Here is a 110,453-nt window from a genome sequence, read left to right on the forward strand (position 1 = left end):
TTTTGGGTAGTGTATTTTTTAAAACCCAGCTAGTTGGCTTCCAGTGATAAAGTTGATTACCAGTTTTTTGTTTGATGATGGAACACAAGTGAATATTGACTTCTGCGAGAATCAAACAGAAGACCGGAGGCGTAAATAAAACGGTCAGGATTTAACACTTGAAAGAAGTTAATAAAGTTGAAAATTAAAAATCATAATATTGGGATAATTTCTAAATATTTATTTTTGCTCAGCTCTCAAGTTTGATAGGAAGTCAGTGTCAAAACACAGACAGACAAGAACTGGAGTTAACCCCGTCGGCTGCGTTCCTGCCCGGCGTGGCACAGTCCCTGCCGGGGACCGGGAGCCCCCGAGCCCAGCGTCCCCCAGCGGTGGCCACCGCAGAGGAGGACTGGCCCCGCTGGCCTTGCCGGCAGAAGAGGAAGTCCCTTTTTGGCTGGAAAAACACAGCGCCGAGGAAGGTGGTTCCTTCACCTCCAGTTAGTGAGTTCTCTGGGGCTCGGGACTGGGAGGCAAACCTTAATTCCCCGCGCGGGCGGGCGGGAGGAGGGGGCCTCTCCTCCCTCTGTGCGTGCCCTACATCTTGGAAATGGCCCCACTCCCAGCCTCCTCGGATGGCAAACCGAAGTGCAAATCTGTGTTCTGGCTTGTTCCAGTGGCTGTCAGCGTGTTTTCCTCTTGTCAGCAGCAATTGACTGGTCAGGTTCACCCTTGTTCAGCGATTGTAACAGCTCATTGACAGACCAGTGACCCAGCCGGACCCGATAATGGAAAACTATTGATTTCTGTGGGCTCAGCAGATCTAAAATGAATGCCCAATATAATGTCATCAGCTGTCTTGGACTCTAATAAAGAGACAAAGTATCAAAGATGTGCTGCCTATCCTGACAATTCACTTGCAAAAAAAAAACCTGGATACAAACAAACAATGAAGTGGTCTTTCTCAGTTTTTCCCCTAATAAGCTACGAGCAATCAATGCCTGGGTAAATGCTAAGAAACCACAGCCCAGACATGGTGGGGACTCCAAGGAGGCCCGTGACAGCCCCTCCAGGTTTTAAACACTTGCCACACTTGCCACAGAAGAAAAGCGTGTAGGTGAGGGACACCGAACTCCACACCCATCTGCCAGGTGCCAGAGAGTGAATAACGCAAGAGGCAGAAAGGCTGCCGGGAGACGTAACCCAACAGGGGCCACAGTTAACTCCTACCTACAAGGAAGTGAAAAAGCTTGAACAAGCCCGTGACACTTGAGCTAATCACACCCCCCTCCTGTGTCACAACAAACGCTCTGGGCTGAGGAGGATGTTAGGTAATAATGATAAATCTTAGTTAATAAAAATCCGATAACGCAAGGCGAAATTTTAAATTTGTACAGCAGCCCTCATACAGTTAGGTGTTCATGGATAAAAAGTACTGCAAGTCCTATTGAAATTTTGGGAGGGGGGAGATCAATATTTAAGGATTTGCAGAATTGTATGGGCTGTTTGCCATAAGCGATTCCATATATAAGTTTAAACAGGAAGAAACACTGCTATGGTAGCCGCCTTGGAAAATGTTTAACTTCGGGGAGAAAAGCAATAGCTCAAAGATTGACTTTTTTGGTCTTAGGAAACCAAACCGTGGGCTGTCCTTCCCGAGTAGATCATTCCACCTGGATAAAGAAGCCGTTGCTTCTGTGTTCCTGTGGCTGACCGATGGAGCTCAAACCTCACCAACACTTAGGCACATCAGGAAGTCGGTGGGACGTTTACCAGCACAAAGTCTATGGGAATCAGGATCAGACAGGTGCTGGTTTTCTGTGGGATACCAAGTGCTTGCAGGAGATGTTTCACGGTGCCCCAAACCCCTTCTGTAGGGCTTGGAGCCTTCCACAGCTTAACTCCTTCCAGATTAACCAAGTTTCCTATAAGGGGTGGGAGGAAAAAACAGAGATACTTATCCTGGCAGATGCCAGCACACATTTAATTCAAGATCTAATACCAGTGGAGATTAGAACAGCTTTGTGGTCCCTGCAAAAAAAATTCAAGTGATCTTGGGGAAACATTTCTTTTAATTATGAACAACCGGTCAGCTTTATCACAAAAATACCAGCCATTCTTGAATGTATTTTCATCTTTTGTAGCCTTCTGCTCAGTGGCTTCTCCCCATACATGCCTCGTACCCCTCACATCATTGTTCTGTCCATGACAGGCACACATGTATGTATTGCCTTTACCTTCCCCTGACAACAGGCACAGCTCTGTATGTGCTACATACACTCGTCAAGAGGAACTGACTGCACGGATTACGTTAACATGACTGCAGCTGAATACATTTCAGTTTCTACATACTTTCATTTTCTACACACTTCCCACTGCGTAGCCTTGGCTCCCTCTCCTGCCGACGGCTCCCGAACCCACCTACCTCCACTTGAGCTTTTACTTCGTGTTCAATTTCCATATGTTGCTTTCAAGCATTTCTCTTCTTGGTGTCCCCTCAGGGCCTGATCCTGTGAGAGTAAGTGTGCTGCACCTGAGAAGTGTTAAGCAAGGCTGTGCGAATTGCTGACTACGCTTTGGGTTTTGCATTTTTAATGATAATTTTGAATTAAATGAAATGTAAACTCTTGCAGCTTTTTGTTTTGTTTATCCAAAACAAAACCCCCAAACATTTTCCATTAGCTAGAACAAGGAGCTGAAATCCCTCCTGCCCATCCTGGGTGATGCTCAAACCCAGATGTCTTGTCCCTGGAGAGGCAGTTCTCAGCTCCTCTTCCTGTCCATTTCTCGGAACCCCAAATCTCATGTTAAGCCAAGCAGAGATAACACCTCCACGCTACTTCCTCCCTAAGTACAATGAACATGTTCAGGCCCTTGGATAGCAAGCTCCTGAGGCAGGGATTATGCTCTGTAGTATTACTGTTGTCATATTTTCCCTGTTGTAATGTTCCATGTACATTTATGTCATTTATAAATACAATTAACAGGCATATTGGAATCCACAATGGCCCAAAGAAGAGAATAATAGAAGTAGAGTAACCACATACATTTGCTTCCTGCAACTATGCTGGCTGTGGTGACCCACTCCCAACTAGCAGATGAGTAGTAAAAATGAAACACAATCCTGAATATTTAAAAAGTACGGCAAAGCTGTCCATAGTTCCCTTTCACTTAGCAAAGACTTCACAATGGGGTTCAGCTTCTCCCTGCCTGAAGACCCCCTCTGTCCTCACAGCACATCTCTCTCCCTTCCAATGAGTACCAATAACTAAGGCTTGGTACTGTTATGACCTGCTGGCTCATCCAGCCACCAAGAAAGCATCCAAACACAGCCATCCAAAATGAGCCACTGGAAGGCTTGTACCAAGTTGTTATCCTTCCCCGAGAAAGACCACGTTGACTTATACCTAACTGCACTTCCCAAAGATACGCACTATGGGACTAGCTGCCCCCTTGTTTTCAATGAAAAGCATCAAGGCAATATAGAGTGCCACGTTTTTACTACTCTGTTTCTAAATCAGTGTAAATATATACATTATAGTGTTCAATATTTCAATAGTGTGTACAGGTACCTATCTGAGCCTATCGCACCGCCTCAGCGAGCTCTGCTGTACTGGGAGTTATTGTCACTGGGATGATCACAGCATGCCACTATGGGCTGAGATTTTGTCGGCAACTGTCCTCCGACAAAGCTCAAATTGTAGTTTTTAACATTTACAAATAGGTTTGTGCAAATAATTGATTCTGCTGTAAAGCAACTGAGTGAAACTAAAATGAGCAAAAAAACCCACGTTCAGATCAATCTGAAATAATATCTTCCAGCTTTCTTTGCTGAAACAAAACAAACCCCATAAATTTTGCAGCAAGGAAAGTGCTTTGTTTCAGCCAAAATGTTTCATTTTGGGCACTCACAACAGAAAAAAAAAACCCACAAAGGAAATAAGAGGTTGGATTCACCACAGCTGCTGTCATTCCCTTTTTATCCACTAACCCAGTAATTAGGGCAGTGACCCAGGATGTGGGAGATCCATGTTCAATTCCTTCTCTGCCTGGAGGGATTTGAACCTCCATCTCCCGTCTCTGAGGAGAGCGTTAGAGCCGCGGTGCCGGAGGCGGCCCTTCTCTGCTGTCTCCTTTTGGCTCGGTCCCTCCTGGACAGGTGCTCCGTGTCCGCGGCTCGGGTGCCCCATCTCACCCAGGGACAGCCCAGCTCCCAGGGTCCAGCGTTCCTCCTCTACCTCTGCCCTGCGGCTCGGCGAGTGCGGAGATGCTGTGTGCCAGGTGGAGGAGTTTCAGCAGATCAGACGACTCTCAGATACACTACACCAAAATGTTTAAGGTACGTCCGTAACCAGATCACGAGGTGATCCCAGATCTGAGTATTGATCCCCTAAGGCGGAATGTGAGTCCTCCTCCCTAGACACATATCATAAAGCCAGGGCTTTTCCCCAGTAAATAAGCGAGATGCTAAAAAAAAAATTAAAAAAAAAAGAAAAAAAAAGGCTAGTTCAGATAAATATCATATTTCTCTAAGCCTAAATCTCTTCCCACTTTTCTAATGACACTTTGCTACAATTTTCAATTCCCCTAATCAATTTTTGTCTATTATTGTAAATTGCCTGTGATGTTAGAAAGGATTGACGGTAAGAAGGGTTTCCTAATAGGAACTTATTACTTTCTTGTTATCTTTTTTGTACCTTTTAACCATACTTAGTTTCATAAGCAGCCCAGGAATTATTTGTATGATATTGAGTACAGAACTGAACATGTCAAACATCCAGCCTTATGCATAGCTTTGCAGGGAAGTTTTGCACACAGTAGTTCATGGGCATCATTTTCATATCACCAATGAGATCAGCCGAAGTCCTTTTTTTAATTAGGAAAATTTGGCACCTCAATGCTACATTTTTGCCAATTTTTAAATTATCTTCATCATTTTAATAATGCTATTTAAAATTATTTTCCATTATATATTTCAATTGAAAAGAATGTCCTCCTTTATTCAATTTTTGCTCTATTGTTTCTAGAAGGTAAATAAATTATCTGGCACTTATGAGCAGACTTTGATTACCGAGAAGTCCATCATTTCTCAGTATTTGATAACCTTTTATTAGGGCTGACCTCTGGGGACTCTCCAGACAAGTGGCCACACGAAGTCACAGTCGGAGAAGGGGATTCACCCATCCAAGTGTGAGAAGGACTCCTTTGTGATAAACATTAAAACATCCCCTCTACTTTCATCCTGCTTTAAGAGCCTCTAGCACAGCATATTTACGGAATAATAAAACAGGGCTTCAGGCCTTTTCTTCTCATACATCAGTAACAGGATTCTCATATCACACTTATATGCTCTGTACACTATATAATTTACTGTATCTCGCTTCTGATAGCTAATAGTGTCAAATAAACTAACTGAAATAAATCTTCTGATGCTGTTCTCACACAAGAATTAACTCATGGCACAAAACTGGCTGAGAATATCCCTTGGCATCTTCAGTCCCCTCCTCCCCGCGAGTAACCGTTAACAGTCTCACTCTGACATGCCGTTTGTGGTGATCATTTATTGTTGCCCAGTACAAGCCATCACTCTGATTATTATTTATTTGAATTAGCAAGAAGAAACTTCAAATGATATCTCTAGTACCAAAAGCTATGCAGATAGAAAACCAAGATGCTTCCCTTCTCAAAGAGCTAGTACTCTAAAGAGATGGTACAGACAGGGGTGGGAGGAAGGAGCAGGGTGTTTGCAAGCACAGTCATCAGAGCTGACTGTGTGCACAAATAAGGGGAAAACACTGTTTACAGAATTAACTTTGTCTCTCCTTTGCACTGATTCTAGAAAGAATAAAAAACTGTGGCATTACTAGAGTTAGAAATGAAAACAGTGAATGAATGGCTTGTTCTGGGGAATAACATGAATCACAATCCATCAAGGTAACCTTAGACCTCCATCTCCAAAGTAATAAACATCTGGGATTTTTATACCCACTTAAGTCAGTGGGAAAATGCTCCTGTAAATTATCTGCATTTCATGTGCATGTGTGAATGGGTGTGTAAGTGTGTGTATATAGATGCTCATTGTTTCATTTAATTTTTGTATCAATCAAAAATATATTAAATGGTACAGAAAAAGTAACAGCCTTTCTTCCCATGGTATTTTAATCTGAAATTGTGCAAGAGATGAAAAAACCAGTCTCATGTTATTTTGAATCACAAAAACTTTTTTTTTTGTCATGAAAGTTCACAGCAGTTGCAAACGCCAAAGGAAGCCACACCAGCTCAGGTGCCCTCAAGGCCAGAGAGCAGCCCCAGCCTGCAGACACCTAACGCCCAGCACAAGGAGGGTGCGCACCCAGCTGTGGGCACAAAGCCCACGGCCCCAGCACGGCCATCCTCCCTAGTCTGCAACACTAAAACCGCCACAAACCTGCATCAGTTCCTCATGAGTCCTCTTCAGTAAGGAGACAACGCGGGTGCTGAGGAGTCATGGCACAGATTTACCAGCGTCCCGCTGCCCTTGCCAGCCTGCACCCGTCCTTGGCCCAGGGAACTCCGGGCAGCATTCCTGCAGCAGGGCTGGTGCTGCATTACAAGCTGCCCTTGTGAACAGATCCAGAAAGGAAGGAAAGCTCATCCCGCTCCCTTACATCTCTACCAGTTAGCCCAAATGCAGTTTTGACATGATTCAGGATCATGGCCTAGGAGTCCACCTCCAGAATCGCAGGCAATGCATTACGGTGATCTTACTGGCATCCTGCTTTGAAGTGAAGTATAAAACGTTAATGCTTTCGTTGGCTAGTGACAATCCCTGCTAAGAACTCCCCTATTCCTAACCCCATACGGGGCACTCTTAATTTAGTCTCACTTGGAGCACCAGGTGCTCTAATTACATCATCCTGATCTTCTATAAGGTGTATTAGGTGAACAAATGCTACATCTGTAACAGTGACAAGTATTATTTTTAATCGCATCCATGTTGGTTTCATTTCAAGGTTCAAGAATCCTCTCCAGCAGGCCCATTTTATGTTTTTACATGACCCAAGAGCCTCAGTGAGGAATTCCTGAGATACATCCACTTGTATCTGTTTACGAAAAGTCACAGGCACATAAGGCCATGAACATTTCTTGCCCATCTGCTCCATAAATTTTTCTGTAAGGCTTATTGCAGAACACAGTAAATGAGTTATAGGTGGTCAGCTGTTGCCTTCCATTTTTGCTGCAGTTGTTGCTCAGTATGTTGCAGATAGAGCCCATACCTGCACCAGCCTGCTTGATACGACCTCTGTTAGGTACAGCATCTGAATTACTGTATCTGCACCATCTCTTAATGATTCATTTACCCAAGGTGCTGGAAAGGACCTTCAGGTTTGTACATTATTATATTGTAATATTATACAAAAGAGATGCTTTCCCCTTAATCCTGATGACATGTTTAAATGCAGCTCAGGACAAATAGAAATCCAATGCCTTGGAGACTGATTATCCAGCACTGACAATTTTCCAGATTACCCTTTTTTGTTCTCACGGTTGATATTTGTATCATTGCCTGCCTCCATCCTCTTGGAGTTAAAGAAAACTTCTGAAAAGTAGTTCTCTGCCAACTTTCTTGAAGAACAGCAGCAGTAACATCCAACGTGATGAGTGACTGTCCAGAAATAACTGAACATCTCAGTTGCACATGGAAGTATGAGACAGAAAGCCAGTATCTCCATCAGCTGAGACACACAGCTCTAACTCAGTGTCAGCCCTCTCATTTACTCCAGATCACACACAGTAGAACTTAAAGAGCTAATCTGATTCCTCTTGTGATGTTACTCATTTCCGTGTATTCGTTATGCTTGAAAATCAACATATAAAAACAGGGAAATGTAGGTTAAAGGAAAAAGCACAACCTAAAATGAGGAAAACAAGCTGACGTTCTGAGCAGCAGCAGCAGCAGCACAGCCACCCATTGAATTCCACCAGGCTCTGGATTTGTTCCAGAATAGTTCATTTCACAAATGGGATTTGGGGCAAAAAAGAGGACAACAGAAAGATGGTGTACCTTCTGTTCTGCAATTCGCCAGTCTTGGAGAACTTCGGGTCCTTGTCTCTGCTCTGCCTACTGTTGCCTTAGCACAAGGGAACACATAGGTAGCCCTTAGTGTAGGCATCACTGAGTCTTTTGGCCATTGATCCTGTCTGACCAATTCACTTCCCGAATTTCTTCATCATCAGAATATCATTTGCGACCAAGACCCTCTGCCTTCAGGAATTTCACATGGTGAAAGCTTTTGCTGCGTCAGCCCAAGTGGGGCAGGAAACATCTCTTCTTCTTTTTGCCTCGTTTGCGCTGAGAACAACCAAGCAGAAGACACAAGTCAAATGTATTTGGCTGGAATAACCGTTCTTGGTACTGAGTGTTCCCAGCAGAGCTGAGAAGGTCTTTCTAGAGAGCTCCAGCATCAGCTAACATCTGCTTTACTGACATATTTGGGCATTCCTCTCCGTTCAGGTGAAGTGTTAAGATTTCTGCAACTCCAGTATCTCATTTGCCTTTAAATTGTGCCTTTTGACCTTGTAGTTTGTCCTTTACATGCACCAACAATCCGAAATCCACCTACTTTCTGAAGAAAAAAAAACTCAAAACAATGTAAATATTTAAATTTTAAAAATATTTCACTTCTAGAAACTGTTTATAGAATTGTTATGTCTATAAAGTATCCAGTTACTTGTTTACTTCACAAAATAATTTTGACTAACAAAACTGTGTGGCCCAAATAGAGCCCTACAAACAGAGGCAATATTATGCCTATGTATTTATGGCATGCAAGGGAAAAAAGCCAATTTTTTTAAACTACCAGAGGGAGGGAGATGTAAGAGGACAATTCCCGTCAGAGCCAAGACAAGGGCTGACAAGAAAAGCAGAGAGAGAAGTGACTGAGATCCATTCTCAAAGAAGTTCTTTCCCGGGAAGAGCACGGGGCGGCTTGGGCTGGGGCTTCAGAAGAAGGAGCTGCCCTGCCTGCTGTTTGCCATGGTCTCTGTTTGAGGACCAGTGTAAGGTAAATAAATCCATTATGCTTTAAAGGACAGCAACACGCACCCACGCCAGACTCGGGGAGCATTTAGTAGATGGCACAGGAAGTTTAGAAGTGGAAGCAAATAAATCACCCCCCATTAGTCACACACCGATGAGAAGAAACCAGACGATTACCAAAAAAACAGAGTTAAAATATGGGCAGCAGGAAAACGGCTGCCTTTTTAAAGGACTTAAAAGCAGAAGTACTCTGCCAAATGGAAGCTATGGAGAAAGAAAGCCCAGCTCATGCGTCCTTGCCACTGCTGGACTTCTGTAACTGCGGATACGTGTTACACCTTTACCGACTTCCTTGAGCAAGAGCATAATGCTTCTCCACAGCCCACGCGGCCCAGCACATACCTCATCCACTGCACTGGTGAGCAATGAAAGTACGTGAAGGAGATTTATAGGCACGTGTCCAAAACACACTATGTCTTCGGTTTTAATCTCTTTCGAATGACATACTCCCACACGAGGGGAAATTAGGGCCATATTCAAGCTTTTGTTATGAGAAGAACCTGTGCCTACGTTAAAACAAATTTGGTGTGTCCCACCGGGTTTCGTGTCCCTCACCGCGCTGCGCTCCTGCAGCCCGAGCCAGATGGCCGGTGCAGCAGCCTCTTGCAGGAATACATCTCTATGGTGGAGGATGTCGCACTGTACTGGGTGACCAGACTGTCACTGAATGCAGCTCCGTCACGGTATTTAAATCACATTAAAGCTTTCTTTTATTACATATCCCCTTGTGATTTTGCCTGGCTACATTCTAATTACCAGCCTTGCTGCAGCACACGTGGGTTCCACTGCTCGCTCCCCCTCCTATTTTATGGGAAATGACTTATTTTGCACAATCCTAATGAAAATACTGCAGTGAGACAACCCTCTCCTTTTTATCTTGCATTTCCCATTCTATTGCGTAAGCAGTTTTTTGTGTGGAAGAGAGACAACAAAATATTCAGGTCTACATGCATTTTTAGAAACAGCAGATACACCTGTTAAGGCTCCCTGAAGTAGTTCAAACACTTTTGCTATTTTCTTACATAATACCTTGAAGTATCAATGTTTTTCCATGTCAGATGTCAGCTGCACTTTTTTTTCAAAAATACTACATTTTGCATTTCTTATTCTCTACCTACTAACTTCTCAAATAGAATATCTTAAAGGAGGTGCTTTTCACTGGTCCACAGCACCACCACTGCCCGGGGCCATGGCTTTGCCATTCTCCACTTTCCAATTACAGCGCTAACCACACTTAAACGACACGATGATTTCATACTGCCTTGCTGTTTTCATAGCTTTCCTGTTGAGGAAGATCAACTTCATAGCTTTCCTGTTGAGGAAGATTCCGACTCTTAACCAAGGCAAAATACCGATGCGGTGAAAGACTACACTTATTATTTCATTTGATTTCATTCTTAGGTACAGAACTGGAGATGGGTCACGCTAACCCGTGCAGGCAGAGACCGCCTTCGGGTGGGAAAATAGTTCCAATCTGCAGGGTAATGAGGGGTAAGGAATCTCACCTTTGCAATGTCTTCTAGAATTAACACAGACTTTTAATAAGAACCTTTCTAGTTAAAATCGACACAACTAACACTCTCCTGGGGGCAGGGGAAAGAGACTGAGAGAGAAAATACATGCAGGGAAAGCTCAAAAAAAGTAGGGAAAGTGCTCAGATTTTCTCTGACAATAAACAAGCTCCCTGTGACAGCAGTGAGTACTGGGGCCGGCTGCGGGCAGCACGTGCTGCCGTTTGCTGGCAGCTGGAATAGGAGGCAGTTGAAGCTCAGAATACACCTGGTTCAATTTTCAGTAACTGCTCAATTTTTAGTTTGATCCCAAACCGGTCAGAGTTTTCTCTCTGTGCACAGTAATAACAGCAACAGCAGAACAGGTTTTCCAGCTTCTGTCAAATTCCTCAGAGGCAGAAAGCTGAAATAAAGCACCTAAATTCAACATCAGCCTTGACTGCTTGAGGATGGGGAGCTCTCACCGGCCATCCAGGGATCTCTCTGAGACCAAAACAGTAGATAAGCACTAAATAGCCAGGATTGCCATTTTCAGTCTGTTAAGGTAGTGAGGATGTCTGAAATCTGGAAGTGGAGAGCAAGATAAGCACCTACTGCTTCAAAAAAGAAAAAAAAAAGATCTGTTCACTGTAAATCTAAACACTATGGTAGTAGGTATCACATACATCTAAACTGTAGATACTCTTGTGTAACATACCTGCTGCTTTCAATTTCTAAGGTAACATGATGAAAACATAGTCTGGACGGTCACACAACTTCCACAGCCAGCACACGTGTGTCACAGCAGGAGGGACTGGAAAGCAGGGCTTCCCCCTCTTCTCCCCACCCTTTATGAAATTCTTTGCCAGCTGCTGCATATTGCGGGAAACTACAGAAACCTGCAGGTTGCTGCTGGCAGTGGGGGGGGGTGCTTAGATACTTTTCGCGCATTTCCACTTATAAACTTGAAATCACGGTTTAATTTCCTAAGAATTTCATGCTAGCCATCTCATTCATCATTTACTAATAAATGGGCTGAGATTCTTATCTCCAATATATTTCTACCAGTTTTTAACAGACATCCCTGTTTCCCTTTGCTCAAAGAAGCTAACCAGCTGCTCGTTCACAAAAATCATTCAAGCAAATGCTCCATTTTCTAAATAGAATCACAGAATCATTGAGGTTGGAAAAGACCTTTAAGATCATCAAGTCCACCACTAAACCATGTCCCTAAGCACCACATCTACACGTCTTTTAAATACCTCCAGGGATGGTGACGCAACCACTTCCCTGGGCAGCCTGTTCCAATGCTTGACAACCCTTTCAGTGAAGAAATTTTTTCTAATATCCAATCTAAACCTCCTCTGGTGCAACTTGAGGACGTTTCTTCTTGTCCTGTCGTTACTTGGGAGAAGAGACCAACACCCACCTCGCTACAACCTCCTTTCAGGTAGTTGTAGAGCGCGATGAGGTCTCCCCTCAGCCTCCTCTTCTCCAGGCTAAACAACCCCAGTTCCCTCAGCCGCTCCTCGTAAGACTTGTGCTCCAGGCCCTTCACCAGCTTCGTTGTTCTTCTTCGGACATGCAAATACTTCTATGGTTTCAGAAAGGCTGTCAGGAAAAAAAAAAAAAGAAAAGAAAAGAAAAGCCAGCAACCCACCTTTACATAGACAAACCAGAAAGATGGTACAAGATGCTCACTTTCCCAGATGGGCTCCCGCTACGTGAGGTACCTCACAAGGCAAGAGTTTAGCTCCCAACAGTGGAGTCAAGTCCAGAGTCCTGTGTTGGTACCAACCGTATAACTTGGGATTTTTGTTCTGTGTAATTGCTCTCCCAAAGTCACACTAAAATCTCTACATCTCCTCCTCACCACTTAGGTACAGACAGCTACTGTCTCCTTATAAAACAAATCAGAAATCAGGCCATTAGCTATGTTTTAAAGAATACTGAGCAATACTCCATCTGTGTTCACAGTGATATAGCTTATAGGACTTTCCCAAAAAAGCTTCATCACTGGTAGCCAGCGGTAAAATAAAGCGCTAAAGAACAAGAAGGGTGAAAAAATGAAGAAGAAAAAGCAAATGTGGATGTAAGCAAAAACTGAGGAAAGGGAAAACAAACCAAGCTAGGAATGAAGATAATGAAAATGGTCAGGTTAGCAGCCCAGTGAGACGCGGCTAAGTACCGTCCCCAGATGGGAACCTGGGCCTGAGGGCAAAGAAATGAGTTTGGGATCCTGGAAGAACACTCACATTCTGGGTCAGGGTCTTTAGTCGTTTATTAGCACTCGTGGTCAGCTGCAGTCAGAGAACACTGGGTTTAGTAGCAGAGGTTATTTCAATGAGAAGAAAATGTTATAAAATGATGGATGTCAAATACTAAAGAGGAGAGATTTTTTGGAGGCAGTGAATGGTAATCCCTACATGAACAGAACCTGGAAAATTCAGATTTCAGTACCAAATTTGTGACTGAGGCCATATGTGGGAAGAGCAGCTCACGCTCCTTCATGACAAGACCAAGTGTCTATGGATTTATATGCAGCACTTAAAAAGCATCAGTAAACATACTCCAGATGGCAGAGGGAATGGGTACAGTTGACTTTCAACACAAGGAACTGGATTTAAAACCTCTTTTCCCAGTCACTGCCTATTTCTTTAACAGTTTGGGCTTAAAACTTATTCCTTGGCTGTTCAGCTAAGGACAATATTTGCCCTAACCTCCTCTCTGCCAGGAACCCAAACGCACCCCTGAAGATTTGGAGGCACAGCAAATGCAGCCATCAGCTGCATTTCAGAGGCTACAAAACAAGTGTCAACCTCAGGCTTATGCTGTCTCCCTCTGTTTGTAGTTCCTGTTTCAGTCCATGGGTTTTTGCTTGTTTGTTTTTAAAAGATTTTTTCCCCTGCTTCTTTATCCAAATAAGGCTATTTTTTTTTCTCCTACTTTCACACAGTTCTTCAGGAAAGAGACAGATGAAAGAATTATTCCGTGCCAGCAAGACTTGTACCTGGGTGACGTGCAATTCCTTATTTGGTTAAAACACAGGTCAGGGGTGTTAGCTTGCACGGTGCTTTATCAGTCACCTCTTCTCTGAAGCCGTTTCAAAGAGCACAATGGGATTCAGAGCTTCAGCATTTGTTGCTACAGCAGGGAGGATGGATTTGGATGAGTTTCACAGAGAGTACAAACATGATTCACAGCTGCTGCTGGCTTAAAGATACATAATCAAAAGTTTAAACATGTGAAGTTTCCAGAGTTTCCAATAAACAGATATTTTAAAAGTGGTAGATTATATTTAGGAACACTCACCATAAACGTCCTGGAAGCATGTCTCATGTTGCAGGTCTCTGCCACAAAAGCAGAGGGATTACCATCATCAGTTGGCATGTAAACCTCAGCTCTTACGAGTTAAAAGTGTACTTTTAAGTAGAAAAAATGGGATAGAAAGCCCAACAAAGTTGCAATTTATACAACATGTATAGTCCAAACTTCCACTCTGGAAGCTGTGAGAAGGCTCCAGGACTCTCTTCGTTCCCCCACGGGACAGTGAGAGTTGTAATTTTGAGGTCTCCGGGCTCACAGTTACCAAGGATGCCATTCGCTTGGGTTTTAATTGTAGCAAAAAAAAAGCGTGCAGAGCCTGTACCAGAAAGGTCTTTCAGGGCTTTGCCTCCACCTAGAGAAGAACATCCCTAACAGGGATGCATTTATTCCAATTTTTATTGCTAGCCAAAATAACAGCATGTCAGTCTTCAGCCAACATGTGCAAACCATCTTCGTGACCAGCAACACACGGCACAGGCCCCTCCACCTCCCGCTCTGGCACGCTGGAGCTACCCGCACTTGGGCTAAGGCAGCCGGAATCGCTTCCCCGACAGGAAAGCACTGCGGCCACACCACTGCTGCCGGACACCAGCCACTTGGACCACAAGGTTTTTCCACTTGATGCGCTTGAGTATTACTAAGAAGTTTTATAAAAAGCCTGTTAGCTGACTTATGTTCAAATCTTATGGGGAATAGGGCACTAAAGTTAGAGGGATTTCTTGTTTTGCTTTTTTAAAAACAAGTTTATCAGCCTATAGTGCAACTAGACACGAGAATGAGCAGTGCCAGAGTATCAACTCTAGCAAGACAGCGTGGAGGGAACCCTCACTCCAGCCCTTGTTTAAAAAACCAACCAAACAAAACCTCTAACGCTCTTTTATGCTAAATTTGATCAACCTCTGCATTTTTGTTCTTATTTTGTGTGTGTGTGTGTGTGTGTGAATGGTTGTAGTACGGCAATGAATCCTTTCATGCTGCAGCAGGAAACTCTGGGGAACTGCAGAGCGCCAGGCAGACTGGGTTTTTCAGAGTACTCCAGGTCCAGATACACGTGGAGGCCGCTGCGCAGGTAGTGCTGTAGGGAAAAACTGCTTCTAACTGGGAAAGAAGGCATCAGCAAAACTAGGTTGTGCAGAGCGAGAAGTGGGAGGGTAGGTGCAGATGAGAGCCGTTGTTATTTGTGATTCGGCTTCAGATTTGGGCCCCTGGCTCTGGCGATGTTCCCTCCACCACCAATCCTCATTCTTGGTCTCCAATACTGGAATGTAAATACCCTCGCCCTGCCTCACCTCTCTGAATTTCAGAAGGCTACAGCCAGCAAAACTGCCCTCTTCGCCTCGCCGTGCAACTATTCGGCGTAGGGTGGAAGTCCCCGGTTTAAGCGACGCATGCCATGCAGCTCACCTCCGAACAACGGGAAGAACACCAAGAGGCCTGCGGTGTTAAAAAGGAACATTTTATTGCAAGAGGTTACAGACCTGGCACTATGGCCACAAGGTTTCCATTACATGAAAATTGCTACCCATGTATCAGGCAATACCACCTACAAAGCACAGTGGATTGAAATGTCTGAAATCATAACGCAGTCAGCTTTTTAAAGTAAGTACCACCCTAAAAAGATTTTTTTAAAAACGAAGTCAAAACTATAGAAACCAATTTTTTTGAATATGAAACTGGTGTTTAAGTATTCAGGCCACTAACTACTGTGATAAAAAGTGGAAAGTCTGTTAACCATAGTGCTCAACTAAACAAGCTTCTTTCACAGCCCTTACCATCTCGTTAAAAGCAAGTACTTGTTATTTGCTGTTAATTTTTCCACATTTGTTCAGCCAACATTTATCTTCTGTATGTTTTCAGAATCAGGTAGAAGATTTAATGAATAACCCCTCTTTAAAGCACTATTGACATGCAGGATAATCTAGAACCACAACTGGCCCAGAAAAAGCATTGGTGTCAAAACAGCTTTGCAGGAACAGATCTCCCCGACTCAGCCCCGTGACGCTGACCTTTCGAAACTCTGGATGGATGCACTTTGTGAGCCCGAATTCACGACTCGCATTCCTCCTGTGATCCACTTACCTCAAAGACCTTGGTGAGTTCCTGAGCGTGGCTGAAAAGGTCGGACTTTGAACAGGCACATAACTCACACACGGGAAGTCTGGCTCAGGACATAAACCCCAACAGTCCCCATCCTGGCACATCAGGTGCTCGCCCGCCCTCCCCAGCGCCAGTGTTAGCTATTGTCAGGTCTCTGCTTTTTCTCCCATCGAGAAGAGTCAGCAGCTCATTTCCTGACACCACTGGCTGGGTAAGGTGAGCCCTGAGGAAGCAGAAGTTGGATCTGTGGGCAGAGCTGGACCGCCTCGGCTTGTGGGAGCAGTCCACCTCATACAATTCACACAATCCATATGAAGCAAACGGGAGTATATGCCAAACAGGAGTAAATGCCCAGGGATCTTTGTGAGCCAACATTTGTTATCCACTTGCCTCCATCTCCCATTTTCCACACATACAGCCTGAACACACCACCACTTGGCAGCAGTTACCACTTGGTAGCAGCTACCACAGGCACTTTAAAATCACCTTTCCAGCAGAAATCTCTTCTCAAGCAATGCAAACAAGAGTTTTAATTTTTTAAGATGATTTAGAAATATCACCGGGACTAGGGAATATAGGCAATCATCTTACAAAATGCAGGGGGTGGTCTTCTACAATTTCCCAGGCTTCTCTAAGCATTCTGAAAATTTCTTTGTAATTTTCCAGAGGCTACTACTTAAGAAAGCTTTTCCAGAAACATGTAAGATTGTGATAAGGAACCAGTATCAACCATACAAAAACCACTACGCCACTGCAGCCTTTAGCCCAAAGCAATCTGGCCAACGTGAACAGACTAACACTTGTGTTCATATGTGCAATTCTGGAAGTCCAGCTCTTTAGCACAGATTGCCATAGAGCCTCTCAAGCCACACATCTCAAAACATGAAATTCATATAATAACGTGACTGATTTAACTCTCTTCTACCAGATTATGTAGAATCTCTGTAACTCTGGAAAGGGGGTTTGTATCTCCTTGTAGGTAGTGATAAAAGATCTGTATTTCCAAACAACAGAAACCAAGAAAACAAATAGCCCCACTTGAGGACTAGAGGCTAAAGAAAGCTTAAGGGTACTCTATTACTATTTCAAAAAAAAAAAAACAAACAAACAAAAACCCAAAAAACCCACTCAGTCCGTATCAACCATAAATGCAATTAATTTAATAATCAGAAGAGTTCTAGAACTTCTGTATATATTCAAACTATACTGTCAAGGATCTGATGCAAGCAGGGCACACAGCTCCAGTGCACCCTCTCAGACAGCCTGCCACTGAAAACTGCTGCTCCTAATCAAAAGAATCTCATTTTGGACACTGATCAGGCCTAGAGATCTGTGCTCTTCAGACACAACCTTGCATTTTAGTGTTACACAAAGCAGCTCACTATTGGGGTTTAATGAATTAAATAGAATTAACTGGGTTTTTTATTGTTATGAACCTAATAGAGTTTTTTGCTACTGCTAAATTCTGCATGATATGGCTTCACCTTACAAGCATTCTTAACAATACTAGATAAATATCATTTGCACTTAATTTTTTCATCTGTTAAATAGCCACAAAATATGGTGCTCTCACACAAGCACCTTTTTTTGGTGAGAAGGGTAAACAAGCACTCTATTAAAGCATTATAAACATTCAAGGTGATTTGATCACTTCCCTCTATTCTGTTTCAACACATTGCTGTAAATCTTCCATTTTCACAGCGTATAAAAAAATTCCACAATCATCCACAAATTTAGAAATTTGTTAGTCTCCATACACATAATTTGTCTGCAATACACTGCAACATCCCAGTTATCTTTCCTAAAATCTCTAAAGTATTTTTTTCCCCAGCCTTTAAATGTACTGACATAGATTTTCCAGTTTAAAAGGGGGGGGAATAAATTTTGACAATAAAGCTAAAGTTATCTGTAGCAACCTCTACAGTAACACCCGATAGCACTAATTTAATGACAGCCTTGACAGAGCTAGGATGGCCTTGTCTCAGGACTCTGTCCTGCACATCTGTGCATTTCTAGCCCATATATTATCAGAACATTAACAAGCCTCATGTGTGAACTCTGAACTGCGCACATACAGGAAGACAGACATTTATTCATATTTTCCACCAATCAAATGTAATGCGTCTGTGAACAAGTCAGTTTATTGCAAGTAAACGTACTTTTACTTAAGATCATGAGAAGATTCTAATCCCAAGCAAGACAAATCAATTTCACAAACTTAACTCACACAATGCAAATAAATGCTTCACATTATAGACATTTAGATTTTCTTTAAACCTTTTTATTTAGAGATTTTTCTGGTAAGGAGATATACCATAGGAAAGCAATTTCACTGGCAGTGAGGTATGTATATACTCTACCAAAATACTCCTCTTGTTTTAACTGCTTTTAACTTTATTTACATATAAAGAAAATATCAATGCATATCCTTGGCTTAACTACAGTATCTGTTACCCTATATGAGTAAAATGAAATGTTACTTGCATACAAAATTGATTTGTAGAGGAATCTGATTTGATTTAAACAAAAATCATGTTCTGAAGACAGTTTAAATGAACAAACACAATTCATCATGACCAAGACACCTGCACCATATTTCCATCCTCACAGCACATTTATTTCAGTAATTCTGTAAGTAGGTCCTTAGCATGAGCATAGTGTTACAGTTTTCATACATATAATCACATCCAAAACAAGCTCTAAAATTTAAGTTGTAAACATTCTCTTCATATGTAGAAACATTTCAATGTGTTCGAATTTTCTAAAATGATCAATCTTTTAAACAGAATTATAAATGAAAAGTCTACTCTAACCGTGTAGTGAGCAATGCTTATTAGTACATTTCTACAGTGTTAAATAAAATAGTAGAGAGGCAAACTTCTGTAAGCAAGTCAGACTTTAAGCAAATCATCATAAAGAAACAAACTTGTTAACAAAAAGATGCTTTGTAATAAAGAAAGTTGGATTGAATCTACTATGATACAAAAACATAAGGGTAAATACCATCTTTGTTGACAAGTAGGAGGTAGCATGGATGCACCACTTTATTGTCAGTGAGAAATGCAACTGAAGTAAAGAATATTTCCTTACCACAAATTTCCAGTATTATGTACATATTTCTCTTAGAAATTTGTTTAAACAAGTTTCCCTCCACTTTTTAGTACAAAAAGCCTCATGTGATTTAAAAAAAACACTTACACACCTAAATAGAATAGTACTAATTGCCCTATTTGAATGAAACAGTCTCTTGAACTATGAAGTACATGATATTTAATGCCCTAAGTTGAGTAAATTGTATTAGCAGTTCTTGGTATTATACAAAACACTACATACATACAAACAAAATATAATAATATCTTATTTAACTATGTAATTCTTTTTGGAATAAACAGAGCCTTGATTTGGGTAACACTGAAGAGAACATGGTTTGTTTTATTAAAATCTGTCTTTTAAGTACCCATGTGCAACAATTTAAAAATGGCTGCCATACATGTAATGGTCTTGTATTGATAGTGAACACAGTAACTGACAAAAACATAATAAACCTTAAAAACACATCTTCCACCCTATATAAAATATAAAGACTACTTACTGTAACTGTTAAGTATTCAATTTATTTTGATGTTACTGTAATCCACTTCCTCTATTTTTCTGTCTTTAGCATTTATAAACATAATTTAGTGTAGCAATTTATTTTAAAAAATGACAAAGTATTTCAAATTTACATCCAATTAAAATTTAAAAGATTTTCTTGTTCTATGATGCTGCTTCTGCCATCAGTAAAGAAAATGAAGTTTCAGTAATTGAAGCAGGCTTTTTAAGTAGTGATGTGACTTCAACCATGCCAGCTCCAGTCCGTGGAAGATTTGCGTTGACAATGTGTCGCTGCAAGTGCTTTATCCAGTCTTCTTGAACAGACAAAGGTCCTCGAAAGACCAGACCACAAAACCTATGCAAATATTAAAATTATTCCATCAAGATATATCTAGCACTACTGAAAAAATTATAAAATAAAGACATTAAGTGGAAAGTCTTAATTTTCTTGACGTTTGTTTCTACATATTTTAGCAGAAAACCTTAGTAATTGAGTTCATTTATAGTAACTGAGCACAAAAAAACCTGCAGTTTATATAACTTACACTCTTACATTTTTAACACTAGCAATAACAATCTGTTGTTCTTACATAAGGTTTCTTTTGAAGGACAGAATATTACTCAGGCATGACCAGTAAGATTTTAGTTAGAGAAACAGTTGGCAACCTAATACCTGAGTAAGACTGATTCAAGTCCTCTTGTTCAAATTAATGAAAATAGGCAACTGTTTCCCCCCCTTATTATTCAAATTAATCACAAACACATTTAGGATACAATCTTAAATCTTCTTATGACTAAAATTAGCAAGTTCTTAAGAATGTGTTCTTTCAATTAAAATAACCCTATGTACCTGCATCTGAGTATGTAAACTTCATCCGCACTATGAGGTAATGGCAGCATTTTTTTCTTGCTTCCAGATCTTGACCTTGACTTCTTTTGCTTACAGTCTAAAGCTAAGAAGAGAGAAATTTCCATATGTGAAAGTGATACTTCAATGAGTGTTAACCAAACAGAGATATTTAGTAAGCATCCCCTATAGCAGTAGTGAAAAGACATCTACCTCCTTGTTACCCTATGTTTAATTGTAACATAAATCCAAACAATTACAGTGTGCTTTAAGAAATTTACTGGCAAAACACATGAAGCTTTTTTTTTTTAGTTTAGCACATTGCTTGCTCTTTAAAAGACTACGTTAATTGACACTCAGCATTAAACTGTTACTTCAGTATCAGCAAGCACCTACTAACCTACTGCACTATTATACAGAAGCAAAGCACCATTGGAAATTCCCCTACATGCATAAAACGCTGTAAAAATCTTGGAACTTCTGTTGTAGTTCAAGTACCATCGTAAGTCCACTCACGTTCAACCAAGTTACAACTTCACAAAGTTGTAGCTTTCAGCTAATACAAGCAAGAATTTCTAGTTTGAATAAAATACCTGCCATTTGTTTTCAACATAAAGCAAAAGTTTGTCCTTTTATTCTAAGAATTTCAAATGAAGCTTCCCCCTCACTCCTGTCTGAATTCTAATGCAGCTTACAAAAAATATGTATTAATCCTTGGCAGTGGGAGCTGGTATTAGGACAATCAACAAGGATGGCGAGGCCACTTTTTAGTTTCAAATGCTCAAACTGAATTTATGTATGAAAATAATGTGTGTGAACAGGAAACGCATAGCAAACGGGTTCAGTTAGCATTGAGGTCTGTACCTCCCACAAATAGATGTAATAGGCATCTGTAACAAAACCTAGAGATTCTAAGAAGCAGCCAAAGTTGGGGGATGAGGGAATTAAACTGAGTTAATATTGTTATGATGAAAACAGCTCAAGAAAAAACAAGAAGGTTGGGACTGCTTGAACTGAGAAGTATATCTAGCTACACTCTATTCCAAAACACCGACACGAAAACTCCACAGAAACCTGAAAGACAGTAACAAGTGGTATTCTTGATACCAAAAAGTTGTAATGCTATGCTACTGAAGCATCTTAACAGTAAAATTAACAAAAAAAAAAAGTTACAATTCTCTAAGTTTTGACTCCTGTAATAGAAAACAGAAGAATAAACCTCTTAGTATTCTGAAGCGTAAGACATCATTTGGTGAGGCAAAACATGCTGATTTAAAGAACACAGTCTTGATTGCATCCTTCATTTTTCTTACATCCTCCAAATGAGCACCTCTCAAGCTTTTACCCTGTAGCCAAACTTTTAACTTGTAGATACACCAGACATTTCCCAGTTCCATCCCCAGATTTAAAGATTCCTACAGTATCTAGAAAAATTTGAATGAATTTTTGAGGTTTGAAGGTACCAGAGAACTAATCAAACAAGTAGAAAGCAGATACAACTCAAAGAGACTTCCTTCAGACCCTGGGTCAAGGCATCATTAGGAAGATGAGGCTCAACAGCACTTTTTCTGATCACAACAATGAAAGTCTGGATATAAAGGCAGTAACCCAAGGTGGCAGGGGAGAGAGAGAAAAATGGCCAAGAAAACTTCTAGAAAAGTGAACAGGTAAGGGGTTCTTAATGCTTTATGCTCTCATCAAAAGCATATTCTTCATATAATTAGGAAGAAAAAAGCTAACTATCTTTCAGGCTGTAGGAATGACCAAGTAGTATAAATATTTTACATACTGCAACATCAGTAACAACATCACCAGAAATTTAAGCAGATAAAATACTGAAACCCAGACACCCATTCTCTGAAGAGAACTATTTGCATGAGGGGCAACTTATCTGAGGCAGTTATTACAGCAAAAGCTTTGCCATTGCCGATTTTGCAGAACATCATTGGAAGGAGGGAAACAGAAGTCAGCATTATCCAAATGCAAACACATCCATGAGTTGCATCTGATGTCAGTTAGTTGATGTCAGTTGAGATGAATAAAAAAAAAAGCAGTAGACAGCAGGCTCCTTCTCGAGAAGCCTACATGCATTTGAAAGAAGAACTATCTTATTTCCTTCATGTTGGCAAACTTAAGACATTCATGCCCATTAACAAATTTGATTCTACTCACATACATCCCGAGCGTTTCAGAGAGCTTTCACTTTCTTACTAGACCTGAATTGGTCTTCCGCAACAGAGTTCTTGAAACCTAATGGTTTTATGTGTGTGTAATCTTGTAAGAAAAAACCCCTCTGAACTACTGTGCAATCAAATAGACAGCAACACAAACAGAAACTGCCATAATATACAAGGAGAGGTAGTTTCTACCTCCTTGAAAGGTACCTTTTCCAAGAACAATGAGAAAACAAGGAAAACAAAAGAATGGCTCTTCTCTGAGCCATTTACGATGGAGGCTCTAGATTGAGAAATTACAAAACAAAGAACAGAAAATATCACAGTAAAAGACATCAAGAAAAAAAATTCAGATCACTCAATGTATTTTCAGAGTAACTTAGCTAAGACTGGAAGTAGACTTGCCCAAGCAAGAAGCTGTTACAAAAGACAGAAAATACTAAGAATACTAAACTGTGTTCTGCAAGGGGTATTTTTTTCTTCTCTTTGTCTTTTGACCTAGTGAACATACTCCTTCACATTTTAGGGGACGCAAAGCAGCACAAGTACATTTTGAAGTTACTCCAATGAAGCAGGAAAGTAAGTGGAGAAAGAGTAACATCTAGGCAAAGCTGACTGAAAACCATAATTCCAACACCAGTTATCAGAGACATGTACCAGTAACTGCCACATTAATTTAACTTTTGTCTATCCAGAGAGTAACAAGTTTAAATTAATTCACATGCACACACTAAAGTACTCTGTGGATACGATGCTTACAAATGCTTGCAAGTAAGTCACACCATTGCCTCACCCATAAGAAAGCGTAGCCATGTTCTGACCAAAACTCAGTTACTGTTCTTCCAATGCCTTTACTGTAACAAAGCACGACCTCCTCAGAAAGTATGTTTTTAGCACTTTCGGAAAGAGACCAAGAATAATTTGGCTCTAGTAAGCTGCATGGAAATTGCAGCAAATTGCCAGAGAGAGGCAGGAGCTACCTACCATTAATGCCTACTTTGTGGCTATCACAGCTCCCAAACTATCATCCTTCATTCTCCATAAAGGCCCAATTCTTTTTGGAAGAAGCCTCCTTCCTTCAAGTTTGGCCACCTGGTGTTTCTAGTTCCTATTCCAAAAACTTTTTGTAAACAACCAGTTAACACCACTTCATCAAACCTCTGATACAGCATGACAGGGAAACAACCCATTTAGAACACAAGACAATAAAACTTCGGAGGAATCTCCTTGAGATTGAACTCAAGTTCAATTTCAGAGCACGCTATTTAGAAAAATATATGCTAGGTAGAAAGACTGCATATAAAAACCTTCTTTACCTCTGTGACAGCTTATCAAGAAAGACTACAAGCAGATGAAGATAAGAGGCTAAAATGAGCATGCCTAAGACAACATGAAAAGTCAGAATTAGAGGTCCTTCATGCCAATGACATTTGGTCTGAGGTTCAAAATTAAAGTGCATCTATGCTAATTTGCATCTCCACTTCTTCATGTCCCCCAGCATGGAACACTTCTCATTTCAAGAAGACTGAAGCTGGGTCTTTATTCAGACTTCATTACTTTTGTCATAGCGTATGTAAGCTAACACAAGTTGAATAATTGCACGCATAAGTGGATCTAATTAACCATTTAAAAACACTGCCAATTAAAAAAGTAAAAAATAATTCATTAGTTTTCTTGTATATTTATTCACTAATTTTACAAATGCAATCACATGCTATCTATCCTCATCATTACTGCACAGTAAAATGCATTTTAAAAAACCCTCCAGTAATTTTCTCCCTGAAAGATTTTATAGGATACTAAAAATTAGCTCATTGTGCCGGTTAATAACTGTAACAGCACAAATAAAGACATGCAAAGCCAGTGGATCTCAGATTTCTGCTGTAGCTGCATATGCTTCCACAGTAAACTTCCCAAAGCTACAATTTTGGCAAAGTAATATTAGAAATTATTTGGAAGCGTAGTGGCCACGTGAACTGCTACCTCAGTCATACTGTTGGCTCAAAGGCCACATTCCTTGCTCTGTATTTTATTGTTCTCACCCAAACTTCTGAAAAAGCCTCCATCTACAGAAGAAAAGACCAAAGAAGAGAGTAGTGAGACCAAAGAAGAGAGTAGTGATACCCAGAAGATGACAGCCTGTAAGAAGAGATGTAAAAAGCCAGAGTGCCAGAGGGTATCAAGAGACTTTGGGGGGGGGGGGAGGGGGGGAAGGGAGAAGAGGAAGGAAGCTGGGAGGAAGAGAAAGAAAAGGAAGGAAGCTGGATATACAACTGTACCAAGAAAAGCGAGATGCATTTTGAAGATTTTGCGTCTGTCCAATGCTCTAAAGATAATCAGAAGAAAGAAGCAAGTTTGCCACATGCTCTGAGAAACACTAACGTGTTGCTATTCACCAAAACAGGTATAAAAAGAAATTAGCATCTACTTAAGATGAGCGATTAAATCACTGTATTGTTCAAAACTGGACTGCATAACAAAAAAAAAAAGTTCCAGTCAGACATCTGAAGACCATCATGCAAGCATTAATACAAAAGCAAGTAACTATACAAATGAACCTGGACAGGCATTTGCTATACAGCGGATCCATAGTGCATAACTATAGGCACAAATTAAGTTTAATAAACACTAACTTGAACAGCTAACAGCCTAGAAAGTTTCACTTCTAGGATGTTTTTCTTGAGTCCATTCTCAAAATTTACCATTATGCTTAACTATGTCTATTATACTGCTGAAACTGTCAAGTTGCATTTGAAAAAAAAAAAAAAGAGTAAGATTTAACTAAATGTGACCAAATTACTGACTCTGAAGAAGCAGGGGATCTGCTAGAAAAGCAATATGATAATAGTCAATATCAAAACCATATGCAGACAAACTCAAAAACGGAGCAGAAGACTATATAGCGCTTAGTACTAGCGCTAGGAAAGGTCTCACTTTGGTGACATGCAGAGATTACTGTATTTCTCTTACTAAACAGTAACGCCTAGGTAGCTCCCATAACAATTGCCAAATAAAAGAATTACAGCATTCACGTTTACACACAATTATTTAATTACAGCAAGAAACTGAGACAAATACTCAACCAACGTGATTTCTTTTTGGTAGTTATGTTTACTTTAGAAGATATAAGAAAGGCTCCATGAAAACAGAAGTATCCTCATTGTCTCCATACAGGTTCCAGGCTGAAGCCAAACTGAAGACATTTTGAAATTGCTCTCAACTGCAACCATTTTTAATTGAGATCTCCCCAAGAACAACACTCATAGCAAAGTTTAAAACTAGCGTGTGCTAGTGAAATTTTGCATTAACATAATTTTCTTCACAAAACTTACAATATAAAGTGGAATATCAAATAAAACCACTGTTTAAAAGCATATTTTCTGGTCTACAAGCCTTGCACTGAGCTTGCTCGAATGAAAAGTCAACGAGCAAAGCTTACAAACTTCACAGAGTTACAACAATTTTAGTGGTAATGACTAGGTTAATACAAATATACATTGGTTGCATAATGTTATAGCTAGAACTTAAGCCTCTCTAAGTCATTCGTTTCAGTGAAAGGCCTTTATCCACATGGTACAGGCTATTTATCTGGCTCAGTACCAGCTTCTGAGATCAAAAGATTTTTTTTTTTTAAAGTTTTGTTTCTAACTTTTTTTTTTAAGCTTTGTTTCTAACCCCATTTTGTTTCTAATCTAATTTTAAACAATCTTCTAGCTTCAATGACACAAGACTCAGGAGTTTTCTTTCAGTTCTTTTAAAGAAAGCGGCAACTGTTCTGATGAGTATGCTACTACTTCGCTAGCAAAATATATTTCTTCAAGAAAACAAACAAAAATCCCTGAAAGCACCTTAACAAATTACCTTCACTTTTCCCATTTAGCAAAAGGGAAGCTGAGGTACAAGGATTTTGTCCAGGATCCAATCTCTGTGTACTATCCTGTTTGCCACAGGGCCTCCTCCATTGAATTACTGTTAAGATTTCAATGTGCAATTTAAATATATAGCTACTGAAAAATATTTCATCAGTAGGTATATTAGCAAAGTAACTTACCACAGGGCTAATATCAAATCACAGCAGTGATAGATGAAGTCCACTATCATCATCTTTCTACTGAGTAAATATGAAAACTTTCAGAATCACTAACTAAAGGCATACACTCCTACACATTGGATATTACTGCATCTGTTGACTTCCTTCTAAATCTACTTTGCTATTGCATTAACTTATGTTAGTATAACATAAGACCTGGCAGCCACAGGCCCAGTTTGTAGAAATATTTCTTTTAGCCTTCTGCAGAGAAAGCCTGAAACTCAGTTTATTTGTCATTCTTAGTATAATGAATTACATCTGCAGATAACAAAAGGATTATGCATTTTTCCAAAGTGTTATGTAAAAGTCTGTGCTTGTGTGCACAGAAAACTGATGGTTGCCCTTCTTAATTACCAAATATTCCAGACTTTGTATCTTCAAATTTGCCTCGCTATATTCCATCTCTGCTACCCAATTTGCTGTTGATCATACAAAGTCCCACTAATCTCAGCAAAATCCAAGTAAACTCAGAAATTGCCTACAGCCAAGCAAACTGCAGGTCTCTGGAAATGAGTCAAAATATGGAATATTAGAGGAATTTCAAAATGAAGTGTGTTTTAATAAAAAACATCAATAGCAGTGCCCAATGCTGTACTACACTCACTCCATGTCAGACCAGGTAGTTTTTGGGTTGTAAGCCAAACAAGAAATGAAACCAACTACATACAATATTTTGTTAGAAATACACAAACTGTAAAATTACTTGCTTTTCCTATTTTAACTACAGTATTCTTAGTAATTGTATGTACTAGATTGTAAAAATTACGTGCCGGTTTGTTGTGGTTTTTTTTTTTTCCCCCTTTCATTTTTAAGGTACTTTTAAACACTTCATTAGAAGGCCAACTAGCTGGTTTGGAAGTTGTGATATTGTAGGAGAATCAATTTAAGCGACCATCTCTTAGTTTTGCTTACATACCTTAAGTGTTGGATCCAAAAATAAATGAGTAAGAATGAAAATCAGACATGAGAGTGGACAACAGCAACATACCTTTTCTTACAAGTTGCTGAAGTTTTATGGCAAATAAATTGCTTACCAGCAGAAGCTTCAAAATTATTTTGAATTAACATATGCTTTTGTCCAGTCTGATGAGGAAAATGTATCATAGACAGACTTCTTTTACATCTGTAACAAAACATACCTGTCCCAGTCAAAAGTCCAGCACTCTTCTTTCGTGCATAAGCGCGTAAGTGGTTGGACAGGCTAACAGCACTTGTAAACGTCGTATTGCAATGCACACACGTTCTAAGCTTCACAGGCATACCTATCATTCAAAAGAAAACTATAATCCAGTTCTCTCTTAAAAAAATGAAATTCTCAAAGCGTTGTAAAAAGTTTTCTGCAATAAAGATGGTTTAAAATATATTCACTGCATTGACGCAATTGTTTAGTATATTAGAAGGATCCAAGTTAACCGTTATTAGTTTTCCATGTAGTGCTTTAAGCCAAACCATGTTATTTGAAAAAGAACAGAAAGGAGGCAACTTGAGCCCATTAGGCTACTCTGCATTTAATACCTACTATCAAGTTCCTACAGATCGCCACATTAATGAAGCTCCAATCCCAAAATACAATCCTGTAATTTGAATAGTACAATTCTGTTGAGAAATTTCAGAGCTTGCAACATTTCCAATAAAGAGAATTTAAAAAAATCTAGTTGACAAAGTGGTAATTAAAAGTGTTTTACCCATAAGACTGAAGAGCTCAATACTAAATTAGGCTGCTGTTGAAGGCTCAGAGAAAAAGGTGGTAAAACACACCACTGAACAGCTGTTAGACAGTGCATTTTCTGTTCATTACTTTAGATGCGCAATCGATAATGAAAGTTAATGGTTTGAAATTTTTTGCTAAAATCTTTGTGCTAAATAAATAATCAACAAAGCAACATGCTATTTATCACAGGAAAACAGTGAAACAATACTGAACTCCTCACTTACCAGACAAAGAAACCATTATAACTTATCCCCTGCTCAACTTCACCATGTTTCTCCCTTCATTTTACCAAAGACAGATTGTTTTGGTCAACTAGTATTTCAAGTTCTCTACTAATAAATTATTAGAAGAGTAAATAAAAAAGGTAAAACTACTCAGCTGGAAAGCCTCTACTTGCAGGAAAGAAAGAATCCTATTCTCCAGCAGCCCACAGAAGACATGCTGTTTTTTCAGGCAAGTTACAGAAGAAGAACACCTGGTTGGTAAAAACCTTTTTAAAAACTAAAACCAGAATTAGAAATATTTGCCTTTTTAGGAAAAACAGAAGAATTTCAACTTGATGTTAAATATTTTCTTATTAACTCAACTGGCACAGTGCGTTAGTTGTCAAATTCTGTTACCTCAGCCACAGATAATTATAGGGCCCCATTCGTAACTGTTAGTACTATGCAAGCATATGCTTATTTTTACCTGGTTGTTCATCACAACCAAACAGGTGCTACCTGAACAGGTGTTCAGCGGCAAGTATTAAAGAGAAAGCAATACACAGTGTCAGGTTTAGCAAGCTAATCCTTTAGCATTGTTTTTCAAATCATTAAGCCTGTCAAAGATACACTTCCTTTATTAAGCAATCGCCTGTTTTAAAGGACAACCACAGACGTCCAGAAGACATTAAATGTAATTCTGTTCCACCTCTACTATGTCGTTTTAGAAAGCCACCTTTGTTAAGAAATTGATTGCCACACTGTTGTAGTCCCCTGAAAGAACTTCTGAGCACATCAGATTGTTGTTGTTGTTATTTGTTTAAAGAAAGACAAGAATATAGCTGAAAAAGTACTAGGCACTGCCAGTTTTACTAACCTGCACTGGGTAATAACAAGAAAATCAACAGAACCAAAAAAAGTCAGGGGTATAAAAATAAGATCCCGTTCCTCAATCTAAAGAATCCTGCAGCATTATAAGGTGGTGTCCAAACAAGAAACAGGTAAATGCAAGCTCTACATACACATTAAAAAGGATGTTGTAAGAATTCCCCAAGACTAGAAATAACACTTATGTGACAAGTAGGTTAAAAACATCACTCTAAAAAACTGCTCTATTAGTATACAGAGTATCTAGGAAGTCGATTATAGAATTGTTTCGTTAGCACAATTCTCAGCGGAAGGGCCGTATCGGTCAGGGGCTGTGCATTAGAAACCTGCTGGCGACAACTGTATTCCAACAAAGCTTGAACCAGCACAGGTCTTCACTCAGGATAGACAGGCCCTAAGCAAGCACCAGTTTCTCACAGCAGCCGCAATTTTGAAACAAACAAGAATTAATCTATGTCGTAAGAGTATGTTTGCCTAAAACCATCAAAATTAGTTGACAGTGATTCACCAATTTGGAATATTATGCATTTATAATGGTATCAACAGTTCTGTTAGTTTGAGCAAATGCTGCTTTGCACAAACCTCAAAGATTTAGATGAAGTAGTTCCCACACTAGCTGTTTTAATGCCCAGAAACTGGGTTACAAGCCCAAACATTTCAGAACTGTTAGTCTACCAAATATGCATGGACACTTCAACTTGTTGATGCAGGATGTGTCTTCTTCCTTACTGAGGCTCATTTCATGTCAGCTTTGAATTTGTATGCCCAGCCATATGCAGAACAGGAACTATGTTCCATGCAAAAACCCCTCAGTGCTGCTGAGGGGTTTTTTCACTTTAGGAAAAACATGTCAGAAAAATTTGTTGTGCTACCTCTTGCAGTCAGTGTCCTCTGGAAATGAAACAAGAATTAAATGAACAGAATCCCAAATAAAATACTCTGCACTTGTACATTTTCTATGAATTAAAGGATTCTTTGGAAATGTTGTCAAGACAGCTAGAAACATCTTCTTACCTGACTGCATAGTCAAGTCCATTTTTTGTGGCTGATACATCAATGGACTGTCTTCATTTAATGGAAGAACACATTTCTGAACAAACCTCTTTCTTGCAGTTTGATTATGAATCTTTTGAGGAGAAATATCAGGATTCCTTTCTTCTCCTAACCTCTTATTTTTCAGGAGTTCTATCAGTGTAAGTGACTGATTTTTTTTTTCATCATGTAGTACTGCTTTTGTTTCATCACATTCATTTAGGAAACTCAGCCCTTCTTCCTCCGATGCAGACACAGATGTATCTTCAGTCTTTAGGCCATTATGGTATGCTTCAAGAGGTATAACATTCTGAGATAAAAAGTCATCATTTGATGCAAATTTCTGAGCAACAAACGGTCTGGGAATAATGCGGCGACTGTTCAAAGCCTTTAGGATTTTTTCATATTTCTCTTCATTTTGCATCATCTCATTCAGAACACAGATCGGAGACTTGTGTGCGTCCCACTTGGTTTTGCCAAGCCTCTTCAGGTGTCCTCGCACATGATTAGACAAACCAATTTTAGTATCGAACCAGCCTCCACAGAGCTGACACGTATGCTCAGAGGAAGTTTCAGATTTCTCAATCGCTACAAAGAAAATAATTTTCATGTTTTTTGACAATTATATACAGTTAAACATTACAACAGCAAGTCACAAGGACAAGAAGAGAGGCTTTACAACAAGATAAAGCAAGTCTTGTTTAGTGCTCAATAAATCCCTTTGTCCCCTTTACTTTATACCCAAATTAAAAAAAAACAACACAAACAACTTACCTTTTCTAACACGTTTAACAGGAGTTCCTGTTCCAGTTCGTTTAAAATGTTGCATTTTGTCACTTGTTGCTATCTGTTCTGGTGAAACAACATGACGGGCTTCATAGCTTAGTCCAGCTCTGTGAAGATGTCCTCTGACATGATTGGACAATCCAACACCTGTTTCAAAGGTTGCTGGACAGTATGGGCAGGACTTCTTTTCAAGCGACAAATCAGTCCAATGGAAAACTGAATTATGCTTTGGCAATGCTGATCCTACATTTTCTAAATTCTGAGGATCATGCAAATCATGCAGGAAGTTACTACCCTCAGCATCTTCATAATACTCAAAATAAAAGCCATCATTCTGCTCATAACTAAGTGAAGATTTATCACCAGCTTCATGATCTTCCATTTTACCTTTGAATATGGGGAATAGGTTTACATGCTCCTGATTAATATCACTGTAAGATTCATCCTCCACAGACTGTGTAGTGTAATCACATAGTTCAACATTATCCCATGAACTTTCATCCTCCGTTTCATAGCTGTCTTTTTTTTCAGCAGAGTTAAGTTTCTGTAAAACAACAACAGTCATTTTATGCAGAAAATCTGGATAGCAATCCAAATCATCTCCTGTAACAGAGCCTTCCCTCTTGGATTCTTTAACCACTCTTTTTACAGCTACATGCCTATGATCTTTACAGCGTTCTGCCCTTTTGCAATCAAGATTATTTGAATCCATGACAAAACAATTATTACGGGGACTACTTGATGAAGAAAATAAATGTAAAGAACTGACAGAGTTGGACTCTTCCTTTTTTAAATGCAAAGGATAAGAGCCACTAGATTTTTTAATCATCCTCTGGTTTTCATATTTGTGTCTATATAAATAATTACCGCTTGTTTTGACACTAGCTTTCTGCTTTGCTGCTTGATGAAAACATTTAGGTTTCTGGTCAATGCTATTTCTAATCAAAAAGGTCTTGTTTGTAGAATTTAGATTGCACACACTTACAGATGACTGTGAAACGCTTTTCCGAGCCTTCTGTATCCTGTAGGGTCTCTTGTGAAGTTTTGCGAAGTTACTGGACTGTGAAGTAGAGCCAAATGATCTTTTTACATCCTGTTTTAAAACAGAGTTCTTTGGAAAAGTAGAAGATTGTTTGATCAACTGTTTTGTCCTGCTACCAAAATCTAAAGATTCTTCTATTATGCTGCCTTTTCTTTTTTCTAGTCTAAGATGGCTACCAAAGGGATCAATGCATGATGCTGGGTGCAAATATTCCACGTGTTTTTTTAAAATGCTTCTAGCTGAAGTAGTAAATGGACACATCTTACACATATATGTCGATGACTTTTTTGAGGATCCTAAATACGGATCTTTCAAGGATGCCTTTTTCTGTGTTTTCCTCTGGGACATGTCGCTACCGATAATTGAACATTTGACTACTGCTCCATGAGCGATCCCTCGATGGCATTCCAGTTCATTTTCTGTCACAGCCATGAAATTGCATTCCTCACAGCAATAATATCTTTTATCTTTTTCATGGGTCTTTGCATGCTGCACAAACGTTTTGGGACAATTGGTACCAAATACACACTGTGGGCACTGTAACCGTGCGCTCCTACCCTCATCCTGAAGTTCTTTCAGCTCTCGGATTTCTTCCATCAGTTTCTGCCTTCTTTCCTGGTGAATTATCATATGTTTAAGAAGTGAATTACGATCTCGAAATGTCCTTCCACATTCCCTACATGCATAGGGCCTGGGGACATTGAGATGTCGGAAATGACTGTTCCCATCTAAATGGTACATCATATGCCTATGCAGATGTTTCTTCTCCCTAAAATTCACATTGCACTTTGTACAGGGATAAAATGATGGTTCATCAGTACTGAAAGTAGATGGTGATTCAGAATCATTCTGTTCACATTTATTTTTTAAAGTATTGGAAAGAAAAGTGCTAGTGTGAACAGGAGAAGTATCTTCTGCACAGTTACTAGTGGGACTATAAATAAGCTGCTGGATATCAACAGCTTCCAGCTCTTCATCTGTGGATTCAGGCTTTACTTTACTCAATGAATATTTTTGTGGTTCTACTATTTGTAGCTCCTCATTCTGCTCTAAGAAGTCAACATTTAATAGTTTTGATTTACTAGGAATACAACTGGTATCACCAAAACAGTCTTCAGTATAGCGTGTTATTTTACTAACATCCATTTTCCTTTTTCGCTTTTTTTCTAAGCCTACTTTACAGTGAATGGGAGACTTCTCCATTGTTTCTTCATTTGTCATAAGAAACTGTATAAACTCTTTTTGTGGATCCCAGCTGGGATCACATCCCGATCTAAAACCACCTGTACCTGAGGAAATGCCTGTTAATGTATCGACACAATCGTCTTTTACTAGTAAATTTTTATCATCCTCACAAACTTCTACTTGGCCTACTAAAGTGCTATCTACACTATTTCCTACTGATTTCTGTGAATCACAACCAATTGAAGCAGAGGTAGGTAGATTTTTAATGGAATGAGTCAGGTTCTTAGCATGTGCTACATCAGGTAACAAAAATAAAACTTGGTGCTGATTTGATTTCTGTGTTGTACTCTTTGCAGGCAGCTGAAGATCATGAACCACTGTCAAAGTCGAGCAGGAATCTGTGTGATGACCTACAGGCTGTCCAGTGGTTAGTGAAACACTGCCTTTATTCATAATGGAAGTCTTAGTTGAGGTGGAGTGTGAAACTGGTCCATTAACAGCAGTTCCTCTAGACAAGATAAAGTTTTCGCTAGAAACAGTAGGAGCACCAGTGTGTATAAATAGAGAAGTCTGGCCTCCACTTAAGGCTTTTTCAGATCTGTCCCTTGTTAGCTCCTCAGGCAGAGTCAATGTATTGTTCTTCTGAAATGACGTATCACTCTCTTGTGGTTTAGGAATGCCACCTTCTTCCTCAGATATGAAATTATCATCACACAGGATTTCTTCTTCTTTAGCACCAGTGATTTCAGTATTTATCTCTAAATCATCCATATTGCTGGTCTGTCCATTAAGTACATTTATACTAAAAAACAAACAAGAAAAGAATCAGACAATCACAGAAATAAATAATGGCAATTTTAATTTACAGTTCTCTTCAGGATCACCCTTCTTCACACTGTAATCTAAAAACATGTTCTGAACTTGTTAAAAATGTTGTGGTTTTTTTTTTTTTAATTTAGGATATTCAAAACATGTTTAAAATTAACCAATGAAGCAACTAAAAAAAATATACTTTTTTGCTATGCTATATTAATAACCATACAGCAAACTAGTCATTGCCCAGTATCCCAGTTCAAAAAAGCCTGAAAACCTACATACAAGCAAGATGGGGGAAATGAGATTGTCAGAATACAATCGTGCAAATACATTCTACGTCCACTAACATAAACATAGAGTTTATTTTTAGTTGTTTTCTAGAAGTAAAACAAGTCAGCAATAAAGGCTACCCAGACATCTGCTAATCATTTTAGTGATTTTTTTTCTTTTTTTTTTTTTAAACATACTTCCCTTTAGCATCTAGGAAACGAAAATAATCTTTATGTATCTCAAGGTATCACTTTTTTCAAAATGTTTTTATACAACTGACCTGATGCAACACAGAAGCCTGCAGAAGTGTTTACTTTAGCATTATCGGAGAAAACACAACTAAGCTGATTTTGGACATCTGATTACTGATAGAGACGTAGCAAAGGATCAAACTCACTGAAGAAATGAAATGTCTTCCCATTCCCTTCTTACAAAAGGACTTTCCTTGCTTTAAAATAAATAAATCAGATCCTGCTTATGTTACAAGGCCATTTTAAATGATGAGCAAATAAAATAGCATCTTCTCAAAGGTGGAAAAAAACCCCACAATTAGAAAGAAACATTTAATTAGGATTTATCTACCAGAGGAAATCACCATGCTGAATCCAGAGCATGACAATAATCGTACCTACTAGTACAGAGAACTACTACATATTAATTCCCTCTGGGAGGCCTTGTGTACATAAATATGTCTTTCTACAAGCGACTTTCATTCATACACAAAATCATCTACCCAATGCTTAGTGAGCACAAAGGAGTTGCCTATACATGAAAATCAGTGTGTCATAAACAGAAGTGTGAACTTAAGTCTACCCTGGCATTTACCTTTTATATGGGTTCTCAGAACACAGTAAGCATAAAGCATTAAAACACCCATCTGGGAGCCGGAAACATCTATCTATATTTTACAGAAATCACATATTTTACATTTAAAGAGTACTATTCGCTTTGATCTTTTGGGGGATTTGATTCCTGCCATCACGTACTTAGTTTCAGTTACTAATTAACATTTTGATTAGAGCTCAGTTAAAAGGAGTCATTACCTAGACTCTTTGAATTAAGATGTTATAACTCACAACTAATATCCATGGCTCCCTGTAATGGTCCTTCATCAAAATCAAGGAAGACCACACTTGACATCCTTTTTTCCTAAGGAGAGAAAACAACGTGGTTAAATGACACCACTTTCATCTTTATACGTCACACTCTAAAATGAGTTCAGCATTTCTATTCATTTTTCAATTCAACATTACGATAGCTATCCAGAAAATTCAAAGCTAGCTACGGCCTCATGGAAATTCTCTGTTATTGTGCTTGTTTTGTTTCAAATCGGCGAAAGGATGAAACAAATATTTCAACCTCCTTTAAATTTGTAAAAAACAAACCTTAATGTAATACAACTTATTTACTATTTTGAAGATAAAACTAACTCTATTTGGAGTAGAAATATAATGAAAAAATTTTGCCATTAAAAAAATCTTTCCTTTGCTATTCAATCATTGATCTAGGCAATTTAGAAATACAGCAACGCTTATGTCAGACACACAATAAATGCTTAAAGTGTATGAAATATTTTATCATATTATCTATAACATACCTTTATGCAAATGTTCTACTAGACCCCCCAGTTTCTCATCTTCCCATTTCTTAGATTTTTGCATTTCTTTGCTGCTTTGAGATGGGTCATTTTCCACCATAATAAAGACTTCCAATAAGATCACATTCAAAGCTATCACCCTAAAATGGTGATAATGCACCACCCAGCAGGAGTCTTTACATCACCTACACAAGTTAGAAATGGGCAGTGCAAAGATGCACTAAGAATCAGTAATGCAAAAGTCAATTAAAAGAAGTGAAACCTCCAAGGATGCACAACAGCTCCAACGATTTTACAATTGAATAGTGTAAGCTTCATATAGTATCAGGCAGCAGAGTATAAAAATGTTCACAAAAAGTTTAGAAGAAATTTAGTAAGCCAATTTTGCCTCAAAGATGTGCATTTTCCTCATTTTACTACTGCAGAGGTAGACAAATGTATGCTCAATCAATTTGAAAGCCTACATCAGCTTTTCTCAACAGGAAGCAACGTTGCTAACGAAGTGGTAAATTCAGTGTTAATGAGTGGCTTCACTGTTACCACCTCTGAGGTAAAACCGTCCATGTTCCAAGTTCCACCCATCTGTTCTGGTGTGAGGGGTTCAGAGGAAGAACAGACGCTTCCCATTTATGCAACTTCGTCGGTACCCCCCGAACAGCGGGGAGGCAAACTGAGAATATTGTGCCTGCTTGGAGATTGCAATCCTCATTATCAGAATGGCTCCTGAAAACTTTTCACAGGTTTACGTGATGAAGACAAAACCATGTTGCTCTACATACAAAACCATACTGACGCTAAATATTAGTGTTAAAGCTTAAGTTAAAAAGGTGGCTAGGGCACCATACAATCACCTTTAAAGTGAGATTCTCTTCAGAGTTATCATGAGCAATATCTAAAACATTACACTGTGCAATCTTGTAAGAGATTCCTTTCCATATTGTGCATTTACGGAGATTGTGAACTATTCCATATGGATCTGATTAGAAGTCTTCTATGGTAATACAGCTGTCCCTACACATTTCACTCTTTGAATCAAGCCTGAAATACTTACTGTATCAATAATACCACTGTTACATTTTAATAATTTTCTGCTATAATTTTTTCCAGCTATCAAGGTGGTACAATTCACTATTTTATGTGCAGGACAACAAGAAGAAAGTTAGCAGTTTTAACAGCATGGTATTAATGAAAACATATAAAATCTCTTTTTAAATTACAGTAATTTAGAGTCTTGTGATGACACTGAGCCAAGATGCAATACTTCATTTACATTATCTACTCCATGTGTAGAAATTTATGCAGTAACAATGACAGGTGTAACTAGACACATGCAAGAAAATATTCCACATAATGTCATCTAAATCGTATCATTCAGGAAGTGCAATACCCAACTGAAACACTACCTAATCTGAACACTCGGGGAAAAAAAAAAAAGAAAAATCAATCATTGGAACAACTAAGATGTAACCAAGGCTATGCAATATTCTTTGCATATTTCCATCACAGTTTTAAAATTATCTTCTCTATACCATATCAGAAATACATAGATTTTTAGTTCTGTCAAAATACATAGTAATTAATCCTTACTTAGTGTATTTGAAAAATTAAACATTGAGATCAAACTTTAAATTTGCTGCAAATAGTGGTTGTTATATCCTCTACCAGGGCAAGCACTACACAATTGAGGTAATTTTTATTTAAACACATAGTGCAATATACGTAAGAGATATGTAAGTGTAAAAATGGCAATGCTCAAAAAGCCTACACAAGCGTACACAATCCCAGGCTCATACCTTTGAAACATACTTTATCTAAAAGGCTAGGCCAAATTCAATTCAATTATTTCAGGTAAGCCTAGAATGACTGCAGTGCAGTTAACAGTGTTATTCCTGGTTTACATGATACGCTATTTTATAGAAATTATTTCACATTCAAAAGTAGAAAACAAACAATTATTTAGCCAACTAAGCCACATTCCACCCCTGTTTAATTACGTACTTTTAAATTTACATAGTATTTAATATTTAATATAAATTTACATAATATTTAATATTTAAATTTACATAATATTTAACATCATAACTCATAAAATATAAGTTTTTAAGATCATAATGAGTTCTGCAGATACGACTGCCTGTGGCCAGGCAGTCTAAGCATTAAAAAAGTGTAAGGTCAGATCTATCTTCAAGCTGACAGATCATAATTTAAATGCCTCAAGCTAATTTTATTGTCTCAAAAATCTTGAACATCAGTATTTTTGCAAACTATCAGCACTTGCCGTAACACCCTTACTACACTACATCTTGAGGTTACTACAGAAGAAATGAGGTGATAATTGCATATTAACATAATTATTTGGTAATCCCTCTGAGCAAGCTTCCTAGGTCACTCAGTAATTCAGATTAGATGCAACCTTCCTGTCATCAGATCTATGCTGTCCACTTTCTGTTCATTAATAGCTCTTTTTGATAGGAATGTGCTTAATTCCATTGTTCTATGTACATTATTAATTGTATTTATTACCAGTAGGTTTACGACATTTACAAGTTTTTATTTCATGACAACCTTCACTATGTAATAGGGTCACACAACAAATTAAGAGTATTGCCTTCATGCAATCTTAGTTCATTAAAGTTTACACTCTGGTGCTAAGTGTACTACACTGTTGGCTACTAGCAGCTGTAGTTAGAGATTTGTCAGTTTCTGTTACAAAACCCACATTATTTTACAAGGATTTACAGTAGATGTGAAAGCACGTTGGAGCTGAAAAATTAAGACTGTAGAATTTGGTTGAGTTTGTGAAAAGCATGAAGTGCTTGTATGTGTTTTGATATCAAGTTTCTCATTAAATTCATAAATACAAGCCAATGAGCTAAAAGCACAGAGCAGCTATTAAGTGGCACAAAAACTTAGAAGCCATCTCCTAAATGGATTGAATTTAATCAGCCTAGTTAAAGTAACTGAAGAAATATAGTGTCTTTCAGCAGTACTGTAATGAAGGCAAAAATATACTTGTCCTGTGCTAAGTAACTCCTCATAAGTCAAATTCTTTAAGCAGTACGTGAATAACCAGGGCACTCAAGGGATTATTCAAATATTCAAGAGATAGGAAAGGTGTTTCAGGTTTGCACTGTTCCCATTTAGATTTTTCTTCAAGACTTTGTTATGTAAATAGAGAAACCTAACAAAACCTATTATTTCATCCATGAGCATTCCTGTAATACAGCTTTCTCAAATGACAGATTATATTAAAGATGATGGAACCAAAGTCACAGATTTTTAGGCAACAAAGAGCAGACCAGAGAGAGCTTAAGTACATCATGGCACAGGACTAGAGAGGCGTCTCCTTCCATTTTGCTCCATTACACAGTCTCTTCCTTTAACAACTTAATCACAGCAAACATCAAGCACGGAGCTTCCATCAAAAGTGAAATGTTTAAGAATCTTTGGAAATGAAGTTTTGTACGGAGTAATAGAGGAACTAGTAGTGTATTAGCATAAAACAGCCACATATTGAGAAAAAAACTCAAGTTATCTAGAGGATAGCTGCACAATATTTTTGCCTTTCCATACAGTAATGCATATAGTTCACACCTCCTGAGTTTTGGGTGTTATCTAGCAATATGAATACCCAAAGACAATAAAATCATGATACTTTGATCATTAGAAGAATACCTATTACTCGTTTTCCACTTTATCTCTTCCTAAAAAGCCCTTCAGGTGGAAATAGAACCACAAAACCTGATAACCAGGAGGATTCAGAGGATGAATCAGGGACTCACTGTACCTTCCTCCAGCTTCTATTTGTGTTTGCAAATCCAGTTGTTGAAAATACATTCCCTTCTGCACAGCAGAGACACTGACTATTTGTAGACTGCCTTACCTAGCTTTGAAACCTACAAATTCACCTGAACATTTCTGGATTTTTTTTAAACTTCTGTAGTGAAGAGACAGCTTGTTTAATATGCACAACACCACGAATACTGCCCTCCCACACCTACTTTACATACAAGTATAAGATTATTAATATAACTACAATCTGAGGAGTTCCACTGAAAACTAGTTATTTTCAATGCAGATCCATAGCTGTTCATATGAAAACACAAACATTGGAAAACTCTCATAGCTAATCAGACTCCCATATTAAAAATTGTTTTTAAAGAAAAATTACTGATACAACACTAAGAAGTTGTATTATGCCTAAATAAAGAAATAGAAAGTTGTTGCCACCCATAACCTTTTCTTATACTGTTGAAAGATTCACTGAGTTGTCATATCTCCGTGGAGAAAGTTGACCAAAGAGAAACATTGAATTATAAAGGAGTCATCACACAAAAGCAGGCTGTCTTTTCAGTAAGATATACTCTAGGAACATCAAACCTGACGCACACTTTTTCAGAAAGTTTATTTATCTGAAACTTTGTTTCTAATGAAACAATTCCTTCAAAAGCTGTGTGTCAGGTAGTAAGGAAAAAAAAGTTTCCTTAAGAATGTCATAATTTCAGAAATTTGATTTCTGGTCTAGAATGTTTGAGAGTGATATTTTAACCATCTCACATGTGAAAGGAAACAGTACACCACTGAAGCATGACCATCTTACAATTCAGAAATCATAGAAGAGAATACCATTACTACCACCGACCAGTCTTAATCTTATTTCTCTAATATTGATTTGCTTGGGAAAATAAACCAGTTTGTCACAATGGGGTGCATCATGCTAAAACTCAATACTGAAATCAATAAAATAAATGACAATATAATTTAAGTGTCACAAGAATCAGACGTATGGCTTTAAAAAAACACTCTTCTAGTTGTTAAGTGCTAATGCAGCAGTTTAAAATGGTTTCATTGGTAGAGACTTTTCAAAGTGAATTAGATATTTCTAAAAGATGCCTCGCCAGTACAAAAAACCAAGACTTTGAATCTGGTAACTTAAGAACAGTCACACATTGTCTGGCAACTCCACAGGCTTCCATATCTCCCCCCGGCACTCCACAACCCTGTCCATAGAGGACAGCCAAGTACTTAAGTCTCCACGTTCCTGCAGCTCTTTGTCTAGTTCAGATTTTTAGTAGTACGATCTAGTCTGAATTGCAGTGCCGTTAGTTTCTACTAAAGATGAGAACTACAATCAAATACTGAATTTTCCTAAATGCAGACATACATAGTAATGACTAGCAGCATTCCAGTAAGAGAAACAGAAGTTTGAAAAATACAGACTTAATGCTGTGATAATACACACTATTTCTCTCAAAAACTGTTCCCTTACTTTTACATGCATAGATAAATTCTTTTCCTTTATGTCAATCTCACACACTCACATCGTTTTTCTCTGTGAAGAAACTGAATGTTTGAGAAAACACTTTTCACCTCTTTCATCACCATTACCTGTGTCTTTCAGTCAAATGTATTCTTAAGCCTCAAGTATGGTACCAACAATTGCTTTTATCTAGACACATTACAAAACAGTAAAGTTTTTCCTCATTGCAGTCTATAAATAAAAGCCCTGCTCCTATCCTTGTTATGAGACAATATTTTTATCAGGTTGCCAAAAAATTAAGGGCTGTGATCAGTGGTACAAAGTGTAGCTGGTGGCCAGTAACTAGCGCTGTATCCTGGGGTCAATACTGGGTCCACCACTGTTCATCATCTTCATTAATGACCTGAATGATGGGGCAGAAGGCACCCTCAGCAAGTTTGCTGACGATACAAGACTCAGCGGAGTGGCTGATACACCAGTGGGTTGTGCTGCCATTCAGATGGACCTCAACAAGCTGGAGAAATGGGCTGACAGAAACCTCATGAAGTTCAACAAAGGCAAGTATGAAGGCCTGCACCGTGAATAACCCCATGCACCAGTACACGCTGGAAAGCAGCTTTGCAGAGAAGTACCTGGGGGTCCTGTTGGACAGCAAGGTGAACGTGAGCCAGCAATGTGTCCTTGTGGCAAAGGCGGCCAACAGTATCCTGATCTGCCTTAGGAGTGTTGCCAGCACGCTGAGGGAGGTGATTCCTCCCCTCTACTCAGCACCGGTAAGGCTACATCTGGAGTAGTGTGTCCAGTTCTGGGCTGCCAGTCCAAGAAAAATATGGAGCTATTGGAGAGAGTCCAGCAAAGGGCCACTAAGACAATTAAGAGACTGGAGCATCTCATATGAGGAAAGGTTGATAGAGTTAGGACTGTTCAGACTGGAGAAGGCTCAGTAGGATCTTATCAATGTGTATAAACATCCGAAGGGAGGGTACAAGTAGACAGAGTCAGACTCTTTCCAGTGGTGTTCAGTGATAGGACAAGAAGCAGTGGATACAAACTAAAATACGTGAGTTTCCATCTGAAAATAAGGACAACTTTTTTACTGTGAGAGTGACTGGCATAGGTTGCTCAGAGAGGTTGTGGAGCCTCCATCCTTGGAGACATTGAAAAGTTTTCCAGACATGGTCCCAGGCAAGCTGCTCTAGGTGACCCTGCTTAAGGCAGAGAGGATTGGACAAGATCTCCACAGGTCCCTTCCAACATCAACTCTTCCGTGATTCTGTTTTAGTACACTTTGCCACACAGTATCCCAATTCTCACTTAGTTTACTCCTCTTTAGAATGCATCATTTTTCCACTTTTTTCTTTCATTTCAAAATATCAGCAATACAGACGCAAGAGTATTTTAATTAAAAAAAAAGTTTCCAACCACTAACTTCAGATTTATCATTCTGATAGCTTAAGAAAATTACACAAAAATATTTAGGTATACAGCAAAAGTGTATTCTCTTTATCCCAAGTTATGTAGAACATATTCACAGCAAAACCATAATTTGATGCCCCTCTCCCTTCTATCTCTCTTTGAGTGTTCCAGAGTTCTCTCACTAAATAAAACAGTATTATCACTCACTAAGTAAAGTAATATCATCACACTCAAATTTATAAACATGCATTTCCCAAGTCCCACCTCATTTTCTACTTGTATTTCTACAATTCAGGACTTTCCACAGGATGAATCCCTATTCTATGTCACAATTTACTTAGATACCTTCTTGATATGTCACACCTCAGAGGGGCTTAAAGGACATTGGATTCTCAGGCAATACAATAAAAATATTTCCTCCTCATAGAACCCACTCCCACCAGCAATGCACTGTTATAACTCCAGTCACAGTGAGTGAGACATTTCACAAAGAACATGTTTAGGAAAGTACCTGCATTCTTCCAGGCTCTAGTCTCACCACTACAGTCCTTACATGGGGGATAATACTAAAATCAAAGACCTGCTGTCATCGCAGAAGATTTTGGCTTGCAGAGAAGAAGTAGTAGTCTCAACATGGAGCCACATGCCGCTAAATTACTGTGCTATACTTTGGAATTATGCTCTTCTTGCAGCATAGCCAATTTAAATAACTCCTGCCTTTCTCCACTCCCCCAGATTCCTTCTTTCACACTTTATCAACAATTTCATTATCCAGTTTAAAAGGCTGGGACCCACGCACTGCTGAATTGGCACAACCGAGAGGCAACAACTATGAGTAAGGGCACAAACTTCTACTAGCTGTGTTGACAGAAAAATCTGCTGGGGAATCTTTTCCTAGAATTTATATCAATAAATAAAAAAAGTGAAAATGCAGAGAACATTTTAGAAGGCAAAAAAGCAGCTTTGGCAGTCCTCTGTTTAACTGCAATAGACAATATTATGAAGAACACTACCATGAAGCAAATTTTATGTTATAAAATTACTTGAAGTAACTACAGAATTGAAGTAAAATGCTAGAAGTAAATACTAAAATAATTCAATTGCAGAACATCAAATACATCTTTGGAGAATACTATTAACATAAGAAATACTCTTAAATTACATATTAGACATGACAGCTAGATTTTCCATAGAGACATACAAATGCAAATCCTTCCAGTGGGTTAAGTAAAAAGTATTTTCATTTCTAAAACACATCACTAACTTTTAGAAATTTTAAAACAAATCTACTCCCCCATAATCTATAGTTTTACAGAATCAAAGCCACTTTATCTGCTCAGAAACAAGTCCTTTTGAAGCCAGGTACTGCCACCAAGTGGTGGTGAAATTCTGTATGCTAATCTAATTATTCCCCACGTGTAAAGCACAGAGAACTGAAAACATTCCCCCAGCTGCCAAATATGAGCAATGGTGTACTAACACACAGACATTTAAAATTAATCAATCAAAGCAGAACCTACATAATTTTCATATCCAAATCTAAAACTGACTTTCAATTCAAACCAAACATTTTTCCTACAAATTGGTCTTTTTGTTCAGACACCTTTTGTGAGCAGTCAGGTAAAGAACCCTTTCTTCCAATACAAATCCAATATATATCAACGAACTGATTCCAATAATTAGCTGTTTTCCATAACTCTATACAAATCCCCAATGATTACAACTACATGGCCACAGAAGCCTTATTTTCACCGTAATCCCAAATTTCAGAGAAAGGTGAATTCAGTAACTGAAGCTGAAGATCTCTTAAGGTATAAACAACCAGCTTGTTATTTGATAAGCTACTCAATGCACTTTTGTTAGTATCTAAAGATCACAACCAGACTGGGAAAGATTTTTAGAAGTCAGGTATATTTGACTATTTTTACAGGAATATTTCTCAAGTTCATTAAACTATACTGTTAGTTACCCGCATGAACTAGCCCTGAAGTGTCAGTCCTACAGATCATACATGAGGAGAACTTGCATGACAACAACATGATGCCACATAATGGATTTACAGTGCAACTTTCTTAAAGACGACATTAAAAGCAGTTTAACCCAATTCTATTGAGACAGATCTTTGAATGTAACACACCTTTCAACTTCGGAAAAATTCTGACCTTCCTTATTATATTAAATAAAAGTTGTAATTCTTTTTATCCAGTATGACCTGAAACATATCTAGCAATTTCTCATGCTTTTTGCTTTTTTGGCTGATAACTATTTGCTGTACATATTTTAATAATTTCACAAATTTTAAGATTGTCTCTCTGCTAATGAAGGGAGACTGCTTAACTCCTAAAGCATGCTATCTTTCCCAATTATGAACACTCTGCTTTTACTCATTTAATTTAGAACCCTAGTGTAACAAATCACATCAGTGATATTCACTCATCCTTACCAGCAAACTGGCTTTCATCATCCTCTATATTCTTTCAGTGATCAAGGGTTAAAAAGCTAATAAGATTGTAAGTAACAGTGCCAGGTAAGGCCAAAAACCCATCTTGTACCTTTTTAGATTAAGAACAAAAAATTCTGTCAACTTGGAGAAAGTTATCATCCTTACTGATGAACATATGAAATAAAGAGTTTTTTAAAGACCCAAAGCTATGTAACTGTGTACATGACCAGATAAACAGACAAAACTCATAATTCCAAGTGACAAGAAAAGATAAGGTCACTCCCCTAATAATTGGTTTTTGGTTGGTTTTGTGTTTGTTTTTTTTTTTTTTAAAAAAGTCATCACCATAAGTGATTTAATAGCAGAAAACTCAACTTCACATTACCAGGATAATATGAACAAGATGAAAATTGTTTGAGACTCCTGTCTGAGCCAAAGCAACACAAATCCCACATATTCAAATTTATCCTGTGCAGAATTCTGTATATAACCTATCCTTCTTCAACATCTGTGGTGGTATTACTCATTTATTACATCCTCTACTTTTAGGTAAAGCAATACTAAATACATTCAAGACGGTTTCTGGAAGCAAGTCTGGTTTTGCCTGGTATCTTAAAGGCTTAAAATCTGACCTCACTCTACACACTGTTACAGGGAAATTCAGCACAAGCATCTACCTTCTGTAACCTTTCCTGTTACACAGAAGTGTGACCCATTATACTGTTAATACATTGAGACCAAGTTTACTTTCTCCTAACTTTCCCCCATATTTAAAACAAGATAGGTCCTCCTATAGAGCTCAGAAGATGCAGTCTGGAAGTCAGAAAACCTAAGAACAAAGACTATGGTTACCCCAATAAAGTACATTCACTGTTTGTAAATAGTATCTTACACCTGTGTGTTTTTAACTGGCAATAGATTTTTCTTTTTTATTTCCAAAAGTCAGGCTATCATACCTTTTATATTTGCGTTAGGAAAACGAATGATTTGCAATTAGAAAAACAAAAACCCGAAATCCTTTACTCAAAGTGTGCTTTCTCTGTAGGTTTTCTATCAGTCATTAGGAAATGCATTCTGGTCAAGAGTACAAGAAAAATGTTTGAGCAAATCATTAATTTTTTCAGCTACTGCTTTAAGTGACATAAGCTTACACAAAAGGACAAGTCTGCACTGAGTTGTGGGAGTTAAGTTCATTGTCTAGAAGTCTACAAGATGCTGCAGTCACTACACACTCCACTCCTGAGTGGAGACAGAAGACAGAGGCAGTTGGGAAATGCAAGCTGTTCTTCAAAATGAAGTCTTTCAGTCATCCTTGTTGCCCCCCCTCTGAACCCTCTTCAGCTCTGCTATGTCGTTTTTCAGTCACAGGAATACACTAGTACTCAAGAAGCAATACACATTGCAATGCAATGCATCTATGGTACACCACAAATTTGTATAACCAGATCTATTTTTTGTTTTGTTCTAGTTTTTGTTTTGTTCCCTGATAATGCATAATATTTTCATTGATTTACTGACTATTCAGTTGTCATTTTCACAGAACTGTCAGAACCTCAAGATCTCCTCCAAGCATTAACAATACTGATCAAACGTCATTACACTGTTTCCATGTATTCTTGTACACATTCTTCTGTCCTCTTCTTATGTATGCAAGAGAACAGGCTTTCTCCTCAGAGACCAGCTTTTTTCTATTATACACAGCTAACCACCATTAAGATGAAAGGTCTTTGTGAAGTTTCATTCAGAAGAATTCATGCTTAAAGAACACACTCAGTTATTTATATATTACAGACTTTTCAGCTAATTTTCTGTATTTAAACCAGTAATGAGATAACACATAAATTAAGAAGAGACAAAACATAAACTGTAAGCATTAAGTACTGAAAGCATTAGAAGGCACAGGGAACAATCTAAATCTTACTGTGAATTCAAGTCCCTCCCTAAGCACGATTCTTGTTTTATACTCATTCTCAGATAAAGAAAAGTATTTCCTTTTGCAGAGTTATATTTATTCCGTTTCTCAAAGCAGCACATTCTAGAAACCTGCAAAGTCAGGCTAAGGCAAGTAAACATTCCTCTATGCATAAGTATATGCATACAACAGCAATACAGCTTACTTCTAATTGTTCATAGTTCAGAAGACAATTCATAACCTAAGTCCTGAATCAGTTATACATTATACAAAGGAACAACACTGAACAGAACAGTTATGTTGAACTTCCCACAAAGCGTTCCGCTATAATCAGTATTTTAAAGTTGACAGCAGTAGCTCTAAAAGTCTTAGCAGAGCAGAACATACAAACAAAGCAGGTCATGTCTATTTTAAAATGCACATACTACATTTTTAAAGCTAAATTAAATCTTCATATTAATTGGAGATTAGAAATGAAGAACAAGCTCATCTGAGCAAACAGGATCTCCCCCTCACCTCTTCAAAATATCAAGTCACCGCAAGCAGCTGTATTCTAAGAACACATATTAGCCAAACAGCAAGCAGGAAACTTGAGAAGCCAGCTTTTGTTTGTTACGGAAGCCTATGTACCTAAGTCCATCGTGCCCTGTCTCCACAGCAGAGAATTTACCCAGCTGTGGGGCCTTACCTACAGATACTCTTGAAAGAATCAAACTAAAACAGATTAAAGCAAATTGCTCTTTGTTAAATGTTTCACATAATTTAATGGAGAAGAGATTAATTTAACAGTTCAAAGTCTTCCTGAAGTAGAATATCAGGTAACTTGAAGAGAAACAAAATCTGGGCTTAGCTAAATTCTTTTTCTCAAAATAAGGCGGGGGGGGGAGAAATGCCAAAGTTACAGAAAATTTCTCCTAGACGGACACTTTGCAATTGCAAATGGATACCTAAGTTCTACAGCTCATGAGTACCAGCAGTAAATCTTCATATACTTTATGTTTCAAATAGCTCCCAAAAGGGTTCCTGAGGACAGGGAAGGGAAAAAAAACCCCAACAGAATTTCATTATTAAAAATTTGAAATGCTATTCTGGTAGCTGGTCAAATTTCCCACACAGTTATTTATTAATAGAATAAGTGCAAGTTTAACATGCTGCTTTGACAATGCAAAGTACACTTCCAGTACTTTGAAACCAGATGGGCAATATGCAGAAGATGAAATTAAGTTGAAGTACTCATAATTTTTGCTCTCAACAGCTAGCAGAATGCCATGATAGCTTTTTGACTATAATAGTTTACGGAAGAAAAGCAATATTATCATCATAATCTTAAATGCTAGGGTTTTGTTCCTATTTTGGTATCATTGAGGTAATACCATGTCCATAAATTACAGCAATCAAGATACAAGTTTCAATACAATTTTCACTGGCCACTTTTTCTGAGTGTTTAGCAGTATATGCTAAGGGATCCAAGGAATTTGGAAAAAAAAAAAAAACAAAAAAAAATAAAACCCCAAACCCAAAAATCAAAACAAAACAACTTCTCACCTTTGTTTGTTTGATTTGCATTAAGCTATGAGATCCACTTCCACATTAAAGCAAACCTGCAAAATAAAACAAGAACTTACTATACAGCTGTCATTGTTTTCTCTCTGTGTTCTAGACTATCAGACAAGACAGGCAAAGCACAGAGATAAGAAATTCACAGCTACAAATGTATTCTATCAGTTTTGTCTCAGGGTAGAAATATCAAAATTCAAGTGGTCTTCTCTCAAATACACGTGATTTTCAAATAACATAGATGTTGGTACTTTAATTAAAAAATACACCAAGAAATCGTATCAAATATACACACACTATTAAACTAAATGGGCAGAACAGGGGAAAAAAGACACATGGCAAGAAAAGCTCTGTTGTATTTTCTGCTAGTGCCTTCAAAGTCAGCTATCTTAAGTTCCCTGAACGCGGAATGAAGCACAGAAAGAAAATGGTTACAAACGAAAGCTTTTTTTTCTTTTAATCTTTTTAGCAAAAACAATCAACATATCTGAGATTAAGTGTTAGAGGGTTTTAAGCCTGGGTCTCACTAATTCCTCACCTTTCCTAGGAAAGTTGTATTTATTATTTTAAGGCTAGCTGGCCCATTTTAAAATCATAACTTACTTTGCCTTCATGAAGGCTGATTAATCTCAGATTAAATGCTCTGTTTTCAGTTTTGCTCATGGATCTTTAACAGAACTAACTATACATGGAAATTTTTCACTTCCTAGTTGGAGGTATCAGACTATACAACATTTGGAAGAGACTCTGAAAGTCACTGAAGCTCCACAAAACCAAGAATGGATTTGGGTACAGCATCTCTACAGAACGGGGTCTACTTCTAATGACGACACACCAACTAGCATACAGCTTTACAGAGAGGGTTATTCATATCTAGACTAAACTAATGTATCCAACACCAGAATTAACTCTGAAAGAGATACTATCCCCATATATGGCCTAAGATTCCTCCCCTCAATTTGTTTACACACAGCTTTTTGATTCTGAGTTCCCCACTCAGCCTGTAACTGTCTCAAAGCCACCTGCCTAAATTACAAAGACAGAGAGTAAAGAAACACAGACCTTTCAAAAAAGTCTTGCTGGGCAATACAAAGCAACAGAAGACAAGTCTCCAAGCTCCTTTCCCTAGCCCCAGGTTCATTTCCTAATTATCACATTAAACTGTAGCATTTATGCATTAATGTTATTCAAGAGATATGCTCATTTCTCAAATAAGTTGTATTATAGAAAAAATTAAATTCTTTAGTCAGGTTTTAGAGTTATATTTATGTGCCTAGAGAAGCAAAAGTGTTATTTTCAAGCAGCAGTGGAGCCCTACTGTATGTTACAGAAGGTAAACGTAAAGGTACAGTTAAAAAAGCCCACAAAATACACCCTGCATGTATAAAGAGCCAAAACACTTTTCAAAAAATGAGAAAAAAGGTCTATGCAGGCTTTACATTATCAAACACTAAGATCAGCACTAAACCAGACATCTCAGTAATCCTGTGCACTTTGGCTGGGCAGAGTCAATGCCAGTATAACACTTCTCTTACTGCAAATAAGAACTACATCAATGACTCTGCCCCCGTGCAAAATGATTTCGCAACACCATTGTAGCAATTCTCATATCTTCTGAACATTGCAATTAGCTAAACATCAGCAGTAACTGTTCTCAACGTAGATTTCATGGTTTGTGATTCAAGTGCAGACAGAATCTTTGCATCAAAGGATTGAGCCCAGACAACTGTAGATCACTGTAATAATACAGCAGGCTGTCATACAACCTGTAACACTATAACAGCTTCTTCATGGAAACACCTTACTTCGGACCAATCAATTTACTCTGCTGACATAAAATTGGAAGTTGTACCCTACACTGCCTATCTGGAGGGCACGTACTCCTGTACTTATTGAACATGCTCGTTGGAGAAAACTTAAATGTGAGTACTCTTGAATGTAAGTATTCTCTGGTTCACAGGGAGCTCACAGACCACTTTGGGAATAAATTTGAGGTTACTCTGAGGCACAGAGGGAAAGTGAAGGGAATAGAGAAGATGGGCCATCATAGTTTGGATATTGTCCAGCTGAAGGAAAGGTGACAGAAGTTTCACAAATACATCATCAGCAAGCAAACTGCTGAAGGACCAAAGGGCTGGCCACTGCAGCCCTGTTACAAACTTCAAAGGGCCCTGCAGAATTAACTCCTCTTTTTGGGATTTCAAACCCACTGGTGTTCAAAGCTCCACCCAATGGGAGACAGTACATGCAGTGGCATGCAAACATCTTGATGAAGGCAATGCAATCCACAGCGAGCACCAGATTCTAGCCCAGACTATTGATAGCATTGAGACTCACTGTTTAAAGTGACCCAACCTACAGTACTTAACCAACACTCACCTCTCAAAGGTCCTTCTGCTGTCAAGGAAGATTCCTCTCACTCCAGAACAAACAATCAAAGTCTAATACCTACTTTTCATTTTAAGGGTGTTGATATTTGGAATAACTGAGCACCTGAAATTCTTTACCAGCAGATCCAAGAGAGAGAGTTCTCCAAGTCTCCTTAGGGAAAGGCAAAGATTTCAAAATCACAAATGCTTTGGCTCTGATTTTCCTGTCTTAATTCTCATTACCAGGAAAGGAAGTGAGAATGAAAGCCACTCACGCTCACCAGGTAATAAAGACAGCATCAAAAGGGACTCAGAAGCAGGTAAGAAATGTAGTTACAGAGCATTCACCTTGAGGCCTCGCCATTCAAAGAGTGAAAAGGGGCCCACAGCAGGTACAAGGACCGCTGTAAAATGGTGAGGCTTCTGATGACGGATAAGCAGCTGCCTGTTCTGATAAGGGCAGAGAACAGGAAGTGGAAGAAAACTGCAATGGTGGAGATGGGAGATATCTCACATGTACCCCCAGTGATACTAAAGAAACACAAATGGACTGAAAGTGCTGAAAAGCACAAGCATTTCTCATTGATCAATAAACAGTGCTAGCAATGATCAATCACCTTGCCCAATGACAAAACAAAAAAGCAGCATACCAGTGATACTTCTTTTCATGCAACACACAAAAAAGGACAAAGTAGGCACAAGAAGTTCTCCAGCCTGTGTGCAATGACAAAGTCTTACCTGTGGGTATTGCTCAGAGACAGAAGTACAACCCCTCAAGTGTATCTGAGCTACAGAGACACACAAAGAGATTCTCAAAAAGCATTTGAGGAATAATTTAAAAGGCTGTATATACAGGCTGTAAAATAATTGTTACAGATAATTACACTAGACTAGTTAAAATGTTTAATCTTTCTGGTTTCAGAGAACAGCTACAAAAGCTTCCATAATACTGCTTTGCCAAGTAAACAAGTTACCTAGCTACTCCTCTTGTCATTAGAGCTGGATCTTATGTCAAGACTCAATTTACTTTTATTGACTTTCTATTTACGTTATTAGGGCCCTGTTTGCTATAATGAAATATTTCCTGTAACATGCCCCTCTCTGGGAAAAAAGTTTGAGAAACACTAAAATGCAAAGGAGTACAATGAGTAAATAAAATTTGCAGTAATCCTGTCAAGAGTTTTGATCTATTTATCTACTATTTAGCCTTTATTTCCTGACAGATCTGTGATAACCGACATTTCTACATCTATCTGGGAAAACACACTTAACCATCTTCAACCACCAGCTTCTCCTGGAATGGCTGCAGTCAGGAATGTAATTCATAGAGGTTTTTTGGTGAGGTTTTTTGTTTGGTTATGTTTTTTTGTTGTTGTTTGTTTTTTTAAAGAGAGTTATAACATAATACAAAACCAGCTTTTGCCCCCATAGCTAATTACGTTTGTGGGGAAAGGAAAGAAGAAGAAACAAAGGCTAGAATAAACTATACTATATGAACTACTTTTGTTGGTATAAGCTGTGGCTAAACAGTCCATTTCACCAGCTTAACATAAAATCACAGCAAAAGGCTTGCAACTATAGTCTTGACTTCAAGTACTTTCTGGGACTCACAAAATGTGATTAGCTGGTTGAGAGTGGCATTTACATTTATTAGGATACTGCTGTCCCAGCATTAAAATCTGCTAAATTCAAAAGCCGGGGGTGGGGAGAAATTTCCTCCTAGTATCTGATGCAGCTCTGGAAAACGTCCACAATCTTACAGAAATCTAATAATCGTAAGAATCAATGCAGGAAAAAGCAGTCAGTAGAAAACAGAGATTACCCTAAGAAAAGGCTATTACAAGAAGCCCAGAAGAAGCTCCAGCTAAAATTGTACACACAACTACCAAGGATAAAGTAATTTCAGAAGAGGACTGAAAAAGCAAAAACTTAGCTGACAATAGTCTCCTAAATCAGTTAATACAGCTGAAAAGCTCTTTAAACACAAGCCTATACTGCCATTTTCCCAACAACTAGTCAACAATGGCCTTGTCTGTACAAAATGTAGTTTCCTGCTTTCTGTTTGCACAAGGAGCTTTGATGCTCTTTGATTTCTATTAAAAAGTATAAAAATAACTTAATCTACATTCAGCACCCGCAAATATTTAGAACTAACATTCAGTGTAGATTAATTTAAATAATCACTCCAATTTAAACATGAGGTTTCCTAAAATCCCAAAATTAATTCCCTTTGAGAATTTGTAAAACTTCTCTCAATCTATGCTGTTCCAACCTTAGTTTAACCAACTGAATTATAAATGCCACAATCAAATTTACCAAAATTAATTTGCAAAGGAAAAATAACAATCACTCTTCCTACAATAGTTAATGTAAAGTGATATTTAAGTGCAGGTACCCTACTGAAGCTTGAATTACCCAGAAGTCAAATTAAGCAAAAACTTAACACTTCGCAACATGAAGAGACAAAATTTAAGTCCTTTTACTGGAGATGCTTCTGACTTCAAAGAATCTGCAGTGACTGAACAAGAGCAAGCAAGCAAGGGACTGCAAGGGAGAAGATTGCCTTCTGCATTTTGAATCTCCTGCTAGATTTTGAGAGTTATCTGAAAAATAGTTCAAAGAAGTCACAGTTCTTCTTTTGTCAATTCATCACAGTAAAAGCCAGATGCACAGTTCCCAAAGCTGTGGTAGGGCTTTCAGGTGGAAGTGTTGAAATCTCTCATTTTTCTACTCGGAGAAAGTTTTGCTTTTTGACAACACCCCGTATGGGATGGTGAAGCACTTCAAGGAAAAGTATGACAGCATAGGAAATGAACACAACTGATCATACTTCAGACTGTGAAGCTGTTTCAGTCCAAACAAGAAGATTACAAGCAGACAAATGCAACATTAATAGGAGTATCACAGTAGGGAAAAAAAGTAGTCAGAGAGAATAGCTTGAATGGAAAAAAAGAACTTGCGTTTTTACCATCAATTAAGTCAAACAACAAATTTCATTATTATTTCAAAAATCTGTATTACGTAAATAAAAAAATGGAAAAGCTATCAAAGGGGAAAATATTCTAGGTAGACTGGGGTTTGGACTAATAAAACATATATTGGTCAAAAAGGTTACTTTTCCTCTTCATCACTAAACAGATAAAGAAGTAGGCATTTAAAGATGTACACAATAGGCACACAATAAAGATGGAAAGATGTCTACAGAGAAGCAAGGGGAAACAAACATAATTTAAGAGCTGTTTACTGTGAGCATAGATTATCCAGTAACCAAATATGTAACAATCAACATACAAATGAAAGCATTATAAAAGCACTAAGCCGAAGCATCAGTTTAAAGATGGAGTTCTGCAAACATTTAGAACTTCAAGGCCTTAAGAGACAATATTAACATATTGTTTCTGAAGGTTACTTATCAAAGGGTTTCCCCGTCAGCTAAGATTAGTTGTAACATTCTAAGTATCATTGATATTTAATAAATAAGTTTACAGTCCATCAATATCCAACTAAATCGAATGGCATTCTTCACGATGAGAATTATGCTAACATAAGCAATAAGCTGCAGAGAAATAATTCGCCTTCTTTCTTTATCATTTCCCTACCAGTTTAAGCTACAGATCAACATACCACTTGCATAATAAACACCTGGACTTTTTCAGTCACCCTTCAGCCTATTTATCTTGACCACATGAACTAGCTCTTCATTTGCTGCTTTTATATACCTTAAACATAACAGCTTCTCCCAAATAGGAAAAGCTTAAAGCACAGAATGACATCATCTCTCCATTCCACTCCAAACTACAAATGGCACTGTACATAACCTCAGCATCATCCTTGATATCGAACACTTCCCCTTTCATTATGCTGTCAGCAAAGTCTCATCAATACATTACCTGTGCAGGAACTGCTACTACCCTTCAGCTACGGAATCACTCTCTCCTCCAGTCTGAATTACTATATATTCCTTCACCATATCATCACATAAGCTTTACATACAGCACCCCAAAATACAGTGACATACCCTCTGACTATAAGCACTGCACGAATGCACTCCAGAAAACAGAGTTACACGAGATCTTCCCCACCTCCTAGAAACTGATTATGGTTTGTTACAAATTTCTAATCCAAGTTTACACACCCAGTTTCTCAGCTGAAACTAAGTAATTGGAAATCCAAACCAGAAAGCTTCTTCACTGAAGGCTTTTCTAAGGAACCAACAGCCTTAATTCAAAAACATGCATTTTGTATCTTTAAAAAAAAAAAAAAAAAGATTTTAGAAACATCTGAGGCAGCACCTTCCATGTGCTCGTTTTAAGAAAACAGCCTGTTACATTTCAAGGTTCATTTTTAAAACACCAAACTATACAGTGGTGTTAGACATTTGTAGCGTCATCCTCTCCTTTCTACAAAACCCACATAATTTTAATAAAAACATGAAGGAGGCAAAGCTAAGCATAAGAATAGAAAAAGTTCAAGTTAAGGTTGTGTATATCAAATTAATGCATCCTCTTTTGTGTACTACCAAGCAGCAACATTCTATTGTCCAAATGACTGTCTTTACATACTATGCATTCTTCTACACTTGAAAGTTGCATTTTATGCATCTGGCATATATGCTTGTAAATGAGGCAGGATTCCACTGAAATCAGTCAGAAGGTTTCGTACAAGATACTGAAGAAACATGTGAAATAAGATTGTACAATAAAAATAATACATATGTACAATCAAAGTAAATAAAGCATGTGTGCTACTTCAGAAATACCATGTTTAAGTACAGATACTTGCATTCCAAGTCATAGGCAACCGTATATTTTAGATGCATACTTTAAGTAAAGGCCTTCTTAATTTTTGCCAATGACCACTGAATGATCTTTTGTAAGTTCCCTGAATAGAGAATACTTCATCAGCTCCATCTCTGCTGAATGAATCCAGTGCCTTTTCAGTTGGGAAGTCTGACAGTGAAGTTCACCAAAACCCCCCAAAAAACGAAAGAACTACAGAAAAACGGCATCTGCTATAGGTATACAGGACACATCACACATACGGGACTGTGATGAAGAGCAGACAGAGTTTATTGTCAGTCCGTACCTGCCATCAAGTCTGCCACCTGTGGAATCCTGACACACAGAGAAAAGCATCAATTAATCTTCACACATTCACTGTACGTCATATATCCCTTTCCTGACGTACTGCATTACACACCTCTGAAATTCTTGAACATAACTGCACTCTTCCCTATTAATAAAAAAAAAAATGCAAAAAGTTTACTCCACAAAACATACACTTACGTCCTTATGAAATAAAATACAATGCAGATCCCTGAGTAGATTCTACTCTAGAATCTGATCCTTATTTATAAATCTTCAAACAGGACTTAGGTTGGCCGTATTTTTTTTATTTTGAACTCAAAATATAAAAATATGTTAAACAAAAGCTTTGCTGTATGAAAAAAACCATTAAGGGCTTAATTTCTGAAAGCCAGAATTATGTTACCAGATACCACATACTTTGTGAAATAGTATCAGGGTTTGGGTTTTTTTTAATTATTACCATAAGAGATCACTCTGTACTGTTTTTTTTTCTGCAAGTTGTTTTATAAGGACATTATGTTTATTAATACAATTTAAAATCATTAAGCAATTTTTTTGGGTAGAAAAACCAGTAATTAGGTTTTAAAAATATTTACTAAAAATTAGTTTTTCCAATAAATAGATTGGTATTCTAAAACAAGAAGCCTGATGATATCCATTAATATCTAAATAGATTTAAATCTCTGTTCCCATTAAGGACACTTTTACCTAGAAGCAGTATCTCACACAACATTTCTAATAGTAGTTAAAGCAGCACATTAATAGTCAAGCCATGTTGTTACTGTAGCAACAATGATTTCTGGTAGCCATTTTCTTTTCAGCTTTAACACTGTTCCAAAGCCAACAGTCCTTACTGCAATCTCTGTTTAAACCCAAAGGCGGCAAACTGCTCAGCAGTTTTCTCTCTGGCTACATATTTCAGACACCTCCCTCTAGACTGTCTTCTTCAGTGTGATGTACTTACCTAACAGTATTCTCTAATGCTGGATTCGACACAATTTCAGTTTACGCTAATGAAAATACAACAGTATGGCAGTCCACTTTTTAAAAAAAAGTCTACAATTAGGAGACTAAACAGTTTGCAGGACACTGGAAAAGAAGAACAGCGATGCAATTCATTATTTTAACCTGCAGGCTCTAAGAACACAGCTCAAGACAAGATGACCAGGTAGCAGGCTTAAAGCCTCAGTCATTACACTGAGAGCAGCCACAGAAAACCCCTTCTCAGGTCACAGATTACAAAATCAAAGCAATTACAAAATTTTGGCTGTAGCCAAAACCAATTTCTTAGTAGACTGACATCTCTCTGAATTTTCTGTATTTAGAAAACCATTTTAAGACAAAACTAGCGTACACATTCATTTCCAACTCCCCTACATTTCTGCAGTCTTAAAAATGACAACACCTAAAATACTTTCCTGGCTTTCTTAAGACTTCAATGCAGTTTTTAAAAAAGATTGAACCTAAAATCCTACAGCTCAAAATTAGTGATAAATGATACTATTTTCACTTCTTTATTTAAAAAAATCTCCCTTTCTTGACAGTTTCATGACAGTGAAAGAAAGCAGTGGTGGGAGGGCACTAATAAGAAAGTGAAATACATAACCATTCTTAAGAGCACTGGGAGGAAATAGCTAACTGGTATTAGTGCATAAGTATCCCCTACAAAACAGGATCCTAAGTCCAAACTCAGTTCCTCACAAGTTTGTTTCAGTTGAACGGGTAGCTATGCTGGGATCACGAGCTCTAATGCCTGCTGTTGTCTGCCTAGACAGCATTTCTGACAATTCCTGTAGACCACGGTAGGAAAGGGAATCTCCTGTTCACAGCCTCAGAGAAAGTATATTTTCTATGCATGTGAAAATGTAAAATCCAACAAAAATTTCCTAGAGATTTCATGCACACTTAGACTTCCATAAGTATCTGTAAACCTGTGCTTACAAACTAGTAACAAATAGCTCATATGTAGGGGCTTAAGCTTAAAATGAAGGTAGGTTTATGCTGAACTCTGAATTGGTGTGGCTGCGATTTTATTCTGATATCCCTATGACAGTAATCTCCAGCAGAGGACAGAGTAGACACTCCGGAGTATTAGCGTGCTTATCAGAGGACTAAGCTGTCACTACAACAAATGTTCCAGTACGAAGAAAATAACCGTATAAAATAATCACTTAAAAATATAAATTCCAGTACCGGCATTCTTCCTGCAATAGTTTTGCCCAAATAAAATATACATATATTTTATACAATAGGATTCAACTACTGCTTATCACATTTGAAGTGAAGCTACAAAATACTTTGCTTTCTAATTGGTTTCGTATACATGCTATTACTTATAATCTATGAAAGATCACTTTGGGGAGTCACGTATAAATAACCAGTAATGTAAAGCCTTTCCTTCATTTTGCAGGAGCCTGCTTTTTGATGACAGAGGATTGGTTTTGGTGAAGGAGTAAAGTTAAGACTACGCTGTCAACGCTATCACCTTAATAGCTATTGAAAATGGTTTTTAAAATAAGTAAAAATCCACTCCTCACTGAGCTACTCAGTGTTCACTCTTGGTTTGGTGGCACTTTATGCTTCCAACATTGTCTATCACCTACATAAATAGGATAAGCTGTAGCAATGTGACATAATTAAACCAATTGTGTTTTATTTTTAGATCTTTATGCTAGATAGCTGCATCAGGTCTTTTTTTTTTTTTTTTTTTTTTTTTTTAAATAGGAACAACCCACATCTTACAACCCAGGTTATACTATCACACCTGGCAAGCACACTGGGGCAAATACCTCCATACACCTCTTTGAAATGTAGTTCGAGACCACCAGTTACCATTTTGAACACTCCATCGTACCAGCCACACATCACCAGCACCACAACCACAGATCAGCTCTGACACAACATCCATGTCTCACTAGCAAGCTCCTATTCATGGGCCCTGTGTTCAATCAGACAGTGTCCATAGGTTTTATTACTAACACATTTAATTAATCACCATACAGGACTGTTTCCTATAGTATAATTTCCAAGTGTTTTGTAAAGTTACTAAGCCTTTGCTCAAAAATTAGTCTATGAAAAGCATTTTGCTATGAAGCAGGTATTGTCAAGATGTATCCCAAGATCTCTCTACCCAAGTTATGCAGCACCTTGAAGCCTAATTTCTACACTGTTTAATAAACTTCTGTGGAGTCTCCATGCCAGATTGCAAGAAGGTATAGCAGATCCTAGGCAGGCTTCACTTCAAGGTTAGGGCTTCATTAATCCTCCTCTTTTCAAACTTGAATCCTTTAAATGCTTGTGGACTTTGTTCCACCGTTCACTTCCTTTTGCTACATCAATCGGACAAAAGCTTTCTCTCTTTGATTCTTTTACTATTTGAATTAATTCTTCCAAACACGTGACAGCCAACGGACAAACACAGTCCTTCCAACATGTATTTTTTTAGTAATAAGATATCTGGGATTTCAGGTGTAAGCATGCAGTGTTTCATGCAAAGACTTACCCCCATTCATTTGCATACACATAGTGAAGTATAGTGTATTTTACTGCCTTGTCACATCTGCAAATAGGTATCTTCCAGCCTAGTTTCCACTAGCTAGCTATAATGGCACACAATCAATAAACTGAGGCAAGGCATACAGGTTCTAACAAACATATTTAAGGATCACAACATACCTGCCACACCACAAAACAGAAAACCCATTACATCACATGTGTTTGGCTACTTCATCGCCACCATTTTGGTCATGTGACATACACTGCTACACATATGAAATACTGATCTCATGATAAAAGTGCCAATGTCTCCATCATATGATGAATTACAGCAGTGAATACCCCTGTTGTGGCTACAGGAAAGCATCCTTCCGGTACACCCCCCAAGAAGTTGTAAGATTTTCATAAAAGACAACAGCAAAAAGCATGCCACGTTGGTTATCCTCACCTGTGCATACTCAGCCCATTGGCTGTCCTTTGGCACCTAATCTGGTTGGGACTAAAAAAGTATACACCTGATTTGTCAATTTTCCTGACCAAAAAAGATTTCCCAACCAAACTTTCAAAAGTAGCCCAAGAAACAGAAGAGATAAGACATAACTCTAAGCCTGTTTCATATGCCTTACATTGGATTACAGGGATAGTGCAAAAGAACTGGATCTGCATGGGCTAAGGTTGTATAAAATCAAGAGTATAAAATAAATATACATGCAGTTGGCACAAGCCATTCACATAATGACTCCATTTCAGAATATAGACACAAATGACAATTTTTTAACTGAGGCAAAGAAACCTGTATGTTTCCCATGTCTCCCTCGCACCTTAAAAAGCACATAACCCTGAGACAGAAATATTTTCTTCTAGCAAGTAAACAGCTTATGTTATTTGCACTAACAACAAAGCTTCCTAAAACAAATGAAAGTGAGCACCTAGGATAAAGGAAACTTTGCCATTGTCTTGGATACCCGCAGTTAAAACAAAACAACCACCAGAATACCTCCTGCAAAGGCTTCATAAATTCACATAGATATTGACTAACATGTCCCAAAAACTTAGTCACCTAAGTCAATAGAGGTTCTGTGCCTACTTTTAGGCCCTTAAATAGGGTTGACTATTTGCCCGCTGACTGGCCCCAGAGCTACTATCTTAGCTCATTACTGGGAATTTTGTAAACATACAAGTTAAATTTTCAAGGTTAGCTCCAGTATTTCATGTTTGCTTTCAGCTGGAACATTGAAGAAACTATAATCAACACTAAATGCTTACAGAATATCCACGAATGTGAAATCTTCTCATTTAAATGGATTAAAGGAGAAAGAGGAACTTCTCCTTAAGTTCATGGACAACATATAGAAGCATACTTAATTAGAGCAATTCTGATAAAAATGCTCAGAACTTACTCAATTCCTACTTAATCAACTTTAAACAGCTTCAGAGAAAATAAGAGCCATGAACTACTCTCCAGAACTCTGTTAAAAGTACAGAAATACATAAGGTATTACTACAAATTTAATTTAAGAAATAATTTGTCTTTATCCCCAGATTCACAAAACTAAAGAAAATTCAGAGAACAAAGGAAGTTATAGCACAGAACAGGCCAATTTCTCCAAAATTAGGCCTCAGAATACCCTAACCAAACCTATTCCTTAACTATATGTAAGCTTATCAGAAAACTGCTGGGAATTTACAATATTTAGAGGAAAAGAATGTGATATTTGCATCTTTAATTTTTATGAGGTATAGGCAGTCATAAAACACTCAGATTTGTACTGAAGAAAAGGCGACGTGGTTTTGGGGTGGTTTTTTGTTTGGTCAGGTTTTTTACACTAACAGGGTTGTCCTATTAAAAACAAAGTGTAAACTCTGAATAGAAAGGTATTGTTAACAAAAAGTAACACTTTAATATTTTTGTGTTCTTTCAAATAAGCTGTTGATTAACATTGTACAGCTTTGGTTTTCATTTCTGAATGCTAAAATCTCCTTTAAGGTCAGGAAGAAATGCTCATGAATCTACAGCAGAGAACATGAAGAAAAAGGAAAGCCTCAAGAATGTAAAAACCAGTGCACTTTCTCTGGCTGAAAATGGCATCCCAGAAGATGATTTAAAAAAATGAAAGAAAAGTTAAGGTAGAACTGTTTGGCGGAATGAAAATGAAGTCACAGAGAGATTACTTTGAACAAAATCACCTTGGGTCCTAGTATTAATATTACTAAGTTGGAAGGTGGCTTTGTTTTAAGAAGATCATGGAAACCACAACACAAGGGATCACTAATTAATCCTCCCTCCTTTATATTTACATCCTTTGAAAATAGTATGCATCAGCATGCTTCAGGACCAGCTTACTAGGTGGACCTAAAGCCAAGCAATTTGAAATACATTAAATAGAACTTCATTTAAAACAGCACCCAACATCCTAAACATCAAAATGATCATTTTGCACAAGTCAAACAAACCCAATCTTTTCTAAATGGCTTAACAGACAAAAAAAACCAACTCACCATTAACGTTCCAAATGACATGAAAAAATGTTCTGCTGGGATACGGCAATACTATTTATGCAAAAGTATAAACCCACCTCTCTAATTCCTTAATGGACATTGCGGGACTTCTGAAGGGACTACAAAACCTGGATGTCTTCACAAATTTACTAAATGTCAGTACATTACCCTAAATATAGCCTTAATTTAGAACTTTGTATCTTGTTCCATAACACAATACTCTTACATTGGAAAACAATAAAAAAGATTTTAATTCTTTGTCTCTATATAAATATTTACAAAGATCTATCTGGATAGATAGGCAAAGGAACACACATAAACTGTGTGCACACACACACACAAAACTCCTGCAATGATTACAAAAAAAAACCCTCCAACTATAACATTGCAATTTTGTTGTTTGTTTGTTTTTGACATAAATCCTTGCTAGAATACCTCTTGCACATCACCTTCTCTGCTTGCCTCTGCTAGAACTTCACCTGGACTGAAAAATGGAAAGCAAATTCCCAAATTGTTGTTTTTAGTGCCTAAAAGACATTTCTAAAAATAAAATATCATAGTACCTGTATAATATTTTTAGAAATTGTGTGACACTTCACTCATATAGAAACCTGAATGGTTTGTCCCAAGTATCATTTCTATTTTTGGTTCTCTCCCTTGTGCAGAAACACGTTATGCCTGTAAATGCACATTACTGCTGGTAAAATTGTGAAAAGCAACAGCAGTCTTACAATCATAGTAGAGAGGTAGACCTGGGTAACAATTTTTCTCTGGACAAGCTGTTCCTCTTCCTCTCCAAACCTCACACACGCCAGGAAAGGAACTTGGACCTCTCTCTCATCCACCAGCACTTTCTGCCACATGTATAGCAGTGAGAATCACGGTGAACTTAGCCAGTAAGTCTCACCACCTAGAAAGTCTGGGAACAAGGGCTTGTCGTTTACAGAAACATGGCACCAAAAACTAGTGATTTACCTACCTTACTTCAAAACACTATCAAAAGGAAAGGTCTGTGAGAATCCATGCTAAAGCAGCTAATCAGCAAGTCTACCACTTCTCATCACAACACGTGTTACTATCGTCCAACACATTCAAGGCTTTATAAGGACACAGAAAAAGACAATCGCTATCCCAAAGCACTTACAAGAAAACAAGTCAGACAAAACAAACCTTCAGAGGTTTCTACAAAACAAAGATGTAGAAAGAATATACAACAGACAGTATCTACAGTCGTCTTTGGTTTATGTACCACACAAGCAACCTTTCCACCTCAGTTTCATCAGCATTTCAGTTCAGTTTGCGTACCAGACATGGAAACTCTACTCCTTCCCATTCTGTAATTGCTGCAAAGCCTCTGAATTTTTTCATCGCAGCTTATCTAGGTTAATTCACCATCACATGTCCTCCCCAACTTATCTTCCCCCTTTTTCCCCAGAAGAAAACTGCCATAACATTTTTTTTTTTTGTTCATAAGTACCTGAGTAGGGGGCACTAACTGGTATTTTGTTCTCAACTTCCCAGAAAATGAAAAACCATTTTTGAAGTAACCTCAGAGTTGTAACATTCATTATAATTTCTATACAATGCAGTTATTTTCATTACATGCCACAGGTTCTCAGTTTTTAAGTGTTGCTCAAGAACAGAAAAGATTAGGTGATTTCACCCATGTCAATATATATATTTAAAAAAAGGAAGCAGAAGAGGATAGAGTACCCATTTCACTGTGGGAGAGAGCTGGGAGAAGCCAGCTGCAGAACTGTCACTTCCCACTCCCTGTGATAGCACATACAATCAAGACCTTCTCACAGAAGATATACTCATAACAGCTACGGTATTAAAACAACAAAAAGCAGCACTTCTGTGTGAAGAAAAAAAGTTATTTACATTGGAACTTTTCAGGCAAAGGCTGTCCTCTGTTGAAAATACCGTTTCTAATACCAAGCCAACTTATAGTGACAACAAAAAAAAACTTTTGGAAAAAATACTCCCTTCTCTCTCCTCCCCACCAATTACCACAGGGGAACACAGAATCTAGTGTCTTTGGTGAAGGTTCCTAAGAACACGTGTAAGAATACAGAGTTTCTTTGCAAACAAAATAATCATAAATACAATAAACACTTCAATAACCTACAATCACTGTTTTAGTGGTTGGAAGCCTAATTTTAGGATATAAATTCTATGAAGTTCCTACCTGTTCTGACTGAAAAAGGTAAATTTGGAAAATTAAGTTAATATTAGAGATAGTTTTTGAAATTCTACAGCCACAAAACTGTCGTATGTGCCTACATTTGAAGATGAAGAAAGATATCAGCAACAAACATTACAAACATTAAGGGCTTTTTCAAAAAGCAGTTGTCAAAAATTGTGTCAAATAGATCTCCTAGGAGAGCTGAGTGGAATCAGAAGCAAACAGCAGAAATATTCAGAGGACAGCCACTCAAGAAGACAAAAACCGAAGTTTAAAAAAAAAAAAAAAAAAAGAAAAAGGCAACCTACCAACCAGAACACTCTATGAAGAACAGCAAAACAAAACAAAAAACCAAACCAAAAAAACCCAAACCATAACCACCACCCATCACCCTACTGACTGGAGCCAGACAAGAAACAGACACCTACCACTTCCTACCAGCAGCAGCAAGGAGCAGTTTCAGAGCTGCCATGCTTTAGAAGCAGACATAAGTAAGTTTTCCAAAAGCAGACCCCTGACCTCTTGCTGAAAAGAAATCTTGGGTGGAAAAACCGATCCCTGTCCCCATCAAAGATCCAAATTGGGAAGGTAGATGGGATAAAGCACAACTCATGCTATCAACGCACCAAATTATTGTTCTGCGAAGAGGCAGGCAAAAGGGATTCATTACTACTTTTCAACATTACAATGATTACATTTGGTAAGGAATTCCTCATTTCTTTCACTCAAACTAAAAAAGGACGCATCAGGTAAAAGCCTGTAAATAAAGGTAAATTATACAAGATATATACCTTGCACCTTGTTTTGCTCGTGTTCTACCACTTTGTTGTGGAAAGTATTTTTACAAGGGAGTGCTAACAGTTGGCCCAGAAAACAGGGAAGTTACAATGATCTCGATCCCTGTCTTCAGCTGCAACTGGACAAATCAATAAGGCACCTGTAATTCCTTCCATCCTGTTTCCCCAGATGCATCCTTTCCCCCTCTTCAGCTGCTTTGTGAAGACTATAACATTATCAGGTACTCATTTAAGGCAAGCAAAAAAAATAATCATTCAAAATAATGTCCCTTTATTAAAAAAAAAATCTGATTGCAAATATCTCAGACTGCAACTTCTACCTTTTTATTTTCACTCAGAAAACAGTAAGAGTATACTCCGAACAGTCTTCAAAACTCCAAAGCTTTTATAAGTACAGTAAGTATCTAATTTGCAATGTTAAACATACTGAAAATAGTTAACTACACACTAACAATAGGCCTGAAATATTCCAAAGACCAGCAATCTGACCTTTATTCTGATTTGAGAACAAACTTTGCATCCTCTGGATTAAGTTTCAAGAAATACTGAATTACTAAATATCCCATCATCCTTCAACTAGTCGATTATATGTAAGATTAAGCACTCAGTATCAATCAATAAATGTCAACTAGAGATTTACCATTTCCAGTAGCTGGATTTAGTCACATCTGAAACCAAGCAATTCCCCAAGAGTATTGCAATTACATCTACTTAAGTGAGAGTTCTCTGTATTACCAAGTTTGCTCAGAAATATTAAGTCAGTTAATATTTAGTGTAACCAAAACCAAAAACTGCATACTCACTGTTAGGCCACTGTCCTCCCCCCCTTTAACCTCATTGGCAATGTAAGGGCGTTGCTGCAACATTTTATCAACATAACAGCTGCTGTGTACAGTTGAACAGTGTCAGAAATGCAGCACAACCGGATACTGATTTTTATTTAGATTATTTTATTTCCTTACTTTTAAATTTTAAAAAGCTTGCTCTCCTTCAATGAAGCAACACCACTGATGAGTAAATACCATAGAATTCGGGGTAGACTTTGTACCAAGATGAAATACTCATTACATGACACTGCATCACATACTAGGTAACGTGACTGATCCTGTAACTATCATGCTCTTTTAAATTTTTTGAAAACACACACATTAGAAGTTTATGCAAACTCATTACATGGTCTTTCTTGACACACAGCTGTGATTTGAGCATCAAATTACATCTCGCAGTATTACAGTATTACTGCACTGTAGATATGCACTGTGTCTGTTTTTACATAACCGGGGAAGTCAGAGTGACCATTTCACACCCCTGTCTATCAAAGAGAAGCCTTTCTACAGTTCTGCGAACAACATGGGCATGGCTTTTCTACCATCACTGCTTGTGTGAACGGTTCCTATTAACTGACACAAATTTTGATTTAAGGGACACAATGTATACGGGCATGAACTTGTGTGTGCTTTTTTTTTTTTTAAAAAAAATTAAGCATCAAAAGGGTATTTTTTCATGACACTACAAACTACATTAAACCCTTTAACCCAGACTGCCCAGTAGTATCTTTATGCATATCAGCCAGAATGACCAACATTCTCAATTTCCTTGGGTAACTTAAGCTCTTTTTCCAGTAGCTATATGAAGTTTGCATCTACATTGAAAAAAAAGCAGCAAGGAAAAATGTTAATTATCAAAAATCAGCTTATATATAGACTGCTCAAGAAGATGCATAAACGTATTTTTAGAGAAGACAGACTTGTTTTGGTTTATTTCACCAGGGATTTCTTTACACTCTGAAGTTGCATGGATACTAGTTTCACCTGAAGGAATCAGGCTTTGGAGGCTATGCCAACTTAAACCAGTTTCAAAGTCAACTTAAGTGAGTGCAACATTGTGCAGATATAACCTAATTTTATTAAATGATTTTCCTCCCAATCTCTGAATACATAATACAGTATAGTCACAATCCAGAGCAGAGGGAACTAATTCAATTTGGCTTAAAATAACTGTAACATTAGAGTAGTGCATTTGGTATTAAAATAATAGAGGGAATAAAACAAGTGTCTTAAGGCAGTCCTCTATTAGCCGCATCAACTGAACTTTGTTAAAGACAAAAAGTTGTTTGAAAATGTAAAAACATGAGGAAAGTGAGTTATTGACCAGCCAAACACACACAGCCAATCAGCAACTGTTCAAAGACCTTTAATTCAAACCAATTTCAGGTGAAACTGCACAGCAAGTGACAAAACTATTCTGTATTTTTTCCAGTTTTAAGTTCCCGGATCTTTTGCAAGCTGGTAAAAAGTCTGAAAGTGTTTGAAATGAGTAACTGTGTGTGAGCACATGTGTGCTTTATTACCATGGAGAATTTTATTCCCTTTTCAGTTCCGTTTTCTCCAGAAATGACTTCAAAAGTCATTGAATAAAACTTGAATAAAAAAGAAAGTATACATGCTAGTAGGTTCTGCTAATACTTGCAAGTATAAGCACAAACTATTCCACAAGAAATTCCACTGACAACCCTTGAATTCCGTGTCCATAGTGAAATTCAGCCTACACTGTTATTTTAAAGTGGAAGGCATTGCCACTATTGTTGAACATCCTGTTTATTCAGTTGCTGATGCTCCTATTTCAATCAATTGTGCTGTACTAAATAACCTCACAAGGATGCTCTATGTGATCAGTGCCTTTTCCTCCTACTAGCCAGGTCACCTGTTGAGATTTCAAGACTAGTATTTTCTTTTGGCATCCACTCAAGAACTTCCATACACATTTTCCTAAGCGTATTCCTTCTAGTGCTACTCAATATAAACTAGATGCTGGACTTCATGAAACTTCAAAAAAAAAAAAAAGTCAGAGCAGTACAGCTTTGCACTGATTTTGTTACAATATTTGCTAAGGATTTTTTTAATATAAAAAATACCACACAGATTAGAGAAAACAAAAGAAAAGTTTCTTTGGTGACATTAACAATAACTTTTTTTTTCCTCTGCAAAACTCCTGTTCCTTGGGTAATTTTTTTTTAAATTAAAAAATTCAATTTGAATGAATGCTAGACATCAGAAAAAACTATTTTAAGACAATATTTTGAAAATTATTAATTTCAATTCTGGTTGCAATTCTTGTATAACTCTGCACCACATCCCTCTGCAGTTACATTAGACAGGTTTGCAACATCAGCTTTGATTATAAGTCAGTGTAACAGGATTGTCACACTGCACTGCTCCTCCATGCACTCTACTTAATCTCCTCTCCAACAAGAAAATTGCTGCATTTTCTCTGCATCTAAGTGACCCACTAAAAGCTTCTCCAGATCTATTTTGCATTGTCTGATCAGTCCATTTATTCTGCCCTCAAATCACCTGTCTTGCACAAGTCAGGTAGTAAAGAATTCTACACAGAAGAATCACGTTAAGTTACCAAAACTCTGAAGCACTTCACTCTTAACTGTGAAGAATCTTCTCTTTAGAGGTTTGTTTTACAGTTTGAATAAAAAAATTATTTTGCAACTTGTATTAAAAAAATAATGTATTGCACAAACTTCTCAGTAAAAGGTACAATTCTGTGGTGAAATTCCAGAGATGCTTATCAGCCTCTTAAGAGTGTTTGTCCCATGTGTTAATTCATTAATCTATACAACATGAAATGGCTTCTTACTCTAAAATCTGGTGCACATTCATTCCCCATATGCGTCTGAAAGCTAAGTTCCATGACACAATCTTCCTAATTAAATTATGTGCTAGAAGGGGGGGCAGGAATCAGAATATCACTGCAAATGAGATTTTGCTTAAAGGGCCAGAGTTGTACAACACTGATGGGAACCTATTTTGATACACCATGCTTGTTTTTCATTACCACCGTGACTTGTCAGTTTATAGCTCACACTACCCCAACAGAAGTACTTCCAATAGACTAAAGGTTACATATAAGCCATAAGAAAAAAGAAAACTTTCCAGATTTCAGATAAATTACATTGGTCAAGATGATGCTCATCACTGCAACCTGATAGAACACAAACTTTGTCAGAGAAACCGCCAGACCCTGAAGCAGCTGGGAGCCCGAACACACGACTTTGATACCTCAACTGTTAACTTTTCCTTCGCTGCTGTAAACTACCTCGGCTCCAGGAGCCCCGCGCACTGCAGACAGCGGCGCTGCCCTCGGTACACAGGGCACACCGGCCAGTCCCACGGCGGGCCAGGAACTTGCCAGCCCTTTGTAACAACACCGTGCATTTCAGAGCCGCCCTGCTTCGTGCCAAGAAGGAAGGGAACGAAGAGGAGGGCGGGGATGGCACGTTACCCCTGCCCCAGGACAGCAGCAGGCAGCCCTTCCCGGGCTGACCGTCAGCCCAGGTGGGCAGCATGTGTGGCGACCGGCACTAAGGAGGCGAGCGGCAGCGAAGCGGCGAGAAGCCGAGCGCCGGTCCGCCCAGCACGACCCGCCGCGCCGCCCTGGCACGACGGGGCAGACGGCGGGAGGGGACCGACGCCTGCCGGAGCCCCCCAGGGTGACCCCGGCCACCCGCGAGCGACGGCATCCTCCTGCCCCGGCCGCCCCTGCCGGCCGCGGCGGCGCCGCGCGGGGCATTACCTGGCTCCCCGCAGCCCCGCGCTGCTGGCGGCCCGGCCCCGGGCGGCTCTCCCCGCGCCCTAGGCCCCGCCGCGGCGGCACCGGGCTGCCCAGCTCCTCCGCGCCTGGCAATGGCGGCGGCCCCGCTCCCCCCTCCCCGCTCCGCTCTCACTGGCTGCGCCGCTGCATGTGACCGAACAAAACCCTCCTCGGCACAGCCCTTTGTGTCCGGCCCGGCCGGGGCACCGGGGAGGCCGCTCGCCGGCTCGGGGAGGGGGCGAGGGGCGACGGCGAGGACGGAGAGAGGCGACGAGGAGGGCCGGGGAGGGGAGCGCCTCGCCCGCCCTCTCTCCGCCGCGCCGTCGCCGCCGCCTCGGCCCAGCCACTTACCGCGGCGCGGGCGGCTGCGGCCGAGTCGCGGTGCGGCACCAGGTCGGAGGCGGCCGCCATGTTCCCCGATGCGGCAGGATGGAGGCAGAGCCGCCCTCCCCGCCAACCGCCGCTAGGGCGGCCGGCTCGCCGCGCCCGCCTCAGCCCGCGCCGCCCCCGCCCCACGCGGCGCCGCGCGGAGCGGCGCGCGCCCCCTCCCCTCCCGGCTGCCAGCGGGGGGCGGGGAGGAGGGCATTAAAAAAAAAAAAAAAAAAAAAAAAAAAAAAAAAAAAAAAGCATAACGGGAAACTCACGGGCTCGCCGGGGTGTGCGTCACGCGAGGTTACGTCCTGCGCACGGCGTCATGACGTCATCGCGCAAGCTTCCCGACCCCCCGCCACTCCGCGCGCACACGCACACACATAGCCGCACGCGCACAGGCGTCCCGGGGCGGAGCGCGCATGCGTGCGGCCTTCCCGCGCCGGCGCTCCCCAGCCCCCTCCCGCAGCGAGCCGCTCGGCTGGAGGGGCGCGCGCCCCCCTTCCCGCCCGTGGCAGGTGTGCGACCGTTATCGCCGCGCGTGGCTGCCACAGGGCGGGCCGCAGCCCCGGCCCCGCAGGCCGGCCCGCAGCCGGTCGCGCCCGGCAGGGCTCTGCGGGCGAGAAGGAAATGCCTCCCGCAGGCAGGAGGACGGTTTCCTTAAAGACCTTTCTTCAGAAGGCAGGCTGCCAGCGCGGCTGCCGCCCGCCCGGCGCGGCCTCCCCTCACCTGCGCCAAGCCGCGCAGCGCGCTCGGGAGCGGGAAGTCGGAGCGTCAGTTGCTTGGCGGTGCCTTTCCCACAGAAAGTGGAAAAGTAGGTCAAGTGCTGCAGGAGCTGTACGGAGGCGCCCGCCGTGCCGGTGAGAGAGGCAGGCTCCTGCGACGAGCCGCGGCTGGCGAACGATGCGAGAGGGGAACAGGAAACCTGAGAGCAGAGAAGCGACGAGAGGAGAGCGGAGACGACCTGGGGATTGTCAGTCCATTGGCGGAGCGGGAAGCTATGAGGTGGCACCGAGAAAGTAGAAGCATTCGGTGCCATTTTTATTTCGGAGTAATGCTTCTGATGGCAAACCCCGATTCAAAAGGGCAGGGATTCGGGGGAGAATAGTAAATGCGTGAAGTAGAGACTGCTTTGATAAATTACATTTTTTTTCTTCAGATTTGCTAGGCCCGGAGGATTTCACACTAGAGTGAGAAGTTGATTAAGGCAACGTTAGAGGTGTGAGCAGTCATCACTGCGAGCTCACGAAGACAACTGAGACTTCAGGAGAGAGGAAAAGGAAAAACACAGCACATATAATTCAAACGGGGGAAATAGGTAGAACCAAGAACTGTCAATCATTCCAGCCTCTATTCCCAGAAAAGTATTGAAGCAAATAATCACATATCTTTAAGTACATGCTAGCTAATGAAGTGATAAGCTACAGCCAACATGCATTTGTCGAGAAAATCATATCAAGCCAAACTCATCCCATGCTGTGACAGTATAACGGGCCTTGGATGGGAGTAGTGATATATCTGTTATGGCTTGACGTAAGGAAGGTTTTTGACACCGTCTCAGAGAACTCTTAATTGAGCAAGAAAAGACATATCATAATGAAGTGATTCTGCAGTGGTGCAAAATTACATCAGCAATGCTTCATTGTGAAAAATAGCAGGATATAGCAAATATGGTTCCTTGGAGGTGGGTGTGTCCTGAGTTTGGTACCAAGTCTAATTATGTGAATGACAGAGTGCCGTTTACTTTGATTGGATTTGCCAACAATGCCAAACTGGCAGAGCTGGAAGCATGTTGCAGGACAAGAAAAGAATTCAAAATGTTCTTGACAAACTGGTTGCAGAAATAGGATGCAATTGAATAAATACAAGTGCCAACTTCAACATTTAAGTAGGAAAATAACAATTGCAGAATTACAAGACTGGGAACAGATGAATAAACATCAGGTCTTCAGAAAAGGGGCTGGCGATCAGAGTAGATCACAAACGGAACATGCGTCAACAATGTCACACCTTTGTGAAAAAAGCTGCAGTACAGAGAGATGTGTAAACAGAACTGTCACATCTAGGCCATACGAAGAAATTCTCATATTCAAGGAGTAAAGCCTCATATTCAATGAATAAAGCCTCAGCTGTAATACTGTGTTCAGATTTGGGCTCTGCATTTCAAGAAAAAAAATCTTTCAAACAAGTCCAATAGAAGGGAGTACAGGGAAGAGCAAAAAAACAAAAGTCAAAATTTTTAAAAGACGTGACCCTAATTGAAAATAGGATGCTTGAGATTATTTAGTCTAGAGAAGAAGAGGCTATGGGGAGAAAAATACATTGTTCACTAAATCCACTGCAGAGAGGGCAAAAATTAACAGTTTCAAACTGCATGAAAGAAATTTAGGTTAGACATTAGGAAAAGTTTTACTATGATATGGATAAATAAAACTGGCATATATTCTCTAGAGGGTTCTGGAAACTTCATTAATATTTTTTAAGACCAAGTTAAATATCCATAAGAAAAAATAAGAAGCATTTGACTCTGCTGTGAAGTAGCGGAGGCAGACTAGGCAATCATTGTTCTCAGCATCATTTTCTGTAAGTTGCTATCCAGATACCTGTTCTGATCCTATTTTTTTCTGATAGAAATGAATTCCAGAGACATTTAAGCATTTAATGTGTTGGTGTGATCTTATGCACAGGCGTAGATATCCCCTTTGGGAGTCTTTGTCATGTTACATTCTGTATAGCTGTGTGGCAACATATGTCACATGCTCAGCTAATTTACTAATTCATAAACTTCATATATCACTATAAATTCCACATTTAAAAATAATGTGTTTGTTAGTGCTCATGTAACTAGTGTGAATCAAGGCTTTTGCTTTTCTTTGTTTTTTTCATAGTACCAGAGATTAATTTTCCCCAGAATCCATTAAATTTTTGGGTTTCTCTGGAGCTTGCCAGTTAGGAGAAGGCAGTGTAAATGGTTTATGTTATGGGACTGAGACCCACCAAACTCGTCTCATTAGAGATGACTAAAAGGCCATTAAATAGGCCAATTTTTAATCTTCACTGAGTTAGACTGAATTCAAACTGATAGCCCACAGGCAAAAGGCTATGAATTTCATTAACAGTACCCTAAAGTACTCAGTCCCCTAATGAGTGCTAATGTTATTCTTCTGAGAATTAAGCTTGTTTTCTGAAAAGGTAGATTTATAAAATCAAGTTCTGATATTTTGGAGCACGTATGGACAGTTTTCCACTGCTCTTAAACACAACAAACATTATCATCTCAGGCAATCCAGAGATTTCTTCTAAGATTCTTCGTCATATGTGCTCCATGCTAACCAAAATACAAACAATAAAAACATGAAAAGCAAATACTAATAGTACCCCTATGCTTCTTGCTGAACATCATATATTTTATTATACCCAATTATTTTAAGGTCATCACACTTAAATTATTTTGTCCCCTAGCAGATAATTTTTAAGCAACAGCAATTCTTGCTTCCATTCTGCAATTAATAGTTGAAGGAAAAGACGAAATTTTATAAAAGCATTAACTTACAGAAGAAGATGCAGTGTTTTATTATATTTCACATCTATTTTTGAACAAGTAAAATGGTTAGCATAAGGAAATCTGAACTTTAGTTCTAACGTTGCCAAATCTCACAATCTTATTAAGAGTTTAAAGATATCTAGCACTTTGTTTAATGGCTCAACTTACTACTTGAGCTAAAAGGCCCAATTCCATAAGCAGTAGTGGACTCTCTAAAAAATGCTTATGATCCACACAATCTGTGGATTCAAAGAAAGATCCACGTTTGGCATGAATTCATGGAGCACATAACTGCAACATTTCATCAAAATGGCAGTGCAGTAAAAAGATTATGTCCACTTGTGTCAGAACTCTCATTTTGATTTCTAATTCCACCAGCTTTGCCACTTATACTTACAGTATGTGAAAAGTAGTGGACGATCTTAAAGGTTGCATGTTGAATTAAGACGACTTGAGAAATATACACAAAATGACACAAAATTGGGATTGCATGTGTGCATGAAATAGAAATTTTAGGACCAGCCACTAATGAGGTACTCTAAGATCAGTGAAAGAACGTGTGGCCAGTAATGATATGTGACCATATGATATGATTCTTGAAAATTAAGCCAGGTATTGCACAGCTGGCTTTTTGTTTCCAGGAATTCTGGCTGTGTCTTGTATTATTTCTCCACCAATTCAGACAAGGCCTAATAATGGTTAAAACAGCATTTGAAAACCTCTCGAGAGAAGGTTGCTACCTAGTTCCTCTTGGTCTTCAAAATGCTTATAAAAAGCTTAAACCAAGGCAGACTCTTTCATGTTAGCAGCAAAACAGATTAACTGAAACCAATTTAGAAACTGTTTCTTCATATAAACATTTTTGTAGCTGAAGCTGCAGAGGGAGAGTTGGAGAAGGTCTAAGCTGAAGCATTTTGAATGAAATAAGATTGCAAATGCCTGCTTGTAACACACAGCAAAATCCCAAATGCCTGGAGGGAAGAACTTTTTAATGATAATTTCTTACATTTATATAGCACCTTTTATTCCCTGGGACCCCAAGCACTTCATTAACTCTATGCAAAAAGCTTCACCATGGAAATACGGCCACTATATGCATTATTCTTTGAAAATTTCATTTCCAGTTGACACATTTCTTTCAATAACAAAATATTCTGCTTATCCTGTATATAGCAACCAAAACAACAACAGATAAAAGATTAAATTATATAGTTTTGAGTTGTAGAACAATTTAAGCCTGTATGATTTTCAAAATAGTAATGCACTCATAGTAATGGATACATTGCATTTATCCCATCCATTTCCCCTCCATTTACTACTTTGATCTCATCTTTATACAGTAGCCTTTGGTAGAAAATTGTGTCTTCCATAACATTTTCAAAATTTAAATGATTCTTGATGTCTGAATTGCAGACAAAAATGGGGTTTATACGGAAAAGTAGTGTCTTTTATTAAATCCACTACTATAAATTGAAAAAGTAGAGAAGTTTTTGAGTACCTAAGACATAGTGCTTTTTTTTTTTTAGCTAAGATGGTTGTTTTAATAAAATATCTTACCTTTACCTATAAAGTTTGTCTTGTCTTTGCTGTTAGACTCTCATAACTACAAAAGTAAGGCCCCAGAAACATGATATGAAGGATATCTCTGTGTTATTGCTCAACTTGCCACAGAGTTTTTCTCTTCATCCTACAGAGATATTTCCAGTTTCTTGGCCTTTGTTACAAAGGTATAGTATGCATTTCACCAATATCAACAAATTTAGGAACTCAATGTACTGGTTGTTTCAACAAACAGTAATTGACATTATTTCCATTGAAATTTTAGAAGAACTAATAACAGAATGAATTGGAGCAGTTTGATTTACTTCAACATTGTAAAAATTGAAAGAGGAAAAATTATTTTTCTTAACTTTTTTTTTGTTGTTTGAGCTGTTGATTCATGTTTTGTTGGCTTGCTTGTTTCACAGGCTCTTTTGAAATACAGTTGTCAACGTTAATTAAAAAGGATTGTCTAGTCTTGTCTATTTTTCAGACAGAACAAAAAATGTATTTTATTTATAATATAAATTTAGTCTCTGCTATAAATCAAGATATTCTAGTCATCTTTGGCAGTATCAATTAAACTTTTAGAATCACCAGTAAAACAATAAGACGGCAGTAAGAATGTACAGGTAAAATTATACACCATTAAAACCTATGGTTCTCTTAACAGTAATCCCAAGGTAAAGTTAGTCCTGAAATAAAATATTTTGCAAAGAAGGATATTTAGAAACTCTACCTAGGGAAATATTACCGCTTGCCACTGTTCATTGCCTTTAGAACTGTCGTGCTCTTACAAGTGTTTTAAATCTCCCAGCTAGGAAAAGATTTCCCACACTACATAATAAAGACAACTGGCACTCTCTTTTCCCATTGCGAAGCTTCTGTCCGTAGGCACCCTGTCTGTTGCTCAGACCTGCTGCCCTTGGCTGGGCCTGCACTAGCAATTACAAAACATCTTTTGTCAGGAGGGCAGCAGCTCCGTACCCAGCCTCCCACAGCTGTCTCCTGTTTTCGGCCTCACCACTACGGAGTGTTATTGTCATCTGCCACTGCTCAGAGAGGAGCAGCTGCTGGGGCAGCACTGTCTGCCTGGCACATGAGGCTCCATTCTTCGCCGCTCCTCAGGTACCACCATAATAAACGTTTTCACTTAACAAATCCTGGATTAATTATCAGTAGTAATTAATTAACCTTGGTCTTTACGCTTATATTCTTTTATCTTGTATTATTCTAATTCATCCCACATTAAAAAGATCATAGTTAAGCCTACATCTTTGTTGCTTTCAGGAGAATCTGACATCTCTCTTCTCATGTCTGAGTTACTGAGCTCAAGTCTCGCAGAATTCAAAGATCCCAAGAAAACAGATTAGTGTAGGAAAATACCACCGTATATTATAGCACTGACCTTCTTAAAAAGAACAATGTATTGCCTTGGAGGGCTGCCATTTGCATCACACACAGGAAGTATTAATATATGAAAATATGCTATGAGCAACAAAACTACAACAAATTTCTTCCTGAGTCTGTTGATGAATTATAATTTAGTGGGAGAGGAAGAAAGCTGTGGCAATAAACTGGCCTTCAATAGATGATGGAAAGGACCTAGATATAATAGGTATAAATTATCATCTGCTTAAGCTCTGCTTAACCCAGTCTGATGATTCAGATCACATTATAGTGCCAAAATGACACACTGACAGAAGACAGAGATAGTATTTCAAGTTCTCTGTTTCAGGTGTCACACTGGTAACCTTAACGTATCCCTGTAGAGGATAGGGCATAAAAGAGTCCAGCTCCCACCACTATCAACCACATGCCTGACCTTTGCCATGACTGTCCTATGCTGGCAAAGTGTTACTGATGAGAAGGAAATTGCACTAGCCTTGTGGAGTGCCATGTTCTGGTGTCCTTCTAGTTGTGTCACACCCCGCTTCTCCCTACACCCACCTCTGTGACTAGCATTAGAGTCACACCCACATGTACAGCATATATTAGAGACCTGAGCAGTGTTAATGTGAGGAATTAGTGACAATAATAATTTCGGGCACACTCCATCTCCCCAGCGAGGGACACAGGTAGCACAATATGGGGAAAGTCACCTCCCTCAACCTAACGCTATTTCAACACCCTCACAAAAAGGAAAAGGTTTTGGCAGCCAACCCCCACCATTTCTGTACTTCAAAGTCATCTGGCCAGATGGAATTCAGGACAAAGGTCCAAGTGACAACATCTTCACCAAAAACCTTTGCCTTTAGAAACAGGTGCCATATATTTTAGCAGCACTTGAAAAATGAACAGCATCACTCAGTTGTCAACGTCATTGCCGGTGTATTAGTATAACAACATACCAGGCAGGATTTCAAACCACCTTCTTTACCCCACAACTTCCTACTGTTCTGCCTGGTAGGCAATTGCTACGTCAGCAATTGTGATTTCTTTTATTAAGTCGGATGAACATACACCCTCTTGTCCTTATGTTTGACACAAACAACTACATAAATCTTTATTACTGTTTGTTTGTAAAGCACCAGAGGTTTGTGTATGGGAAGACATAATAATCATATTTAAAGAAGAAGTAAAGAAAGCAAAAAAGCACTTTATTACTATTAATGTGGAAGTACTGAGGAGCTTATTTTGTGTTTAGGTAAGATCACAGCAGCAGGAAGTCTGTTTGATATGCCATACCTTCTGTTTGTTTCTTAATTGTAAGGAGTTTGGTTTTGATCAAGACAATTAATTATGAATATAGTGGAGTTTTCTAACATCAGAGATAAAGCTTTAAAAAACTACAAAAGATTTTTTAGAGTATATTGTACTGTATAGATAAGTATATACCTTCAGGGCATGAAAACAGACATCTTTGAATCCTGAAAAGGAGAGGAAAAAAACCTATATAAAACTGTGGTAGTTTTACACAGTCTTAGAGGTAATAAGCAACTTTGTGGTTGTACAGAATCAGTATATGGCATGGTAGGTTGACAAAAATGAAAAGAGCAAGTTACAACCTAGGGTTATTACAGTGCAAGTTTTCTTACCCAATAACTTTTTTCTTTCCAACCTCCCTGCCGGTCCCTCTCTACGCGAACTGAGGAGAAGCATCGCCTAGCTCCTCAGCTTGGCCACATCCATTACCACTCATCTGCCAAAAAGTATCTTCAGTGCAATGATCAAAGCCATATTAAAATTCTTGCTTCTCTCTTGTTCATCCAGTATTTCCAGATCACATCCCGCCTAAACTCAGATGAATTATTTTGAACAGCAGTTCATTTGCCATTATCCCATTCAGGAAATACTCTCTTAGGTTTGGGATTTGCAGGCAGATCTTGTATTATAATACTACTGGTTTTAGTGTGAAGCTCATAGGGACATAAAATGTCTCATTATAAGTTCAGTGAAATAGCTGCAAAGACTTTAATGAGCTTTCAACCAGGCTCAAAGAAAGAAAATTCTAGCACTAATTTTCCTAGTCATAGAAATCTACATATTTTAAATAACTGTGAAATAGTTATTTCAGTATCCTGGAATGCGTGCTGAGTAGAGGTTTCTCAGACAAAAGAAAGAATAAAGAAAAGTAGAAGAGCAATGATGTTCACTTTTAAAATTTGTCCCAGTTTCACAGCCCTTGGCTCTGGTTTCCAACAATGTGTTCATGGGTCAGTGTGTGGAAATGGACTCAGGTAAGGCTTAGGAAGTGTATTTTTAGTTAGACCATGCAGATAGTTCATAGAGTAAAAATGGGGTATCTGTAAAAGCAGAAATAGTCACAGAGTAGTTTTATTTTGGGAATTTCAGTAAAGAAGCTATGTCTGAACACTCCCAGGAAGCACTCAAATCTATCTACTAGTATATCAGATGTGTCTCTCTAATTCCATCTCACACATATTAAAATTCCTTTTTAAGAAGTTATGTGTGAATTGTCATTCAAATACACATCTCGCTTTGAGTTACAATGTTTATATTCTGCTTTGAAACAGTAGAACAGTTTTTACTTACTCTGCGCAAAAGAGAATCCTGATTTTGAATCTTAACAGGAGCCAGATAATGGTGGTTTAATATGTGTTAATCAGCAAGTCATTTAACCCAATCAATCTAAGACTGAGAATACTTTTAAAAGTATCCCATTTACGAATAAGCAATAACCATGTCTTTGTCACATTTTATCAATTATGCTTTCTAAAAGAGGAGGGTGTCATCACATTTATGATAGTACATTAGGAAGCACAGCTTTTCACAATGACTGTTAAAACAGCACATGCTGGGGAAAACAGTGCTTATTAGGATTAATTTAAGAAAATGGGTACTCACTAGGCATGAATTGCATATGATCACTTCCATCATTAATGCGTTATAGTTTATCTCACCCTTTAAAAAGAAATAATTATATATTGAGAGTTCTTTTTTTTCCTGACAGAGCTGATAGAATTTAAATCCCAGGCCCAAGGAAGGAGAGCAGTGGCTCGAGGCATGCAGCACTCCTGTGCCGCAGCAGGACAGCGCAGCAGGCAGTTCAGGCCAGCAAAGGCTATGAGGAACAGTGACAGCCCGTCCTTTCAGGAGTTTCAAGTAGTAGGCTGTAGAAAATTAATGATGCCCAACTGTCAAAGCTTGTGTTGATCAAACAGCTCTCCAGCATGCTGAGAGCAGAGAGGCTGAAAACGCCATCTGAGAGGACATACTGCTTTTGCTGCATAGGACCCACCAACAGGAGATCATAGTGCTTCATAGTAGTTCAGGGGGCTGATGTTAGCAAGAGGGCAGGGCGAAATGATAATGAACCTTCAGGACACGGAGCCACCATTTCTAACCCCAGGCATATGTTAGCCTTGGCCCTTTTATATTCCTGCTGAAAAGGGTCACTGTAAAGTACAGCTTGGGGGGAACAGCTAGTGGAAGAACCCTTGAATGCAGAGATGCTGAGAATCAAGGTACCCGCACAGGGACTGCCCTTACATGCTGTGTTAGGTCTCCAGGTCTCTTAGGCACATCTGCATGGCACAGCAAATGAGGCACATCTATCCCACAACATCAGCAGAACAGCATGTGAGGCCTTTCTAGTACTCATGTGGCATCAGCACATTTGTACCACATACAACCTGCAACCTACACACCCCTACCTTTATGTAAAAAGCCTCACCGATGACCACCCTCCTGATATTGCTGCAGCAGCCTGTTGATCCCTTCCCTGGCATAGCCAGCACCTTTCTCGTCTCTCAGTCCATTCTGGGATGACCCACTCAGGCCTTCATTTCAGAAACAGACTCTGTAGTGCTCTCCTTTTGCTTTGCAGACAATATGGAGAAGGGTGTCACTCTTCCTTCTGGGAAGGAAGGTGGCTGCTCCTCCTCTGGGTTAACAGAAGCAAGAAACGCGTGGCTTGTAGCTGTGGCCTCCCAAGTGTGAAGGAAGACTGGCTGTGAGAAGGCCAAAGTGTTTGCAGATGGCAGCCCAGGACCAGGTGGCGGGGGGTGGGCTGGGGAGATGTTGAGGGCACGTCACTGTAAACCAGAGGGCTGCATGGCCAACGATGGTGCTGAACAGGTCTGGGCAGGTATAGCGCGCATACAGGTGCAGAGCTGTAATGTAAGGGCCAAGCCATATGGGTCTGTTTGACAGGTATGGGGGTGCTCCAGGGAAAGGCACTGAGGAGTGGAGATGGTCCAGACTATATGTGTGTGCGAGGGGAAACAGAGAAGGTTTCTGAGGAATTTCCCCCCAGCATCCTAGCTGGAGCACTCCCAGGGAGCCCCAGAAGGCACACGATGTTCCTAAAAGGAGCACTGTGCACCTAAAAGGAAAAATAACCTAACATAAAACGTAGTATGTATCAATGTCAACTGCAATGCATCCTAACCATGGGATCCTTTCTTCCAAAGATTATATGGTTTTCAAAAACACGCCTTTGAGACAGTGAATGAAAAAATCTCAAGCCCTGTATTTAATTTAATTTAGAAATTACAATTTTCTTTTTTCTTTTTTCTTTTTTTTTTTTTTTAACACTGGGCTGGGTTTGAAAAAAGACTATGGAAATAGGAAATATCATGAAAGAGCTTGTAGAAGAATCCAAGATTTCTCCTTATTTTGTATTTTACTTCAATGGAACTATAAGTGTAAGAGGGCTGGCTTGGTTCAGATTTGATCATTCTTTTCTAGAGCCTGGGAGACTTGCAGAAGGAGAGCCTGTGCTTTACATTCTACTTACTCCCATTCTTAAGGGAGTATTATTTCAATTTTCATTTTACTACTATTTAAAAGCACTAAAAGTTCCTGCAGCTGTTTTGTCACATAATAACAGACAGACTCTAATTTCTCATGCATGGCACCCAGCATGGTATATCAGAAAAAAGGCCCCAAACCTGCTCCTGCATTCTAATAAGTGTGTGTGTCACTTTGTAGATCAGAATCCTGTCCAAATTCTGCAAAGTCTAATAGAACAACAGTTGCCAAATGACAAAACCTATCAGAAGAAACAGAGTAAAAAGTCACATCTTTGTTTCTGATCCTCACAGACTCAGTACTGGCAAGAGAAATGTCAAGGTTTCCAAAATAAAGCCAGTTAACCACTGTAACTGCTATTAAATATAAACAAGGACATAAAAATAGAGACAATGGATGCCAGGATATGAACGTTTGAAACAGTAGCTATGTATACAATTACAGTTTTGTTAACATTGTCTGCTCCCGGGGCTGTGCAGCTCCACTGGCTGCAGCTGTGCTGGGAACAGAGGCATAGACCTCTGGGGTCTATAGCATCTAACCAGCAATGGGGAATCCCAAAAGGAAAATGGTTGTGCAGTGATGCTGCGGTGTGGTGGGAGGAGAAAAGGGACTGCAGAGAGGTGCAGCTTCTTCTCCTTTAGTGTCATGCAGGATACACATTACACAAGGAAGCAGCAAGAATACTTTCACGTCCTTCTCCCCAATAACTCTCCTCATCTTAATAAAGGCAAGCAATCTAAATTCATGATAACAGCTAGTTATTTTAAAAGCTCATAGCCAGAAAAGAATGGATCGGATCTATTCTGCCACTGTGGCAATACGACAACATGCACTGGCATCCTAAACCAGGTAAAATCACTTGGAAGATAATATAAAAGTAAGAACTTAATGGGCATTAGTTAGTGTGTTAAAAATATCACTATTTTTCTTGCATAGACACAGCTGTTGAATAAATGCACTGCTCAGCATTGATCATCCATATGACACGGTAAATGAAGATGGCATATTCCCAAGTAAGAGGTCTTGTCTGTACACAAAAACTGCATCCATTTAATTTAATCAGGAAAGAAATGGATGCAGCACAGCCAACATGTAGACAAAATGCAGGGGGTAAAATGACATTGTATGCATCTATTCAAGACTTACAATTTTAGCAGCCTTGTTTTCTGCAGGTACAATGCTGGCATTTTTTGTCTGAGCACAACATATAATGATGAAGATTCTGGATGTGAGGAAGAAGAGGAACAAGACTGTGATCCACGACCCGCTGGAGTCCATGCTGGTCTTTCAGGGAGCTGCTAAAAGAAGCCAAACAGGATTGTTCATCTGCAGAATTGCACTGAACTGCTATCTGAGATGTGATCACTATTGGACTATTCCTGGTGCTTCAGTTATACAAAAGAAATATACTAAAATAATTAATTGATGTTATTAAATTACTGTGGTGTTGAACATATATTGCACTTGAACATAATGAATGTTGACAATTCATTATTTCAGATTTTATGACAATACCTCTGTGATAAATATTTCTACAAATTCTAAAAGTCAGATGTAAGAAGGAGAAGTCTGCACACTATAAACTGCCACAAAACTGAAGACTTGTCAAAACAAAATGAGCTATAAAAACAGTAATATTCAGGTAACGTCACTCTCATTAAACACCTAATGATGCCACAGCCATATTAGTGGGGAAATGCTCATGAGGATCATGAGGAATTAGGAGGAAAAAAAATAAATAAAAACCCTGCCCCTAAAACTGCTTGCCAAGCTGTTTGTACATTCTGCCGTAGGCAGTTTCTTGAAAAAGATGGAGATATGAATGGAGACAGTCAGTGACTATTAGATGCTGATGATGGTGAGGGCAAGCAGAAGAACTGATGCTAGAGATTAAGGGTTTCATTTTGCTTTCAGTTATGTCTCGCATGTCTCAACATTTCATAGTATTTAAATGAATCTGTTACATAAGGCATTTCTCCTGTCTATGCTGCTTAGCAGCCATATTCTCCTTTCTGGTATGGATTGTCTTGGGAAACTTGCCAAGCTGTGACAGAGCAGTGCATAAAAGGAAATCATGCTCATAAGCTGGGGGTTGGGAGAGCTGCAGGTGAACAGATTCAGTGCAGCAACATAAATAGAGTCTCCTGTCTCAAAAACTCAGGGTTTAAATGAAATGGGAGTCAGAATACTTCTTTAAAAAAGCGCATAGGGCTGCTAGAGACCCCAAACCAAACCATTCATTTGCTCCAGGGAGGGTGTGAGCACAGTGCGGTAGAATTGCTCAATACTGCACTGGCTGCAGCTTTAGCAGGTTGAGGAACAAACAAGTATTTCCTCTTAAAATGCTAGAAAAGCCCCATCCAGTTTTGGAGCCCATTCCTGCCAGATGCTGGACACCTCCTTCACACTTAGGAAGGATCTGGACCTTTTAATTAAAGACAGAGGGGAACGAGGGTGGACCCAGCCTCTTGTAGGAGTAAGCTATTATCTGCCTGCCAGGACCTGCCTGAAAGGTCTGGCATTTCCTATAGAATTCAGTGAATGCACTCGTTGTTAATATTCATTATTTTATTTATTAATAGCCAAGCTCTCAGGTAGTTGTTGGCTTTTCATCTCTAGACCTCAAAGTGCTTTACAAAGGAGATCATTATCAACAAAGGAACAGAGACATCCACATTTGGGCTTTGGCACATAAAGAGCATCTCAGTTCACCTGTAAAGTAGATTTGCCGGTTGAGCTTTACTCTGGCCACCTGCCCTGGAAACAATCTCCAAATCTTAAATGACTGGGGACAGGGGGAGGGATTTTAGGCTGAAGTTCAGTAACACAAACATCTACAGGGGATTAGGCAATCCTGCACAATGCTGCACCTCACTGGAAGATGTGCAGGTCAAGCAGACTCTCTGCTTGAAGTCTACGACACTGGAGCAACCTTCAGGCATCTCCAGATCAGACCAGGATTCATTACTACAAGGTACTGCTGTAGATTACAATACTGAGCACTTTTAATTGCTCCATCCCTAAAGACAAGATTTACTGTCCTTTCACCATCTTCAGTTGTTATAGTAAAAGACAGGTGAAGAAATGTGCTCGGGCTGATACATTTTTTGGCAGTTTTGCACTGCACACAGACTAGGATTTTTCATCTTAATGACCTGCAGCTGAAACAGATGTTTTGCTTTAGTGTTTTAAAGCACTTCACAAAACTTAACACTAATTTATTCTTTCACAGTGCAGGAAAAAAAAGATGTTTGATATCGTTACTCACATAACAGAACAATGTGAAAAATGGAAACAGATGTTTCTCATTTAAGCATGAATAAGACGGAAGTGAAAGAAAAAAGACGATGTAGTAGTAGTGATTAAGAGAAATATGATGGCTTGGTTAAGTCAAGACAATTTCTTACAGATCTCCAGTCAGTCCTGAAAGATCTTTCTAACAACTTGATCCCTGATTCAGCAAGCACGTGGAAGTGCTTAACTCCAGCTGTGGAGGTCGTCTCACATGCTTCATTTATAATATTTTTAAAAGCTGTATAGCCAAATGAATGCTTTACCGTTAGGAGCTGAGGGATCACCAGCATTGTTCCTGTAGACAGTAAAGCACTGACTGTTTTCACAAACTACAGACGTCTAAATTTGAATATCAGAATAGAAATAAAGTCAAACTGAGAATATATTGTTTCCTGAAACACGAAGAACTGCTTTGATTTTACTACAGCACAGACAGAGCATTGTGAGACCCAGAAGCAGCAACCAGGGACCCATTACGTGCTCCCCACTGAGAGCCCCAGCTTCCCCCCAGAGGTGCGGCACCTGGCAGGAGGGACCTGCTCCGCTTTGGCAACCGCCTCTCACCTCTCCCTGTCCCGGCAGAAGGAAAAGTCTGACTTCAGCTGCAGGGCCTTTCCCAGTAAAAGTCTTTTAGAAACCTCCAGTGACGCAGGTTTCACTGAGGGAAACTCAACCCTTTATCAATCCACCACCGAGAACAAAATGACCTGCTAGGGAGTCACCTGAACCTGGGGAAGGGGTGTATGTAATGTGCCCAGTATTTCTGTGTCTGGCAGGATTTAGGTGCAGACCAAAGAACCCATCTTTCATTGTTGGTACTACTTTTTGTCTTAAGCCTGCCTTGGAAGGTGAAGGATCCAAGCAGGCCGGTGCAGACCATCGGGCTTAGACAAGGTTGTTCCCCTTCTTCCTTCCCTCCCTCCCTCCCTGCCTCCTTCCCTCCCTCCCTCCAAAGTAAAGCCTAGGCCAGGAGACGTGTCCCTGCCCAGAGGCACCCTCCCCAGCTTCCACAGGCCTCCAAGGTGCCCTAGGGCTCGCCTCTGTGGAAGGCAGGACAGCCCTACCCTGCCAAGGCTTGCAGCCAGGAGAGAGGTGCAGAGATTTTCCCCACCACAGGAGAATCCTCCTGGCCATTCCATCTCACCAAGCGCCTGCTCTGACAGTTTTCACTCTTTATTATCCCTGAGAAAATGATGCTTTCTCCAGCCTCACTGAATTATTTTTGGTCCATCTGCACTAGCACGTTCTGCCCTTTCCAGGGCAACCTAGCCCCAACTGGCAGAAGTGTAGCTACTCCTGATGTTCTCAACAAAGAGGAAAGGCAAAAGAAATGTTCAGATTCCCCAGGGATTACAGCACTGTTAAAAAAAAAAAAATCCCTTTGTTTCCAGACTGTACTAATTTATTAGGAACCATTGGGCAGAAATATAGAGCAGTATAAAATTCCTTTTACAGAGGAATTCTTAGAAGGAAAAAGTGAAAACTAAGCTTCAAATCCTCTTGTTTGAGTTTTAAGGACAATACTTCAGTTCTAGGAAACTGTCACTTTCCACTCAGCATTTTTAATATGAAAATAATATTTCTGAAATTGTCACTGATTTCAGCATAGTTGCTGAGAGAGATTTGGCCCTGTATGCAGTCCACAGACTGTGCATGCAGAATTAATAATCTCGTTAGCATTACTATATGCAAATGCTCCCAGGATGCAAAGAGAGATTTGTATTTCAGATTAATATTTTATGGGAATTTTGTGTATACACGATAAATGAATAAATGGAGGGACACAAGGGGACATGCAGAACATGTGCATCATGTGTGAGAACTGCATTAATTCTTAAATGTTTGCAATGGCCACAAGATGGTTAAGGAACAAAAAGATATATTATTGAAATTACAAAGGAGGAGAGAATAAGAGAAGAAAAATGAGAGTTCAAGGGAGCTGTTTCATGTTACAGTTTCTCCAGCTGCAGAGCTGGCTTGAGAGGTTCTCTGAACCTCCTGCCTCCATCCTTTCCACCATATGTGCCTTCCCCTGGCTGCAGATTACCATCCCTTTAATTCTGCCAATTCAACCATTTACATGTTCAAGCTTTAAACCAGCTCTTAATTACAACATGGAATCACACCCTTAGTCTATTTGATCTCTCATCCATTTTCAGCTGCTATATAACGAGGGGCAATACCATATAAAATCTCAGCACTAATACAGTGCTGTGGATATGAAAAAAGAGGCACACCAGGGAGACTGAGAACAGGTCTCAGAATTTCAGGGTTATAAAGGAGAGTTATTTGGAGAGAACCGTCACTGGTTCCCCACTGTTTCAGCTTCTGGGTCACCCCCTTCCCCACCTCTCCAGTTGTCCTTATTCCATTGAAGTTTTATTGCTACTCTGGAATGACATGAACCTCTCTCATGCTTTAACTGTAAGAAATGTAATATTGTATTTGTCCAAAAACCTCCACGAGTAAAAGAAGATCCCTGAGGGGATATTATTAACTGCCTGCTACTTATCATTGATGGTTATTCTCTGAGACAACTCTCCTGTTTAATCTTTATGCTCTCAACAATAACCCTTCTCTCTTTTTGATCAAGTGTTTAATTTTCTTGAAAGATTTTCTCCGACTTTAGTTATTATTGAAGGGGATTTTAATTTTACCCCAACTCTTTAATGGCTAAATCTTACACATCCAGTATTTCAAATAGGGGTATTTCAGTTACTCTAAGTAAATAGTTCAAGGATTTGGTCTTGATAGGTAGCTGGAAAATTTCAAATCAAAACAAAATTGGAATTGCATTTTCTTTTCCACTTCAGAATAGAGTTCTTAGTCTCCCTGAGTGACCTGTCAGTGTATTGGAATAAGAAATGGATACTGCTAGACTGCTACAGAGCATACTCCCATGTCAGCAGAGTTTCATCAGCATGAGTGGCAGTCCTGTATGTGAAATCAGTTAACTGGTTATTTCATCTGCAGCTGATCAAAGATAAACAAGATAAAAAAGACAAACAAAGGGAAGTGGTGATGTAGAACGTATTCTTACTTTCCTAGTCTCCACAGGCAATATTATTGCTAAATTTCCTCTAATTGTTTATAGTAGAATTTTAAAGCATAACAGGAGAGGAAAAATAAAGAAAAAAACAGCAGAGGTTCAGCAGAGAGCAAAGCCCAGAAACCCCTGAAACCTGCTTGCTTCCCCTTCTCACAAACATCTTCAGTCCTTCCCCATTGTCACTGTATCTCCATAGCCCAGTGGAAGTCCAGATCATGGGTAAATATCTAATAATATAATAGTTACATTTAGAGCAGCCCATAGAGCAGGGGAAGATTGCACCATAGAACTGAGAGGTCTTTCTGGGAGGCTTGTTTTGTTTTGGCACACTGGGCACTCCTGTTTCCAATGACCTTGTTGTCCATGATAATTACAACAGTTTACAACAGTCTCCTGTTCCTGGAGCCAATAAATTAGGCTGGGCCCATGATTTTGCAACTCTAGTCTGTATTCCCAATATTGTCTTATTTTCTTTGCTTGTCTGATCTGAACGTCTGCGAGTGGAAGCACAGAGCCTCAGTCTGCTCCCTCCCATGCAGCTGCTCTCCTTTCCTGGTTCCCAGGTTCCAAATGGGAGCTCGGCACATCTTTCTTACAGCGCGAAGCAAGACAGTCGTTCACTCATCTTCCTCGCCCCTTTCCCACAATAACCCATCCTCATGGCTACCCCCCCTCCCACCATGGACTTGCTCGCAGGATGCAATCAGAGAGGCGCCAGGAGCTGTGTGGGACACAGCTGCTCCATGACCAGGAATTCAGGTGAGGAAAAGGCTTGAGTGAAAGTGAGCAGGGCCAAATGCCTAGTTAGCAGACACTAGAATATGCAGATCTAAATCTATATATTTAAGCCTTAAGTTCCCCATCTGCAAAAACAACATTGAAATACTTCTCTATTTCTCAAGAAAATTACTAGGGTTAATAAATTAATTAATGCTTACATAACACCATAATGTCAGAAAAATCTTTTCCCTAAATCAACATGTTTTCAAATATTTCAGTTGATGACAGAAATTAATTTTACAAACAGGTATAACACAGACTGTAAATGGTAGCTAATAACCTCAAGATGATCCCCTTAAGATTAATCTAATATTGCAAAATCTTTCAGAGTGAGTATTTATTTCCCCTGTTGCATTTCTGTTGAGGCAGTTGGACTCAGCAGCCCCATTTGCTTTCTCAGCATCTGATGCCAGAGTACACAAGCAGTACAAGTGGAAAGAACGCAGCAAGAGAGAGATGTAATCACCAAAGAAATGGAGCAACAGACTTAAAAAGAGCATGATTCTCACAGCAGGTCAGCTAAAATGGCAGCTGTGCATTTCTGGGCTAGTACCAAGTGCCCACTACCACCTTACAAGAGCCTTGTGGCTTTAGATTTTATCCCCGTTGACCGAAATACATAAATATTTTCTAACAGTACCATTGATTTTCAGAAAGTACTGGTTCAGCCCCAGCATAGGACAAACTTTCTCCAATACTTCATTTTTCTAATCTCCAAGGCTCAAACAAGAGATGTGTGGAGAATCTTTGTGTGTTGCCCTTCACACTTGCATTCAAATCTTCCCTGCTTAATGAACCATGGGCTGTTGCTCTGAAACAGAGGACATTAACAGTTCAGAAAAAATAAACCCCTGCAGATTAATCACCTGGCTTCTTCGTGGACCCAATTCCAATCAGCAGACAGTGTGAAAGCAGAATATCTCCATATACACTGCCTGACTGATAAGCATATTAGCTGATCGCTACGCTTGGCTTTGACAAGCATATAGCATATGGGTCTTATTTCATTGTTTATTTCAAATGAATACCAGAGGTCTCCAAATGCCACTATATTCACAGAAACTAACAACTGTGCAGGCATTACATGATTCTCTTAGCATTCCCCTCTTCTCTGTGTCAGTGAAATAATATCTATTTCATGCTTCTTGATTTTTAAAGTGAATATTTTATTGCTTTCTGAAGAGCACTTAACTGCTAGGTATCACTTCTGAGTCCACCATGCAAAGACAAGGATCTCAATTCATCTGGAGAACTACACTTTGCTAGAAACTGCCCACTGACTAATGGTATTCCTGCTCCTCGGTAAACTGCTAATAGCTTTATTGTTACTTAGCCTGACTGCTCCATTTTAGTACAGGAGGGATAGTATGAAACGGAAACAGGATTAAGTGTTGGTCAAAAGGATGGCAAACCCATCAAAAGCTCTTTGCCAAAACTTGAACATAGCATAGGCAGAACAGTGTGTTTAATTTTCTGGAAATACAGAGAAAGGAAACAGCCAAACAACCAGTTGTGCTGTCAGCACAATTTCCCCCATCCCACAGCAAAGTAAGCTCAGAAAAGACAAATGGAATACAGCATTAAACAGTTAAACAGACCTGAACTGCTCCAATTTATGTAATGACAATACCCTCCCATTACCATAACCCACCTCTTCACCCCTGCCCGCCCCAGCTCTCCATGGTTCGGGAGACTTTTTGAACAGAGTGATTCTAGCATAACATGAAGGAAATACCAGCTCTACCTTTTGATCATTTCTTATTCATCTCCTTTCTCTTGTTGGGTCAAATCTCAGTCCCACTGAACTCCTGATTTAGCCCATTAGCGGGGAATGGTGAACCGCCATCTCATTTCTTTCCTTCACGTATCTACTAGCTTGTTTCCCATGTTTCCATTTTTATAGCCCTTAGAGGCTACAGGAGTGTGCTGCTTTGATTGCCTTTGCCTTACCCTTCCTATAGCTCATACAGGTCAGTGGCATACCTGGAATAAACTGGGACTGTTATTTCAACCATCAGTCACGCTTCAGCTGGAAGGCAGAGTCCCGTTAGCAGGGAGATTGAAGCACTGCAGAGCAAAGCAGAGGACAGTAGTGTCTTTGACGGTGACTGTGTGCTTCAGCTCCCGCCTGTTAACAGGTATCCATGGGCACCGCTGTTCCCCTGGCTCTGTTTCCCTTTGATCACGTTGTGTTGCTATTGGAGCACTTCAGTAAACAGGGCCCAGAGCAGGGTGTATGTGCCCCTGTGACCACGCACCACAGGCTAGATCCTCCACAGATTAAAAGTCAAAAAAAGTTGTGGTGTTTTCCTGAGCTGAGGATTTGGCCCTATATCCTTAATGTTCTTCTGCCACCAAGTAAGGCCTCATCAGGCAAGGTGCTGAGCAGCATTTGATTAAGACCAGTGTGAATGGAGTACACACAGCACCACAGATTCCCCAGAAATGGTCCTTTACAAAGAACCACCTGTATGTTATAAAATGAGCCACGTGCGGAGACCCCATAAATACAATGGCGCTTCAAACTGGATGTCTTTGTAGACCTTCAGCCAGTGCTGGAGTTGCAAGCCCTGGATTTGGGCACGTTAATTCATCACTTGTTCAAAGAGGCAAAAACACTGCTGAGAGGGATGCAAACATGTTTGCTTTATGATGACGCATAGAGACTCTGCCTGGAGTCTCCCAAACAAGCCTTCCCTTTCCTTAGTGGCATGCGAACAGTGCACACTACATGCTTTAAATGGGATTCAAGTCACTTTTTTCATTGCTACTAGAGCAGGTACTGCTGGAGATAAAAGCAACTGTCTCAGAAGAGCAGGTATGACATCTGGTATATAGCACCAAAAATAAATCTTTAACTTCCTCTCATACCTGCCAAACCTGCTCCACGGACATAAATCTGGGGAATATTACAAATACACACTTCTCTCTGATTTCAAAGGAAGAACTGACCTATTTTTTTTTTTGCCCGTTTTAAACATTTCCTATGACAAGATCAGTTAAACAATGGGCTATGTTTGGAATAACCACAATCGTAAAAGAAAACTGCATGCATATGAAAAAAGCAAGCGGCCTGATGTTTGCATTGGAGGTAATTCACGCTAATACCACTATTTATAGTGCAGCAACACCTTAGGGACCCAGTCATGCTCAGCACACCTACTTGCTAAGCACTATACAAACATGAGATCTGATAGTCTCTCCCCTGTAGTGCACTCATACTTGTGATTTATGGAAACTGGTTGTGTAATGCCATATAATTTGGGAGTGGTCCTTTGTTAAATTATTTTCTCTGGTCATATTTGTGTAATAAGTATTTTCCATATCCTTTCAATAGCTGACCTGGCTTACAAGAAGACAAGAGATTTGTGTATTGGTGAAGATGACCTACTTAAATCAGGAACAATTAAAAACCAAGTTCCTATTTACAAGCTTGACTAAGGAACCACACGCACAAAAAAATCAAATTGAAGCAGCCAGGAAATGTTTCTCAGTGCTACAATTCTGGTCATACGCGAGGGTCTATGGGGGGGATCAAAAAAGGAAGTGCTTGTGATTCATTATTAGCAATGTAAATGGGACACATTTGGAGGCTGTCACCATCCTGATCGCTCATCTGCTTTTATTAGTGCTCATTCTTTATTCTTATTGTCTTTGGTTTTCTGCGCTTGTCGTTAAAGTTAGTTATATTATAGGCATCTGTTTAGCATATTCTATATGAAAATGCAAATGGAGATAAAAAACAGTAAAATAAATATATGCAGCTTCCATGTCATGTATATATTTATTATTGCATGTCACATACAAAAGAATTGTTTATCACTTTGAAAGTCTGCTTGTTTATTACATGCATTACTTTTTTACCAGCAGATGGCAGTTTACCATAATTTTAAATAGGTTCTTCTGTTAATATCAGATGTTTTAAAGTTCTAAGTGGTTGGTAGAAAGCCTTGAGCTCATTTAAAAGTTAATTTTTAATTCAATTTCCTTCTGCATCATCCCCTCTAGAAAAAGTAATCAGGACTGAGCTATTTGTTTCAGTTTACAGCCCTGCTGTTGACCGAGGCTAAACATTATCTATATAGAGTTACCTGACAGCAAGTTCATCCAGCACCAGTGGGTATTATATCCAACCTCAAACACTGCTGCTACCAGCCCCCTGAGGCACGCTTTACACTACCTAATTCCCAATCTGTGCTTGGGGAGTTGCACACAACATTATTAACACTAGTAGCAGGGGCAACATGAAAGATGTGACTCTACAAAGGGGCTACTGGTTTACTTACTGCTGTGTTGCTTGGATACTGCCTGAATTTTAGGTCACAAAGAGTTAAAACTACCATCCGGGCAATGCTACGCTGCCTCCTCCACTGCAGCCAAGGAGGACCAAGGGCGAAGGGAGTCTGTGCCAGGTGATGCAGCCTGCAGGGCGCTTTCAGAAATATTGCTGCTACCCAAGGCCATCCTTTAACCCAGTCAGAGGCGCAACTACGAGACCATCTCCCCTGGCCTAACACAGGGCTGAGAATGAGAGTTTTCCTAGTGAAAAACTCCAGCAGGGAGCACAAGAAAATGAAGGGATGGGTCTGTCAGTCCAACACTGCTTTAATGCCTGGGGACAGATTTACCCTGGGCATCACCTGACATGTGCAGCCCTCACAGGCTGGCACAGCAGTGCCATCCACATCCTAAAACCAGTGACCAGGGAGAGATTCATGCACCAAGAGCCTCACTCTCCACTGATCCTGTGGTGACATTGCTCAGCCTGTGTAAGCCCATCTTCCCCTCCCATGCCAACAACCCCCTCCTTTGTGTCAATACCAGCATTCAGGCCGACCCGATGAGGCAACGCGGTAGCTCGCAGTTGGCTTTGTTCCCTCATCCAACTCTGCCACCCACCACAGCACACAAATGCTCCTTTTGGCAGCATTAGCCGCAGAGATTTTTGCTGGATTAAAGCAACCACGTGACCCCTGGCTTCTCGCAGGAGCAGCACCAAAACAGCAACAAAGAGCAGAACTCCTCTCACCTTACACCACAGGTGTGCCAGCTCGGCCTTTCACTATGTGATGGTACTTCAGGCACACACTGCCAACTCTCCAGCCACTGAGCACGATGGTGTGTTAAAACAGACTGTACAGAGAGCGGGAAGGAGGAAAGGGCTTCCCTCACCTGCCCACAGGCTGGGGACAGACTGGTTTTGTGGCTGGGCTGGGATTTTGTTCGTTTGTTTTTTTGTTTTGCTTACATGGCAAACTGCCCTTTCCCTAGGGCTGCACAGGTCCTTTCAAGTCCTGCAACTTTTGAATTTGTGTTCCTTGTATTTTCATGCTGAAGTGGTAAACAAGAGATCAAGAGATCATTTTGCATCTGTGAAAGAACTAAACAAAGCTAAAAGTTCCAAAACAAAGAGTACTGACACACACCAGTCTGTAACCTATCTTGGGAATGCAGCATTTTCTTTTACAAGCAGTCCCACATAGCCTCCTTTTAATGATCTGCAGAGAGACTGAGAAATTCACCAATGGCATTAAATTAGAAGCTGAAAACAACAGAGAGAGCAGATGCATTATACAAATGGGCAAAGAGAGATGAAAAACATGGGAAGGAGAAAGGAAATGTGACAACATTTGGGAAAAACAAGAGAGCATTACAGTGTGGGGAACAATAGGACACATGTATACATGGTATCAGGTGCAGATTGACCAGGGGAGACCAAAAATGTGCCAAGAGCAACAGTTCAGCAGTAGGGGGGCAGAGACTGACTAACAGGTCTTTTCTCTCTAACGCTGAAGATTCCTGAAGATGTGGGACACTCGGTACCCATCATGGTGAAGTCCTCATGGGCAGAGCTGTGATTATAAATTAACATTGATACAGTTCCAACAGCCTTTTGTTGGAATAAACAGCAAATAGAAGTATTTGTGAATCACATGATGACTTTTTAGCCTTTGATAGTTCCCAATCAATCATATAGCCAGAAAATACATACTGATCAACCTCTCTTCCTTGTGTGGGCAACTGCATAAGCAAAGCACATGTCCAAGTGAACCTGACACCACCCTATCAACTTTTGTTTCCATCTGAGAAGTACTTTGAATAACATTCAAAGTAGGTTTAACATCAGATATTACTGTGCTTGATTATTGCATTCCTAATAATAGATTTCAAAATTGTATTTTCCAGTTGAAGGTTAAAGAGCTACTTCTAGGCTTCCCACCTTCTTTAATAAAGTAAAATTCAATCTAGTCTCAAAAGCTGAACATTAATATAGAGGAGATTTGCTGTCATCTTAGTGTTAGCAGCAATCATTTAGCATTCCCATTACTTTCCCACCCAAACCTTACCTACCCATGTTGAGAAGCAAACTGGATTTCTTATACCCACATGCCATCGTCATCTTGCAGATACTCAAGGATACCTACCACTGTTGGACTCCAGCTTTTCTGCTCTGCTTCACAGAGTGAAAGCAGGTTTGTGCCTCAGGGCAGAAAGAGGGCAGCTTTTCATGCCTGTGATGCACAGGTACCTCCTTGACCTTCTTGAGCAGCCTGTGCCCCCTCCGGGGGAGGTTGCTGCGAACAGGGGAGAAGCTGGTTGTGGCCATGTGGCCAATGTGCAAATAGCATCTAGCCACATTTGATGCTGTGATATATACTTGGCATTGGAAAGCAACACACATTCCTTCACAGTGCAAGGCAAGAAGGCAAACCCTTTTAATTGTCAGATCATGCACATCAGCAAGAAGTGGAACTCCACCATTTAGCTAGCCCTGTGTTTCTTGTATACACATTGTCACCTTTATATTGCAGGCACAGAGCCCCAGCACTTGCCTATGAGTACAGCATACATCCCCAGAAACAGGGGTGGAGGGAAGAAGGAAGAGAAGAGGCATATCTCTTGGCAAGGTGCAGAGCTGGGTCCTCTCAACCTCATCTTGCAGAGCCAAGAACAGATGAGCTCCTGGCTCTGCTGCTGGAGAAAACAGAGGGAAAATCCCACATCCTGATGAGCATCCAGAGCAAAACTATGCCTCATGGATTTTGTCTGAGATACAGCATTGCCTAGATTAGGTCTAATTGCCACACAATACAGGATAGATAATCTCTTAATTCCCCCAGAATCTGTCCCAAAGGCTGAGCACTCTTAGCCGCTTCATAATCTTGTACATTGAGTCATATTAAAAGTTAAATCAGCAGCAGGACTCAGCCTAGGTTTGCCACTCCATGAATGTGCATTGCATTAGGAGGAAGAGTTGCAATCCGAGCCTAAAAGCCAGGGTGTGCATTTCCTCCACGCACTTTCGCCTGGCTTTACGCCAAAAGCAGGGCAGCAACCAGGTGACTTATCTGCTGTCAGTACCTTCCATTTTTCGAAGTTTCCTGTCAGGGCACAGAAAAGCCATGATACTGAAGAACTACGTTATCTCACTTTGCACCAGGTTTTCCACCTCCCTCTGTGACTCACCATGCCAAAATCTTTGCCATTCGAGTGATATGGGAGGCAGGAGATGAAGGCTCAAAATCTGCAATTTTGCCTAGAATATGCAGCAAATGTCTAATTAGAAATTAATATTTATGAGCTATGTTCTTCTACTATAATTTGTTCTGCCCCAAAGTATCACTACAGTGTTACTTAGAAGACAAGAAGGGTTGACATGAAGTCTCTTAATAGAGAAACATAGCAGAGTACCATGTGGGGAGCAGAAGCAGACTGGAGGCTGGCAGCACTTGGCTCTACAGAGACGCCGGCCTACAGGACAGGGAGAGAGAAGCCCACGGACAGGAGAGCTTCAAGACATTAAATACCTGGTGGCTGAGAGCTGGTGCAGCTGCAGCAACCAAGAAGGGTTTGTCTTCATCTGCTGAGCTGGGCTGTGGGCTCCTTCCCGGTGGAGGCGGACATGGGTGGGTCACGTGCAGCTGTGTCCCTGGAGTCCAGCGTGCTCACATTCCTGCAGCGTGCTCTGCAGAGGGCAGCAGCTCAGTCAGCGCAGGAACAGAAGCCGGTGAAAAAAACCCGCCTGTCTCACAACACATCTTACTGTGAGGATGTCCCTGAGCAACATCTCTGCTTTCGCCTGTTGGTTTCTGGGTAGAATTAAGTCCTAGAAATGAGTGTCTCAAATCTGGCACCACAAAACGGAGCTTACAAATAACTGGATGCTTAAAATAGCATTACAATGTGTAAAACAAAGTTGGGAATTAAACATATGGCAGAAATCCAGGATTTGACTGTGTGTGTAAAGGAGGCCATGTCCCATCAGAAGCCATCCTATGATTAAAACTGGGAACAAAGCAAGGCCTGAGCACCTACAGAATGGAGAATACCCTCAGATGAAGCAAACAGCTGAAACAAAAAGAACCATTAGAGTCAAATCCCCTTTCACCTCCTAGCAGTACGTAAACAAGGGAAGGCCAAACTTAGGCAGAACTGTTGGTTTTGTGGCAAGTTTTCTCTAAGAACTTGTGTTTTTAGTCCAGTATCTAAGATCTTTGGACAAGCTGCACGCTGCTACATATTCTGCAGTTCTTCTGCTTGGCTGGGGTGTGGGACAAACGCAAGACTAATTCTTCCGCCAGGACTCACCTACTGTGGCAAACACGATGAATTAAGAATACACTCACTAGGTCAGTGGGTCCTATAAATTACAAGTGTTGCACAGGTTACTAACAAAAGAAATTGCAGGATATACTGAGTTTCATTTACAGCTTGTATAGTGAAAGTAAGGATCCTTACCCAGGAGTGAATTTTGCTCAATGAAACTCAAGGTTTAAGTGAATGCAAATAGCCTACACTGAAAATGTGAAAAATAAACAAAATATCATTTAATTTAATTTGAGCGCCCAAGCAAGTCATTCACAAGTCTGTTTAATGTTTAGGAAGAAAAAGCCTTAGTTCAGTCTCTACAAATGGTTTTAGTTACTTCTGTGACTTTCCATCTCTTGAGGATAATCTACTCCTAATAAGGACAATTGCTTAGATTTATTACCCCACTGAGGTCTTGTTAAAGATCTAACAAAAATCCTATTTAAATGAAAAGGACAATAGAATCTTTAAAGTCACTGTAGAGTTTAATTAAAACCTGAAACAGAATCCATGTCTTTACGCATAAGAAAAAGAAAAACAGATTTCAAAGCCGTTAAACTACATGTAATTGGCATAAACTATCCATTGAGCCAAAGTAAAAAAAAAAAAAGTAGGCTATCATATGGAAATTGGAGTCTATTAATAAATAACAAACCTGATACATGTGCATAGCGCCATATTTTTGCATGCATTTTTTAATTTGCCTAATTTGCTAGGCATATCTTAGAGCAAACACGAGACACGCTAGCTGTTAAGCTGAACAAATCCAAAAGGGACAAAAAAAGACTGATTGAAATCAATGCATTAACATGTACCAGCATTTAAAAACGTTTCATAACGTTCCCAAAGAGAGCATGTAAACTGCAGCAGTCTCGGTGCAAAACTGCTGTAATCTGTGTTCCCATGTAGTCATTATTCACACATGGGAGTATACAGTTCCTACAGTCATTTTTCATGCATGAATAGTTTAAAACCCAATATCACTGACATAAATACACAAGGGGGACCTCCCTTTTGAAAGTTAACATCTTATGAACTCTGAAAGGGAATGTGAAGATAGATACCAGTCCATGTGCTGACACAGCTCTCCTGTAGGGAAGGGTCTGTGTGCAGCCCCCTGCAACTGCAGGCGCACCCAAGCCTTCCCCAGGCTGAGTCACCACTGGCCACTCGGCCCCCAGCTGCAGAGCCAAACGCGGCAAGGTCAGGACAGGACAGGACAGAGCAGAGCAGAGCAGAGCAGAGCAAAGTCTTACCACTTCTCCCTTCCCCCCAGCGGCATGCAACTGGGGCCACGCATGTAGGGAAGGGAGGTCAGCCCAACAGCTGCTTTGGGCATGCAGTTTCCTTTTCAGGAGAAAATCAATTCTGAGACTGAAAAAAAAAAAAAATCCCATAACCTATTTCTGCATTAAAGAAAAAGCACTTTTCCTTCTCTGCTTTTCCACATAATAAAGGATGATCGGCTGCTGGAGGTAGGCAGACACACAGATGGGCTCTGCAGAAAGGAAACACAGACGAAGACAGCTCTATGCAGCAGCGTGAGCGTAATGCAGCGGCTGGAAAAGGAGGTGACAAAATGGTGGCCCTCCCCTCCTGGCTGGCTGAGTTTGCACCGGATCGGTGAGAATGACAAAGCAAAAAAGTCATCAGGGAACTCCAGCTCCGAGGTGGGTCACACGATTCCCTCGGCTGGAAAAACCCCGAGGGGATGGTATGTTAACCTTCCCTCTGCAGCATGTCAGTCCCTTGTTTAATGATTTAATCTGTTTTGTTAAAACACATTTGAAGCCCACAGTAAGTGGCCATCTTGCTACTTAGACTTTTCCCCATTTAAAATTACAGCTCTTGCCAGTGCTATACGATAGTCAGCACCTTTGCTTTTAAATTGCATTTTTGTACGAGTTGCCCTAGCACTATGTCTGACTTGGGCAGCAGTTGCTGAATGTATCAGAAGGGCTAAAAGCCATCTCAAGTAAACTGCCACCTGCATTAACCGATTCCCAACTGACCTCTCACAGACCTCTGTGATGGAATTGGTGGGATGGTGTCTTTTCCGGTATTTAGGGCCACTTCTTTTAAGTCCAGAAAAAGCTGCCTAAGGCCATATGCGTGCCCAGCCAGCAGATCACTCAGAGGCCTGGGAAGCAGCCGTGGTGGCTCAGGGTCCCTGCCAGCAAGTCTCTGTGGCACCCCTTCCCACTGAGAGCTCTGCCATCTCATACTGCAACTTGAGAGGTCTTAGGATAAATACAGTGAAATACACCATGGTTCGGTTACAACATAAGCTTTGCAATACCTCAAACTCACCTTGCACCCGATGCTACTAACACCAAGGTGGCAGGCACGGTAACACGCGAGTGCCATCGGTTAATTTAACCCAACAGCGGGACTGAGGCATACGGCCCGCTCTGGGTCGACGACAGGCCGGCAGGCAGCGGGGAAGATGGCTGCCGCCCCGCACCGGCCGGCCGCCCCGGGCCCCGCCCGCCGAGCGCCAGGCCGGGCCCGCCCGTCTCCATGGCGACGGCCGCGAGAAAGGGGGGCGCAAGGAAACGGCGCGCGGCGCCAACGGCCCCGCCGCAGCCAAGCGGCCTGCGCCCGGCCCGGCCTGGCCCGGCGCCTCCGCCGCGGGCCCCAGGGGCGGGGGGACGGGGAGAGCCCGCGCCGCCGGCCCGCCCAAGGCGGCGGGTGACGAACGCTGAAATGTGCCCCCGGTACGGCGCCCCCGGGCCCGGCCGCGGCCCCCCGCAGTGAGGCTGGCGCAGGGGCGCTGTACCCGAGCGCAGGGAGCGGGCTGTCTGGCAGCGTTGGGCCCGGCAGCGGCTCGGGACGCCCGTTTGTAGGCAGGAAGGGAACCGCGCAGCGTCGCCGTAATAAATGATGGGTCGTTTCCGCGCACAGTTTTTGTAAGGCAGATGGGCGATTCCTCAGCGTGCCTCGGCCGGCGATTGTGAGCGTAGTTACGAAAGGGACATGTCCAATATGAGGCCCGTGTGAAAGCTGTATTAAAACACTTAGTGTGCGGTGCATCCTGGGGGTTGTATTCCTCAATGACCTTTTCAAAGAAGCATGTTCGGAAATCTCTTGTCAAGACTCTGTGGAAAGGCACAGATGTTTACAGATGTTAGCCAGCACTTGAAATTATATTACTGATTCCACTTGGTGGCAAAGAGCTCATTTCCCATTCCATCCGCATAGCGACTGGAAATGCAAATTCAGTGCTGCTCTTTTTTCAGCTCTTTCACTAGAGATACAAAACTCAGCACAGTTTCAAGGCAATGTGAAGGCTGTGAAGCTGGGGTGAAATCTTGGAGCATCCCAAGCACTTTCAACCTCCTCTAAAGCTAACAAGCAGAACTACATCTTGGTGAGTTATTACTAAGCTGCAAATAAAAAATACAATTGAAAAGACATTAATAGCTGCCAATGGCAATTCCAGGCAGGATTTAGGATCTCTGTTCTATTAATGTTATGTAGTTCACTTGTCATACACATGAAACAAAGGCTATTTTCCAATTTAAGGATGAGTGAAATATAACTGTGAAAGATAACATTTTAGTCTGCTTTGCTCTTTGCACGCATGCACTTTTTTCCTAGCAATAGCAGCATTGCCAAGAGATAAGAGACAAGCTTCTCAAAAGGGGGAGGGGGAGGAATGGAGATTACTCACACATTTGTTTTAACTAATTTCATACAACAGCTCTACAGAACAACAGGATGGGCAGAACAGGTGGGTGGCACAGGGCAGGAGCAGAGCTCAGCAGCCAGCAGCATCAACAAGCTTTTCTGCCAGAACATGCTTAACACAGAATTACACTCTCAACAAGTACTTTCATTACTGGTTAGGTTCCTGTGTCTTCAGAAGCACGTTCCAGTACTAACTTCCAAAAATGTCTGTCCAGTCAGCACAACCTTATCTAGCTGTAGAAAACATGGCATCTGCATAAAGTTTGTCCAGGGGAAAACACAGGCAATGAAGATGAGAAATGTCCCTAACGTAACATGTCTATATTGCTCCAGAAGCCTCAGTGCTTCCTGTAAGCAACAGATGATTTCTAAAGCTGTGCTGCTGAAGAAAGCAATACTTTGTTCAGTATTTTTTCCTCCTTTTTGTTTAGTTACAAGATGAATTGAATTGAAAGTGTTAGGCCAGATGCCCCACTCCCACATTAAAAGTTACAGGAGGGACTTTTTCATAAAACACATCTATGAGAGGCTTCCATAGTAATCTTACTCTGTTGGGGGAATGGATTGTTGTCTGTGTGCCGGGGCAAGCTGCTCTGAGGAGGCTGACGCTGGACATGCGGCTGCTCTGTGTGCCTTCCCTGATCCAGAGCGCTGCGACTCTCCTTGCAGACCTGTATCATGATGTGTCCATCTCTGACACCAGCTCTACCTATGGCTGCAGTCACAGGTTTTTCAGTGAATAATTCCACAGCTACAGCACCCGACAGTGTCTCAGCCTAGCACTTCCAGAACATATAAAGGGTATGGAGAAATACAGATAAAGACTTCAGAGAAATACAGATAAAGATTTTACTTCCTTCTGTACATCATTCTACCCCAGGAAAAGAAACAGTTTCTCACAGGGCTTCAAGTAATCAAAAGGTGTGGCCTACAATTAACTGGGGCTACAAATACAAACGTTTTGATAATTACCTCAATGCATAGGTAAATGTTTCAGTGCTAACACCTGAAACCTTGAAATTGGATGACACATTTTAAAATCAGCCTCAGAGTGATAAACAACCTAAAGAAGAATATATAGCTCCTTCAGAAAGCATTAATGCAGATTAAATCCAGTCAATAGCAGAAGTCAGAGTTACTCATAAACTCTTCTGGTCCTCAGATCTGCTCTTCCAGAAGAAAAGCACTTTAACAACGTGAGAGACACTGCTTTTGAGCACACTCCAGCAGACCTCAGTAGAACTCATATATACCTGAGTGAGCAGGAGTTCACTCAAGTAAGTGAACAGGCCTGTTCCACACCTGTTACAACTTACCCACTTACAGGACCAACACCCAATTATCTCTGTAAAGCTAAAACCAACCAAACAAAACTAGAAAAAGGCAAGGTTTAAGAGTAGTTAGCTTTTTTTGATCCTATCCACAGGGACCCTGAATTAGCAACTGTCTTTAGGAAGAAGCTTTTCCTTCTGAGAAGCACACCCACAGAATCTAGATTTCTAAGAGCAGGTGTTACTAGAATAGCAGGACAGAATTATTCTTTAAATCATGAGAAGTCTGATCTGTTGGAGAGCTAGATTAAATAGAAAAGCCTGAATATTAATCTCCCCATTGTGCCACTGCAGGGTAAATCTTTCTTTCCAGTCTTTCTTCCAATCTGAAAATTTGCAAATGGTTCACAGAGCTTCACAGAGACCACTCAGCCTGCTCTAGGGAACTCTCCTTTCTCCTGCCACTTCTAAAGCTTGGCTCTGTCCCCCATTAGCTCCTCCACGACACTGCCAACAAGATCTTGACTCACTGCATTTCCCTTCTCTACCCCTCTTGGGGGTGCCAGATGTCCCCAGCCCTGAGCACTGCTCAGTTCCTCTCAGAGGAGGAGACATCTGCCCCTTCACCCAGTAACCCAGAATGCAGGAGGCAAACAGGCCGCCCTCCTTGGAGCCTTCTTCATGCCCTGCAAAAGTCCCAGCAGAGTGTAACAGGCAGTACTACTACAGTGAACTACATGTTCATCACAGACACAAGCAGGGAAAATCCAGGACAGTGGCTAACATGAGGAACACCTGAAGAGGGACATGGGTTTTTCTTTGAGACAATCCTTTTTATTTACACAGACTATAGAAAAGTCAAGTTTTCTTGAGCATAGTGGTTTTTAAAAAGCAGGAGATACTTTCTTTGCTCAGAATTCAAAGGGACACTCAACTGCACTAAACATAAACATTCTTTTAGCATTTTATTAGGCAAGCTTCTTCTACTGTTGCTATGACTAGTCCTATCTTACTGTCACCTTTCTCCCGTGTTGCTTACTAGTGCTGCATTTCATACGCATGTACGTGCAGATACACCCATCTGCCAAAACAAAATGCAGCAAAGCCTCTACCCAACTTTGGATCTGCTTAAACTGACAGTGCAGCCACATGGTACACTAGGAACTACCTATAAGTATTCTCAAGAAAATACAATTAAGTAAAACACCAAAACTAGAAAAAAATGTACAGCAGGTTCTGTAAGAGTGTTCAGACAAGAACTTAAAGTAATACCTCGTTTCTTTTCAGGTTACTTTGTTTTGCACTACATTTAAATACTGAAGAGTGCTGGCAGGAAAAATGTTTATGTTGTTATTCTTCTAGTGTTTCTCTAGACACCATAAGACAGTCCTTCACCAGCAAAATTTCTGCAGAGGTAGGCTCTGGTGATAGAATGCATTTAAAAATGTTGACCAGATGGTGGCACAGTAAACGCCTTTCTTTTGAAGGCCTGTACATGTCTATTAGAAATATTCCTTGTTCCATATGCATATCACAGAGGATTAGACACATAAACTCCTGACACAGAACCACCACCTCCCAAAACACATGTCAGCAGAGTATTTACTATCAAATCCAGGAGGAGTCTGTGATTCTAACATTGTCCCCATTAATGAGAAAAATGTCACTATACAAAAGCTCTTTTTTTTTTTTCCCCTTCTTATCAAATCCTTCAAACAGCTGATAACTAGCTTTTATAGATTGGAGAGTCAGATAGAATTCTGAATCTATTATTTTACTAAAACCCCAGGGGTCAACTTATCACCTGAAAACCATTTTACATGGACAATTTGACTTTCATGTGTAGTGTCAGAACATACCCTAGATGGAAATCTAAAATAAATTATATGGAATACTGCCTTCTTTGTGCTGAAATTTATCGGTCCCACACTACAATAATTTTGAAAATTGTATCCCTTAAGCTACAGTGCTGAGATATTATTAACTGCCTGACTGAAAGAGCAGTTCTGATTGGCTGCTACAAAGTCTATAGACAGAGACTAATTTCTATTGAACCACATCCTTATCCGAAGCAGTTTTCCACCATTCCAAGATGCCAACTTTATTTTCTTCCAGAACACACTGCTCATGTTATTACTATCATCCTCAGTATGCACTGTCATTTTAGCAAATCTGTTCCAGAAGCTAAGAACCTGTCTAAGCTTCTGCTAATATGGTTGCCTGAGACAATCACACCCGAGAGAGGGGGAGTGAGAGAGATCCACTTGTACCTCTTTATCTTCCTAATACAGGTTAGTTTCCTCACTAAGCAAGCCTCCAGTCTCTGAACTGCATCTCTGTGATATATCATAAGATAAGCTGAAGCAGATCTATTTCATTGCCCACACTTTCTTAATCACTTCTACTGCCATACTTCTGAAATAAAATGATTTGATAATGTGTTGATGCTTTGGTGAATGCTCCTTTTACATCTGTTAGTACAATTTTTAGAAACCACCCAACTGACCTCAGAGCCCAAAATCTTTATAATTGAGGAGATACTGAAAATGTTAATGATCCAGCTGGTGGACGACTATTCTTTGAGCAGAAATTCCTAGCTAGGCAGAAGAACCTCCTCTAGGCATAACACGTAAGGCACAAGAATGGAGCTCTGGGATAAAAGAAGTTTATTTCCTGCACCCAGTAGGACCTAACAAGTCTGGACTACAACAGCTAAAATATTATATCACAACCACAAAAAAAAATCAGAATCCTAGTAACTAACTCTACTGCTTTACTTTCATTCAGATAAATTAATAGCCTTTATAAACCAAAAGAAATTGCTAAAAACGAAGTTCTGACCTCCATATCCAACTTTCTAGACAGCGCTACTTTAAATAACTTTTTCTTTAGTAAACAGTATCAAGCCTCTCTCGTCAAGGGGCATTCAGACTAAGGACAATTCACCGTGGCCAATGTCTATCCCTCTGAATAGACAACCTATCCTTTTTGGCAATGGCATTCAGCTCAGGAAGGCCTTTGCCGAGCAGGGATTTGAAAACCAAGGTTTGGCAGGTCTCTCCCAAACCCTTTACTGCCTGGCTTTCCAACATCTTTCTTTCATGTTAGGATGTATCTAAGAAGCAGCAGCAGCCTGCCAGTAAATGAATAATCCATTGCAAAGTCACAGTCACAGCCTTTCGGGGAGGGAAGTGGCTAGTTGTTGACTAGAACCCTGTGTTCGTTTTCTCTCATGCTAGCTGACTTCCCAGGGGTATTCCTCAAGCATCTGGGGAGCTCTACCAGCTTGCCTGGGAGTGGCAGGGGTCTGTTCTGCAGAGTGTGGCTTTGCTTGGTGCCTAAGCTCTGTACGAGTATTGGTGCCGAAGCCATGCTGAATAGTGTAACATCTGAGTTCAGCAATTAGATGACTACTATATTGAAGACACTTCATTATTAAAATAATCTAGAGGTTATACTTCTACTGAAATAAAATATCGTATTTTAGAGAATTTGTGCAGTGAGCTAGAACAACTGGGATAAAAAGGCATATATAGCTTTGGCTTTGAAACACTTGGTTTTTGTTTGGCCAAGCACCTCAATTGGTCAGAGTGGCCTATGTCAGGCAGAAATTTTAGAAGCATGAACTTATCTTTAGTAGAAAAGATAACCTGAGGAAACTATTTGGGAGAGCAAAAACAAAATCCTTGTGTCTGCTTTAATTATATCCTACCATTTATTAAAGTGACTACAGCAAGTTAGCAGAACTTTTTCTGTCTTATCCAAACAATAGGAATTCCCTCGCATCACAAATTCACAGTACTGAAGGTAAGGAAAAGTGCCAAGTTTGGAGTTGTCCACTTGTATTGATAAATGTTCTGAGGAATTTTAAGTGCTTAAACTTAAACATGAGACAAATGTTTTGGAATCTATTTCTACAAAGGATAGCTTAATTAGCTCAAAAGAAGACATTCACAATTTCATAGTGGGCACGCAGTGATAGAGCCTGAATCTAGCTGGAAGTGTGATCAGGTATCAACATGCAGCAGCTTAAAAAAAGTTACACAAACTGACCTTAACATGTGTGACTATCAGGTTTTCACTGTAGAAATAGATATTTTTCAATATCCTTTTCTGAGAAAAAATCATGTAATTTATATGCAAATCAGACTATATTCTGCAGCTGTTTCTTCTGTGCTGAAGCCATGGGATTTGCACTTAATAAAGCCTCATAAATAGGTTTTGCCTCTAAATGGGTGGGGGTGCAGCAAATATATCATAGCCATTTACAGTTACAAGCATCTTTTTATTTTGAAAGTTATATGCATCCTTTAATAGGAAGTTTCACAGTTACAAAAGAAATATTGTTTCATTTATATAAACAAAATACCCTTACAGCCTTCAAAACAAAATGTTTTGCATTTTTCCCTATGCTCAGCTATCTAAAATGTAGAAATTGCCATGTAGCATCAATCAAAAGGACAGTCTGTATCATCCTTACATGCTAGCTCCACATAGTGTATGTTAAATACAGGAAGAAATTCCTTGCTTTTGTATCTAGGCTCTTTTATAATACTTGGAAGAACATATACCTTCTTTATACAAAGAATGTCCACCCAGTATAATCTACTGCATTTCTGCAAAATGTGTAACATTTTCCACACACCACCAATCAGATGTGCCCCTCAAGTCCTGGCACATGGAAACAATCCATTTAAAAACCACAGGAGGACAGACTCAGGAACACTCAAAGCACATGCCACAAGACCAGAATGGAAGTGTAGTGTTTTAGTGTGGTAGGCAGCATACTAAAGCAAAACAACTCTCCCTAACTGGTATAAACTGTCTGGATTGGGACCTCTTGTTCAGAACACGACATGCAGTGCAGGACTGCAGGTTAACAGTAGCACAGCTTTTCCAGCCACTTCACAACCACAGGGAGGAGCAACAGCGATCAGCACGGCCTAGAGAAAGATAGGAGACAAAGGGGCCCCTATCACTTAGAAGGATGCAGTCCTTACCCCAGCCCAGTCCATCTGAAATACCTGTCAAGAGCACATGGAGATCAAGAGTTTCAACATCGGGAGAAAAGCAAGGACTTGGACAGATACAATTTTATCTCATACAGGTTTAAAGAACAAACACAGAAACATGGGTCAACCGGGGTGGCCCTTCTAGCTGAACAGTGGCAACCAATAAATCACTGTCCTTTTTCGATCTTATTTTTTTTCAAGCTGAACTTCATCACTGCAAACTATCAGCATACTGTATATGCCTCAGTTTATTCTCATGTCAGCCTTCAATAAATTCAATGTTTGTAAGTCCTCTGCAGGTAGCGCATTTTACCCTGACTAGTACCTTCTTTTCTATTTCCTTGTTAAGCAAAGGAGCTAGAAAAAAAAACAACAGGCATTCATGGATTTCATTTCATGGATATCATTTAAAGATTCTGTCAGTAAAACAATTAACATGATACTGCTCTCTTGCTTCTATATAAAAAGCAGAAGGGGTGACATAAAGAGGTAACGCAAAATACCCTTTCTTTTAGAAGAGATACCACTAATTCTGTCATAATGATGCCTTAGAGAGGTGTCATTTGCGCTCTACAAAATGACTGATTTTAACTGTTTTTCAGGTGCATATTGGTTCCATATGGTGACTTCTGTTCACTCTTTATCATTATGCTGACTGCTTTTAAGAGCACCAACTTTTATACCTCTGTAAAGGTATATCTAAGTAGAAATACACCCAAATAACAAGACTCTGACTTGTCGCAACTGCTGTTATTATTTTAACCATTACTGTAATGTTTAACACATTAAAGTCTTCAAATACATGAATAAAGTCTACATAATTAAAATGATCATGAGACATACTGCATACAATTAAAATGATGTCACAATACATTTACAGTATTCTATATGCTATAAACGTACCTTATACAGAGATGTGTCTGGCAACACGTGTAAACACTATACTTAATTTTCTGCTAACAATTTTTGAAGCTCATGGTTTTTGAGTGCATATTGCATTTTCTTCAGGCACAGATACGGTTGACCTCAGTTTATATTTTGAAACCAATATATGTGATAGGACAAAGAAGTATATAAGGAAGTTGAAGTTAAATTAGAAGCAGGTATGAGCATGTATTTTATTACAGAGAATCAGACAAGTAAGATAGTAAAATCTGACTTCTCGTCACATTGAATTTTCTTTCACTACTCCATTATGGGAAACAGTATTTTTATAATGTAAATTTTATAGAATCATCCCCAGACTAAAGGCTGTGGCATTCTGCTGTATCCCCAAAGAATTATACAATCCCACTGATTCAAACTCAAGCCACTCATTTAATATTACAACTCCATGCAGAATTAAAAACAAGGATCCTTTCAGACTTTAACAATGTTTTTATGTATTTTAGTCTGTATTTTATCTATTGGTAGTAGCTTAGTGAAATTGTCTGACGTTATTGTGTTGAATTTAATTAGCCTGTTTTATCATCTGGGCAGCACCTGAAAGGAAGCTGCATGCAGCAACACTAGTGGAGCACAGCCATCTTTTGCTGTACAGAAATAACACTATTCAACTTAGAATAAGTTGGACCTTATGCGGATAAAAGAACCCAGGCATTTCATGTGCACAAGAAAGGCAATATTCAGTGAGCCTGGCTTTGAATTTACAGCACACCAGCTTCTCCATGCTAACTGTATGCGGTCACTTTCATCATAGGTTCTTTGGTGAGTTCCACCAGAGAGCAATTCAGCCCACTTACAATCTGAATCATCTTCTGACAGTGTCTGCCTCTTCCTAGTGACTACACAGGGAGTCCAGGTAAACTAGGTTTACCACTTAAGGTGCTTCAGTTAAATGACTAAAATTAGACAGCTCTTCATAGCTATGTCTATAGTTACCTTTTGGGGCATGACTTTACCATGATTTTGGTCCCCTGGTCATTCATATAAAGCATCTGTGGAGAAACACCACTGTTCCTGCCTAAGAGCTGATTCCATGGAAATCAGAAGATGGTAATGGGCAGGAGGTAAACTCTGCATTCTTAAATCTTACCATGACACGGAACTGGGACGTGACTGGGATGTACATGACTAGGACTGCTGGGCGAAACACAGCAGTAGTATAGTAATTCTGAGTTACCTCAGTTTGGAAGTTTAATTTAAAAAAAAAAAAAACTCAGATTTGACTAGGTTTTTCTAATTCTGCAGTCAATTTGCTCTTTCTGCCTGTATTTGTTTTGAAGTTCAGTCATTGTGTATCTGCAATTAATTATTGCCGTAGAGACCTACTATGGTTATCACTTTTGCTCTTTCAATTATTATGATTTGAAAAATGGAAAAATAACAAATGCTACCATATGAAAAGTCATTCCTTCTCCTGAGATAGAGAACACTTCAGCATATAAGTACTTCCAAATTGGTTTTCTGAAAGTGACTTAGAGTTTAAAGAGTCATAGACCTAATATGAATAATGAAGCAAAACAACAATGCCAAATAAAGCACTTATCTCTAGAAAAATGTTTTTGCACCGGAGGTTCAATATTACTGTAAAGACATTGCGGTATTGAAAGATTTATATTCTGAAATCTGTGAAATGTAGCATAATTTTGTAATTTTCCAAGGATGATATAGAATGCTGGTTTCTTGTGAAAAACAGAGACAGGAAACGATCTTATTAACCATCTGCAAATTACTCTGAATAGTCTTGAAAGTACTGAAATGCATTTGTTATCATGTGTTCTGACTATGGATCAAATTGGAAATTAAAGTCTTTTAAAAATCAAAAGGAAAAATTTGAATACAGTATCAGAAAATTAATCAACCTGAATCTTGAAGAAACCCAGTAATAACTACTGAACTCCTGCACTGGGGAAAACTAAGAGGAAAATAAAATACCTGCCTGCAAGGCTAATTTTCTTTGAAGTAATAGTCTAAATATAAACCTACTCTTACAAACTAACAAAAACCAGTGGTTATATTTAGACTAAACAAAACAATGAAGCAAAAATGTCAATAACGTCAATTACTTTCTAGACATTATATAAACTACCAAAACGGAAATACACCTTCAGAGTAGAAATGGGGCCAAAAAACATCTTGAGAAGATACTTCCTTAGTACAGAGAAATAAACAGAAGCTTACTTACTCATTTTCATGAAGACCTAAGCACAACCAACTTCCACTACAGTCGCTACCTCACAGTTCAGAACCTTTAGAAGGAGCTTCATGCAGACTAGCAGGAAAAAGTGCAGCAACTGCCATCAGAAGCATGCCCTGTTTGCAG

The 110,453-nt window shown here is 39.7% G+C and overlaps 1 protein-coding gene across 11 annotated transcripts; it reads right to left on the bottom strand.

The window, feature by feature from the left end:
* Positions 1–15,312: 15,312 nt before the first annotated feature.
* Positions 15,313–99,654, bottom strand: ZNF644 (zinc finger protein 644). 11 transcript variants are annotated; one of them, XM_075156265.1, is made up of 9 exons: positions 70,184–70,365; positions 48,784–48,839; positions 35,687–35,759; positions 32,283–34,326; positions 31,286–31,841; positions 30,494–31,099; positions 27,817–27,939; positions 20,417–20,519; positions 15,313–19,921 (listed from the first exon to the last, which is right to left on the bottom strand). In XM_075156265.1, exons 4-9 carry the CDS (start codon positions 34,293–34,295, stop codon positions 19,729–19,731), a joined length of 3,594 nt encoding a protein of 1,197 aa, XP_075012366.1. In that variant the 5' UTR covers positions 34,296–34,326; positions 35,687–35,759; positions 48,784–48,839; positions 70,184–70,365; the 3' UTR covers positions 15,313–19,728. The 11 variants fall into 11 exon arrangements, with proteins under 11 accessions (XP_075012366.1, XP_075012365.1, XP_075012362.1 ...); XM_075156264.1 differs by having other exon boundaries at positions 35,654–35,759; XM_075156261.1 differs by lacking the exons at positions 27,817–27,939; positions 70,184–70,365 and adding exons at positions 96,435–96,592; positions 99,526–99,654 and having other exon boundaries at positions 31,286–34,326; positions 35,654–35,759.
* Between the last annotated feature and the right edge of the window lie 10,799 nt (positions 99,655–110,453).

This window comes from Calonectris borealis, chromosome 8 (genome assembly GCF_964195595.1).
Source record: "Calonectris borealis chromosome 8, bCalBor7.hap1.2, whole genome shotgun sequence".
In the NCBI taxonomy this organism is placed as follows: Eukaryota; Metazoa; Chordata; class Aves; order Procellariiformes; family Procellariidae; genus Calonectris; species Calonectris borealis.

Excerpts from the sequence above, each read along its gene's own strand:
- ZNF644 (XM_075156261.1), bottom strand. The coding sequence starts at position 34,295 with ATGGATGATTTAGAGATAAATACTGAAATCACTGGTGCTAAAGAAGAA. Across the intron at positions 20,520-30,493 it reads GGACTTGACTATGCAGTCAG|CTTTAGACTGTAAGCAAAAG; the intron begins GTAAGAAGATGT and ends CTCTCTTCTTAG. Across the intron at positions 19,922-20,416 it reads GTTTACATACTCAGATGCAG|GTTTTGTGGTCTGGTCTTTC; the intron begins GTACATAGGGTT and ends ATATTTGCATAG.